Below are 119,193 nucleotides of genomic sequence, written 5' to 3'. Positions count from 1 at the left end.
CTATACGTATATCTATTCCAGCCTAGGGCAATAATATTATTCTAAGGAAGAAAATTAGTTTAAAATCTTTAAGACATGTATTCCGTTTATACTGAAAAAATAAATAATACCATAAATATTTATACCTGCTCTCACAAAAAACCTTAATGATTTTTTTTTAAAATAGGTTAGAAAATGTCAAGTTGAAACCCGCCGGCTGTAAGAACTGCAGTCTGTAATCGGTAACCAAAAATATTGCATGAGACACTTTAAATCTGACTCTCTAACCTACGTCTAAAGCTACCCCAGTCGATTCCTTACTGAAGAAAAAGGAACAATAACTGGTGGAAGAACATACAATATTTAAATAGTCTGAGTTAAGGTTGGGACCATTACATCACCCCAGTAGCTCAAAATTAACAATCTAAGGGGAAATATGTATCTAAACTTTACCAGGCTTTGGGGAATACTCTACCAAGTCTTTAATTAAGACACAGTTACAGGAGGAAATGTAGTCCTCAGCTGTTCTCCCTCCCCCCCCCCCCCCCCAATGCACACGTTTTGCAACTCGGCAAGTTTCTGCTTGTGGTCCTTTGCATTCTTCTGCCATGAGATCAGACCGGGCAGAGACCGCAAAAAAGGGGAGTGGGGTTGGCCCTCCTTTTCAGAGTCAGTAGAGGGGTCTTCTCTCACCCAACCACACACAGACACACCCAATTCACAGATCTCTGGAGATTCACATGGATCTTGGGAGATGGGTGGAATTCAGGAGCATCGAGTTAGCTGCTTCTTGCTTGGACATTAGCTCTCTGTAGAGGCCAGGGTCATCCGTTCAGACACCTCCTGACTGCAGAATATTTCTCAGCTTTATCCACTTACTCCAATTTTGAAAGCCAGGCTCCATTGGGCTATCACCAGTTCCCACATTGCCTGTTCCCCCACTAACCTCTCTGTCCCTTCCCCACTTACAGTCTTAGAAAATATCCCGATAGGGCTTTGGAAGGCGACAGTGCTACTGAGCATTTTGTATCCCAGTCTCCAGTCCGCCCCATCTGTAGAACCCATTCTCTGCAGACTGGAAAATTCACCCCTGCACATGGCGGACTGTTATGTAATCCCTTAAACCCTGTTTTGCGAAACTGAGTGCTATTCCAGCGGTGCACAGGCCTGTAGCAAGGTGATGTTAATGCTTGTTTAACAATACTCACATGGCTAGTCCCATTGAAGTAAATGTGACTAATCTTGGCATTTACTTAATAAATATAGTACTTGAAGAGCAAAAGCCTCAGGAACTAAATTCAACTCTGATCAAAGCAGGCACAGGTCCACCGACTTCTGTTAATTCCCTCTTCTATTGTTGGTTGTTGCTAACTGGAAAATAGTTGCACTGGGCTTCATTAGTTATTGGTTTTGAGACCTGTAGTAAGTCGTCACTCCAGGAAGTTTCACTGGGTAAAGTTAAAGGGCTGGAGAGTCAGTAAAAAAGAAATACAAAAGCTTCCAGGAAAGACTTTTATGGTCAATGTTGGCACTTGTGAGTGAAATTCACCCCTCTCCAGAGACCCAGCACCAGGCTATTTTGAGTTTGAAGTGGGATTTAAGTGGCTTATAGACCTTAGTCCTGAAAAGCCCCAGGCACATGAATAATTTTAGGGATGTGAGTAGACCTGTTTAGTTCAATGGGACAACACCCAGTGTGCAATGTTAAGGATAAGTGTAAATCTTTGCTTGATCAGAGACTTGGAAGTCCTTCTTTGAAGAGCAGATATCCCAAACTGGGTGTTAGACACCATATTGTGCAGTACATTAAAAAAACATCCAAAACAAAACAGTGGGATCCTTCAACTGGACAAGGTTTCAGAAGCACAAGAAATGAAAATGTATGATATATTATAAAAATTAATCTCTATGTATTTGGGATTTTTAATGGCACTAAAATTGCCTTGAAAAAAATTCTTGTCCTGTTGATGTCAATTGCGGTATTTTTCAGTGGCTTCAGTAGATCAAGGTGTCACACCTTATATGTAAACATCATAAACTATGACAATGACTACTTCCACCAATAGCAATAATTGTATTCATTATCTTTACTTAGAAGACATGGCTGCTAGAATGAGGCATTCTGCTCCCTCCATGGTCAGCATGAGAAATATCTGGGCCCACATCCAAACAGTGAAATAATGTTCCCCAGAGACTGGAAGCCTATCCATTTTAGGGACAATGACTAGGGTTTGACAGATACCCATGAAGGGCAATTGACTGAGGAAAAAGTACATGGGGGTGCGAGGTCTGGAGTCCACTTGGATTAGAAACATGAGGAGAGAGTTTCCGGACAAGTCAGTAATGAAACAACGCTCGACTCATGTGGAATGCCATTCCGGCACTTTTTGGGAGTTGGAACGGCATTCCATGTGCCCCTCCTTCACCACAGGCAGATACTAATAGTGCAGACTGGCTATAAGAAGCAGAACTGTAAGGCATATAAATTCCACGGTGTTCCCTTCATCAGAGCCAGATTTCAAATGAATGAGAAATTCAAATGTACTATACGTATATCTATTAAGTAGTCAGTATGTATTTAATATCTTTTAAGGCCCTATATGTAATCAGTTGCTACTACAATTCATGATAATTATAATGATTAATTTATTCTAAGTAGCATTTCTAATTTTAATGATTTAATTAAAATATTGAATGTTCAAAACCATAGCGGGCTTTTCTCCAAGGTTATGTGTGTGCTCCATCATCATCATGGTGAGAATAATAACTTGAAAATATCTTTTGATAAAAAAATTGTATACTTGCATCTCTGCTAGTCTGGTATGAGAAATTTTCTGTGTAAGAATGGTGCTCTTCAAAAGAACAAAGCAACGGCCAAAGCTGTGAAGGTTTGAACACATAGCCTAGAAACATAAGAAGACAGTAACTGCTTACCTCCCTATATCCCATCTTGTCGTGTGAGTAATCTAGAAAGGAGAGAAAGTTCACCTCTTTTGGAAAAATGCCACCATTTGTTTTAAAGAAAACTGTTGTTGTATTGTCCCACATTGTGTTATAGTCTTAGAATGCATTTGCCTCCCCATAATTCTGGTATATGGTCATTCATAACCAACAAACATTTATGAATCATAGAATCATTGAATAGCAGGGTTGGAAGGGACCTCAGGAGGTCATCTAGTCCAACCCCCTGCTCAAAGCAGGACCAATCCCCAACTAAAGCATCCGAGCCAGGGCTTTGTCAAGCCTGACCTTAAAAATTGAAAATGAACTGAAAATAGTTGCAACAAGTACATAAATAAGCAATCCACATCAATCTCTTCTTTGTCACCTTTATAGTTCCTGTTGGAGAAATGTCAAAATACTGTCTTATAAGAGGCATATGTAATGAGCACTCCAATTAACATGGCATTCTTCCAGCCTAGGGCAATAATATTATTCTAAGGAAGAAAATTAGTTTAAAATCTTTAAGACATGTATTCCGTTTATACTGAAAAAATAAATAATACCATAAATATTTATACCTGCTCTCACAAAAAACCTTAATGATTTTTTTTTAAAATAGGTTAGAAAATGTCAAGTTGAAACCCGCCGGCTGTAAGAACTGCAGTCTGTAATCGGTAACCAAAAATATTGCATGAGACACTTTAAATCTGACTCTCTAACCTACGTCTAAAGCTACCCCAGTCGATTCCTTACTGAAGAAAAAGGAACAATAACTGGTGGAAGAACATACAATATTTAAATAGTCTGAGTTAAGGTTGGGACCATTACATCACCCCAGTAGCTCAAAATTAACAATCTAAGGGGAAATATGTATCTAAACTTTACCAGGCTTTGGGGAATACTCTACCAAGTCTTTAATTAAGACACAGTTACAGGAGGAAATGTAGTCCTCAGCTGTTCTCCCTCCCCCCCCCCCCCCCCCAATGCACACGTTTTGCAACTCGGCAAGTTTCTGCTTGTGGTCCTTTGCATTCTTCTGCCATGAGATCAGACCGGGCAGAGACCGCAAAAAAGGGGAGTGGGGTTGGCCCTCCTTTTCAGAGTCAGTAGAGGGGTCTTCTCTCACCCAACCACACACAGACACACCCAATTCACAGATCTCTGGAGATTCACATGGATCTTGGGAGATGGGTGGAATTCAGGAGCATCGAGTTAGCTGCTTCTTGCTTGGACATTAGCTCTCTGTAGAGGCCAGGGTCATCCGTTCAGACACCTCCTGACTGCAGAATATTTCTCAGCTTTATCCACTTACTCCAATTTTGAAAGCCAGGCTCCATTGGGCTATCACCAGTTCCCACATTGCCTGTTCCCCCACTAACCTCTCTGTCCCTTCCCCACTTACAGTCTTAGAAAATATCCCGATAGGGCTTTGGAAGGCGACAGTGCTACTGAGCATTTTGTATCCCAGTCTCCAGTCCGCCCCATCTGTAGAACCCATTCTCTGCAGACTGGAAAATTCACCCCTGCACATGGCGGACTGTTATGTAATCCCTTAAACCCTGTTTTGCGAAACTGAGTGCTATTCCAGCGGTGCACAGGCCTGTAGCAAGGTGATGTTAATGCTTGTTTAACAATACTCACATGGCTAGTCCCATTGAAGTAAATGTGACTAATCTTGGCATTTACTTAATAAATATAGTACTTGAAGAGCAAAAGCCTCAGGAACTAAATTCAACTCTGATCAAAGCAGGCACAGGTCCACCGACTTCTGTTAATTCCCTCTTCTATTGTTGGTTGTTGCTAACTGGAAAATAGTTGCACTGGGCTTCATTAGTTATTGGTTTTGAGACCTGTAGTAAGTCGTCACTCCAGGAAGTTTCACTGGGTAAAGTTAAAGGGCTGGAGAGTCAGTAAAAAAGAAATACAAAAGCTTCCAGGAAAGACTTTTATGGTCAATGTTGGCACTTGTGAGTGAAATTCACCCCTCTCCAGAGACCCAGCACCAGGCTATTTTGAGTTTGAAGTGGGATTTAAGTGGCTTATAGACCTTAGTCCTGAAAAGCCCCAGGCACATGAATAATTTTAGGGATGTGAGTAGACCTGTTTAGTTCAATGGGACAACACCCAGTGTGCAATGTTAAGGATAAGTGTAAATCTTTGCTTGATCAGAGACTTGGAAGTCCTTCTTTGAAGAGCAGATATCCCAAACTGGGTGTTAGACACCATATTGTGCAGTACATTAAAAAAACATCCAAAACAAAACAGTGGGATCCTTCAACTGGACAAGGTTTCAGAAGCACAAGAAATGAAAATGTATGATATATTATAAAAATTAATCTCTATGTATTTGGGATTTTTAATGGCACTAAAATTGCCTTGAAAAAAATTCTTGTCCTGTTGATGTCAATTGCGGTATTTTTCAGTGGCTTCAGTAGATCAAGGTGTCACACCTTATATGTAAACATCATAAACTATGACAATGACTACTTCCACCAATAGCAATAATTGTATTCATTATCTTTACTTAGAAGACATGGCTGCTAGAATGAGGCATTCTGCTCCCTCCATGGTCAGCATGAGAAATATCTGGGCCCACATCCAACTATACGTATATCTATTCCCAGAGACTGGAAGCCTATCCATTTTAGGGACAATGACTAGGGTTTGACAGATACCCATGAAGGGCAATTGACTGAGGAAAAAGTACATGGGGGTGCGAGGTCTGGAGTCCACTTGGATTAGAAACATGAGGAGAGAGTTTCCGGACAAGTCAGTAATGAAACAACGCTCGACTCATGTGGAATGCCATTCCGGCACTTTTTGGGAGTTGGAACGGCATTCCATGTGCCCCTCCTTCACCACAGGCAGATACTAATAGTGCAGACTGGCTATAAGAAGCAGAACTGTAAGGCATATAAATTCCACGGTGTTCCCTTCATCAGAGCCAGATTTCAATGAATGAGAAATTCAAATGTAACATATGCTATCATAAAAAGTAGTCAGTATGTATTTAATATCTTTTAAGGCCCTATATGTAATCAGTTGCTACTACAATTCATGATAATTATAATGATTAATTTATTCTAAGTAGCATTTCTAATTTTAATGATTTAATTAAAATATTGAATGTTCAAAACCATAGCGGGCTTTTCTCCAAGGTTATGTGTGTGCTCCATCATCATCATGGTGAGAATAATAACTTGAAAATATCTTTTGATAAAAAAATTGTATACTTGCATCTCTGCTAGTCTGGTATGAGAAATTTTCTGTGTAAGAATGGTGCTCTTCAAAAGAACAAAGCAACGGCCAAAGCTGTGAAGGTTTGAACACATAGCCTAGAAACATAAGAAGACAGTAACTGCTTACCTCCCTATATCCCATCTTGTCGTGTGAGTAATCTAGAAAGGAGAGAAAGTTCACCTCTTTTGGAAAAATGCCACCATTTGTTTTAAGAAAACTGTTGTTGTATTGTCCCACATTGTGTTATAGTCTTAGAATGCATTTGCCTCCCCATAATTCTGGTATATGGTCATTCATAACCAACAAACATTTATGAATCATAGAATCATTGAATAGCAGGGTTGGAAGGGACCTCAGGAGGTCATCTAGTCCAACCCCCTGCTCAAAGCAGGACCAATCCCCAACTAAAGCATCCGAGCCAGGGCTTTGTCAAGCCTGACCTTAAAATTGAAAATGAACTGAAAATAGTTGCAACAAGTACATAAATAAGCAATCCACATCAATCTCTTCTTTGTCACCTTTATAGTTCCTGTTGGAGAAATGTCAAAATACTGTCTTATAAGAGGCATATGTAATGAGCACTCCAATTAACATGGCATTCTTCCAGCCTAGGGCAATAATATTATTCTAAGGAAGAAAATTAGTTTAAAATCTTTAAGACATATATTCCGTTTATACTGAAAAAATAAATAATACCATAAATATTTATACCTGCTCTCACAAAAAACCTTAATGATTTTTTTTTAAAATAGGTTAGAAAATGTCAAGTTGAAACCCGCCGGCTGTAAGAACTGCAGTCTGTAATCGGTAACCAAAAATATTGCATGAGACACTTTAAATCTGACTCTCTAACCTACGTCTAAAGCTACCCCAGTCGATTCCTTACTGAAGAAAAAGGAACAATAACTGGTGGAAGAACATACAATATTTAAATAGTCTGAGTTAAGGTTGGGACCATTACATCACCCCAGTAGCTCAAAATTAACAATCTAAGGGGAAATATGTATCTAAACTTTACCAGGCTTTGGGGAATACTCTACCAAGTCTTTAATTAAGACACAGTTACAGGAGGAAATGTAGTCCTCAGCTGTTCTCCCTCCCCCCCCCCCCCCCCAATGCACACGTTTTGCAACTCGGCAAGTTTCTGCTTGTGGTCCTTTGCATTCTTCTGCCATGAGATCAGACCGGGCAGAGACCGCAAAAAAGGGGAGTGGGGTTGGCCCTCCTTTTCAGAGTCAGTAGAGGGGTCTTCTCTCACCCAACCACACACAGACACACCCAATTCACAGATCTCTGGAGATTCACATGGATCTTGGGAGATGGGTGGAATTCAGGAGCATCGAGTTAGCTGCTTCTTGCTTGGACATTAGCTCTCTGTAGAGGCCAGGGTCATCCGTTCAGACACCTCCTGACTGCAGAATATTTCTCAGCTTTATCCACTTACTCCAATTTTGAAAGCCAGGCTCCATTGGGCTATCACCAGTTCCCACATTGCCTGTTCCCCCACTAACCTCTCTGTCCCTTCCCCACTTACAGTCTTAGAAAATATCCCGATAGGGCTTTGGAAGGCGACAGTGCTACTGAGCATTTTGTATCCCAGTCTCCAGTCCGCCCCATCTGTAGAACCCATTCTCTGCAGACTGGAAAATTCACCCCTGCACATGGCGGACTGTTATGTAATCCCTTAAACCCTGTTTTGCAAAACTGAGTGCTATTCCAGCGGTGCACAGGCCTGTAGCAAGGTGATGTTAATGCTTGTTTAACAATACTCACATGGCTAGTCCCATTGAAGTAAATGTGACTAATCTTGGCATTTACTTAATAAATATAGTACTTGAAGAGCAAAAGCCTCAGGAACTAAATTCAACTCTGATCAAAGCAGGCACAGGTCCACCGACTTCTGTTAATTCCCTCTTCTATTGTTGGTTGTTGCTAACTGGAAAATAGTTGCACTGGGCTTCATTAGTTATTGGTTTTGAGACCTGTAGTAAGTCGTCACTCCAGGAAGTTTCACTGGGTAAAGTTAAAGGGCTGGAGAGTCAGTAAAAAAGAAATACAAAAGCTTCCAGGAAAGACTTTTATGGTCAATGTTGGCACTTGTGAGTGAAATTCACCCCTCTCCAGAGACCCAGCACCAGGCTATTTTGAGTTTGAAGTGGGATTTAAGTGGCTTATAGACCTTAGTCCTGAAAAGCCCCAGGCACATGAATAATTTTAGGGATGTGAGTAGACCTGTTTAGTTCAATGGGACAACACCCAGTGTGCAATGTTAAGGATAAGTGTAAATCTTTGCTTGATCAGAGACTTGGAAGTCCTTCTTTGAAGAGCAGATATCCCAAACTGGGTGTTAGACACCATATTGTGCAGTACATTAAAAAAACATCCAAAACAAAACAGTGGGATCCTTCAACTGGACAAGGTTTCAGAAGCACAAGAAATGAAAATGTATGATATATTATAAAAATTAATCTCTATGTATTTGGGATTTTTAATGGCACTAAAATTGCCTTGAAAAAAATTCTTGTCCTGTTGATGTCAATTGCGGTATTTTTCAGTGGCTTCAGTAGATCAAGGTGTCACACCTTATATGTAAACATCATAAACTATGACAATGACTACTTCCACCAATAGCAATAATTGTATTCATTATCTTTACTTAGAAGACATGGCTGCTAGAATGAGGCATTCTGCTCCCTCCATGGTCAGCATGAGAAATATCTGGGCCCACATCCAAACAGTGAAATAATGTTCCCCAGAGACTGGAAGCCTATCCATTTTAGGGACAATGACTAGGGTTTGACAGATACCCATGAAGGGCAATTGACTGAGGAAAAAGTACATGGGGGTGCGAGGTCTGGAGTCCACTTGGATTAGAAACATGAGGAGAGAGTTTCCGGACAAGTCAGTAATGAAACAACGCTCGACTCATGTGGAATGCCATTCCGGCACTTTTTGGGAGTTGGAACGGCATTCCATGTGCCCCTCCTTCACCACAGGCAGATACTAATAGTGCAGACTGGCTATAAGAAGCAGAACTGTAAGGCATATAAATTCCACGGTGTTCCCTTCATCAGAGCCAGATTTCAAATGAATGAGAAATTCAAATGTAACATATGCTATCATAAAAAGTAGTCAGTATGTATTTAATATCTTTTAAGGCCCTATATGTAATCAGTTGCTACTACAATTCATGATAATTATAATGATTAATTTATTCTAAGTAGCATTTCTAATTTTAATGATTTAATTAAAATATTGAATGTTCAAAACCATAGCGGGCTTTTCTCCAAGGTTATGTGTGTGCTCCATCATCATCATGGTGAGAATAATAACTTGAAAATATCTTTTGATAAAAAAATTGTATACTTGCATCTCTGCTAGTCTGGTATGAGAAATTTTCTGTGTAAGAATGGTGCTCTTCAAAAGAACAAAGCAACGGCCAAAGCTGTGAAGGTTTGAACACATAGCCTAGAAACATAAGAAGACAGTAACTGCTTACCTCCCTATATCCCATCTTGTCGTGTGAGTAATCTAGAAAGGAGAGAAAGTTCACCTCTTTTGGAAAAATGCCACCATTTGTTTTAAAGAAAACTGTTGTTGTATTGTCCCACATTGTGTTATAGTCTTAGAATGCATTTGCCTCCCCATAATTCTGGTATATGGTCATTCATAACCAACAAACATTTATGAATCATAGAATCATTGAATAGCAGGGTTGGAAGGGACCTCAGGAGGTCATCTAGTCCAACCCCCTGCTCAAAGCAGGACCAATCCCCAACTAAAGCATCCGAGCCAGGGCTTTGTCAAGCCTGACCTTAAAAATTGAAAATGAACTGAAAATAGTTGCAACAAGTACATAAATAAGCAATCCACATCAATCTCTTCTTTGTCACCTTTATAGTTCCTGTTGGAGAAATGTCAAAATACTGTCTTATAAGAGGCATATGTAATGAGCACTCCAATTAACATGGCATTCTTCCAGCCTAGGGCAATAATATTATTCTAAGGAAGAAAATTAGTTTAAAATCTTTAAGACATGTATTCCGTTTATACTGAAAAAATAAATAATACCATAAATATTTATACCTGCTCTCACAAAAAACCTTAATGATTTTTTTTTAAAATAGGTTAGAAAATGTCAAGTTGAAACCCGCCGGCTGTAAGAACTGCAGTCTGTAATCGGTAACCAAAAATATTGCATGAGACACTTTAAATCTGACTCTCTAACCTACGTCTAAAGCTACCCCAGTCGATTCCTTACTGAAGAAAAAGGAACAATAACTGGTGGAAGAACATACAATATTTAAATAGTCTGAGTTAAGGTTGGGACCATTACATCACCCCAGTAGCTCAAAATTAACAATCTAAGGGGAAATATGTATCTAAACTTTACCAGGCTTTGGGGAATACTCTACCAAGTCTTTAATTAAGACACAGTTACAGGAGGAAATGTAGTCCTCAGCTGTTCTCCCTCCCCCCCCCCCCCCCAATGCACACGTTTTGCAACTCGGCAAGTTTCTGCTTGTGGTCCTTTGCATTCTTCTGCCATGAGATCAGACCGGGCAGAGACCGCAAAAAAGGGGAGTGGGGTTGGCCCTCCTTTTCAGAGTCAGTAGAGGGGTCTTCTCTCACCCAACCACACACAGACACACCCAATTCACAGATCTCTGGAGATTCACATGGATCTTGGGAGATGGGTGGAATTCAGGAGCATCGAGTTAGCTGCTTCTTGCTTGGACATTAGCTCTCTGTAGAGGCCAGGGTCATCCGTTCAGACACCTCCTGACTGCAGAATATTTCTCAGCTTTATCCACTTACTCCAATTTTGAAAGCCAGGCTCCATTGGGCTATCACCAGTTCCCACATTGCCTGTTCCCCCACTAACCTCTCTGTCCCTTCCCCACTTACAGTCTTAGAAAATATCCCGATAGGGCTTTGGAAGGCGACAGTGCTACTGAGCATTTTGTATCCCAGTCTCCAGTCCGCCCCATCTGTAGAACCCATTCTCTGCAGACTGGAAAATTCACCCCTGCACATGGCGGACTGTTATGTAATCCCTTAAACCCTGTTTTGCAAAACTGAGTGCTATTCCAGCGGTGCACAGGCCTGTAGCAAGGTGATGTTAATGCTTGTTTAACAATACTCACATGGCTAGTCCCATTGAAGTAAATGTGACTAATCTTGGGATTTACTTAATAAATATAGTACTTGAAGAGCAAAAGCCTCAGGAACTAAATTCAACTCTGATCAAAGCAGGCACAGGTCCACCGACTTCTGTTAATTCCCTCTTCTATTGTTGGTTGTTGCTAACTGGAAAATAGTTGCACTGGGCTTCATTAGTTATTGGTTTTGAGACCTGTAGTAAGTCGTCACTCCAGGAAGTTTCACTGGGTAAAGTTAAAGGGCTGGAGAGTCAGTAAAAAAGAAATACAAAAGCTTCCAGGAAAGACTTTTATGGTCAATGTTGGCACTTGTGAGTGAAATTCACCCCTCTCCAGAGACCCAGCACCAGGCTATTTTGAGTTTGAAGTGGGATTTAAGTGGCTTATAGACCTTAGTCCTGAAAAGCCCCAGGCACATGAATAATTTTAGGGATGTGAGTAGACCTGTTTAGTTCAATGGGACAACACCCAGTGTGCAATGTTAAGGATAAGTGTAAATCTTTGCTTGATCAGAGACTTGGAAGTCCTTCTTTGAAGAGCAGATATCCCAAACTGGGTGTTAGACACCATATTGTGCAGTACATTAAAAAAACATCCAAAACAAAACAGTGGGATCCTTCAACTGGACAAGGTTTCAGAAGCACAAGAAATGAAAATGTATGATATATTATAAAAATTAATCTCTATGTATTTGGGATTTTTAATGGCACTAAAATTGCCTTGAAAAAAATTCTTGTCCTGTTGATGTCAATTGCGGTATTTTTCAGTGGCTTCAGTAGATCAAGGTGTCACACCTTATATGTAAACATCATAAACTATGACAATGACTACTTCCACCAATAGCAATAATTGTATTCATTATCTTTACTTAGAAGACATGGCTGCTAGAATGAGGCATTCTGCTCCCTCCATGGTCAGCATGAGAAATATCTGGGCCCACATCCAAACAGTGAAATAATGTTCCCCAGAGACTGGAAGCCTATCCATTTTAGGGACAATGACTAGGGTTTGACAGATACCCATGAAGGGCAATTGACTGAGGAAAAAGTACATGGGGGTGCGAGGTCTGGAGTCCACTTGGATTAGAAACATGAGGAGAGAGTTTCCGGACAAGTCAGTAATGAAACAACGCTCGACTCATGTGGAATGCCATTCCGGCACTTTTTGGGAGTTGGAACGGCATTCCATGTGCCCCTCCTTCACCACAGGCAGATACTAATAGTGCAGACTGGCTATAAGAAGCAGAACTGTAAGGCATATAAATTCCACGGTGTTCCCTTCATCAGAGCCAGATTTCAAATGAATGAGAAATTCAAATGTAACATATGCTATCATAAAAAGTAGTCAGTATGTATTTAATATCTTTTAAGGCCCTATATGTAATCAGTTGCTACTACAATTCATGATAATTATAATGATTAATTTATTCTAAGTAGCATTTCTAATTTTAATGATTTAATTAAAATATTGAATGTTCAAAACCATAGCGGGCTTTTCTCCAAGGTTATGTGTGTGCTCCATCATCATCATGGTGAGAATAATAACTTGAAAATATCTTTTGATAAAAAAATTGTATACTTGCATCTCTGCTAGTCTGGTATGAGAAATTTTCTGTGTAAGAATGGTGCTCTTCAAAAGAACAAAGCAACGGCCAAAGCTGTGAAGGTTTGAACACATAGCCTAGAAACATAAGAAGACAGTAACTGCTTACCTCCCTATATCCCATCTTGTCGTGTGAGTAATCTAGAAAGGAGAGAAAGTTCACCTCTTTTGGAAAAATGCCACCATTTGTTTTAAAGAAAACTGTTGTTGTATTGTCCCACATTGTGTTATAGTCTTAGAATGCATTTGCCTCCCCATAATTCTGGTATATGGTCATTCATAACCAACAAACATTTATGAATCATAGAATCATTGAATAGCAGGGTTGGAAGGGACCTCAGGAGGTCATCTAGTCCAACCCCCTGCTCAAAGCAGGACCAATCCCCAACTAAAGCATCCGAGCCAGGGCTTTGTCAAGCCTGACCTTAAAAATTGAAAATGAACTGAAAATAGTTGCAACAAGTACATAAATAAGCAATCCACATCAATCTCTTCTTTGTCACCTTTATAGTTCCTGTTGGAGAAATGTCAAAATACTGTCTTATAAGAGGCATATGTAATGAGCACTCCAATTAACATGGCATTCTTCCAGCCTAGGGCAATAATATTATTCTAAGGAAGAAAATTAGTTTAAAATCTTTAAGACATGTATTCCGTTTATACTGAAAAAATAAATAATACCATAAATATTTATACCTGCTCTCACAAAAAACCTTAATGATTTTTTTTTAAAATAGGTTAGAAAATGTCAAGTTGAAACCCGCCGGCTGTAAGAACTGCAGTCTGTAATCGGTAACCAAAAATATTGCATGAGACACTTTAAATCTGACTCTCTAACCTACGTCTAAAGCTACCCCAGTCGATTCCTTACTGAAGAAAAAGGAACAATAACTGGTGGAAGAACATACAATATTTAAATAGTCTGAGTTAAGGTTGGGACCATTACATCACCCCAGTAGCTCAAAATTAACAATCTAAGGGGAAATATGTATCTAAACTTTACCAGGCTTTGGGGAATACTCTACCAAGTCTTTAATTAAGACACAGTTACAGGAGGAAATGTAGTCCTCAGCTGTTCTCCCTCCCCCCCCCCCCCCCCCAATGCACACGTTTTGCAACTCGGCAAGTTTCTGCTTGTGGTCCTTTGCATTCTTCTGCCATGAGATCAGACCGGGCAGAGACCGCAAAAAAGGGGAGTGGGGTTGGCCCTCCTTTTCAGAGTCAGTAGAGGGGTCTTCTCTCACCCAACCACACACAGACACACCCAATTCACAGATCTCTGGAGATTCACATGGATCTTGGGAGATGGGTGGAATTCAGGAGCATCGAGTTAGCTGCTTCTTGCTTGGACATTAGCTCTCTGTAGAGGCCAGGGTCATCCGTTCAGACACCTCCTGACTGCAGAATATTTCTCAGCTTTATCCACTTACTCCAATTTTGAAAGCCAGGCTCCATTGGGCTATCACCAGTTCCCACATTGCCTGTTCCCCCACTAACCTCTCTGTCCCTTCCCCACTTACAGTCTTAGAAAATATCCCGATAGGGCTTTGGAAGGCGACAGTGCTACTGAGCATTTTGTATCCCAGTCTCCAGTCCGCCCCATCTGTAGAACCCATTCTCTGCAGACTGGAAAATTCACCCCTGCACATGGCGGACTGTTATGTAATCCCTTAAACCCTGTTTTGCAAAACTGAGTGCTATTCCAGCGGTGCACAGGCCTGTAGCAAGGTGATGTTAATGCTTGTTTAACAATACTCACATGGCTAGTCCCATTGAAGTAAATGTGACTAATCTTGGGATTTACTTAATAAATATAGTACTTGAAGAGCAAAAGCCTCAGGAACTAAATTCAACTCTGATCAAAGCAGGCACAGGTCCACCGACTTCTGTTAATTCCCTCTTCTATTGTTGGTTGTTGCTAACTGGAAAATAGTTGCACTGGGCTTCATTAGTTATTGGTTTTGAGACCTGTAGTAAGTCGTCACTCCAGGAAGTTTCACTGGGTAAAGTTAAAGGGCTGGAGAGTCAGTAAAAAAGAAATACAAAAGCTTCCAGGAAAGACTTTTATGGTCAATGTTGGCACTTGTGAGTGAAATTCACCCCTCTCCAGAGACCCAGCACCAGGCTATTTTGAGTTTGAAGTGGGATTTAAGTGGCTTATAGACCTTAGTCCTGAAAAGCCCCAGGCACATGAATAATTTTAGGGATGTGAGTAGACCTGTTTAGTTCAATGGGACAACACCCAGTGTGCAATGTTAAGGATAAGTGTAAATCTTTGCTTGATCAGAGACTTGGAAGTCCTTCTTTGAAGAGCAGATATCCCAAACTGGGTGTTAGACACCATATTGTGCAGTACATTAAAAAAACATCCAAAACAAAACAGTGGGATCCTTCAACTGGACAAGGTTTCAGAAGCACAAGAAATGAAAATGTATGATATATTATAAAAATTAATCTCTATGTATTTGGGATTTTTAATGGCACTAAAATTGCCTTGAAAAAAATTCTTGTCCTGTTGATGTCAATTGCGGTATTTTTCAGTGGCTTCAGTAGATCAAGGTGTCACACCTTATATGTAAACATCATAAACTATGACAATGACTACTTCCACCAATAGCAATAATTGTATTCATTATCTTTACTTAGAAGACATGGCTGCTAGAATGAGGCATTCTGCTCCCTCCATGGTCAGCATGAGAAATATCTGGGCCCACATCCAAACAGTGAAATAATGTTCCCCAGAGACTGGAAGCCTATCCATTTTAGGGACAATGACTAGGGTTTGACAGATACCCATGAAGGGCAATTGACTGAGGAAAAAGTACATGGGGGTGCGAGGTCTGGAGTCCACTTGGATTAGAAACATGAGGAGAGAGTTTCCGGACAAGTCAGTAATGAAACAACGCTCGACTCATGTGGAATGCCATTCCGGCACTTTTTGGGAGTTGGAACGGCATTCCATGTGCCCCTCCTTCACCACAGGCAGATACTAATAGTGCAGACTGGCTATAAGAAGCAGAACTGTAAGGCATATAAATTCCACGGTGTTCCCTTCATCAGAGCCAGATTTCAAATGAATGAGAAATTCAAATGTAACATATGCTATCATAAAAAGTAGTCAGTATGTATTTAATATCTTTTAAGGCCCTATATGTAATCAGTTGCTACTACAATTCATGATAATTATAATGATTAATTTATTCTAAGTAGCATTTCTAATTTTAATGATTTAATTAAAATATTGAATGTTCAAAACCATAGCGGGCTTTTCTCCAAGGTTATGTGTGTGCTCCATCATCATCATGGTGAGAATAATAACTTGAAAATATCTTTTGATAAAAAAATTGTATACTTGCATCTCTGCTAGTCTGGTATGAGAAATTTTCTGTGTAAGAATGGTGCTCTTCAAAAGAACAAAGCAACGGCCAAAGCTGTGAAGGTTTGAACACATAGCCTAGAAACATAAGAAGACAGTAACTGCTTACCTCCCTATATCCCATCTTGTCGTGTGAGTAATCTAGAAAGGAGAGAAAGTTCACCTCTTTTGGAAAAATGCCACCATTTGTTTTAAAGAAAACTGTTGTTGTATTGTCCCACATTGTGTTATAGTCTTAGAATGCATTTGCCTCCCCATAATTCTGGTATATGGTCATTCATAACCAACAAACATTTATGAATCATAGAATCATTGAATAGCAGGGTTGGAAGGGACCTCAGGAGGTCATCTAGTCCAACCCCCTGCTCAAAGCAGGACCAATCCCCAACTAAAGCATCCGAGCCAGGGCTTTGTCAAGCCTGACCTTAAAAATTGAAAATGAACTGAAAATAGTTGCAACAAGTACATAAATAAGCAATCCACATCAATCTCTTCTTTGTCACCTTTATAGTTCCTGTTGGAGAAATGTCAAAATACTGTCTTATAAGAGGCATATGTAATGAGCACTCCAATTAACATGGCATTCTTCCAGCCTAGGGCAATAATATTATTCTAAGGAAGAAAATTAGTTTAAAATCTTTAAGACATGTATTCCGTTTATACTGAAAAAATAAATAATACCATAAATATTTATACCTGCTCTCACAAAAAACCTTAATGATTTTTTTTTAAAATAGGTTAGAAAATGTCAAGTTGAAACCCGCCGGCTGTAAGAACTGCAGTCTGTAATCGGTAACCAAAAATATTGCATGAGACACTTTAAATCTGACTCTCTAACCTACGTCTAAAGCTACCCCAGTCGATTCCTTACTGAAGAAAAAGGAACAATAACTGGTGGAAGAACATACAATATTTAAATAGTCTGAGTTAAGGTTGGGACCATTACATCACCCCAGTAGCTCAAAATTAACAATCTAAGGGGAAATATGTATCTAAACTTTACCAGGCTTTGGGGAATACTCTACCAAGTCTTTAATTAAGACACAGTTACAGGAGGAAATGTAGTCCTCAGCTGTTCTCCCCCCCCCCCCCCCCCCCCCCAATGCACACGTTTTGCAACTCGGCAAGTTTCTGCTTGTGGTCCTTTGCATTCTTCTGCCATGAGATCAGACCGGGCAGAGACCGCAAAAAAGGGGAGTGGGGTTGGCCCTCCTTTTCAGAGTCAGTAGAGGGGTCTTCTCTCACCCAACCACACACAGACACACCCAATTCACAGATCTCTGGAGATTCACATGGATCTTGGGAGATGGGTGGAATTCAGGAGCATCGAGTTAGCTGCTTCTTGCTTGGACATTAGCTCTCTGTAGAGGCCAGGGTCATCCGTTCAGACACCTCCTGACTGCAGAATATTTCTCAGCTTTATCCACTTACTCCAATTTTGAAAGCCAGGCTCCATTGGGCTATCACCAGTTCCCACATTGCCTGTTCCCCCACTAACCTCTCTGTCCCTTCCCCACTTACAGTCTTAGAAAATATCCCGATAGGGCTTTGGAAGGCGACAGTGCTACTGAGCATTTTGTATCCCAGTCTCCAGTCCGCCCCATCTGTAGAACCCATTCTCTGCAGACTGGAAAATTCACCCCTGCACATGGCGGACTGTTATGTAATCCCTTAAACCCTGTTTTGCAAAACTGAGTGCTATTCCAGCGGTGCACAGGCCTGTAGCAAGGTGATGTTAATGCTTGTTTAACAATACTCACATGGCTAGTCCCATTGAAGTAAATGTGACTAATCTTGGGATTTACTTAATAAATATAGTACTTGAAGAGCAAAAGCCTCAGGAACTAAATTCAACTCTGATCAAAGCAGGCACAGGTCCACCGACTTCTGTTAATTCCCTCTTCTATTGTTGGTTGTTGCTAACTGGAAAATAGTTGCACTGGGCTTCATTAGTTATTGGTTTTGAGACCTGTAGTAAGTCGTCACTCCAGGAAGTTTCACTGGGTAAAGTTAAAGGGCTGGAGAGTCAGTAAAAAAGAAATACAAAAGCTTCCAGGAAAGACTTTTATGGTCAATGTTGGCACTTGTGAGTGAAATTCACCCCTCTCCAGAGACCCAGCACCAGGCTATTTTGAGTTTGAAGTGGGATTTAAGTGGCTTATAGACCTTAGTCCTGAAAAGCCCCAGGCACATGAATAATTTTAGGGATGTGAGTAGACCTGTTTAGTTCAATGGGACAACACCCAGTGTGCAATGTTAAGGATAAGTGTAAATCTTTGCTTGATCAGAGACTTGGAAGTCCTTCTTTGAAGAGCAGATATCCCAAACTGGGTGTTAGACACCATATTGTGCAGTACATTAAAAAAACATCCAAAACAAAACAGTGGGATCCTTCAACTGGACAAGGTTTCAGAAGCACAAGAAATGAAAATGTATGATATATTATAAAAATTAATCTCTATGTATTTGGGATTTTTAATGGCACTAAAATTGCCTTGAAAAAAATTCTTGTCCTGTTGATGTCAATTGCGGTATTTTTCAGTGGCTTCAGTAGATCAAGGTGTCACACCTTATATGTAAACATCATAAACTATGACAATGACTACTTCCACCAATAGCAATAATTGTATTCATTATCTTTACTTAGAAGACATGGCTGCTAGAATGAGGCATTCTGCTCCCTCCATGGTCAGCATGAGAAATATCTGGGCCCACATCCAAACAGTGAAATAATGTTCCCCAGAGACTGGAAGCCTATCCATTTTAGGGACAATGACTAGGGTTTGACAGATACCCATGAAGGGCAATTGACTGAGGAAAAAGTACATGGGGGTGCGAGGTCTGGAGTCCACTTGGATTAGAAACATGAGGAGAGAGTTTCCGGACAAGTCAGTAATGAAACAACGCTCGACTCATGTGGAATGCCATTCCGGCACTTTTTGGGAGTTGGAACGGCATTCCATGTGCCCCTCCTTCACCACAGGCAGATACTAATAGTGCAGACTGGCTATAAGAAGCAGAACTGTAAGGCATATAAATTCCACGGTGTTCCCTTCATCAGAGCCAGATTTCAAATGAATGAGAAATTCAAATGTAACATATGCTATCATAAAAAGTAGTCAGTATGTATTTAATATCTTTTAAGGCCCTATATGTAATCAGTTGCTACTACAATTCATGATAATTATAATGATTAATTTATTCTAAGTAGCATTTCTAATTTTAATGATTTAATTAAAATATTGAATGTTCAAAACCATAGCGGGCTTTTCTCCAAGGTTATGTGTGTGCTCCATCATCATCATGGTGAGAATAATAACTTGAAAATATCTTTTGATAAAAAAATTGTATACTTGCATCTCTGCTAGTCTGGTATGAGAAATTTTCTGTGTAAGAATGGTGCTCTTCAAAAGAACAAAGCAACGGCCAAAGCTGTGAAGGTTTGAACACATAGCCTAGAAACATAAGAAGACAGTAACTGCTTACCTCCCTATATCCCATCTTGTCGTGTGAGTAATCTAGAAAGGAGAGAAAGTTCACCTCTTTTGGAAAAATGCCACCATTTGTTTTAAAGAAAACTGTTGTTGTATTGTCCCACATTGTGTTATAGTCTTAGAATGCATTTGCCTCCCCATAATTCTGGTATATGGTCATTCATAACCAACAAACATTTATGAATCATAGAATCATTGAATAGCAGGGTTGGAAGGGACCTCAGGAGGTCATCTAGTCCAACCCCCTGCTCAAAGCAGGACCAATCCCCAACTAAAGCATCCGAGCCAGGGCTTTGTCAAGCCTGACCTTAAAAATTGAAAATGAACTGAAAATAGTTGCAACAAGTACATAAATAAGCAATCCACATCAATCTCTTCTTTGTCACCTTTATAGTTCCTGTTGGAGAAATGTCAAAATACTGTCTTATAAGAGGCATATGTAATGAGCACTCCAATTAACATGGCATTCTTCCAGCCTAGGGCAATAATATTATTCTAAGGAAGAAAATTAGTTTAAAATCTTTAAGACATGTATTCCGTTTATACTGAAAAAATAAATAATACCATAAATATTTATACCTGCTCTCACAAAAAACCTTAATGATTTTTTTTTAAAATAGGTTAGAAAATGTCAAGTTGAAACCCGCCGGCTGTAAGAACTGCAGTCTGTAATCGGTAACCAAAAATATTGCATGAGACACTTTAAATCTGACTCTCTAACCTACGTCTAAAGCTACCCCAGTCGATTCCTTACTGAAGAAAAAGGAACAATAACTGGTGGAAGAACATACAATATTTAAATAGTCTGAGTTAAGGTTGGGACCATTACATCACCCCAGTAGCTCAAAATTAACAATCTAAGGGGAAATATGTATCTAAACTTTACCAGGCTTTGGGGAATACTCTACCAAGTCTTTAATTAAGACACAGTTACAGGAGGAAATGTAGTCCTCAGCTGTTCTCCCTCCCCCCCCCCCCCCAATGCACACGTTTTGCAACTCGGCAAGTTTCTGCTTGTGGTCCTTTGCATTCTTCTGCCATGAGATCAGACCGGGCAGAGACCGCAAAAAAGGGGAGTGGGGTTGGCCCTCCTTTTCAGAGTCAGTAGAGGGGTCTTCTCTCACCCAACCACACACAGACACACCCAATTCACAGATCTCTGGAGATTCACATGGATCTTGGGAGATGGGTGGAATTCAGGAGCATCGAGTTAGCTGCTTCTTGCTTGGACATTAGCTCTCTGTAGAGGCCAGGGTCATCCGTTCAGACACCTCCTGACTGCAGAATATTTCTCAGCTTTATCCACTTACTCCAATTTTGAAAGCCAGGCTCCATTGGGCTATCACCAGTTCCCACATTGCCTGTTCCCCCACTAACCTCTCTGTCCCTTCCCCACTTACAGTCTTAGAAAATATCCCGATAGGGCTTTGGAAGGCGACAGTGCTACTGAGCATTTTGTATCCCAGTCTCCAGTCCGCCCCATCTGTAGAACCCATTCTCTGCAGACTGGAAAATTCACCCCTGCACATGGCGGACTGTTATGTAATCCCTTAAACCCTGTTTTGCAAAACTGAGTGCTATTCCAGCGGTGCACAGGCCTGTAGCAAGGTGATGTTAATGCTTGTTTAACAATACTCACATGGCTAGTCCCATTGAAGTAAATGTGACTAATCTTGGGATTTACTTAATAAATATAGTACTTGAAGAGCAAAAGCCTCAGGAACTAAATTCAACTCTGATCAAAGCAGGCACAGGTCCACCGACTTCTGTTAATTCCCTCTTCTATTGTTGGTTGTTGCTAACTGGAAAATAGTTGCACTGGGCTTCATTAGTTATTGGTTTTGAGACCTGTAGTAAGTCGTCACTCCAGGAAGTTTCACTGGGTAAAGTTAAAGGGCTGGAGAGTCAGTAAAAAAGAAATACAAAAGCTTCCAGGAAAGACTTTTATGGTCAATGTTGGCACTTGTGAGTGAAATTCACCCCTCTCCAGAGACCCAGCACCAGGCTATTTTGAGTTTGAAGTGGGATTTAAGTGGCTTATAGACCATACTTTTGATGTCCCTCTACACAGGAAAAAATCTGTCTAAGGTTCAGATAAGTCCCCAATTATCTGAGCAGCTCACCATGTTTAATATATTGATCCTCATAGCAGCCCTCTGAGGAAGGGAAGTACTATTATTTTCATTTTACATCTGGGGAACTGAAGTACAGAAAACCGAAGTGACTTGCATATGGTCACTCAGGAAGGCTAAAGTAGAGATCTGAACTCAGACATCCTACCGTATATGATGGTGCCCTAAATACTGGACCATATTTCCTCTTGAAAGCCTTTACTAATGTGCAGTTGAGATACTCCAAAACTACCTTGTGTTAGTCAATACATATATGTTAGGCATAGTGTACACCATGCTAATAGGTATTATGTGCATGGTATTAACATTTATATATATAAAGTGTTGGGAAGTTATGTTAACTAAATGTATTATGCTCTTCCTACAATTCTGTTCATCAAGCTAAGTAATCCCAACAACACTTTGCAAAGCTGAAGTCAACTTTGATATTAAAAAACAGGAAACTTGTCCAAGCAAAGATGTAGGAATCCTTTGTACCAAGAACTGTGAGAGAGTAGTTTTATGGCTCATCAGCACTTGGAATTTAGTAATCAAAATAAGATATGGGTAAATATAGGTAGGTACCTTCCAGTACCTTGAAATCCTAGTATCCAAAACAGAGATAAGGAAGATACAGAACAATAAGTTAGGAACTGGGCCAAACTGGAGGGCTAGATTTTGGTGACTCATAGAAAGTTTTGTGACTTGTAAAATTACACTATACAGACTGCTAGCTGAAATGCCTCTCTTTGAAGCAAGCCTTCTGTGTAAGGGGAACACCCTGGAAGAATTTGCTTCCTGGAAGCAGGGTGTGTACGTCTCCTTTCGTACTGCTTTGTCTTTAAACATTAAATTTGGCTAAATTTAGTTATTTGGTCTCTGGAAAGAAACATGAGTGTAGTCAAACAACTGGCTACCCCTTTTAGTCAATAATGGGCTTAATTCATCACCCACTATAGTCTCCATAAGTCTCTCCACCGGATAAGGTTCTAAACCAACAGGACTGATCCTTTCAATAACCACTATTACAGGGCTTAAGTATGACTTAAGTGTGGCATAAGGCTTTGTTCTGTCCCTCTGCTTGGGGTGAATTTCACCTTGTGTGCATATTTCCATAGCTGTTATCTAAGTGACTGCTTTATTAGTAAGATGCCAAAGTAACTGGGTTTCCAATACATGTTTCTTTCTTTTAATTTTAATGTCCCTGCAAGGTAAAATGTATTGACATAACGGATACGTGATGGCAACTTTAGGCAAACACTTACTAATGTGAGTAACTTTAGACATAAATTTGTCCTGCTGAATTTATACACATGCTCAGAAGTGTTCGGATCATTGGGGCCATAACTTTATCTTGATACTTCTTTTGTATTTGGGTTGCAATATGATAGGGGTTCCAGCACATGTTGTGTTTTCCCCTCACTCATCTAATCCAAGATGAAGCTGTGGCCTGGCTCAAGCAAACCCCCATTTTTCAATGGAAAAAAAAGTGGGTTGACAAACTCTAGTTATAATATGATGCCCCGACTGCTTGATGCAAAATGTCAATGAAAAGCTCTGTTGGAGTTCCAAGTTAATACTTAGGGCCATGCTGCAGCCACGTTTCGGCAGTCCAGCTGTACAAAATGGCTATAAACTCAGTGGATCTGGCCACAGGATCATCCCCTGCATAGGAAACCCTCTCATAGTTCTGAGACACTCTAGCACAATCTTCAGCACCTTTTCTCCCCCGACTGGCATGGGCAGCATGGCTGGGCAAAAAGGGGATGATCTCTACACCGCAGAGGTCTTTGAATACCCTTGTGTGTCATTGCCAGCTGGGATAAGGCATAGCAGGTGTGATCCTCCTCTAGTTTACTCCATAACTGGCCTGGCAGAGAGAGGTCCCCCAGATCAGGGAGACAAAAAGCTACTTGTCCCACTCCCCTTCCAAGCTAAACTCAGGGCTTGTCTACACCGATGCAGCTGTGTGGCTGCAGAGCTTAAGTGAAGATGCTACCTACGCTGATGAATGGGGTTTTCCCATCGGAGTTAGTAATCCACCTCTAGGTCAATGGGAGAATTCTTAATTTACCGAGAGGTGTCTACACTGGGGGTTAGGTTAGTTTAACTGCATCACTCAGGGATGTGGATTTTTCACACCCTGGAGCAAAGTAGTTATACTGACCCAATTTCCTAGTGCTGACCAGACCTCAGACTCAGCCCAAGGGCAGAGATCAAGGGGGCACCCAGATAGCTGGTAATGAATTTCAGCTGGCTTAATTAGTTCAAGTGTATTCCAGTTCTTTAATGTCATGAATGGTGTCAAGGTTCCTTCCCCACTCTGAACTCTAGGGTAGAGATGTGGGGACCTGCGTGAAAGACCCCCTAAGCTTATTTTTACCAGTTTAGGTTAAAAACTTCTCCAAGGTACAAACTTTGCCTTGTCCTTGAAACGTATGCTGCCACCACCAAACGTGTTAAACAAAGAACAGGGAAAGAGCCCACTTGGAGATGTCTTCCCCCAAAATATCCCCCCAAGCCCTACACTCCCTTTCCTGGGGAAGGCTTGATAAAAATCCTCACCATTTGGTACAGGTGAACACAGACGCAAACCCGTGGACCTTAAGAACAATGAAAAATCAATCAGGTTCTTAAAAGGAGAATTTTAATTAAAGAAAAGGTAAGAGAATCACCTCTGTAAAATCAGGATGGTAAATACCGTAGAGGGTAATCAGATTCAAAACATAGAGAATCCCTCCAGGCAAAACCTTAAGTTACAAAAAGACACAAAAACAGGAATATACATTCCATTCAGCACAGAGTATTTTACCAGCCATTAAACAAAAGGAAATCTAACACATTTCTAGCTAGATTACTTACTGACTTTACAGAAGTTCTGAGTCTGCATTCCTGATCTGTTCCCAGCAAAAGCATCACCCAGACAGACAGACCCTTTGTCCCCCCCTCCAGCTTTGAAAGTATCTTGTCTCCTCATTGGTCATTTTGGTCAGGTGCCAGCCAGGTTATCTTAGCTTCTTAACCCTTTACAGGTGAAAGGGTTTCGCCTCTGGCCTGGAGGGATTTTATAGCACTGTATACAGCAAGATGGTTACCCTTCCCTTTATTTTTATGACAAATGGTATCTGATCAATGTCATGCAAGTTGTCAGTTGAATGAGGGAAAAATGTAGACCTCAGTATGCAAGGAAAAGGGGAGAACATCCTAAGAAGAATAATAGGCTATACCTATTTCAGAGGTGAGTCGGAAACAGGAGCATAGAAAGCAATTAATACAGGACTCAGAGAATGGAGAGCAGGACTTTTGAAAGAAAGTTAAATTAAATTATTTGGTAAGTAGAGAGAGAGAGAGAGAGAGGAAGAAGATTCTATTCCTGGCTCTCTCACATCACATCCCAGTAACTCAGCATCCCCATCTGTAACATGTGGTTAATAATACTTACCAACTTTGAGATATATGAATGAAAACCACATCATCAGAGCTAGGTATTAACATTTAGTAATTAATTTAATTAGATTTATAAAATGGGGCTGTCCCACATTCTTTGAGCATATCGCTATTGAACTTTCTTGATTTTTCTCTATATTTACCATATATATAGAACCTGGACTGATATTAAATGCCCTAAAACTCTGTTAATGCAAAATAAAGGTTGCTCAATGATACCTAGTAGCCTTCCGGAATATGTTAAAACAAAAGCAGATTAAGCTACAGTGAACTAACGCTACTTTATTTCTGAATAAGAGTGTCCACACAGCTGTTTAATGCATATTAATGGGCTTTAACATCATACCTGCAGTAACTTGGTTTTAACTTCCCTGAGTGTCCTGGTGTGGATAGGCCGAAGATAATGTTAACAGACTGGGGAAGCAGCCAGAAGAGTCTGATGTCACAGAGCAACTGAGCATAGCAGTCTGCTGTTGGTTTAGACAGTTTCTGCACCGCCCCATCTGGGCTTCACCTAAAGTAACAATCTAGGGCCGGATTGTTTCATTGTATCATTGTGCTCCCTCCCCTCACCCCCATCTGTCTGTATCAAGCTTGTCTTATAATTAGATTGTAAGCTCTGCGGGGTAGTGTAATGGTCCTCATTCAGAGTCTGGTTGGGGAGCGTGGCCTACTGGTCATAGTCACAACCCCAGACTGCCAAGGGGGTTTTGGGGAGGGGAGCCTGAGCTAGTCAACTCTGACCTAGGGCCATTTAGGATACCAGCAGCCTGGCAACCAAGGCTGCTTAAGGCTGTCCTCTTCCTCTCGTTCCCTCTCTCCCAGGGTCAACTTAGTTCAACACCTTCCCCTGGTGGGGAAACCCAAACCACAATAAGTAAAGGGGGTTACCAAAGTGCAAGGTCCACAGGATACTTCCCTCTCTGGTTGTCTCTGGGGCGGGTCCTCCCTATCCTCGGGGGGGGGGGGGGCGTGCTTTGGGCAGCTGTGTCAGAGTCTTAGGCTTCCCTCTGCTCTGTGCTGCTGGAGATGTGGGCTACAGGTCTGCTCACCTCCAGTCCTGCCACCCAAATGAGCTAATTCCTTGCCTTGTAATGCCTCCAGCAGATGGAACATTTGCTGCAGGTATGGCAGGGCAGGGCTGGCTGAGCCCCAAATAATCCTTTTAGCTCCTTGTTGCCCAGTGTGGAGTTTGTACACCCCATCACAGGCAGGCACTCTTTTTTTTGTTCTGCGTTTTTCGAGTGACTCTCACAGCCGGACACCTAGGTGCTACCATCAGCACAACCACAACAATAAGGACACTCGATGATTAGCAGCGCAATCCCCATGTGTTTGTACCTTCACCAAACATTCATAATGTTGTGACTTTGTCCTTACCCATAACTATTTTACATTTGGGGACAATGTATACCTTCAGATCAGCGGCACTGCTATGGGTACCCGCATGGCCTCATAGTATGCCAATATTTTAATGGCTGATTTAGAACAATGCTTCCTCAGCTCTCGTCCCCTAAAGCCCCTACTCTACTTGCGCTATATTGATGACATCTTCATCATCTGGACCCATGGAAAAGAAGCCCTTGAGGAATTCCACCATGATTTCAACAATTTCCATCCCACCATCAACCTCAGCCTGGTCCAGTCCACACAAGAGATCCACTTCCTGGACACTACAGTGCTAATAAACAATGGTCACATAAACACCACCCTATACCGGAAACCTACTGACCGCTATTCCTACCTACATGCCTCCAGCTTTCACCCTGACCACACCACACGATCCATCGTCTACAGCCAAGCTCTGCGATACAACCGCATTTGCTCCAACCCCTCAGACAGAGACAAACACCTACAAGATCTCAATCAAGCTTTCTTACAACTACAATACCCACCTGCGGAAGTAAAGAAACAGATTGATAGAGCCAGAAGAGTTCCCAGAAGTTACCTACTACAGAACAGGCCTAACAAAGAAAATAACAGAACGCCACTAGCCGTCACCTTCAGCCCCCAACTAAAACCCCTCCAACGCATTATTAAGGATCTACAACCTATCCTAAAGGATGACCCAACACTCTCACAAATCTTGGGAGACAGGCCAGTCCTTGCCTACAGACAGCCCCTCAACCTGAAGCAAATACTCACCAACAACCACATACCACACAACAGAACCACTAACCCAGGAACTTATCCTTGCAACAAAGCCCGTTGCCAACTGTGTCCACATATCTATTCAGGGGACACCATCACAGGGCCTAATAACATCAGCCACACCATCAGAGGCTCGTTCACCTGCACATCCACCAATGTGATATATGCCATCATGTGCCAGCAATGCCCCTCTGCCATTTACATTGGTCAAACTGGACAGTCTCTACGTAAAAGAATAAATGGACACAAATCAGATGTCAAGAATTATAACATTCATAAACCAGTCGGAGAACACTTCAATCTCTCTGGTCACGCAATCACAGACATGAAGGTCGCTATCTTAAAACAAAAAAACTTCAAATCCAGACTCCAGCGAGAAACTGCTGAATTGGAATTCATTTGCAAATTGGATACTATTAATTTAGGCTTAAATAGAGACTGGGAGTGGCTAAGTCATTATGCAAGGTAGCCTATTTCCCCTTGTTTTTTCCTACCCCCCCCCCCAGACGTTCTGGTTTAACTTGGATTTAAACTTGGAGAGTGGTCAGTTTGGATGAGCTATTGCCAGCAGGAGAGTGAGTTTGTGTGTGTCCCTGGGGAAAAAAAAAAAGGAGGGGGGGTGAGAAAGCCTGGATTTGTGCTGGACATGGCCCACCTTGATTACCATGCACATTGTAGGGAGAGTGGTCACTTTGGATGAGCTATTACCAGCAGGAGAGTGAGTTTGTGTGTGTATGGGGGTGGGGGGGTGAGAAAACCTGAATTTGTGCTGGAAATGGCCCACCTTGATTATCATGCACATTGTGAGGAGAGTGGTCGCTTTGGATGAGCTATTACCAGCAGGAGAGTGAGTTTGTGTGTGTATGGGGGTGGGGGGGTGAGAAAACCTGGATTTGTGCTGGAAATGGCCCACCTTGATTATCATGCACATTGTAGGGAGAGTGGTCACTTTGGATGAGCTATTACCAGCAGGATAGTGAGTTTGTGTGTGTGTTTTTTGGAGGGGGGTGAGGGGGTGAGAGAACCTGGATTTGTGCAGGAAATGGCCCAACTTGATTATCATGCACATTGTGTAGAGAGTTGTCACTTTGAATGGGCTATTACCAGCAGGAGAGTGAATTTGTGTGTGGGGGGGTGGAGGGTGAGAAAACCTGGATTTATGCTGGAAATGGCCCAACCTGATGATCACTTTAGATAAGCTATTACCAGCAGGACAGTGGGGTGGGAGGAGGTATTGTTTCATATTCTCTGTGTGTATATAAAGTCTGCTGCAGTTTCCACGGTATGCATCCGATGAAGTGAGCTGTAGCTCACGAAAGCTCATGCTCAAATAAATTGGTTAGTCTCTAAGGTGCCACAAGTACTCCTTTTCTTTTTGTGAAATCCTTTACAGTTAATTTTCCCTCAGCTCTTTCTGTTGCCACTTAGGTGATGCACTGATATCAGCATGGATGTTTCTGGCTGCTCTCACAGCAGCTTTCATAGCCGTTTCGATCCAGGTGTGAGGGTGAGCAGTGTATTCTCCTGCAAAATAGACCCTCCCTTCATTCTGAAACAAAGCTTTGGAGTAGTCGACAAACTGGTACGGGGTGAATGAAACATATGCTCCCATTGAATATTTGTCCAGGCCCCATTTCTTGATCACATGTTTATCACAGACGTTCTGGATATAATTCTTGGGCATTTGGTGGATTTCTGCCAGGTCCTCCAGCACCACATCAACACACTTTTCATCACTGAGGGGAACGAAGAATTCAGCATCATCATCCCAAGTGTAGGAAGCCAGGATCACCCCCACCCCACTGGAGAAATTGTGGTTGGGGTAGTAGATGAATCTGGAGGGGCGATCAGTGATTGACCTCCCATTATAGATTCCATCCTTTTCCCAAAACTTTTCCCTGCAGACCAAAAAAATCTTCACGTCCTTTGAGTAGTGGAGGGAGCGCAGGGCATGGGTCTTGTTGGAGGAAAGAGGTGGAGAAAATTTAATGAGCCGTGAGGCTTTTGCGGTGGTTGTGACAAGGACATAGTCGGCCGTCACTGAGGAGGGGAGCGATGAGCGTGGCCTGCGATAAAACACTCTCACTTTTTCATTGTTGTGTAGTATCTTCACCACTGTGGACTGAAATAGAATATCCCAATGCATAGTCTTGTAGAAAGCCTCTGGAAGCTGATCGAATCCCCCCGTGATCTCATCAAAACTGAAAGAAAGGCAGCGGGGCGGGGGGCGGGGAGGGGGGAGATGATGGTAGAAGAATTACAGCTTCTGTTAACAGTTCTCTGAATGAATATCACAAAAATAATAAGCGGATCTGTAAGGAGCTGCTTAGCTGAAGATATAATTTACCCCTTCCGTCCCCTCCTCCCCCAGTGACTACTTCAATTCCGGCTTCTTTTATTACAGGCAACTGCCAGGTCTGCGGTAGTTAAGGTTAAGACAAGCTTTCTGTTTAAAGCTTCACTCTTCGACGTGATCTAAATTCTGCATGATTACTGAGATTGCCTTAGAATTAGGTGTGCCTCCTGGGGACGGGGTAGGGTTAGTAATCCCAATTCTGGATCATTTGACCAAAGGGTTCCCTCGATACAACAGAGTGATGCTCTGATATCACTAATACAGGTACCCTCAGTCAGAAGTTAATTAGTGAATTCCATAGGAACGCTCCCCATTAGACATTTTCAGTAATGTCCATCTCATCCCTTGTGAAAGTGTTCCCTGCCTTGTATGGCTAGAGAAACATAGTAATGAACACCTGCCCTCTGTGACAGTTCAGACCATCAGTGCCTACTTGAAAGAAGGCAACTGGCCGCACAGATAGATGGATGAGATACATCTATCTTCTTATCAACCTCATTATATCAGAAGATGGATGGATCGATAGACAGATCCTACCATAGATACATGTTCTTCTCCATATAAAGCAAGTAATTAAAGATACTCTTCTTCTTACCCTTCTTTGAATGCAATATCATCCATGACCGAGTACAGAAAAGACATGTGGAAACTACCATCTATATTCAGCAAGTCACCAATCATGTCAATGGCTCCTCTACTTAACTTTCCTTCTTTAATCAAATATTCCTGGTTGGGGAAGAGAGGAAGGGCAGAAAGTGCATGCATATCATATCCACATTGAACCATGACAGCTGACGAGATGAACATAGGACTTAATCAGTACCCGTAAGGGTTAGCCAAAGGTCACACCCATAGAGATACAGAGACCCCTTGGCAAACAGTCTCCTGTTCTTTGCAAACATCTCTCAGCTCAGACCTGACAAACTGACTACACCAAACACACCTTACAAGCTATTTATCTATGAATAGTAACATGTAAGGTATCTCCAGAAAGCTCACAACTTGTCAAGATTCATAATCGTGGCGAGATGTATGTATGGGTAATATTTAAGGAATAAAGTATTTATACTGAAAGTATGCTTGATGGACTTGGGGTAAAAATTAGTCACCGGGGTACTGTGTCTAGGTGACAACTCATTCAAACCAGAGGGACTTGTTCCCCTCCCTCAGTCAGCCAGTAGGTAATGCAAGGTTCTTTTCACTACCCTGGCCACATCCCAGAACAAATTATCAAAAAAAAAAAAACCCATTATAACAGGCAGGAGATGGCCCTGGCTATGAATCAAGGCAAAAGACTGTTTCAGTATAAACAGAGTGTCAGGGAAGGCATTCTGGATTCATTCACTGAGAAAACCCCTCAAGGCAGTGGTCCCCAAACTGTGGGGCATGCCCCCCCTAGCGGGGCATGGAGGAACGTGCGGGGGGCTTGATGGGGCCCAGGCCAGCCCCCATTGGGGGCAGGGAAGGAGCACCATCCAGCCCCACTCTGCCCCCATCTCTGCTCCAGCCCAACCCCAACCCCAGCTGAGGCCCTGGCTTTGGCTTCCGGCCCCCGACCATGGCCCGGCCCTGGCCTCAGCCAGGGACCATAGCCAGGCTTCCGGCTCTCGGCTCCAGCTCAGTTCCCAGCCACGGTTCCAGGTCTGGCAGTGGCTCTGCTCCTGGCCCCAACCCCAGTCACAGCTCTGGCCCCGATCCCCGGCTCCCAGCCTTCGGCCCCCGAAGGGGTGCAGACAGATTACATTATGGGTAAGGGGGAGCATGACATAAAAAGTTTGGGGACCCCTGCCTTAAGGAGCAGGGGCATTGCATGAACATTTTGATGCTGATTCTGGTGAACCCAGCCAACTTTGCAACAGACTGAGCTTTGCAGGGGAAGCCTACTTTAGTGTATTGGAAAAGTAACTATTGAGAAGGGTACACCCAGCTTTGTGTTTTATGCTTTTATATTCTAGCCATTTGCTTCTAATCACTTTCTCTCAATTCTAGTTAAATACTTATTCTTTCTCAAACAAACCTTCTTTCATTCTTTTATAAGTGCTCACCAGGGCTATGTGGTTTACAGGAGTGGTGGTTTAAAGTAAAACTGGTAAACTGAGGTACACTGCGGGGGAGCTGGGATTTCTGTGAGTAGCCCGCGGCTGGGACTGGATATCACAGGGGAATGAGTCTCGGGGATTGGGGTTCACATACTGTTAACCACCCGCAAGGCAAAGCTACGACTGGCCCGGCCCAGAGGAGAAAGCTTGTGTGACTGAAAGGCTGGTGGTGTCAGGGAGCTGCCACTCAGCTACCACAACAAAGACTTCCTCCAGCTGGAGGCAGGGAGAAACAAAGTGACTTAGGCCTTGTCTTCACTACCACGCTAAATCGGTGCTGCTGCCATTGATGCAGCGGTGTCGATTTAGCGGGCCTGGTGACGATGCGATAAGTCGACGGGAGAGCGCTCTTCTGTCGACTTCAGTACCCCACCTCAACGAGAGGCGGAAGCTATGTTGATGGGAGAGTGTCTCCTGTCAACATAGCACGGCACAGACCCAACAGAAGTCAATGTCATTTACGTGAACTTGAGTTACGGAACTTAACTAGCGTAACTTAGATCAACTTCCAGTGTTAGTGTAGACAAGGCCTTAGAGGCCCAGGTGACTGGAATACCATCCCAAACATCAACTACCCTCCTGTGTGAGTTGTCAGCTTCCTCATAACCAATCACTGGAGTAAGGCGGATGATCCCATTCAGGACACAATCCCCCATCCCTTTTGATTCACTGGGTGAAATCCTGACCCCAGTGAAATCAATGGGAGCTTTGTCATTGATTTCAGTGGGGGCAGGATTTCATTCAGAGTGTCCATAGCAAGATTTTATTGCCTTTGATTAAACAGCCATGGTCCAGGTCACACTTCCTACAGCAGTGGTTCTCAACCAGGGGTACACGTATCCCTAGGGGAACACAGAGATCTCCAAGGGGGTACATCAACTCATGTAGATATTTGTCTAGTTTTACAACAAGCTACATAAAAAGCACTAGCTAAGTCAGTGCAAACTAAAATTTCAGGCAGACAATGACTTCTTTATACTGCTCTATATACTACACACTGCCATGTAAGTATAATATTTATATTCCAATTGATTCGTTTTATAATTATATGGTAAAATTGAGAAAGTCAGCAATTTTCCAGTAATAATGTGCTGTGATACTTTTGTATTTTTAGGTCTGATTTTGTAAGCAAGTGGTTTTTAAGTGAGCTGAAACTTGGGGTATGCATGAAAATCAGGTGAAAGGGGTACAGTCATCTGGAAAGGTTGAGAGCCACTTTCGTATGGATTAAAAATAATGATGGGCAGGTACACAGAGGAAGGGTGCCTCATTGAAATAACCATGGATGAGGACACACAGCTGGATGCCACTCAGAGACCCAGAGTGAGAAGAAGAGATACCACGTTGGTTACATAGGTATGGAGGAGGGTCCTGTCTTCACTACACAAACACAGGACCGATGGGAGCACAGAGACCGTTTGCTTTCTACTGACCAATGTAGGCAAAGAAGATATGGGTCCGTGGCCCTGCCCTCCCCGTTCCGCAATGCAGAACCCGGAGGACCACAGGGGAAAGTATGCAAGGCCCCATGAGGCAAGAGTGTTTCCTCCGCATAGCCAGGAGGTGTAGGAGGATTCAGATATAATACCTCCTACCATGGACTGTGTGAACATGGCACAATCTATCCCACAAGGTGTTGCATTAGCTGGTGTGAGGAAAGCTTTAGGAAATCAGGCACAGGATACTGGAATGCCATATTCAATTACCTTGATGGAAAAGGAGTCATATTTCTCTTTCAAAGCTCTGCAGTCTGTTGTCACCTGGGGAGCAACAAGGCAAACAGTTGCTAGTCTCACAATCACAGCTCTACCTTTGCAGATTGGTTATTTTCCCTGTTTGCGATCACGTACTTATAGGTGGTATCCTAGTGCATATGCCCATGGAGCAGGACATGAAATGACTGCTCAGGTGGAAGAGCTGTTAACAAGATCTTTTTAATGGGGACGTAGGCACGGACCTCTCCTCTAGCTGGTGGGTGCTCGACACCCCCCCCAGGCCTCACCCCCACTCCGCCCCTTCCCCCAAGCCCCCACCACTGCCCCGCCTCTTCCCACCCCTGCCCCACCTCTTTCTGCCCCCTCCCCTGAGTGTGCCCCATCGCCACTCCTCCCCCTCCCTCCAGGAGCCTCCTGCATGCCTCAGAACAATTGTTCAAGGCAGGTGAGAGGCGATGGGAGGGAGTGGGAGGAGTTGATCAGTGGTGCCGCCGGTGGACAGGAGGCACTGGGGGAGGGGGGATCTGGCTGCTGGCACTGTGCTAAGCACCCGCTAATTTTTTAACTTGGGTGTTCCAGCCCTGGGGCACCCACTGAGTCAGTGCCTATGAATGGGGATAAGGAGCGGTAATTTTTGTTTTCCTTTCCTGCAGTTTTCCAGCTGTCTCAACTGCTTTCGCTCAGACTTTTTGAACAATAAAATTAATAGTTTAAGGCAATGTCTACAGTAGCACTTTTGTTGGTCAACCTTTTATCCATCCGTGGTCTGAAAAAACACCCCTCCTGACCGATAAAAGTTTCACCAACAAAAGCACTGGTGTGGACAGCGCTATGTCGGCGGGAGAGCTCATTGGGGGTGGTTTAATTATGCCGGTAGGAGAGCTCTCTCCTGCCGGCGTAGAGCAGCTACACAGGAGACCTTACAGTGGCACAGCTGCGATGTGCCGCTGTAAGATCTATCCGGTAGACAGAGCCTAAAGGTAAAAAGAGAACCAGATTTTCAAATGTATTTCATTGTTTAAAGAGGCAGATAGGCATCTACTGGCATTTTCAAAAGCACCTATGTGTCTTTAATCCTATTGAAATCACACTGATCTTTTGGAAATATCGCAAGAGGCTAGATTCACAAATGGATATAGACATTGCAGTGCTACGTGTCTCAACACCTAACTTTTAGGTGTCTAGAAAATCACTGGGATTCACACACATTCTCAGGCTCCCTACACAATGAAGGGTGGAAGAAAGGTTAGGCACCTAAGAATGGGATCCACAAAAGGCTCAAGCAGGCTGAGCTAGCTAAACTGGCCAACGAGAGATGCCAAAGAGAGGGGTGTGTCCTAATCCCTACCCCTCCCAGGGCGTTCAAGGCCTATCTCTGCTTGGGGATCTCAACTTGAAGCCTCTCCTAGAGTCAGGAGCCGAAGGTGTGTCTTGAAATAGCACCAGCCTCATAGCTTTTCCCAGGGATTTGGGTACTCACCAAGCATGTGGGAAACCTCTTGTGCAAGTCTTCCCTCTATCTGATCAGCAGTGGGGATTTGAATAGGGGTCTGTTCCTCTCAGTTGAGATACTGCACCCTCTCTGGTGACGCATTCACCCATGTGTATACTGCTAGGACTTCTGGGGCCATTTTCCGTGGTTCTCTGTACCGTAGTAAGCTGAGCCACTCTATGATTCTTTCCCAGAACTAGTTTATATTTCTGGGCACCCGGGGGTGGGGATTGTGGGAAGGCATTGGAGGACTATCAGAACTCAAGGGTTTTAGCTTGCACCTTCACTGCACACACTGAGTTGCCTACTAGCTCAAGTGAACACAGACCCTTAGCTCTAACTCATACCCTCAGCCATAGGTACTGACTCTGTGGGTGCTCCAGGGCTGGAGCATACCTTATCCAGGGCTGGAGCATCCATGGAAAAAAAATAGCGGGTGCTTAGCACCCACCGGCAGTCAGCTGCCACCCCCTACACCCCAGCACCTCCGGCCCGCTAGTGGGTCCAGCCGATCAACTCCTCCCCATCCCTCCCCGTGCCTCTGGCCTGCTGTGGTCAGCTGCTCCATGGTGTGCAGGAGGCACTGGGGGAGAGGGTGCACTTGGGAGAGGGGCCGGAACTGGGTGGGAAGAGGTGGGGCGGAGGCAGAGTGGGGACAGGAAGAGGTGGGGTGGGGGTGGGGCCTTGGTGGAAAGGGGTGCAGTGGAGGTGAGGCCTGTGGTGGAGCAGGGGTGGGGCAGTGGTGGGAGCATGGGGGAAGGGGGGAAGGGGTGCAGTGGGGGCAGGGTGTGGGGTTGATCTGGGTTTGAGCACCCCCAGGGAAAGGAGAAAGCCAGCACCTGTTCCCTGAAGCAATGCCAGCTAGCCTGGGTTGAAAGGACCACTTAAGTTGAGCAAGATGGTTTTGTGTGTGGATGAGATGGGGTTTAGGACCAAAATCTAACTTTGAAGTGAAGACCTACAGTACAAAAGTCCATTCCACAACACACATACCGTATCCAGTGTCTGGTCATAAAGTTCACTGGCAGATTTCCCTTTCTCTGTGGGAAGCAGAGGGTATTGCAAGATATCAGGGTTTCGGTCAACATCTCCAGATCTTGCCCTGATGTTGTTAGCCAAATACCAGGCATTGTCATTAGTATTATAGAATGGGTTCAGTTTAAGTTTGAATTTGGTAATAAATTCACGCACAACCCTAAAGAAAAGAAAAGGAGTAAAAAGAGAAAAATTCCAAAATGAGAAAGAATTTTATATGTTCATATATGAAAATATGGTCATAACATAACATATATGGTCCCGAGCATGAATGGCCCAGTCCTACCTAGGTAAATGACATTATTTGTGTGTCATATGACCCCAAATCTATATTTTGCTAAATTCACATTCAACCCTGTTTTGCAGTAGATGAAAAATGTGGATAACTAGTTCAATAATGATGATAAATATGTTCATAATAAAAATTGTAGTTAAATATGTCATGAAACATTTTGCTAAAACTGAAACAAAACAATGCACTAAACAATTTACTTTTGAAAAAATGCCACTTGGCATTTTGGCTGGTGGAGTAGATTGTCATAATTCAACCCACTCTGCACTTCTGCCCACCCAGTCCCATCCCATCTATGCAGGAAGAGTTACAGCTCCATAGAGATTTCAGTCCGTGCACACAGACTGACTATTTGATGCAATGCAATTAGTCCACACAAAGGGAGATTTTAACCTACCCAAATTTGAGCCTTCAAAGATTTTTTTTCTTGGAATTATCATAAAAGTCTTTAAAATGGGGCTTCCACTGTTCTGAACAAGGCTGGCGGGTGAGGAGGGCAACTGTGTATTACCTATGGTCTCTTGGCAAACGCATGGCTCCCAGCTCCGCATACCAATCTTTTTCTCGATAGGTCAAGATACGTCCTCCCACGCGGTTACTGGCTTCCAGAATCAGGACCTAGGGGCAAAACACAGGTCATGATTTTCAGTCCTTTGCTGGTACCTAGTGGCTGTAGGTAGGGCTTGATTTATCCCACATCCTTTCGTTTGTAAACGGCCATCAAAGAAAGAACATTAATGTTTTATCAAAGTAATTTCAGATTATATGTAAGCATACAGGCCTTGATTCAGAAAAGCAGGTACACATATGCTCAACTTGAATTTCAACTTCATAGGACTTAAGCATAGGCTTAAAGTTAAGCATGTGCTCAACCATGCTTCCAGAATCAGGCTGTATTCCTGCATTGGGTACTCAAGGAACACATTCCAGTATGGAAGTTTTCACAGTAATAGTGATTTTTCCATTCATTATTAATGCCAGATTTTCAGTGAGGGAGGTTTTAAACCAACAACATCAACTAAGCACTTCAAATATAAATACACAAGCTATCTCTGTTGACTTTTCCAGACTCAGGGGCTGTAGTTCTTGGGTGGTTTTGAGAAGGGGGAGTAGAGGATGTTTAGGCAATCTATAGGGATAATGTATTTGGGTCCTTCCCATGGCCCAAGACAGTAGCTTTTTCTATGGAAAAACAAAACAAAGCAAACAAACAAACAAACAAGAGTGAAAGTTAAAGTTGTTATGAGATAGTTAATATCAGGTTTCACAGGTAGAGAATTTTTTCAGAAATATGCGAACTGTTAGGGCATTTGAATCTTTTGGAACATTTACTTAACTAATCACCATTTCCATAAAAGGTACGGATTAGGGTTTTTTTAGCTGCAGTGTTATTTTTCATACAGCTATGCTATTATTTCGCTAATAACCTTAACTTCAAGACAATGAACATGTTGTCTGGAAATCAAAATAATAGATTTTTCTCTCTCTTTCCTTCACAAGTCACCCAGTTTACTTCAGTTCACATCGTTTTGTTCTTCAGCATTGTTTACGCTATCAAAAAGGAATGATAAGACTATTTCAGAGGAGCACTGCCTCCCTGGCCTGTCTCTGGCTCCTCTTGGTCATTATAATTACCTTGCAACCAGCATCTTTCAGCAGTTTGGCAGCAGTGAGTCCACTGATTCCTGCCCCGACAATCACCACCTTCTTTGAACAACACGCTTTTTCCAACCCATTTTTGGCAATATCCACCAGTTCTTCATAGTCAGAGTCAATAAAGCATTTTTCCCACTCCTTCAGTTTGTGAGGGATACCGTCTGAGCTCAGGACTGCTACAAGGAGGAAGAGCTGAAGAAATACTAGAAACAGAGATGCAAAGAAAACACCCATGTTGAAGCAAACTCACTCTCTGAGACCATGCAGCTTAGTAACATCACTGACATGCTACTCCTCATCTCTAGGAAGAGGCTAACAACCTCAAATGCAGAGCTCTGTTATATTAACAAACCAGGAATGTTATTACAATCCAATACAATCAGCATATAAACCCAGAGAAGGGAAGTCAGTTCTCAAATCCTCTCACAGTTCATGCATTCTTATAAACTGGAAAATATAAGAAAGGCCATACTGGGTCAGACCAATAGTCCCTCTAGCCCAGTATCCTGTTTTCTGTTAGTGGCTGGTACCACACATGGCCCACCACCCAGTCTACCACTGAGGGTCCTGGGCCCCACAGATTCACTTAGATCTGTGCATACCACAGGGATGTGATGATTTTGGGGGCCAGCCATGATCTGTGCGAATGGATGCAGGAGAAATTCATCCATGGTGGACAATGTGACTGAACAAGGTCTTCAAGACTTAACTTCATGAGGTGAATTGAGGAACCTAACCAGAGTCTCTGCCTTATGCCATTAAAAAAATTCCCTCAGTTCTGCTTTTGCTTTCCACAATTCAAGATAAGTTTTTTGTTTTTTCAAAATGGAAAGCTGTGATTCCCCCTCTCGATGACCATGAAGGAGCTCTGTGTCCTGTGGAGTGCAGTTACAGAAGGATCACACAAAGAAATACGTGGTGCATGAGGTCACCAGTCCCCTAACCCGTTACAGCTTTAAAATCAAATCAACACTCGGAACTCTGTCTGGAAGTTCACAGGCTGTCAGCGCAGTTTTCAAAGCAAGATTATTATGATGTTCTCAATGGAAAGCTCCTTCCTAGTGAACACTCACATTTTCCACTCTTATCAGTTTTTGACTGGTCTAAACTGAAGGTGACAAAGGCATGGAGGTCCCACATTTCACAGCATTGGTGACTCTGCTGCTTTTTCCTCACCTTTTTGAGCTTCCTTTATCTCCCTTTCCTGCTTGATGACTCTGTTCACTGCTTCAATGCAAATAAAGCAGAACACACAATCCTCTGTTTGAGACAGAGCTGTTTGCCAACCTCAGTCTGGGACATGAGTTAAAAACACCATACAGTGGAATCTTATAACTGCATGAAAATGTTGCCACACGTAAGTTATCAGGACAATATTAATCATCAAATTATGAGTTTTCAATTGATACCTTAAAAGACATACTTGGTACAAAGATTATTACCATAATAATATGGAGGGTGTGGATACAGGGCTACATCCTGCCACAAATCCTGTTACTCCTTCTCATAACACAAGAACTATGGGTCACCAAGTGAAATTAATGGACAGCAGGTTTAAAAGAAACAAAAGGAAGTATTTCTTCATACAACGCACAGTCAACCTGTCGAACTCTTTGCCAGAGGATGTTGTGAAGGCTAAGACTATAACGGGGTTCAAAAAAGAACTAGATAAATTCATGGAGGTTAGGTCCATTAATGGCTATTAGCCAGGATGGGCAGGGATGGTGTCCTTAGGCTCTGTTTGCCAGAAGCTGGTAATGAGCGACAGGGAACAGATCATTAGATGATTACTTGTTATGTTCATTCCTTCTGGGGCACCTGGCATTGGCCACTGTCGGAAAAAAAGATACTGGGCTAGATGGAACATTGGTCTGACCCCGTATGGCTGTTCTTATGTTTTTATATTCTAAATAACTATCCCATGAAACCAAAAATGGTACAGGATCACCACAGCCATAAACACCCATGTAATGTGTTTTTAATTACAGTGTTGAAACTGTTAGCAAAAAGCAAAACCAGGAAGGACTGGGTTAAAGCAATCGATACTCTTGACAATTATTATGTTCTTCTTACTCTGCAATTATCCATATCTTCCGATGTGATAGGCTGAAACACGGGCTGGAGGATTGCCACCACGCCTGTTTATTTGCAGTGACACTGAAGGGGATAGTGCATCTTGACCTTTAGCAGTATAATCATGTTATTCCCACAGCGCATAATGTTTCTTTTGTTAAAATGTGTGTATGTGGAGGGGGGGCATGGACTCCTGGGCCTCCTGTTTCTGGCACCAGTGCACCACGCTCAGTTGTGGCCGTATGAGACATTGAGGCAACTACGCTTCAGTTTTCCTCCTGTCTCCTTTGACCTATTTTGTCTGTAGGAGTGGCCTGACCTTCTGTCCAGATGTGCATGCTACCATGCACATCTGTCCTCAGTCTCCTCTGCTTCACTCCACCCTAAAGTCTATACCTGGCTCAATTCTCCCCACCTTCCCAGGGTTTTGCAGGAAGGCTGTCATCCCTCAATGGCTCCTGACAGCCACTCAAGCATCAGGCTCACCTTAGAGGCTTCCTGTTTGCTTCTTAGTCCCTTAAACCTTCTATCAGTCGCAGAGAGAGGGAACTCACTACATCCTCCCTCCTAGGTCTCCTTCCCCAGCTGACCTCAGTCATGGAACCGCAGGGATTTCCTGGTGGGAGAGGTGTAAGGACGCTCATGCGAGTTGGAAATGGTCACAAGACATGCATTTTTCTTTACTTGTTTCAGATGTTACAAATCAGCTTCAGCTGCTGAAAAGCAGAATGTATCCAATCCTCCGTTTTTAATTAAAATGTATTTTTAAAAGACAATTAAACATTTCCCATCAACTTTTTTGTTTAGAACTAAGGTAAATTTTCCTAAAAAAAATATTCTTCAAATGACATATTTTGACCAGCATTAAAATTAACTTAGTTTTCCAGAAACATGCTTTGACTCAGCTATCTTCAAAGAATGGACAGACCATGTCCTATTCATGGAGCCCTTCCAACCATAAAAGGACATGATAGCAATCATAGAATCTAAGAAGTGTAGGACTGGAAGGGACCTCGAGAGGTCATCTAGTCCCGTCCCCCACACTCAAGGCAGGACTAAGTATTATCGAGACCACCCCTGACAGGTGTTGGTCTAACCTGCTCTTAAAAGTCTTCACTGATGGAGATTCCACAACCTCCCTAGGCAATTTATTCCAGTGCTTAACCACCCTGACAGTTAGGAACATTTTCCTAATGTCCAACCTAAACCTCCCTTGCTGCAATTTAGCCCATTGCTTCTTGCCAGTTAAGAAGAACAATTTTTCTCCCTCCTCCTTGTAACAGCCTTTTATGTACTTGAAAACTGTTCTGTCATGTCCCCTCTCAGTCTCCTCTTCTCCAGACTAAACAAACCCATTTTTTTCCAATCTTCCTTCAGAGGTCATGTTTTCTAGAGTTTTAAATGCAGATTAATTCAGGACTGTGAAATACACCGTACAATTTAACTGTAAGAGTTGCAGGTGAAAACAGTCAGCCAAGGTATAATAAATAATAAATAAAATAAAAATAAAATAATAACCGTAATAATAATAATATTTGCATTTCTCTTCCATCCACATTTCCAAATGGACATTGGACAAGAAATAAACAGGGCGTCTAACATATACTGTGAGGAAAAACAGCTTGCAATTGGGAGCACCCTTGCCATGTTAACTCAAGGGAACAATTCCTTAGAACCCCCACAAGAACGTCAACAGCATCATCAGTACTTTGATTTTTGAGTAAATGTATTTAAAATCTCAAAGGCTTTTCTGTTGTATAAAAATAAATACGTTCAGCACTGACTTACAACACTGTTGTCCCTTCCCTTGGTGAACATATAATTTGCTCTCTTAATGTTTTAACTGAATCTAATCACTGAGCCACAGCCATGGAAAGTGCAGATCAGCTATACCTGCGTCCCACAGTGTCACTGAGGCCAAGTGCAACCGAAAATACCACACTGGTGTTTGTTTCCTCCTAAATTCACACTTAAAGAGGAGTTGAGGATTCTGGGAGAAGCTCAACTGAAAGTGAGGAAGCAAAAGACAAAAAGAGAAAGACGATAAGAGAGAAAGATGTGAAACACGAAAGCCCATTGATACAGTAAGATGTGCCCAAAAGAATAATGTATCCCATCGCTCTGAAAAAGCTCAAAGAGAAGTTTCACTCACAGAACCTGTCCATTTCAGATGGTGGGTGGAGTCATCCACTTGCCCTCTTATTTTATACCCACCTTTTATATAGGCAGACTGATGAATATCCCAGCAGGAACTGCTGACTCTGTGTCTGGTGAAACTGGGAGATGGCTGTCACATGGTCGTATAGGACCTCCTCCTGTGACAAGCTCATAGCCTGCAGGTTACTCTGAGTTGAGTCAGCTCCATTCAGGCACATAGGACTTGGGAACAAAGGAATTGTGGTAGTAGACTGTGTCCCATCTATCTTCCTCCACACTCTGCTGAATCTGGCAGCCTCCTATTCTTTCCTGGAAACCACTCCACATTTACTTCCATATCCTCATGAGCCGATATCCTCTCTCCTGCTGAAGCTGTTCCCGTGTGTGGAAAAAAAGTCATTGGCACAGAGGGACTGGATGCTGGGTCTCCCACGTCAACGCTTTAACCACTAGGCAACGGAGTCATTCTCTGGCTTGTTTTCTTTCTCTGGACCAATGTGTTCTTTCACTAGTTAGCCACAATGGGTGCTTTGTTTCAGAGGCGCAAGTTAAAATCTGTATTTCCTGGGTTTCAAAACATTTGAAATTTTATTTAATCTGTAGTTCTATGTTCTTGTAAGGTAATATGAGTTCAGTCACAAATGGTCAATTTTGAATAATGTCTCACATTTCCACATTTTGAATCACATGATCATTTCAATTTGGATTTTGGATTTTCAGTTTTTTAATTTTCATTATTTTCTTGCTCTACCGCTTTTTTAAAAAAAAAACTTTTCCAAAAGAGAGAAAAGGCAAATAAGAAAGTAGGTTAAAAATATTGTCTGTATTACATGCCTTTCTTTTTTTCCCCAAATGACAAAGTGTGAAGCCATTTTTAAAGCTTTGTCAAGATGAAAACTTAAAAAAATTATTTTACATTTTAAAATTCTTTTTTTCACACTTTTTGAGCTGGTAATAAAAATGTGTGTGTCCCCCCCGCCATTTTCTCACACTTTAATAAAACCTTTCTTTCCTAACATTTGTGGTTTTCCCTACTTTCTCTCACTTTAGAGTCTTTCCCACAGTTTTTCCTTTGGAAAAGAGACCAGAAGGGGAAAAAAGGCAAAGAACAGGTGGGGAAATACCAAAAATTCAGTGTAAGAAAGTGCAAGCACTGACATGCCATTTCTAAAAGCAGGTCGGGGAGGGAGAAATCCTGACAGTTTCAGTTCAAATCCTTGAAATCTCAGCATTGGTGAAAAAGTCTATTTGAAATTAAATAATTTTCTACTTCATCATTCTATTTTGAAAATTTTCCCTGAAAAAGAAACGTTCAGAGAAACATATTTTTTCAACGAAAAATTTAAATGTTCAACAAAAGTATTTTTTCAATAGAAGAAGTTTGTTTGACACTTCTGACCAGCTCTAGTTATAATTTGCTTCCCCAACGCAGTTCAGATTCTAAGCTAATATTTTTGGCCATACTGGGGCCATTATTAGACTAGTCCAGATACACAAAAGGGTTCTAACTGTATGGAATGTGCTTTCAGAGGCAGCGTGGGAACTCCTTAATTAGCCAGGAAGGGATGAGTCAAAGCTATTACTCATTCTGCTTATTCTGCAATTATAGATCTTCTTGCACAACTTTATAACTGATATGCCAAGAATGACATGGGATGAATGGGCTGGAGAGAGGAATTGACACCCAGCTATCTTTTGCAATTGCACTGCAAAACAGGAAACATTCTCTGTCAGTCAGTGTAAAGGGCTTTCACGCGCTGCAGGTGTGCCTCCTTGTGGCTGGGCCTGGGAATTAGTTCTCGCCCCATCTGGCACCCCCTTTCATTGGTTGCTCATGATGTGGCCCTATGCTTTCTGTGTGCCTTGGGGTGCTCCCTCTTTGTGACTCAGCCCTCTGGTCAGGTCGCTGTGAAGTTTCCCCCTACCAAGGTAACAAAGTCCCACCGTACTAGCTTTGCAGACACTGTCTCAGAGAGTTTTCCATTCCAACTCTCCAGGTCCTGTGCCACTTTCCAGCAGGTGGTAGCGGAGCCCAGGCCCGCCCACTACTCTGGATTCCAGCTCAGGGACCCTAAAATGAACAATCCAGATCTGCTCAATCTCACATACTGTTGCTATTTCCCTGGAGTCCTTCCTACCCTACCTCTCTATTGCCTGGCCAATCTCTGGTTTAACCTGGGAGATTCCTCTGTTCCCCATGGCTACGTCCCCCTCTAGGCCAGGCATGCCAGAACAGTGGGAGTCAGGGGGCCATGGCCCCATCACTTTTAAATGCGGGAGGGATATGCCCTTCCACTTCTTACTGGCCATAAGGGTGAGCAATGGGAGGAGTGGGTGGAGAGGAGTGCGCAGGGCCACGTCTTGGGGAGAAGAGGTGGTATGAGGGTGGGGCCTCAGAGGAATAGGCAGGGCCAGAGCAGTGGCTCAGGAAGAAGGGGCGGCATGGGGTGTGGGTCCTCGGGGGAAGGGGCGGCATATGGGGTGGGGCCATGGTTCCAGCACCAGTGGCCCCCCACTTCTAGGGAGCTTCAGCCACTTCTGGTGAGAGTAGCCAGAGATGAGGAGCATAAACATGGCAGCACCACAGAGGAGTGTCGCCGCAGTGATGGGTAAGGCGCAGTTGGAGAAGGCCTTGAACCTCTCTTCAGCCGGGCATATTCTCAAGACAGCCACTGTGATGAAAGCATAAGAGACCAAGATCAAGAAGAACAGGGCCAGGAGTAGTCTACCGCCTCACTGACCCATGTGCGTCCACACTGGCCCCACTTCAAAATGGCCAGCACCTCACAAAAGCTGGGGTTAATCTTATCCTGGCTGCGATAGGGCAAAGTTATGGTGAAGCTGGTGTGCATTGTGGCAAAGGAAATGTCGCAGGCCCAGGAGACCATTGTCATCCTGACACAGATCAGCCGGCTCATGATAAGGGTGTAGCACAGTAGGTGGCAGTTGGCTACGTACTGGTCATTGGCTACCATGGCATGGAGGACGCACTCAGTTATCCCCAGGAAGAGGAAAATGTACATCTGGGTGATGCAGCCAACATAGGAGATGCTCTTCTTCCTGGAGAGGAGAAGGAGCAGCACCTGGGGCATGGTGGTGTCGGTTTAACTGATGTCCAGAAAGCAGAGGTTAGGCAGTCCCAGCAAGGGCAATGAAGAGGCTGTTCTGAAAGGTGGCCTCCAGAATGATGGCCTGAAAGTCTGCAAGGAGCAGCAGCTGCATTCTCTGTCAGCTGGGAAATCCCAGCAGGATGAAATCTTGACACTGAGCTTCTGCATCTGGAGCTATCATCCAGGCAGGGTCTACGTGGCCATGCAGGAGGGCATGGGAAGCATTACTCAGCTGCAGGGACAATCTGGACCTATTGGTCTTGTTAAGGCTGAATTTCTCTTGTGTGAGACTGCCAGGAGATCAGATCAATAAGCACATTCCTGGCCTCTCTGGCCAAACCCCTCTCTTTAGGGCTTCCCAGAGTAGATAGTGAGGTCATTTCCAAGAACCTATTGATAAAGTCCATCTATCTATTTGCCCAAGGGCCTTTTGCAAGGGTGTCTACTGGTATAAGCATAAATGCGAGTCAACTTTAGAAATTTGTCAGGGGACCAGTTAGATTTTAAAGCCCAAATGTAACACATAAGATTTGCCTATTTTGGTAATTATTATAGTTGATATGTGTATGAAATTTAATAAGGCCAACCCCCTGTGTTTAGTCCAGAGACTGTTACCCTACTAATTTTAATGATAAGATCTTTTCAGGTAAACGTCTACCGTGGACAATTCTTCTCAGATCAGGACATTTTTTTATTCTTAACCAATCAAGCAGTTTTATTAATTCACCAAGAAGCATCTGTATGTACAATCAACAGTTTAAAGAAGGTTTCTGGATGGTTTGGATACCAGATGTTCCAGGACTTGTATAGAACACAACACACAGTCTTGCAAACAATTGTCATCGACTGATGTTGGGGGCAAGCACAGCACAATGAAATTGACAAGATTTTGCACTGCATAGAATCATAGAATATCAGAGTTGGAAGGGACCTCAGGAGGTTATCTAGTCCAATCCCCTGCTCAAAGCAGGACCAATCCCCAACTAAAGCATCCCAGCCAGGGCTTAGTCAAGCCTGACCTTAAAAACTTCTAAGGAAGGAAATTCCACCACTTCCCTAGGTAACGCATTCCAGTGCTTCACCACCCTCCACCCTCCTAGTGAAAAAGTTTTTCCTAATATCCAACCTAAACCTCCCCCACTGCAACTTGAGACCATTACTCCTCGTTCTGTCATCTGCTACCACTGAGAACAGTCTAGATCCATCCTCTTTACTTTTATCATCAGTTATCAGTTCTTTAGGACTTCTAATACAATTGACACAACACATCAAAAAACTCTCAAGCGAATAAAAGTTGCACTTTGTCTCATTGATTCTGTGAATGTGCTCCTGGCTTAATTCCTGCTGCTTAGTTTGAGAGGGACTAGTTTCAAGTAGCAAAAGCAATCGCTTAAAAGTAGAGCTGTGTGGGAATGGAATTTCCATTCAGTGACAAATCTCGGGATATTTCACAGAAGGAAGAAGGTCTACCTGGCTGCACAAACAGGGAGCCTGTCAACTCAAGATGCCATGCAGGCTGCCTGTGACCCATGCGTTCCCACGGAGACTCAGCTCCCAGGCAGCCACCCATGCAAGCTGCCTCACATCCAGGAGCTCTGGGGATCCTGTAAGCTTGCCTAGCAGCAAGCTGGCAGGAGGGTGGGCAGGCTGGCAGCCTGTCTACCTGGTGTCAAAGAACATTTTATTGGAAATAACATTCCCACAGAACATTTCAATTCCATCAAACCGGCATTATTCAATGGAACTCTGTGCTGTCAGAAAATTTTCAGCCTACTCTTCTTAAATTTATTCTTTGAGATTTCCTTTAGGCCAACCAACATGGAGCTTTAAAGGAGAAACTGTGATGGGTTGGATCACAGAAACCCCCTGGGAGGTGCCACTTGATGTGCCAAGACTACTTCTGATCCTGCTTTCCTGCCCAGTCAGCTTAGGACTTCAGTGCCCTGCCTGGTTTGAGCCAGACCCGCTAGCCTGCTGCAAACCCAGACCCAGGTCTGAACCACGTCCCCTAACAGCTATAGGCTTAACTGAAAGCAACTTACAGAAGTGTTCCTGTCCTTGACACTCAGATGCCCAACTCCCAATGGGGTCCAAACCCTGAATAAATCCGTTTTACCCTGTATAAAGCTTATACAGGGTAAACTCATAAATTGTTCGCCCTCTATAACACTGATAGAGAGACATGTTTGCCCCCCCCCAGCCATATAAGGGGGTGGAACAGAAGTATTAATACATACTCTGGGTTAATTAATAAGTAAAAAGTTATTTTATTAAGTACAGAAAGTAGGATTTAAGTCATTCCAAGTAGTAACAGACAGAACAAAGTGAATTACCAAGAAAAACAAAATAAAACACGCAAGTCTAAGTCTAGTACATAATAAAAACTGAATACAGATTTAATCTCATCCTTAGAGGTGTTTCAATAAGTTTCTTTCACAGACTGGACACCTTCCTAGTCTGGGCACAATCCTTTCCTCTGGTTCCAGCTCAGGTGATAGCTAAGGAATTCCTCATGATGGCTCCCCCTTTGTTCTGTTCCACCCCCTTATATGGCTTTGGCACAAGACGGGAATCCTTTGTCTCTCTGGGTCCTCCCCCCCCACCCCCAAATGGAAAAGCACCAGGTTTAAGATGGATTTCAGTACCAGGTGACATGGTCACATTTCCCGTGAGACCCCAAGCCTTCATTCCTCCCAGCCTGACTCACAGGAAGGTCTGCCTGCAAACAGCCATCCGCAGTCAATTGTCCTAGTTGATGGGAGCCATCAAGATTCCAAACCACCATCAATGGCCCACACTTTGCATAATTACAATAGGCCCTCAGAGTTATATTTCATATTTCTAGTTTCAGATACAAGAGTGATATATTTATACAAATAGGATTAATACACTCAGTAGATTATAAGCTTTATAATGATACCTTACAAGAGACCTTTTGCATGAAAAATATTGTAGTTACATTATATTCACACTCATCAGCATACTTTCATAAAATCATATAGAGTGCATCACAACCAGCATATAGCATTACTTAGTAATATCCTAAAATTCAGTTCTTTAAGGTGTAGCTAGAGAGCACAGACTAATGCCGCTAACTTACAGCTACTTCTATTAAATAAAACAAAGAGAAATACAGCCTCTGAAATGGAGGTTCACCATTGCCTCTTAGTTCTGGTAACCTTTGGAGGAGGGGAGAGGCTGCCCCCATTGGCTGCTCCAAAGTGTCAGATTTCACTTTTTGGCTCCATCAACTTTTCAATGGAAACAGTGACTCTGAGGTTCCGTTCAGTGACCTTGTGTATAATAACCATTCTCCGACAACCCCAGGAAAAGGGTCTCTTCTTAGTTTCCATTGCACATTTGTCGACAGTCTCTCGTATTCCAGTTCCTGCAGTTTCTCTTCTGCTTCCATCGATATCCAGTAGAAGGCATTGATGTACAATATATTTATTTCAGGTTTCAGAGTAGCAGCTGTGTTAGTCTGAATCCGCAGAAAGAACAGGAGTACTTGTGGCGCCTTAGAGACCAAAAATTTGATTTGAGCATAAGCTTTTGTGGGCTACAGAAAAGCTTAGCCCAAAAAGCTTATGCTCAAATCAATTTGTTAGTCTCTAAGGTGCCACAAGTACTCCTGTTCTTTTTAATGTATTTATTGTTCTTTTCAGGTCAGAAGGGCTTTTTTTTTAAGTTTGATTCATTTCAGAGACTATATTTGCATATTAACCCACACTAGTCATTACAATTTCCCATTTAATCACTTCGTCTTAATATTCAAAACTATATACACTAAGTGCTTATTCCTTCCACCAAATCTTTTTTCTGGTCTGCAATTCCATTATATAAATATAATTATTTCAGAGTGCAACAACCATTCAAAAAGAAAAAAAGTTACAGTTCCTCTAAATTTGATAGGCATGTCATACTTTCTTTGATTATTCTGAGACATTTCATTTCACATTCTCTTGGGATTAACAGAATAAGAGACATCCTATCGGTGGAACAAGATACGTTATCCACACATAGAGAGATAGTATATCAGATTCATAAGGCAGACAAGAGTACAATTTTATTTCTTTGTTTACTTTTGGTTTGATTTTGAATTTGTGGTGAAAGAAAGGTAGTTCAAATTCTGGGGAGTATCAGAACATTTGATCTATTCATCCTTCAGTTTCTTTGGGTTATTTCTAGTCTATTCAATCCGACATCTTCCAAGCACTTATCGGGGATTTAGTAAACTCAGAGGAGGCAATGAGCCAATCTGATCAGGAAATAAGGTTTTTACCCTTATTTGTCAATCGTCCAGGAGGGTGCTTCAGTAACTGCAGAAGAGAAAAAGGATTCCCCTAAATTTCTGAGAGAGTCTTGCCTCAGTAACTAGCAGTAGTTTGATGATCTTATTTAAACATTCCAGGTTTTATTCCTCAGGCGGGGATGAGCGGGGGAGGACATAGGCACTATTTTGGGTAAACAGAGATGGGTGCGAGTTTCTTGCTGTGTCACTGAGAAGAGAACAGATTCAGATCACAGTTGCCAACTTTCACGCAGTAAATAAGCACCCTGACTTTCACAATAAGCCAAAATCAAGCTAATTCCATATCAAAACAAGGCCAAAACAAGCCAGTCCCTAAGAACCCCAACACTCTATGTAACTAGATCCCCCCAGTGTGCAATCTGAGACTGTGGTGGGCCTGCTGTGCACCCCTGACTCTCTTTCCCCCTTGCCCCTGCTTGCCCCTTGCCCCTGTTTGCCAGGAGCCGATCAAAAAAAAGAAGCAACAAGCAACAAGCTACAAGCCAAACAAGCAACAAGCTACATGCCAAAAGCTAGTCAACAAGCAACCCAGAAGCCAATTAAACCAAAAACAAGCCCAATTTCTGCATTTTTTCCATGGGTTTGCCATGTCTGATTCAGATTTTAACCTTGCACATTAGAAATGACTCTCGTAATTAACAATATACTCAAGGGATAGTTGATATCTATACACATCACACCTGATTCCATCCATGTTGACCATGGAATGACCATAATCAGAGTCAAAGATGAGGTCATTGGTTTCCTGCTACACATTGCATTTCACTGGTGGACAGACTGCAATGGAGGCAAAACCCTGAACAGGGTGGGATGCAGAGTGACTTATCCCATCCCAGGAGATGCCTCCTGTGAAATTTGCTTTGGGGAGCTCTGAGGAAGTGCAGAAGCATTGCTGCCAGATTGGAGATCAAGACATGTACTGCTGACTGCAGCCTTCCAGTTCTGCCTCTCCTCCCATTTTGGGAATGCTTGTGTGGCTGATGGGATCTGCAAGGGCTGGACTTGTTGGCTCTGGAACCAGGAGACAGAATAGTAATTGTATGCCTGCCATCTAGGCATGAGGCTAGATTGGGAAGCAGATTATTTGCCTCATTAGGGAAGCAAGAACCACCTTCAGACTCTGACGTGGGCTACATAGACCTTGAGGGTAGGGCAGCTAGGCGTTACTGGAGCTACTCATTCATTTCTTCCCTTCTTAGGAGTAGGTGAGTGGATTGGGCACAGCTGTGGCTTTACCCTCTGGTGGCTGAGCAGAGTGGCTGAGTATGAGGGCATGCAGAGTTGTAGCTAGGTTGGTCCCAGCATACCAGACAGATGAGGTGGCTGAGGTAATATCTTTTATGGGACCCATAGGCACCGACTCCATGAGTGCTCCTGGGCTAGAGTAACCACAGAAAAAAATTAGTGGGTGCTTAGCATCCACCGGTAGCCAGCTCTCCCCTTCCCCTGCAGCGCCTCCCGTCTGCCGGATGCCCTGCCGATCAGCTCCTCGCCCTCCCCCCCAGCACCTCCCACCCACCGGGATCAGCTGTTCTGCCGTGTGCAGGAGGCCCTGGGGGGAATGGGGAAGAGCAGGGACTGGGCGCACTCAGAGTAGGGGGCGGAACTGGGCGGGAAGAGGAGGGTAGGGGTGGGAAGAGGCGGGACAGGAGTGGGGACTTGGGAGAAGGGGTGGGGTGGGGGCAGGGCCTGGCATGGAGCATGGGATGTTGAGCACCCCCAGGGCCCAGAGGAAGCCAGACCCTGTGATTGGACCAACTTCTGTGGGTGAGAGAGAGCTGAAGAAGAGCTCTGTGTAAGCTTGAAATCTTGCCTCTCTCACCAGCAGAAGTTGGTCCAATAAAAGATAATTACCTCACCCCCTTCTCTCTCTGAGTGTAAGGGTAACAGTCTATTGCCAATGCATACAGTTTATGCATCCCCCCCATCAGGGCTAAACCTAAAGTAACAATCTTGTAATGCCCGCTGATAAGCGGTGCAATTTCTAAATTCCCCAGTCAGTAGCTGATGCATTTGTACCTTCCCCAAGCACCCTTATTATTATTATTATAATATCATCAATTATGTTTTATTTTTCTTCAGCTCTTGCTGCTACTGCCTGGGTGATGCATTGATAGCGCCATGGATGTTCCTGGCCGCTCTCACTGCAGATTTCATAGCGGTTTCGATCCAGCCGTGAGGCTGGGCTGTGAGTTCTCCTGCAAAATGGACCCTCCCTTCATTCTGAAACAGAGCCTTGGAGTAGTCAACAAACTGGTACGGAGTGAATGAAACAAAGGATCCCATGGAATATCTGTCCAGGCCCCATTTCTTGATCATGTGCTTATCGCAGACACTCTGGATATAATTCTTGGGCACTTGGTGGATTTCTGCCAGGTCCCCCAGAACCACATCAACACACTTTTCATCACTGAGGGGACTGAAGAATTCAGCATCATCGCCCCAGGTGTAGGAAGCCAGGATCACGCCCAGGCCACTGGGGAAATTGTGGCTGGGATAGTAGACGAATCTGGAGGGGCGATCCGTGACTGACCTCCCACCCTGGATTCCCTCCTTCTCCCAAAACCTTTCAGTACAGACCAAAACAATCTTAGTGGCTTCTGAATAGTGAATGGAGCGCAGGGCATGGGCCTTGTTAGTCGAAAGAGGTGGTGAAAATTTAATAAGCCGTGTGGCTTTTGCCGTGGCAGTGACAAGAACATAGTCGGATGTCACAGCCAAGGGGACCAATGCATCTGGCCCCTGGTAAAACACTCTCACTTGGTCATCCTCGTTTAGTATCTTCACTACTGTGGAGTGAAATAGAACGCCCCTGTGAATATACTGGTAGAAAGTATCAGGAAGCTGATCAAATCCCCCAGTGATCTCATCATAACTGAAAGAAAGGGGGAGAAAAGAGGATGGTAAGGCAACAACATCATTGGACAACAGTTATCTGAGAGAATTTCACAAGAACGACAAGGAGAGCTGTAAGGAGCTGCATAGTTGAAGATAGAACCTAGCCCCCACTGAGTGCCAACTCCAACTTCTTTTATTATAGTAGAGTGGCAGGCCTGCTGCTGTTAAGGTTAAGATCAACTATCTGTTTAAAGCTTGACTCTGCTAAATGCTCTAAAATCTGCGTGATTACTCAGATTCCCTTGGAATTAGTTCTGCCTCATGGGAGCGCTGGGGAGCATTAATGATACTACTTTAGCATCATTTGACCTAGGCGGTTCTGAGATACAGCAGAGTGATGCCCCAGTATGCCCATAACACATACACTCTGGACTTAATTACTGAATTCCATCGGATCTGACCCAGTTAGAAGCTATGGACACTGTGAAAGTGACCCTGGTTTTTAATGGCTAGTGAACTATAGTAATGAACACTTATCCTTTATAACAAGTCAGACCACCAGTGCCTTCTTCAAAGAAGGCAACCGGCTGCATTGATAAGATGAGGTTGATGGACAGTTAAATGTATTGAAAGATGGATGGATTGCCAGACAGATCCTACCAGAGCTACATGTCCCTTCCACATACAAAGCAACTGAATAAAGATTCCTTTTTCCTTACCGCTTCTCAGAGAATGTAATATGGTCCATGAAAGAGTGAAGAAATGACACCTGGAATTCACTATCTTCATTCAGCAAGTCACCGATCATGTTGATGGCTCCTCTACTTAAATTTCCTTCTTTAATCAAAAACTCCTGGGTGGGGAAGAGTGGAGAGGGTGGAAGGTGCATGCATATTATATCCCCATAGAGAAGAGATATTTCATTTCAGTTGAACATAGGAATTTTTCAATATCCATAAGGGATGGGCAGAAGTCAAACCCATCCACTATCCTACTCGATGATTTGTCTGCTTCCTCATAAACAATCACTGAAGTAAGGCTGATGCTCACTTTCAAGACACAATCCCTCACCCAGTTTTGATGCACGTGGTGCAGTCCTGACCCCCCCAATAAAGTCAATGGGAGCTTTGCCATTGATTTCAATGGGGCCAGGATTTTATTCCTAGTGTCCATACCAAGATTTCACTGTCTTTGATTAAAGATACATGATCCAGTCCACACCTCCTGCGGGGTAAAAAGTAATTGTGGGTGGGTATACGGAGACAGGTTCTCTCACTGAAATAATTTTGGATGGGGATACATAGGTGGATGTCACATAAAGTGCTGGGGTGGGAAGAAGAGATGTCAAATCAGTCACACCAGAGTGGAGGAGGGCGCTACACAAACACTAGGCAGGTGGGAGCACAGAGACTGGTGTTTTGGATAGGGAGAGACAGAGAAGATCCATGGCCTTGCCCTCCCCCTGCCACTAAGGGGAATCCAGAGGACCACCGAGGAAAGAAGGCTGTGCTCCGTGAAGACTCATGAGGCAAATGTGTTGCCTCCACCCAACCAGTAGCTTTCGGAGGATTCGGATGCATTGTCTCCTACCATGGACTTTGTGCACATGGCAAGAACTATCCCACAAGGAGTTACATTGGCAAAGTGAGGAAAGTATGTCTACACTACCCGCCGGATCGGTGAGTAGTGATCCATCTATCGGCGGTCAATTTATCGCATCTAGTATAGATGCGACAAAGTCGATCCCCGATCGCTCTGCCGTCGACTCTGGTACTGTGAGAGGCGGAAGCAGAGTTGACGGGGGAGTGGCGGCAGTCAACCCCGCACCATGAGGACGTGAGGTGAGTCGATCTAAGATACGTCGACTTCAGCTAGGCTATTCTCGTAGCTGAAGTTGCATATCTTAGTTCGATCCCTCTCCCCCCCCCCCCTCCCACCCCCACTGTAGACCAGGGCTTAGAAAATCAGGCACCTTTAGATTTAAAGATACTGGAATGCTAACTTCAATTACCTTGGTGGAAAAGGAGTCATATTTCTCTTTCAGAACACTGCAGTCTGTGGTCACCTAGGTAGCAATGAAGAAAACAGTTGTTTGTTTCATGATCACAGTTCCACCTTTAAAGGGTGTTATTTTCCCTGTTTGTGATCATGTACTTATATATGGTATCCTATTACATATGCACAAGGGGGCAGGACATGAAATGACTGCTCAGGTGAAAAAGCTGTTAAGAATATCTTTTAAATGGAGATACAAGGGACAGCTTTTGTTTTCCACTCCTGCAGTTCTCCAAATGACTGAACTGCTTTCACTCAAGCTTTCTAAACAATACAAACAAATAGACTAAAGGTAAAATGTTTAAATGTGGCAAAGTGAATCTGGGATCTAGCTCCCACCTTAGAAGTGACTTAGGTACTTTAGGGGGCGCATTTTCAAAGGTATTTAGGCACCTAAACATGCAGATAGCACTGGGATTTTCAAAAGCACCAAAGTGCCTAAATCCCATTGAAATCCATGGGAGTATGGCACCTAAGTCTTTGGAAATACCACTAGCGGCTAGATTCACAAAAGAACTTATGCTCAGCAACGCAATGCCTAACTTCTAGATGCCTAGAAAATCAGTGGGATTCACAAAGGTTGAATTTGGCATTCAGGGTTATGTCTATACCGGAAAAAAAACAACAACCCCAAAACCCACACCTCCAAGTCTCAGAGCCCAGTCATGACTTGGGAATGCAGGGCTGAGGCCGCAGGGATAAAAATAGCAGTGTAGATGTTCCCTCTGGAGTCCTGGCTCTGAAACCCAGTGAGGGGAGAGAGTTTTGGAGCATGTGCTCCAGCCCAAGCAAGAATGTGTACACCAATATTATTAGGCTTGCAGCCCAAGGCCCCTGCTCCTGGGCTTTGACACTTGGCACCATGGGTTTTTCTTTGCAGTGCAGACTTACCCTCAGGCTCCCTGCACAGTGAGTGGAGGTAGACAGGCCTTTAAGAATTAGATCCACAAAAGCCAGCACACAGACTAAATTAGTCAATGGGAGATGCCAAGGAGAGGGGTGTATACTGTGGAGGAAAAAATCTAGTAGGCCTAAACTTATAGGCCTAAAACTTTGGTCAAGCTAACTGTGTATATAGAGCATAAGAAGAGGATGAGGAAAATTCCATTGTGGGGCAGTTACAACAGCACATCTTAAGAAATGTAACCATAACAGCTAGAAATTAGGAAAGACCGTTTACCGCAAAAGAACAGATTTGTCAATAACAGGAAAAGCTTGTTTTGCTATATTCCAAATAAGGAAAGCTGCAGTTAAAACTTGCACTATATGCCAAATATGGGAAAATGCCGTTAAAGGAAATTTGCTTAACAAATTGTGGTTTTCAGCTATATAAGCTCCTGTATTTTCTGTATACGACAGGAACAGCTACTTAGAGCTGTTACCCCCTGCGCTTGTAATCAATAAAGGAGCCTCAGGCTTGTTCTGATCCAAACACAACCCGTGGTTAATTTTCCACCACAATCCTAAATCCCATCCCTCTCAGGAAGTTCGGCACCTGCGTCTGCTTGGGATTCTAAGCTGCGAGCCTTCTCCTGGAATCGGTCACCTCAGGTGTCTGTTGCAAGCAGTAGCAGCAGCAGCCGCTTTCTAGCTTTTGGTGGCAGTAATTAGAGTGAGTCGGGGAGGGTGGGCGAGAGCTGCCCCCCGCCCATGTCCCTTCCCCTGGGGCCCCCTGCCCAGTGCAGGTGGAGGGTCCATGCCGCGGCTCCCCACAGCTGCCCAGCCACTCAGCTCTTACCATGGACAGGCTGAGGCTTCAAGGCCCCATCCTTCGGCCAGGGGCGGGGCCTTGAGCAGAAGGAGCAGGGCACGGCGGGGCCACAGAGGGGGCAGGGCCCTTGGCCCCCCATTTTTGGGAAGGCTCCACCACTGCTGGTATGAGTACGCTAATGTGGGAGACCACCAGTTCAAGTCCCCTCTCTACCTGCTGAGGGGGAGGGATTTGAACAGGAGTCTCCCCACCTCTTCCATAAATGCCCTAACTGCTGGGCTAGTCCCAATCTCTCTTGCTGAAGCTGTTCCATTTTGGATGAACAAATAGTCATTGGAGCAGAGGAACTGGATCCAGGGTGTCCCAGGTGAGTGTTTTAACCACTGGATTACACAGTCATGCTCACTTGCTCCCTACTTTGTCTCTTTTTTAAAAAAATCCAGCCCCAGATGCCTCTGCATCCATGAGCATAGGTGCTGAGTTTTATTTTTCTCCAGGGATGCTCAACCCTGGCTCTGTCCTGAGGTCCCTTCCCCGCTCCGCCCCCTCCCCAAAGGCCCTGCCTTTGCTCCACCTCCTCCTGTCTCCACTGCGACTCCAACCCTGAGACTTCCGCCCACCCGCTGCTTGCTGCTCTCCCCGAAATGCCTCTGCCAGCGCCAAACAGCTGATGGGTGGCACCCACAAAGAGCTGTGGCTGATCATAGAATCATAGAATCTCAGGGTTGGAAGGAACCTCAGGAGGTCATCTAGTCCCACCCCCTGCTCAAAGCAGGACCCATCCCCAATTTTTGCCCAATATCCCTAAATGGCCCTCTCAAGGATTGAACTCACAACCCTGGGTTTAGGAGGCCAATGCTCAAACCACTGAGCTACCCCCCCCCCACATGGGTGCTGAGCACCCACTATTTTTTTTTCTGTGGGTGCTTGAGCCCCTGAGCACCCCCGAGTCAGTGCCTATGTCTGTGAGCACCGAAACACCTTTGAAAATCTGGCCTTTAAGAGCCTAAATCTCATGAGTTCAGCTGTAACACTGCACTTCTGTGTGTGTGTGTGTGTGTGTGTGTGTGTGTGTGTGTGTGTGTGTGTGTAATAGACAAAAAAGTCCAGCAAAACTCCAAAGTGAGAAGCTACGGCTTATTCAAATTACTGTATCTTGAACACTGCTTAACCTCAAGTTTTCAACAACAACAAATGTCTCCTAGGGGCCAGCGCTATATGGGAGTAAATTTGGGCTTAATTTGGAAATATACATACCAAGTTAATATAGATTTACTATCCTAGCTAATATGTGTCGGAGAATCATGTCGCTCTGAGGTTTGCTTTCCTAAACATTTACTAAGGATACATACCGAGCACCCTTTGAAACCAGTGGAACTTGAGGGTGCTCAGCACCTCCCAGATGTGCTCAGCACCTTGCAGAATCAGCTTCCCAGGATATGTCCTCACTGGAGAGCTAACTCGGTTGACCAGTCTCTGGGTTAGCCTACCACGGGTGTGAGCAGCCACACTGCAAAGCCAAACCCAAAGTACTGTGTCCTTAATGGCATTGCATGCTCCCACGGATTTCTCTAGGACTTCTGGAGCCGGGTTCCATGGTTCTGTGTGATGCAGTAAACTGAGCTGCTTTATGAGATTTTCCCTTGTTTGTCCTTCTTGGCACATGGGGGGGGGGGGGGGGGAGGGGGCAGAGGGGATTGTGGGATGGCACTGGAGGAATATCATCACTTGAGTGGTTTTTAGCTTGTATTTTCACTGCCAAGTGGGCAGGATAATAGCTCAAGTGAAAGCAGAGCCCAGGCTATAACACATACTACCAGTCATGCCAGCTAGCCTGGGTTGAAAGGACCACTAAACTTGAATGAGAAAGCTGTGTGTGTGTGGATATGAAGGGGGCTTAGGACCAACAAGTATAAGTCCAGGCTAACTCTTTAATGAAGAGAAACCCACGGTGCATGAGTCCTTTCCACAACACACATACCTTATCCAGTGTTTGACGATAAAGCTCACTAGCTGATTTTCCTCTCTCTGTAGGGTGCAAGGGGTATTGCAAGATATCAGGGTTTCTTTCTACCTCTCCAGCTCTTGCCCTAATGTTGTTAACTAAATACCAAGCGTTGTCATCAGTATTATAGAATGGGTTCAGTTTAAGTTTAAATTTGGTAACAAATTCACGCACAATCCTAAAGAGAAAGGAAAGGGGTGGGGGGAAACAGAGAAAAATGTCAAAACTGAAAAAAATTAAATTCACAAAACAATTCACTTTTGGAAAAAAGGCAAACAACCCAAAACTGTTTGCCTGAGAAAGTTTCAGAGTGGCAGCCATGTTAGTCTGTATCCACAAAAAGAAAAGGAGTACTTGTGGCACCTTAGAGACTAATAAATTTATTTGAGCATAAGCTTTCGTGGGCTGCAGCCCACTTCATTGGATGCATGCAGTGGGAAATACAGTAGGATGATTTTATATATACAGAGATCATGAAACAATGGGTGTTACCATACATACTATAACGAGAGTGATCAGTTAAGGTGGTAATAGCTCACCTTAACTGATCACTCTCGTTATAGTGTATATGGTAACACCCATTGTTTCATGTTCTCTGTGTATATAAAATCGTCCTACTGTATTTTCCATGAATTAAGTGTATATATCTATATATATAAAATACTCTCCGAAAATAAGTTAATAATTTAATGCAAGTTGATAACAATTAAGATTATATATATAATTCTCACAGAAAATTTATATAAATATACTAAATATTTCCCATCATATTGTTTAAATATGACTAGTACTATAGTAAATGAAACAATGAAATCACACTATTGTGGCTCTTTTGGGTAATGTTGAACGCTAGTTTGGCTTCTGAACCACTGACATCTGAGTATCACTGTCATAAAGGGTCCACATCTCTTGGATCTCTCTGGGGTGGGACCTCTGTAACCAGTCCATAGGCGGTATCTGACAGCTGTGTACTCCAAGAGCACACCAGGAAGCAAATTGTGACTCTAATTTCTGGTTACCCCTTTGCCTAAGGGGGAATTAATCTCTGGTTTACCCTTTGCTTCAGAGGGAATTTATCTGGGCCAATCCTAGGCACTGCCCCACGAGGCTGGTTTGGTTGCACTGGCTGGCAGAGTAGAGAGCCATAGCTCCAATCCTCTCCCTGCTTCTCCCCACCCATTTGCAGCCCACCTGTTCTGGAAGAGTAACAGCGCTCAAAGATGTCTCTCTCCCCTGCACACAAACTGACAATGTGAAGCAATGCAGGTGGTCCACACAAGGCAGGAAGGGGGCACCTTAAGCTCATCAAATACAAGCCCTTCATTATTTTTTTCTAGGAATTATCATAAAAATCTTAAAACTGAGGCTTTTCCTTTTATGAACAGTATTGGTGGCTGAGAAGGGGTAAATGTATTACCTGTGGTGTCTGGGCAAACGCATGGGTCCGAGGTCCACATACCAGCCTTTGTCCTTATCATGATAGGTCATGATGCGTCCTCCCACACGATCACTGGCTTCCAGAATCAGAACCTAAAAACAAAACACAGGCCATGGTTTTCTATCACTTCTATCACTTGCTGGTTTCTAATGGCTAGATTCACAAAGGGACTTAGGTGCATAAATCCCAAATGTAGATGCCACTGGCATTCACAACCCTCCCCCCCACCTCCCCCTTCCCGGCTCATCTGCCACAGAATCTTGCAAGCATCTAAACTCACTCAGTGCCTACATTTTCACTGTAAAAGTTCCCTAAGTACCTAAGATTCTACTCTGGGGATGAGTAGGAATGCAAAACTTAAAGGGGGAGATGTGATGGAATGCTGCCTCCCTCTAGGTGTCTGAACACCTGTGCCACAGAGCCATCTGTGAACTGAGGGAAGACAGGTGTACTTCTACACAGCTCATCAGCAGGGCCCAACCCAATCACCGAGCTCAGAGAGAGGGACACCAACATCAGACTGTCCCATTGCCCAGTAGTCAGGGCATGCTTCTGAGAGGTGGCAGCAGGGCCGGCGTTACAGATCGGTGATGCAGCCTACCTCTCAGGGTGCCGTGGTCAGGGGGGCACCATGGTCAAGAGGCACACAGCGGGGTGGCCCTGGGTTATGAAGCCACAGAAAGGAGCTTGGGGCAATGCAGCAGGAGGCAGCAGGACCTGGGGGCAATAGAGGGGGATGGGGAGGCAACAGGAGCCAGGGGCGATGAATGGGGAGCCCAGGGAGGCAGCTGAAGCCATGGGTACCAAAATACAGGTTAGCCCAAGTTGCCCTTTTCCCGAAAGCCAACCCTGTGTGGCAGATCCCTGTTCAAATCTCCTCTCCCAACCAGGCACAGGGGAGAATTGAATCAGAGTTTCCCACCTCCCAGATGAGTATCCTAATCACTGGGCTGGAAGTGGTGAGGGAAGTCTTCCTCTTCCTCCCATCTCTGGCTCTTTTGTGTGAACTCATCTGTGGAGCCTGAGCTCTGAGCATGCTTACCGGATCGGATCCCTGGGGGAGGAATGGTGACCTTCCCCCAGTTCATGTATCCCACTGGGACAAGGGGGCCCGGTGCCTAGAGGTAGCTGCAGTGTGCATGCTCATAGACAAAAACATAGGAGCCCCAAAACTTAGGCATTAAGTGAGTTTAGGCATCTAGAAGATTCAGGGACAACTGAGCAGGAGTTTTGCAAATCTCACTGGGGCCTGATTCTGGGATTTAGGCACCTAAAGTTGAAGTTAGGCTCCCAAATCCTTTTGTGAATTCAGCCCCTTAACTTTAACTCAATGAACTTTTTTCAGAGTAGCAGCCGTGTTAGTCTGTATTCGCAAAAAGAAAAGGAGGACTTGTGGCACCTCAGAGACTAACCAATTTATTTGAGCATAAGCTTTCGTGAGCTACAGCTCACTTCATCGGATGCATTCAGTGAGCTGTAGCTCACGAAAGCTTATGGTCAAATAAATTGGTTAGTCTCTAAGGTGCCGCAAGTCCTCCTTTTCTTTTTTCAATGAACTTTGAGTCTGGAAAAGAGAGTAATATACTGCTTGCGTGCACAGAGCACCCAACTCAATGAAATTCACCTTGTTCTGTTCTTCAGCATTGTTTTCTCTATCAAAACAATCAGACCATTTCAGAGAAGCACTGATTGCCTAGCCTGTCTCTGGCTCCTCTCAGTCATTATAATTACCTTGCAACCAGCATCTTGCAGCAGTTTGGCAGCAGTGAGTCCACTTATTCCTGCCCCTACGATCACCACCTTCTTTGAATGACACCCTTTTTCCAAGCCACTTTTGGCAATATCCACCAGTTCTTCATAGTCGGGGTCAGTAAAGCATTTTTCCCACTCCTTCAGTTTTCTAGAGATACTCTCCAAGCTTGGTGCTACCGCAAGGAGTAAGAACTGAAGAAGTACTAGAGACAGATATACAAAGAAAACAGATGATGCAAATGAAGAAGGAAACTCATTCACGGAGCTCAGTAATGTCACTGATGCGATACCCCAGGTCCAGGAAGAGGTTAATAACCTCAGATTCTGGAGTTTAGCTATATTAGCAGAGAGGGAATGTACTACTACAGAAGAAGTCAGTTGTGTGATAACATTATCTATCTTTTTACAATATTTTTCCCCAATCCAGAAATAAAATGAGCCAGAACTAAACAAGCGATATGTTCCTTGAAAATATTTCAAAAGAAGTATACAATTTTCTTTTAAAGTCTCATGGAAATGTTGTGGGTTTTTGGTTTTTTTTTTTTTTTTTTTGACAAAAAAATTTTTTTCAAGCTGTTTCCAAAGTGTTTCAGTTTCTGAAGGAAAAACCAATCAACAATATTGAATTTTTCCTTACGAATGATTTGTTCAATATACATTTTTGTTAATAATCAATTCAATTTTGTGCCCATTTTTTTCAAACTGTACATTTTGAACAGCTTTAACATTAACTTAGCTTTCCAGAAATGCACCCCTCAATGGTGACTCAAAGGAGCTCTTATTAAGAACACTTAGCAAGAGCTTTGCAGGATCAGGACCTTGGTTTTGGTATTTAAAACCTACAGGGCTTTCCTATTCCTTATTATAGGACTGATTTACAACATTGTTGTCCGTTGATATGTTGAAAATACATTTCAACTGAGTCCAAGAACCATGTTCAAGCCTTGGTCAGAGGAGGACTATTATACCCATGATAAAATTGGTCTTTCTGTGTAACTTTGAAGCACAGTGCAACCAAAAATACACCATTGGTGCTGTTTTCCCCAACTGTACATTGCAACACTTAACAAGTAGTAAAGGTTTCTGGGAGAAAATCAACGGAAAGAGACAGAGAGAGAGAGAGAAAAAACAGAAATACAATAGTGAGAAAGAGAGAGGAAAAAGTTATGAAATAAGAAACTAGTTAAATATTAAGCAATTGCAAAGTAAGATGTGCCCAAAAAGGCAAAATACCCCATTCCTCCACAAAAGTTTCAAAAGAAGAAATTTCACTCACAGAACCTGTCCATGTTCCAACTGGCAGCTCAAGTCATCAAGTCAGCCATGTCCTTTTGTACACCAAACTAGGCTGGTTGATAAATATCCTAGGGCAACCGGCTAGCTCTGTGTCAAGTGAAACTGGGAGAACTGGCTGTCACAAGGAATCACAGGACCACATCCTAGGAGCTGATCAGCACTGCCTCTGGCTTACTCTGGGTAAGTCAGTGTTTTCCAGACATGTGGGACTCAGAAACAAAGAAGGGGTGGGTGACGGGAGGCTCTGCCCTTTCAATCTTATGCCAGGCATGCTTAGAACTCAAATCGAGCTGGGGAAGGCTATGAAAGTTAAAGATTGTTCAAAAATTGTATTTGTTAAATACACTGAGTGCAACAGTTAGGGAAGGGGCCTGAAAGGCATTGGTTCTCCTGACAAATTAGTACATTCTTAATACTTTGCAATTGTCTATATTTTCTTACATATTTTTGCATGTGATATGCCAAGACTGGCACAGGGATGGGTGGGATGTAGGTAGGAGTTGTTGGCCACTAGTTTAGTTTCACTGCAGAACTCAAAATATGCCCTGTAGATTCATCGTCTTGATGGATTGCTGTATTGATTAATTTCTTGGACCACAGTGGTCAATAAGGGTTAGGACTACTGAGCATCTACAGCATCATGAAAATTATTACCGGCATAATCAGAATGAGACATTCAAGGAGCACATGAGAAACAATTGCAATTTATCACAAGTCTCTTTATTAACAAAACCACTACACAGATAATTCCACAAATACTGAAATACAACAGCAGATAGAGAGATAGAGCTAGGTGTTTAGCCCTATGACTGGTGTGATCGGGTGCCTGGATGGACCACACTGAAAATGCCTCACTCAGGGCAGACTGGAAGAAACAAGGAAGACAACCTCCCAAAACTGGTGCTTTATGCTATAGTTAGATTTACCAAACCAAAAGTTCTCCTGTAACACCACACTGGTTAACAAGAAGCAAAACACAGTCCCCTTTAAGCATTCCAGCCTTTGGTTCCCATCCAGACAAATTGGTCTAATACGGACAGAGGTTCCTGAAAACCCATTTCACCATATCTGAGGTTCTACCAATCCCAGAGGATCAGAGACTTACTCCCAGGTCTATATAGTGTGACAAAGTTCCTCCTCTGCCTTGGTGGGTCCTGCACTTATTGGCAGATTTGCTCACCTCAGAGGTTCATGGCAGCCCTCAGTTTGGCCACTTTTGCTAGTGGCTCAAACCTGCCACTCACTAAGCTAATCTCGTCACTGGCCAGCATGGGGAAAAGGAAGGAGAACAATCCCAGCAGTCTCTGCTGATGCACCTATTGGGTCGGGGGACAGGCCAGGGACCTTCCCCTCTGGTGGGACCTACAGTCCAGACCAATTCCTTTTATATCCAATGGGGGGAGGGAGAAGGGGGGAACCCGGGCCCACGCTCTACTCCAGGTTCCAGCCCAGGGCCCTGTGGATCACCGCTGTCTACTGTGTTTCTTGTAACAGCTGTGTGACAGCTACAACTCTTTGGGCTACTTCCCCATGGCCTCCTCTCAACACCTTCTTTATCCTCATCACAGGACCTTCCTACTGATGCCAGATAGCATTTGTACTCTTCAGACCTCCAGCAGCATGCCCTCTCACTCTCAGGTCCTTGCACATCCCTCACTGACTGAAGTGAGGTCCTTTTTAAACCAGGTGCCCTGATTAGCCTATCTGTCTTAATTGATTCTAGCAGCTTCTTAATTGGCTCAGGTGTCCTAATTAGCTTCCTTCCTTAATTGGCTCCAGAAAGTTCCTGATTGTTCTGGAACTGCCCCTGTTACCTTACCCAGGGAAAAGGGACCTGATTAATCTGGGGCTAATATATCTGCCTTCTATCACTGTCCTGTAGCCATCTGGCCCGACCCTGTCACTATATATATCACACTGTTACTGTCAGCCAATCCTTAGTAAACTAGCTAAAGATTTATTAATAAAAGAAAAGAAGAGATTTACTGAATGGTTAAAGAATCATTTACATACAAGTGACAGTCAGCGTTCATAGATCAGGATCATAGCAGTGATGGAATAGACTGCCGGCTTGCAAAAGTCTCTCTGGTGACAGAAGATTGGAAGATCCTCAGTTCACAGTTCAAAATACTCCTTTTAGTTGTAAATCCACTGTCCAGAGAATTGGACCAGGAATTAGGCATGGAGATGTCTCTGGTGTCTTTTATATCCTCTGCCACATGTATGGAAAGTTACTGTCCCAAACGTAGCCCGTAGCCTGCCACCAGCAGCAGCACAGAAGTAAGGGTGGCATGGTATGGTATTGCCACCCTTCCTTCTCCTTCGCTGCTGGTGGCAGTGCTGCCTTCAGAGATGGGCATCTGGCCAGCAGCCGTCATTTTCCAGCCATCCAGCTCTGAAGCCAGTGCAGAAGTAAGGGCAGCAATACTGCAATCCTCTTACATTAGTATTGCATCCCCCCACACTACCCTCTTCTGGTTTGGACCCCCATGGTTATAACACTGTGAAATTTAAGATTTAAATATCTGAAACTGTGAAATTTACCAAAATGGATCATAAATTTGGTAGGGCCTTAATCATACACCATTAATAGCTACAGGCTCCATAGCTCAGGAGTTAAAACACTGGTCTTGTAAACCAGGGGTTGTCAGTTCAAGTCTTGCTGGGGCCTGGCATTGTCCTTAAGTCACAGGGTGGCAGGTTGGTGCTTACTTGCTCCAAAGATCCCTGTAGATGAAGGTTCAAGACCTGCAGTCCCTGACAATTCTGTGGCTGCAGATACAAAGGAACACTTTTGAAAGGAGGGATATCTCAGTGGTTTGAGCATTGGCCTGCTAAACCTAGGGTTGTGAGTTCAATCCTTGATGGGGCCATTTAGGGATCTGGGGCAAAAATTGGGGATTGGCGCTGCTTTGATCTGGGGATTGAACTAGATGACCTCCTGAGGTCCCTTCCAATCCTGATATTCTATGATCACAACCAGCATCAGTCACGTGTCATCAGCCCTTACATTCTCACTGTGTTCTCCCTCTCCTCCATAATCACTGTTAGTGATGGTAATATAGCATTTGGGCCTGTATATTTGTCTGAGATAGAATTTTGGATTTTGTTGGCTGATTTGATAGTCTTATATTCTTATTAACATGTGTGAACAAAGAACAAAGATGCTGTGTGTTGCTTCTGCCCAGCCAGATGGGTTTGTCAGAAAAGATAAGGAAGAGAGCTAAAGTGTTGCTGGGTATGGTGAGAGTTTAATATATAAGTGTACAATTGAAGACTGCCTTGACTCCTATCTCAAGGCAAGGTCAAGCAACCAGTTGGGGGGGGGGGGAGGAATTGGGATTGGGGGGAGACATAAGAAACACTAAGAAGCCAGAGAAAAGGTGACCCTGGCCAGTACATAACCTTACTCCCTATCCCTCCCGTGGGGTATAAAAGAGGTGGTACCAAAGCCTCAGGACTCACAACTCTCCAAAACAGAACATGACCATAAATGGTAAGTGTGGGACCAGGGGCATGCACTACAGGTATAATTATGCCTGCTAGGAAAGGGGAGGGGGACAGGGAAAAGCTCTGTGGCATACAGAGCTATGGATCTGCTTACTTGATTAAACCAAATAAACATCACATTGCCTGCACTTCAGATTCTGGATTTCTGTCTGCGTGACAAGAACCAAGTGAGGGGGCAAGGGAAAGCCATAACAATCACACCATGTGAGTCTCGTTCTCCCCTCCAAGTAAATCCATACAGGTAGAGTCTCACTCTGCCAATTAATCTCTGCTTGTCATTCAGATCCATGGAAATGAAACCACAGGGAATCTTTCCAGTTCTGCAGTGAAAACTTCATACCATTAAGCTTAGGAATCCTAGACGATGGAGGAGTAACAGAAGAAGTCAGTGGAGTGGTGGCATTTTTCTGCTGACCCTAGTGAAGACTTTTAAAGAGAAAATTTCCTGGTGCAGAAATAAAATGAAGTAAAGCTAGTCAGAAAATGGTATTGTCCTTGAAAATTTTCAAAAGAAGTATGTGTGTGTACGAGGGCTGTCAACTGATTAAGAAAAATAATCGCAATTAATCATGAGGTTAAAAAAATCACAAGTAATGACAGTTTTAATCGCACTGTTAAACAATAATAGAATACCATTTATTTAAATATTTTAGATGTTTTCTATATTGTCAAATATATTCATAGAATCATAGAATATCAGGGTTGGAAGGGACCTCAGGAGGTCATCTAGTCCAGCCCCCTGCTCAAAGCAGGACCAATCCCCAACTAAATCATCCCAGCCAGGGCTTTGTCAAGCCTGACCTTAAAAACTTCTAAGGAAGGAGATTCCATCACCTCCCTAGGTAACGCATTCCAGTGCTTCATCACCCTCCTAGTGAAAAAGTTTTTCCTAATATCCAACCTAAATCTCCCCCACTGCAACTTGAGACCATTACTCCTCGTTCTGTCATCTGCTACTACTGAGAACAGTCTAGAGCCATCCTTTTTTGAACCCCCATTCAAGTAGTTGAAAGCAGCTATCAAATCCCCCCTCATTCTTCTCTTCCGCAGACTAAACAATCCCAGTTCCCTCAGCCTCTCCTCATAAGTCATGTGTTCCAGCCCCCTAATAATTTTTGTTGACCTCCACTGGACGTTTTCCAATTTTTCCACATCCTTCTTGTAGTGTGGGGCCCAAAACTGCGCACAATACTCCAGATGAGGCCTCACCAATGTCGAATAGAGGTGTCATAAATATAAAGGGAAGGGTAAACCCCTTTAAAATTCTTCCTGGCCAGAGGAAAAACCCTTTCACCTGTAAAGGGTTAAGAAGCTAGGATAACCTCGCTGGCACCTGACCAAAATGACCAATGATGAGACAAAATACTTTCAAAGCTGGAGGGGGGGAGAAATAAAGGCTCTGTCTGTCTGTGTGATGCTTTTGCTGGGAACAGAACAGGAATGGAGTCTTATAACTTAGTAAGTAATCTAGCTAGATACGCGTTAGATTCTGTTTTGTTTAAATGGCTGATAAAATAGCTGTGCTGAATGGAATGTACATTCCTGTTTTTGTGTCTTTTTGTAATTTAAGGTTTTGCCCAGAAGGATTCTCTATGTTTTGAATCTAATTACCCTGTAAGTCATTTACCATCCTGATTTTACAGAGGTGATTCTTTTACTTTTTCTTCTATTAAAATTCTTCTTTTAAGAACCTGATTGCTTTTTCATTGTTCTTAAGATCCAAGGGTTTGGGTCTGTGTTCACCTATGCAAATTGGTGAGGATTTTTATCAAACCTTCCCCAGGAAATGGGGTGTAGGGTTTGGGAGGATTTAGGGGGGAAAGACGTTTCCAAGCGGGCTCTTTCCCGGTTATATATCTGTTAGACACTTGGTGGTGGCAGCAATAAAGTCCAAGGAAAAAAGGAAAATAGTTTGTACCTTGGGGAAGTTTTAACCTAAGATGGTAAAAATAAGCTTAGGAGGTTTTCATGCAAGTCCCCACATCTGTACCCTAGAGTTCAGAGTGGGGAAGGAACCTTGACAAGAGGGGAATGATCACGTCCCTCGATCCGCTGGTAATGCTCCTACTTATACAGCCCAAAATGCCGTTAACCTTCTTGGCAACAAGGGCACACTATTGACTCATATCCAGCTTCTAATCCACTGTAACCCCTAGGTCCTTTTCTACAGAACTGCTGCCTAGCCATTCGGTCCCTAGTCTGTAGCGGTACATGGGATTCTTCCATCCTAAGTGCAGGACTCTGCACTTGTCCTTGTTGAACCTCATCAGATTTCTTTTGGCCCAATCCTCTAATTTGTCTAGGTCCCTCTGTATCCTATCCCTACCCTCCAGCATATCTACCACTCCTCCCAGTTTAGTGTCATATGCAAACTTGCTGAGGGTGTAATCCACTCCATCCTCCAGATCATTAATTAAGATATTGAACAAAACTGGCCCAAGGACCGACCCTTGGGGCACTCCACTTGATACCGGCTGCCAACTAGACATGGAGCCATTGATCACTACCCATTGAGCCCGACAATCTAGCCAACTTTCTATCCACCTTATAGTCCATTCATCTAGCCCATACTTCTTTAACTTGCTGGTAAGAATTGATTTCAGTTACAACACAGAACGCAAAGTGTACAGTGCTCACTTTACATTATTATTTTCTATTACAAATATTTGCACTGTAAAAAAGGTAAACAAAAGAAATAGATTTTTCAGTTCACCTCGTACAAGTACTCTAGTGCAATCTCTATTGTGACAGTGCAACTTACAAATGTAGAATTATTTTTTTTACATAACAACACTCAAAAATAAAACAATGTAAAACTCTAAAGCTCACAAGTCCACTCAGTTCTACTTCTTGTTCAGCCACTGGCTAAGACAAGCAAGTTTTTTTACATTTAGGATTTAAGATCACTTTAGATAAGCTATTACCAACAGGAGAGTGGGTTTGTGGGGGGCGGCGGGGGGGAGAAAACCTGGATTTGTGCTGGAAATGGCCCAACTTGATTATTGTACACATTGTAAGGAGAGTCGTCACTTTAGATAAGCTATTACCAGCAGGAGAGTGGGGTGGGGGGAGAGAAAACCTTTTGTAGTGGTAAACACCCATTTTTTCATGTTTTTGTGTGTATAAAAAGATCTTCTGTACTTTCCACAGTATGCAGCCGATGAAGTGAGCTGTAGCTCATGAAAGCTTATGCTCAAATAAATTAGTTAGTCTCTAAGGTGCCACAAGTACTCCTTTTCTTTTTGCGAATACAGACTAACACGGCTGTTCCTCTGAAACCTGATAGAGAAGGTGTAATAAAAAGTTAAAGAATATTATTTTGCCCATTTTCCTCTACTTTCTAAATATTCCCCCCCCCCCCGAATTTGTTTTTTTCTGTACTCACTTTTGTACCTTTCGCATAGATCTTTTAATTAGAAAGCAGAGAAGAAAGGGTGGGGGAGGCAGAGAAAGGGAGGGGAAGTGCCAAAAATCCAGTACAGCAAAGATGATATCAGATACATTTCATTTCACGTTCTTTTGGTGTTTAGAACAGAATAAGAGACAGCCTGTTGGAGGAACAAGGGAAATTAGCCACATGTAGAGTTGTCATATCAGACTCACAAGGAAGACGAGAGTAGAGTTTTGTTTATTTTGCTTTGTTTTTTAATTCATGGTAAAAAACAGGGGGTTATATTCTGGGGTATTGGGACATTTGATCTATTCATCTTCTTCCTGTTTCTTGGGGTTAAACAGCAAGTTTCTTTTACAGTTGCCATTCATATATCTTTGATTCAGAGGACCCAGTGGGCCAATATTTAGGAAAACAGAATTTTACGCTTAATTGTCAATCTTCAGGGAGGGTGTTTCAACTAACTACAGGGCAGAAAAAGGAATCTCATCCATATGTAAATTTCTGAGACTCTTTTGTCCCAGTAACTAACAGTAGTTTGACAATATTAATTAAATATCCCAGCTTTTAATCTTTGGGTATGGAGTAGGGAATGATTCAGTCCAATTTCATTTTTTCTGGGATTCCTTAGGCAATATGTTTCATGCCCTGGGGTGTGAAGTGGTGTTCACCTGTTGTTTAATTTTCTAGCTAGAGTTAGAAGAGGCTAAGCATGATTTCGGGTAAAAAAGGATGGTGCAAATGTTTGCTTTGGCACTGAGAGGAAACAGATTCAGATTTCAACCTCACAAACCACAAGGGCATGTAGTTATTAACAATATATTCAAGAGATAGTCAACATCTATATGCATCACACAGTCTTCCATACAGGTAGATCATGGAAAGACCAGGACCATCATCAGGAGTGAATATGAGCTAAATGGCTTCCTACTACACACCACTTTTCACCGTTGGACAGATTGGGTCAGTTAGGCAGAGACCTGAATGGGGTGGGATGCAGAGCTGCTTATCCCATCCCAGGAGGGACCCCAAGAAACATTTTTTCTGCAAGGATCTCCAAGGGAGTGCGGAGACTGGTTTGGAGACCAGGACATATGCTGTTCTGTGCAGCTATTCCTTTGGGGAGTGCTGAGGTGGCTGATGGGATCAGCAAGGGCTGGACTTGTGGCTGGCTCCAGAAGTGCAGATTATGTAGTCTTTGGTTCAGTGTAGTCTTTGGTTCAGATTATATGACTGGTTAAGTCAGGAGGAGTAAGAACCCCCTTCCCACTCCTACATGGGACACCTGGACCTAGGACTAAGTGAAACTACTTGCTCACTTATCATCTTCCTAGGGCATGTGGGTGCAAGGGGACTGGGCAGGGACTGGGCACAACCTTGGCTTCACCCTCTGGGAGCTAAGCAGAGTGACTGAGGCAGCTCAGCAATGTGAGTAACAGTCTAATGCTGGTGCAGGCAATTTATGCACCACCCCTTCAGGGTTGAACCACAAGTGACAAGTGAGTAGTGCATGGTGATTAGTGGCGCAATTTCTAATTCCCCAAGTGCTAGTTGGTTCATTTGTCCCTTCCCCAAACCCCTCACTATTACAGTTCTTGAATCGATTAAAGTTCATTTTCCTTCAGCTCATGTTGCTGCTGCTTCGGTGAGGCGTTAATAACAGCATGGATGTTCCTTGCTGCTCTCACAGCAGATTTCATAGCGGTGTCGATCCAGGCGTGAGGCTGGGCTGTGAGTTCTCCTGAAAAATGGATCCTCCCTTCATTCTGAAACAGAGCCTTGGCGTAGTCGACATATTGGTATTGAGTGAAGGAAACATATGAGCCCATGGAATATCTGTCCAGGCCCCATTTCTTGATCACATACTTATTGCAGACACTCCGGATATAATCTTTGGGCACCTGGTGGATTTCTGCCAGGTCCCCCAGCACCACATCAACACACTTTTCATCACTGAGGGGAATAAAGAATTCAGTATCATCGCCCCAGGTGTAGGAAGCCAGGATCACGCCCAGGCCACTGGGGAAATTGTGGTTGGGGTAGTAGACGAATCTGGAGGGGCGATCCGTGATTGACCTCCCGCCATGGATTCCATCCTTCTCCCAAAACTTTTTAGTACAGGCCAAAGCAATCTTAACATCCTTTGTGTAGTGCATGGAGCGCAGGGCATGGGTCTTGAGAGGAGAAAGAGGTGGAGAAAATTTAATGAGCCGTGCAGCTTTTGCCGTGGCTGTGACAAGGACATAGTCAGCCGTCACAGATAAGGGGACCGATGTGTTTGCCCTACGGTAGAACACTCTCACTTGGTCACCCTTGGTTAGTATCTTCACTGCTGCAGAGTGAAACTGAATACCCCCACGAATATGCTGGTAGAAAGCATCAGAAAGCTGATCGAATCCTCCCGTGATCTCATCAAAACTGAAAGAAAGAGGGAAAAGAGATTATGGTAAAACAATGACAGCCTCTGACAAGTTATCTGAATGAATTTCACAAGAAGAATAATTATGAGAAGAGCTGTAAGGAGCTGCATAGCTGAAGATACAAGCTACCCTCCACTGATTTGCCAACTCCAGCTTCTAGCAGAGTGCCAGATCTGCTGCAGTGAAGGTGAAGACCAGTTCTATGATTAAAAATTCACTCTTCCAAATGCTCTAGAAACCTCATGGTTACTCACATTGCCTTGGAATTAGGTATGTCTCACGGAATTGTGGGTAGAATTAGTGAGCCTAATTTGGGATCATTTGACAAAAGGGTTTGTGAGATACAACAGATCTCTGCTCCGATATTCCCATAGCACATACACTCTCGAGTTAATTATTGAATTCCATAGGAACCCACCCAGCTAGAAGCCATGCACTCTTTCAATAATGTCCTGCTCAGCCTGTGTGAAGGGACATTTGCATTTCATGGCTAGTGAATTATACACATACCCTCTGTGACTACTGAGATCAACAGTGCCTTTGTGAAAGAAGGCGACCAGCTGCACTGATAGAAGGGATGATAGATGGATGAGATAGAAAGAGGTTGCAGAGGTATTTAAAAATGGATGGTTAGATAGACAGATCCTACCATAGGCACATGTTCTTTCAAATATAAAGCAAGTAAATAGATTCATTTCTTCTCACCTGGTGTCGGAGAAGGTAACATGAGCCATGACTGAGTGAAGAAATGACATGTAAAATCTACCATCTTCATTCAGCAAGTCACCGATCATGTCGATGGCTCCTCTACTTAAATTTCCTTCTTTAATCAAATACTCCTGGGTGGGGAAGAGTGGAGAGGGTGGAAGGTGCATGCATATTATATCCTCATTTAGAAATGACAGCCGAAGAGATATTTCATTGCAGTTGAACATAGGAATCATTCAATATCCATAAGGGATGGGCAGAAGTCAAACCCATCCACTATCCTACTCGGTGATTTGTCTGCTTCCTCATAAGCAATCACTGAATTAAGGCTGATGCTCACTTTCAAGACACAATCCCTCACCCAGTTTTGATTCACTGGGTGCAATCCTGCCCCCCCCCCCCGCCAATATAGTCAATGGGAGCTTTGCCATTGATTTCAATGAGGCCAGGATTTCACTCCGAGTGTCCATACCAAGATTTCATTGTCTTTGATTAAAGATTCATGATCCAGTCCACACCTCTGAACCCATGCACTACCGTCTGGTGTGATTTGTCTGTTTCCTCATAACCAATCACTGAAGTAAGGCTGCTGCTCATTTTCAAGACACAATCCCTCACTCCTTTCCATTCACATGATGAAATCCTGGTTTCTGTGAAGTCAACGGGAGCTTTGCCATTGACTTCAATGAGCACAGGATTTCATCCATAGTGTCCATACCACAGTTTAATTGCCTTGGATTAGAGAACCATGGTCCAGACAACACCTTTTACCTTAGAGGGTAAAAGTAACAGTGTGAGGGAAACAGAGGAAGGTTGTCTCATTCAAATAAATGTGGATGAGGATACAAAACTGGATGTCAGCTGGGATGGGAAAAAGAGATGCTAAATCTATTACACAGGAGTGGAGGAGAATCCTGTTTTCACAAACTCAGGCACTGGGTGTATGGGAGCACCGAGACAGCTTGCTTTCTATGTGTTGGTGTTTTGGCAGAGATAATGTGGATCCATGTTCCTGCCCTCCCCCTGCCAGAAAGCAGAGCCAGGAAGATCCCCGGGGGAAGTATGTGGTGCCCTCTGAAGAACCACCTCTGCCCAGCCAGGATCTTTAGGAGAAGTAGGCATTATCTTCTACCATGACTGTGTGCATGTGGCAAGATCTATCCCACAAGGAGTTCTATTGGCTAATGTAACAAAAGGTTTAGGAAACTAGAAACATTTAGATTTAAAGATACTGGAATGCCAACTTCAATTACCTTGGTGGAAAAGGAGTCATATTTCTCTTTCAGAGCACTGCAGTCTGTTGTCACCTGGGGAACAACCAAGAAAACAGTCATTTGTTTCATGATCATGGCTCTGCCTTTAAAGGTTCCCCTCCCCCCTCCCCCACATGATTATGTACTTAAAGACTAGGGCTCTACCAAATTCACGGACATGAAAAACGTGTCACAGACAGTAAAATCAGAGGGAGGGGCAGGGCTCTTACCAGGGGCCCGGGTCCAGCTGCTAGTCTCCTCTGGGCTGGGGAGGAACGTGACTTACCCTTCCCCTGTGCAGCCACTCTGGTGGAGAGATTAGACCCACCTCTGGATATCTACCCCAGGATCTCCCTCCCAGCCCTGCTGGGACTAGCAGCTAGGAGCCCTCAAGCTGGCGCACTCCCAGCAGCACGGGGGAGATCAGACCCACTTCCACCTCCAGAAACCTTCTGCAGCTGCAAAAAGCTCTGTGGGGTGCTGGTGTGAAAGCAGCACAGAAGTGAGGGTGGCAATCCCACAACTGCTCTACAACAGCTTTGCAACACACTCCACCTGCCGCCCCCCACCGCCTCCTTTTGGATCAGGACCCCCAGGGTTACTACTCCATGAAATTTCAGGTGTAAACATCTGAAAACTTGAAATTGACTAATTTTCAAATCTTATGGCCATGAAATTGACCAGAATGGACCATGAATTTGGTAGGGCCCTATTAAAGCCAGTATCCTAGTGCATATGAACAAGGAGGTGGGACATGAAATGACTGCTCAGGTGAAAGAGCTGTTAACAAGATCTTTTTAATATGGGTAAGGTAGCTTTTTGTTTTCCACTTCTACAGTTCTCTACCTAACTGAACTGCTTTCACTCAGACTTTCTAAAATATAAAAATAAAAAGACCAAAGGGAAACTGTTCAGTAGCGCCTAAATGAATTTGGGACCTTAACTCTCATTCTCATAAGTGACTTAGCTACTGGGGGGAGGGCAGATTTTCAAAGGTGATTTAGGAGACTAAGTCTTATTTTGAAAAGGTGCAATTGACAAAGCAAAAAGTGCCTAACTCCCTTTGTAATCGATTGTAGTTAGGAACCTAAATATCTTTGTGAATCCCACACTTAATCATCTCAATCCCATTGACTGTCTCTGGGAATCCTAAGTGCCTAAATCCTTTTTGAATATGAGATGTAGGCTCCTTAGTCAGTTATCTTTAAACATCTGGGCCAGATTCCCACAGGGACTTAAGGCATTGCATGCACAGTACCTAACAAGTAGATGCCTAGAAATGTACTGGGATTCACAAAGTCTGAATTAGATGCTCAGGTTCCTACCTGATGAGTGGCAGGAGATAACACTGAAGAATGGGAACCACAAAAGCTAGCATGAAAAGTCACCTAAATGAGCCAATGTGAGATGCCAAGGAGAGGGGTGTGTCCTAAGCCCCACTCCTATCAGCAGGGCTTAATTTTTAATGAAATGTTCAAGCAATTTTTTTTTACATTCATAACTGAGGCAGCAAGCCCTGAGATGCCGGGGTTATGAACTACCTAAACTAGAGGTGCCAGGGCTCAGTCCTGGCAAGCCCTGGCACAAATTGAGCACTGTCTCTCAGGCAGTTCAGCACCTAAAACCCATGCTCTGCCAGCTAGCCTGAGTTGAAAGAACTCTTCAACTTGAGCAAGATAGTTTTGTGTGTCTGGATGAGACAGGTTGAGGGCTAAAATCTGATGAACAGCCCATGCTAACTTTGAAATGAAGACCTACCTACAGTACATGAGTCCATTCCACAACACACATACCTTATCCAGTGTCTGCTCATAAAGCTGAGTGGCAGATTTTCCCTTCTCTGCAGGGTGCACGGGGTACCGCAAAATATCAGGGTTTTTTTCTGCATCTTTATATCTCACCCTGACATTGTTAACCAAATACCAGGCATTCGCATCAGTATTATAGAATGCATTCAGTTTAAGTTTAAATTGTTTAATAAATTCACGCACAATCCTAGAGATAAAGGACAGAGGAGAAAAAAAGAAAATGTCAAAAATGTGAAAGAATGTTATGTGCTCATATATGATCCTCTAACAAAAATCAGCTGGCTCCTACTTATGTAACTGAAATTATTTGTGGGTGTATGACCCTAAAGATATATTTCACCTGAAGACAATCATGCAACTAGTGCTGTTAACTTTTGTCAATTGTGAAAATTTTTGAAATATTGATGTTATTTCAGTTGTGCAGGGCTCACATCAGATTCACTTTCACAACTCTTTAATTAAAAAAATGGGGGGGGGAATGTACTGCAAACCCAAGTTTTCAGTAAATGAGCAACATTGATAAGTATTTAAATAATGATTTATGTTTCCAATAAAAAATGTAGGTAAATGTGTCATGAAAAGCATTGGTAAAAACAGCAGATGCCATTTTTCAATGAAAAATACTTTTTGCTTGAGAAATTTTGACCATCACTTCCCATCACGTCCACTCCTGGAACAGTCCCATTGACTTCAATGATTACACATGATGATCAAGTATTACATCTACTAATTGTAAAATCAAACTCTTTCTCACTCATTACAAGACACATGACAGCAAAAGCGGACCGTTCCTAAAATTCTTCAGAGCAAAAAAATATCAGATATATAGATGTATTTGTAATAACACTACCAGGGGCTGTATCTGCAGGGATTGAACCTGGGACCTAAGGATTTAAAACAAAACCCTGCTGTGGTTGAGCTACAGGGTAAGACAGTAGCAGACTCATAAGCAGAGCTGTTTGTGAAAACTCACATTCTATTCCGAGGGAAATACTGGTATTTTCATGTTTGTTTTTATCCCAGAGTGTGATGAAAGGTTCTGAACATAAATGTTAAAACATCTAGACTTTCCCAAATCAAAATGTTTCATTTTGGTTGGCTTACTTGCAATGAAATGTTTGTCTGTGACTGCCACAGCCAAAGGAATCTTTGGTTCCCCTTTTGCTTCAGGGGGAATTAATTTGGAGCAGTCCTGGGCCCTGGGATCTCTATGGTGGTTTAGCTGCACTAGCTGGTGCAGTAGCGAGCCATTACTCTCAGTAGAGACCCATTCTCTGCTTCTGCCCATCCACTCCCAGCCCCTTTGTGCAAAAAAGAGTAACAGCTCCAATTTTTCTCCTTCCTGTAGATAGGCTGATGATTCAACGCAGTGTTTGTAGTCCACACAAGAGAGTACAGGGGCATTTTAACTATTCAAATCTGCACCTCCAAAGATTTTTTCCCCTAGAAATTATCATAAAAATCTTTAAAATGGTATTTCCATATTCTGAACAAGGTTTGTGGCTGAGCAGGGCGAACCGTATATTACCTGTGATGTTTTGGCAAACGCATGGGTCCCAGATCTATGTACCAATCTCGTTCTCGATAGGTCTCGATGCGTCCTCCCAAGCGGCCACTGGCTTCCAGAATCAGAACCTAGGAACATGGAACACAGGGTTATCATTTTCAATCCCTTGCCAGTAAATTTCTCTCTTGTATGGTAAAGGTTGATTTGGTCATCACGGAAATAAAATTAATATTTTAGAAAATAAATTTTGGACAGTATGTAAGCACTCAGGCTTTGATTCAGGAAAGCAAGTAAGCATATGCTAAACTTGAATTTGAACTCCCTAGATTTAAGCATGTGCTCAAAGTAAGCATGTGCTTAAAGTAAGTATGTGTGCAAGCAGCTTTTCTAAATAGATGTATTCCTGAACTGAGATCTCAACTAAGCACTTAAAGTATAAGTGCACAACTGATCTCTGTTGATTTTTCCAGCCTTGGGGGGCTGTAGTTCTTGAGTGCTCTCTAGAGGGAGAGTTGTGAATGTGTAGGCAGTGGATAGGATAGTGGATTTCAGTCTTTCCCAAGACCTACAGGAGGGCCAAGAGAGTAGCTCCTTGGAAAAACAAAACAAACAAAAAAGACAAGGTTGCAAATTAAGGTTGTTATGGGATGGCTAATATCCACTTTCACATACAGAAAATTTTGTTAAAAACATGTGGACTATAAAGGGGTTATAGTGAAGTATTTGAGTCTTTTGGAACATTTCCTTAACTAATCACCATCTTCATAAAATATAGTGATTGCAGGGCTTATTTGTTATAACATTATTATTTTTGCTTTTGGTAATGTTATTATTCCTCTAACAACCTTAAGTTTAAGTCAATTAACTTTTTGTCTGGAAATGAAAAACATATATATTCTGCCATCTTTCTTCTTTCCTTGTTCACCCAGCTTACTTAAGTTCACCTCCTTTGGTTCTTCTGCATTGTTAATGCTATGAAAAAGAAACAATAAGACTATTTCAAGGGAGCACTGACTCCCTGGCCTTTCTCTGGCTCCTCTCAGTTGATAGAATTACCTTGCAACCAGCATCTCTCAACAATTTGGCAGCTGTGAGTCCACTGATTCCTGCCCCAACAATCACCACCTTCTTTGAATTACACTTTTTTTCCAATCCGTTTTTGACAATATCCACCAGTTCGTCATAGTCAGGGTCATCGAAGCATTGTTCCCACTTCTTCGGTTTGCCAGGCAGGCTCTCCAAGCTTGGGAATGCCACAAGGAGGAAGAGCTGAAGAAATACTAGAGACAGATATACAAAAAAACAGATGACACAAAAGGTGAAGGCAACTCTTTCTCTGAGAACAGGGAGCTCAGTAATGTCACTGACATGATGCGCCTCAGTTTTAGGAAGAGGCTAACACCCTCAAATGTGGAGCTCAGTTATATTAACAAACTTGGAGAGTTATTATGATAAAATGCAGTGAGCGTATAAGGCAAAGGAAGGGAAGTTAATACTCAAATCCTCTAACAGTTGGTGCACTCTTCTAAACTAAAATATCACATGGCCCATTCAAAACATTTTCTACATTGAGGGTCCTGGCCCCCCATACATTTAAATCTGTGCATCCCACAGAGGACTGATGATATGGGGGCTGGCTGTCCTGTGAGGGAATGGTGCAGGACAAATTCATATGCTGCGATTGATAATAAGGTCTTCAAGATTTGGCCTCATGGGCTGAACTGAGGAACCAAACCAGAGTCTTCTTCACAGCATTTAAAAACTCAGTTCTGCTTTCCCTTTCCATGATGCAGAACAACTTTTTCTTCTGGTTTTCCAACATATAAATCCCAGATTCCCCCTCTCACAGAGCACAAAGGAGTTCCCACTCCTGCTGAGCACAGCTGTTTAAGCATCAGACAGTGAACAATGTGGTTCATCACATATCCAATTCCCAATCCACTTAGAGCTTTAAAAGATCAAATCAATAATCTAAATTCTATTGTATAGTTCAGAGCAACCTTTACAGCACCCACACCACATTTCCTTCCCATGCTAGTGTAGGCAGCATTGTTGAACAAAAAAGGGGTGAACTTTATACCCCAGAGTTCTCTGACAGTACCTATGGGCCACTGGCCACTGAAATAAATGTCTCTTGCAAGGCATAATATATCTTGACTTTTGTCAGGCTTTTGACACAATCCCACATGACATTCTCATTAAAAAACACCTAGGGAAATATGGTCTAGGTGAAATGGATATAAGGTCAGTGCAGAACGGGTTGAAAAACTGTACTTAAAGTGTAGTTATCAATAGTTTGCTGTCAAACTGAGAGGATGTATCAAGTGGAGTCCTGTAGAGGTCTTTGTTTGGTACTGTATTATATAATATTTTCATCAATGATTTGGACGATGGAGTAGAGATTATGCTTATGGAATTGACAGGTGACACCAAACTGGAAGGGGTTGAAAACACTTTGGAGGATGGGTTTGGAAAATTGAAAATGATCTTGGTAAATTGGAGAACTAGTCTGAATCAACAGAAAGAATTCAATAAAGACAAGTGCAAAGTACGATGCTTAGGAAGGAAAAATCAAATGTACACATACAAAATTGGGGGGAACTGGCTAGGTAGCAATAATGCAGAACAGGATCTGAGGGGTTATAGTGGATCACAAACTGAATATGAGTCAACCATGTGAAAAGGCAAATGTCATTCTGTTTTAACAGGCATGTTGGATGTATGACATGGGAGCCAATTGTTCTGCTGTGCTTGGCACTGGTGAGGCCTCCGCTGGAGTATTGTGACCAGTTTGAGGCATCACACTTAAGAAAGATTTGGACAAATGGGAGAGAGTCCAGGGCAGAGCAACAAGAATGATAAGAGGGTAAGAAAACATGAGCTATGGGGAAAGGTTGAAAGAACAGGGCATGTTTGTTCTAGAGGAGAGAAGGCTGAGTTTTGTCATGCAATTGCCAGTGTAGACATAACCAGAGAAAACCTACTAAAAACAATAAAAGAACTTAGACATGCATGCCAGAAAGCTTACCAAAGACCACCCTAACTCCAGCAAGGGCAGGTGAACAGCCCTACAAACCCCACCAAGGCAGGTTTCTGTGATCACAAGTTCATAACAGCTGTTCCTCAGGACAAGCACCCTCATTAAAAGTTTAGTCCTGCCTTTATACATCTAGGGTCTTTGATCTGGGAATAGATAATTTGTAGGCAATGCTTTTCTCCTCAGGGTTTAGCTTCAAAGGGCTGCAAACTTGAACAACTGGAAGTGCTATATTTGCATACCCTTTCCCCTGTGGATTTCCTGGGAAACTCCCTTAACATTAAACATTCACATTGTTTCAAATAGTCCTTTGAAGATCATAACACTTATCAAGGTTTCATTCACCATGTCTCCTCCCTAGAAATGTCCCCTACAATCCCACAACAATATATAAACATTTGCATTTTAAGACAATGAACTCCTAAAATATTGATGCTTAATTACATAAGGTTTGTCCAGGAGATTGCAGGAGATTGCTATATTAGTCACACCTAGGCTCTTCTTACTCTGCAATTATCAGCATCCTTTTCCTTATCTTTTGTATGTGATAGGACTGACATGGAGATGATTGGACTGGAGAGAAAAGTTCTGATGCCAGCGATATATTCGCTATTACACTGCAGAACTAGAGATGTCCGCCAGAGCTAAACACCAACCAGAGATTATTTGGCAGAGGTTATATCCATCAACAGGCAAGCAGGAGTGCTTGCCTTCAGAGCTCAGCTGGGAACATAAAAACAATGTGGATGGAATTCATCCTGGTGGAGAATAAAGTCCTACACACCACATGAGTTCTGTGTTCACTTGCTCCTGAAAGGAACAGCCATCTTGGGGATGGTATGGAGCCCTCTAACACCATAAGGTATTCCTGGAGGAAGGGACATAAGGATGCATGGGTTGGAATGATCACCATAATTTCATTTTTGCTTTATTGATGGATATGAAATTAGTTTGTAGGCAAGTGAAGTAAGTGGAAGAGGAAAGGAAAACAAATATAGTGGCTATGTTGGACCGCTAAGCATCTAGCAGCAATCTTTGATCTAAGCAAACACCTGCAATTTCTTTTATTATTTTTTTCCAGTCATGTCCAACTCAATTCCATTGTGGGCAGTGATATACAGCTGAACAATTCCTATGTTTGTTTCCCCCAACCTACCAAAGCTATTTCTCTCTTATCTGAAATGAACCTCAAGCAGCTAATCCTCATAAATGCCCTGATCTCCTGCAAGCATTGGATCATCAGGTTCACCGCATTGTCAAGGGTCAAATGAGAGGGTGATTAACATCAACACATTATCATCAGCCAGTCCTTACAAGTGCTGTATGTTCTCCCTCTCCTCTATAACCGTACACCATGAGTCTCTCATTGTCACAGGCTAATCATCCCCTCCATCTAAGTCTATACAAGTAGTCTCACTCAATGTGTGGATCTGGCATCGACCCTTCCCAAGTTACATGCCACCAAGTCAGGTATCTTGCACTATGGAGGAGTAACAGAAGAAGTCAGTTGACTGATAGAACCTTCCTGCTGACACAATGTGAAGGCTTTGCAAATAAAAATTCCCCAATGCAGAAATAAAGTGAATTAGGGCTAGACAGACAATTGTATTTTCCTTGTTTTTTATTATTTGTTTGTAATAGACTGGTTTCATTTTTTTCTCAGAAATACTCATGGAAATGTTCTGTTTTACTGACCAAAAAGCAAGCCAAAAACCCTGGAAAATAATCATTTTTCAGTTTTTCCAAAATATTTTCATTTTTGAAAACAAACAGAAAAACCCCCACAACAATTCACTATTCACTTTATTAAAAATGACTTTCTAAACAAATTTTAAAAATCCATGAACATTTTTTATTTGAAAAGCAAATCAATTTTCCGCTGAGTAATTCTTCATATGATACATTTTCATCAGCTGTAAAATTAATTTACATTTCCACATTTGCATTCACAACTCATTCCCCTTCCTTGGTCAAAATCAAATCTAAGGGCTTGTCTACACTTACCAGGTGATCGACAAGTGGCAATTGATGCATCGACCACAGATCACTCTCCCGTCGACTCCTGTACTCCACCAGATTGAGACGAGTAGGGGGAGTCGACGGGAGAGTGTCTCCTGTCAACATCACATAGTGTGAACCCTATGGTAAGTAGGTCTAAGGTACATCGATTTGAATTACGCTATTCACATAAATTGCGTAGCTTAGATCAAATTTCCCCTGAAGTGTAGACAAGGCCTAGAATAACTTCCCCCACCTCAGATAATTCCTCCACCTTCTGAAACAAAAAATGGTTCCCAGTTTGGACAGAGCAGAGTTATTACTCCAGTGTACCACAATAAGTAGTAATGATTTTCATTGTATTAAAAATGCAAAAACCACAAATGATTTTCCTGTGTAATTGAGGCCAAGTGTGACCAAAAATATGCCATTAGTGCTGTTGTCTGCCACACTTAAAGAGAAGTAAAGGATAATGGGAGAAAAATGACTAAAAGAGAGAGAGAGAAAGAAAAAGACAAAATGAGAGACACCATAACAAGAGAAGGAGAAAGGTGTGAAACAGGAAAGTTAATTGAATATCATCGGTAGAGTAAGATGTTCCCAAAACGACCTATCCCCATCCCTCTGCAAAAGTTTTAAGAGAAGTTTCACTCACAGAACTTGTCCATGTCTCAAGTGGAAGCTCAAGTCATCAGGGAAACCCTCTCGCTTTATACATACAACTAGCCTGGCTGATAAATAGCCTCTAGGGAACTGCTAGCTCCATGTATAATAAAGCTTGGAGATCAAAGGGCTTCCTCCTATGATGTATTCAGCACAGCTTGTGGGTTGAGTCAGCACGTTCCAGGTACATGGGACTAGGATCAAAGAACGTGTGGGTGTTGAGAGGCTCTGCCCTTTCCTCAAGCCCCTCTGAATCTGATAGCCCTCCATTCTTACCTGGAAAGCACCTGCTTTTCCCTTCATCTCTTTCTTCCCCCCTTGATCCTCTGTGCTCTACTGAACCCAATAGTGGTTGTGATACTTTATACCCTTTTTCATAGTCACATACTTTAATCACCGTGCAAATTATGGCTTTGACTAGACACATAAAAAAGGCAAAAACTCCCCAGTCTTTATTTAGGGTCCAGTCCTGCAAGTTGCTCAGGGCACTCAGAACCTCACTGGATCAGACCTTATGGTTCTGTGTAGCACCCAGTTCTCTGAATTTCAAACGGCTCGGGTGTTTCCATATTCCAATTTTACCATACACCCAGATCATGGAATTGGAGAAAATCCATGTAAATAACTAGGATTAGTACAAGGAATATACAGTGCACTTGGTATCAGAGACAGTTATACATGACACAAGGAGCAAAGCCAATTGTCTGTGACACATAGTTGTTATATCCTACAGAGAAAGGAAGATGTTTGGATGGCATTTCTATTCAAGCAGAGCTAAAGACATTTTGGTGCCTTGTTTCAAAAGCACAACTTTAAATCTTTATTTCCTCAGTGTCATAGACTCATAGATGTTAATGCCAGAAGGGCCTGTCGTGATCATCTAGTTTGACCTCCTGCACATCACAGGACACAGAACCTCGCCCACCCACTTCTGTAATAGACCCCTAACCTCTGGCTGAGTTACTGAAGTCCTCAAATTTTGATTTTAAGACTTGAAATTACAGAGAATCCACCACTGATTCTAATTCAAACCAGCAAGTGAGCCATGCCTCATGTTGAACAGTAAGGCAAACCCCCGCCCCAAAAACAACAACCCAGGATCTCTGCCACTCTGACCTGGAGCAAAATTTCTTCCTGACCCCAAGTATGGTGTTCAGTTAGACCCTAAGTATGTGGGCTAAGCTGGGAAAGAATTCTTTATACTAACAAAGAGCCCTCCCTCTTCAGCATCCCATCTTCAGCTATTGGAGATATTCACTAATAGCAGTCGCAGATGGGCCATATGCCACTGTAGGACACCTTATCATACCATCCCCTCGATAAACATATCAAGTTCAGTCTTGAAACAAGTCATTTTCCCCTCCCTCCCCCCCCCCGCACCCAACTACTTCCCTTGGAAGGCTGTTCCTGAACTTCATTCATATGATTATCTAATTTCAGGCCTTAACTTGCTGATAGGCAGTTTATATCCATTTGTTCTTGTGCCGACATTGGCCCTTAACTTAAAGAACTCCTATCCATCCCTGGTGTTTGTCCCTCTGATGTATTTATAGAGAGCAATCATATCTCCCCTCAACTTTCATTTTGTTAAGTTAAACAAGCCAAGCTTCTTAAGTCTTCTCTCATAAGGCAGGTTCTCCATTCCTCTGATCATCCTAGTAGCCTATCTCTGCACCTGTTCTAATGTGAATTCATCTTTCTTAAACATGGGAGACCAGAATGGCCCACAGTATTCCAGATGAGGTCTCACCAGCATGTTGTACAACGGAAATAACACTCTCCTGTTTCTACTGGAAATACCTTGCTGATGCATCCTAGGACTGCATTAGCCTTTTTACACAACCGCATCACATGGGTAGCTCATAGTCATTTTATGATCAACCAGCAGACCCAGGTCTTTCTCCTCCTCTGTCACTTCCAACTGGTAAGTCTCCAGTTTACAGAAAAAATTCTTATTGTTGGTCCCAAAGTGCATGACCTTACACTTTGAACTACTACATTTCATCCCATTTCTATTACTCAAGTTTTCAAGGTAATCCAGATCTTCTTGTACAATATTCCTGTCTTCATCCACAATGGCAATACCTCCCAACTTGGTGTAATTTGCAAATTTTATTAACACATTCCCACTTTTTATGCCAACGTCATTGAGGTAAGGTTAAATAAGATTGGTTCCAAGACCGATCCTTGAGGAACTCCATTTGTAACCTTGCTTCAGCCTGACAGTTCACCTTTCAGTATGCCCCGTTGTAGTCTTCCCTTTATCCAGACCGTTACTCACCTTTCAATTCTTGTATTAATCCCCAGCTTCTTCAAATTAATGAAAATTTCCCCAAGTGTAACTGTATCAAATGCTTTATTGAAATCAAGTTACATTATATCTACTGCATTTCCTTTGTCTAGAAAATAACTATCTTCTCAAAGGAAGAATTCAGGTTTGGTCTAGCATGATCTGCCTTTTGTAAAACCATGTAAAACCATGTTGTATTTTATCCCTATTGCCATTTATCTTTTAAGCCTTTAATTACTCTCTCTTTCAAAATTTGTTCTAGGATGGTTGTTCCCAAACATTTTCCCTGCATGACCCCATTTTCAGATATATTGCTTCATAGAATCATAGAATCATAGAATATCAGGGTTGGAAGGGACCTCAGGAGGTCATCTAGTCCAACTCCCTGCTCAAAGCAGGACCAATCCCCAACTAAAGCATCCCAGCCAGGGCTTTGTCAAGCCTGACCTTAAAAACTTCTAAGGAAGGAGATTCCATCACCTCCCTAAGTAACACATTCCAGTGCTTCATCACCCTCCTAGTGAAATTTTTTTCCTAATATCCAACCTAAACCTCCCCCACTGCAACTTGAGACCATTATTCCTCGTTCTGTCATCCACTACCACTGAGAACAGTCTAGATCAATCCTCTTTGGAACCCCCTTTCAGGTAGTTGAAAGCAGCTATCAAATCCTCCTCATTCTTCTCTTCTGCAGACTAAACAATCCCAGTTCCCTCAGCCTCTCCTCATAAGTCATGTGTTCCAGCCCCCTAATCATTTTTGTTGCCCTCCGCTGGACGTTTTCCAATTTTTCCACGTCCTCCTTGTAGTGTGAGACCCAAAACTGGACACAGTACTCCAGATGATGCCTCACCAATGTCAAATAGAGGGTAATGATCACGTCCCTCGATCTGCTGGCAATTCTCCTACTTATACATCCCAAAATGCCATTGGATCTTCTTGGCAACAAGTGCACACTGCTGACTCATATCCAGCTTCTCGTCCACTGTAACCCCTAGGTCCTTTTCTGCAGAACTGCTGTTGAGCCATTCGGTCCCTAGTCTGTAGCGGTGCATGGGATTCTTCTGTCCTAAGTTCAGGACTCTGCATTTGTCCTTGTTGAACCTCATCAAATTTCTTTTGGCCCAATCCTCTAATTTGTCTAGGTTCCTCTGCATCCTATCCCTTCCCTCCAGCATATCTACCTCTCCTCCCAGTTTAGTGTCATCTGCAAACTTGCTGAGGGTGCAATCCATGCCATCCTCCAGATCATTAATGAAGATATTGAACAAAACCAGCCCCAGGACCAACCCTTGGGGCACTCCACTTGATACCTGCTGCCAACTAGACATGGAGCCATTGATCACTACCCGTTGAGCCCGACAATCTAGCCAGCTTTCTATCCACCTTATAGTCCATTCATCCAGCCCATACTTCTTTAACTTGCTGGCAAGAATACTGTGGGAAACCGTGTCAAAAGCTTTGCTAAAGTCAAGGAATAACATGTCCACTGCTTTCCCCTCATCCACAGAGCCAGTTGTCTCATCACAGAAGGCAATTAGATTAGTCAGGCATGACCTGCCCTTGGTGAATCCATGCTGACTGTTCCTGATCACTTTCCTCTCCTCTAAGTGCTTCAGAATTGATTCCTTAAAGACCTGCTCCATGATTTTTCCAGGGACTGAGGTGAGGCTGACTGGCCTGTAGTTCCCCAGATCCTCCTTCTTCCCTTTTTTAAAGATGGGCACTACATTAGCCTTTTTCCAGTTGTCCGGGACCTCCTTCGATCACCATGAGTTTTCAAAGATAATGGCCAATGGCTCTGCAATCACATCCGCCAATTCCTTTAGCATTTTTGGATGCAGTGCATCCGGCCCCATGGACTTGTGCACGTCCAGCTTTTCTAAATAGTCCTGAACCACTTCTTTCTCCACAGAGGGCTGGTCACCTCCTCCCCATGCTGTGCTGCCCAGTGCAGTGGTCTGACCTTGTTCGTGAAGACAGAGGCAAAAAAAGCATTGAGTACATTAGCTTTTTCCACATTCTCTGTCACTAGGTTGCCTCCCTCATTCAGTAAGGGGCCCACATTTTCCTTGACTTTCTTCTTGTTGCTAACATATCTGAAGAAACCCTTCTTGTTACTCTTAACATCTCTTGCTAGCTACAACTTCAAGTGTGATTTGGCCTTCCTGATTTCACTCTTGCATGCCTGAGCAATATTTTTGTACTCTTCCCTGGTCATTTCTCCAATCTTCCACTTCTTGTAAACTTCTTTTTTGTGTTTAGGATCAGCAAGGATTTCACTGTTAAGCGAAGCTGGTCACCTGCCATATTTACTATTCTTTCTACACATTGGGATGGTTTGTCCCTGTGACCAGAATAAGGATTCTTTAAAATACAGCCAGCTCTCCTGGACTCCTTTCCCCTCATGTTATTCTCCCAGGGGATCCTGCCCATCAGTTCCCTGAGGGAGTCAAAGTCTGCTTTTCTGAAGTCTAGGGTCTGTATTCTGCTGCTCTCCTTTCTTCCTTGTGTCAGGATCCTGAATTCGACCATCTCATGGTCACTGCCTCCCAGGTTCCCATCCACTTTTGCTTCCCCTACTAATTCTTCCCCGTTTGTGAGCAGCAGGTCAAGAAGAGCTGTGCCCCTAGTTGGTTTCTCCAGCACTTGCACCAGGAAATTGTCCCCTACACTTTCCAAAAACTTCCTGGATTGTCTGTGCACCACTGTATTGCTCTCCCAGCAGATATCAGGGTGATTGAAGTCTCCCATGAGAACCAGGGCCTGCGATCTAGTAACTTCCGTTAGTTGCCGGATACAAACTGGATACAATTAACTTAGGCTTGAATAAAGACTGGGAGTGGATGTGTCATTACACAAAGTAAAACTATTTCCCCTTGTTTATTTCCCCTCCTACTGTTCTTGTAAAGTGCTGAAAAAGGCCCACCTTGATTATCACTACAAAAGGTTCCCCCCTGTCCCCCCAACCCTGCTCTCCTGCCGGTAATAGTTCACCTTTCCTGGTCACTCTTGTTACAGTCTGTATGGTAACACCATTGTTTCATGTTCTCTGTGTATATAAAATCTCCCCACTATATTTTCCACTGTATGCATTCGATGAAGTGAGCTGTAGCTCATGAAAGCTTATGCTCTAATAAATTGGTTAGTCTCTAAGGTGCCACAAGTACTCCTTTTCTTTTTACAGATACAGACTAACATAGCTGCTACTCTGAAACCAGAAATTATCTGGGGCCCCTAGTTTGATCCAAACAGGCTGTTTGAGTCTGGGTTCCACCTCATATGTGGTCATTTCTATTTCCATATTCTTGTTCTCAGGTGTCACTCCGGCACTGCCCCCAAGCTTCTCATTACCCTTATTAAAAACTTAGGCAAAGCATTTAGGTGTGGGCCATACCTAAATTATCTTTAATCTCCACCATGTCTTCAATGTTTAGCAGTCCCACTTCTTCCTTCCTGCTTTCTTTTTACTTAGCTAGCTAAATAACCTTTCTTATTTGTTTTAATTTCCTTTGCAAGGTCCACCTCTGCTTGGCTTTTGGCAGTTCTCACTTTATCCATCCAATTTCTGATCTCCACCAGGTAGCTTTCCTTGTTGATCCATTGCTTCTTCCATTCCTTGTAGGCTTTCTGCTTTCTCTTAATCACCTGTTTGAGATGCTTGGCCATCCATTTCAAAATATTTGAAATTTTATTTCATTTTTAGCTCTAATGGTCTTGAAAGGTAATATGCACTCAACAATGAATGGTGAATTTTGCCTTATGTCTCACATTTTGAATTAAAGCATCATTTTGGCTTGGATTTTGGAAACTGAGAAAAAAAAGGTTTCCTCTTTCGTTTTCACTATTTTCCTGATCTCTCCCTTTTATACCCTTTCAAAAGGGAGGAAAGATAAAATGTATGAGAAAGTAGGGTGACAATTACTCCTTGTATTATGCCTTTACTGTATTCCAAGTTAAAAACTGTGAAAACATTTCTTCAAGATTTGTTTGTGAAAAAAATTATTTGACATATTTTGGTTTTTCACCCTTTTCCAGTTGGTAATAAATATGTAAAAAATGTTATTCCCCCTATTTTCCATTACTTTCTAAAACTCCTCCTCCAACCCCAACAAATTTGGGTTTTTCTCTACTTTCTTTCACTTTTGTACCTTTCCTACAATTTTTCCATTGGAAAGGAGAGAGAAAAGAAAAAAAAGGCAGAGAAAAGTTGGGAAAGTACCAATAGTGCAATAAAACAAAGAGAGGATACTGACATAATTCAATTTCCAAAACCAGAAATAAACCCTGACATTTGAAGTCAAATCCTTGAAATATAAAAAATATTGAAAATCTCCATTTCACATTAAACTTTTTCATCATTCCATTTTGTAAATTTTCCATGAGACAATGGAAATTGTTTAGTAAAAAACAAAGAGATTTTCCCATTAAACATTGCATAGTCAACATAAGCACTGTTTTCAGTGGGAAAAGAGTTTGGTTGACACATTTTGACCAGCTCTAAGTATAGTTTCCTTCCCCGACTCAGTCTGAGCTAATATTTTTGGCCAGGCTGGAGCTATATTCTGACATTCTAGCTCTACAAGGTGGCTGTTCATGTATGTATGTATGTAATGTAATGAATTTTAGTGGTAGTGTGGGAACTCCTAGCATTACCAGGAAGGGCTGGGTTAAAAACATTGACATTCTTGATAATTACTCTGCAATTATTTTCATCTACTTGCAAATGTTTGTAAGTGATATGCTAAGAGAGACACAAGGATGATTTGGCTGAAGAGAGGAATTGCCACCACAGCTATTTTTGCAATTACACTGCGAATCTGAAAACGTTCCCTGTAGATTAACTTCCATGGATCTGAACACCGAGCATGGATTCATTGCAGAAATTATGTCCAGCAACACACAGGCAGGAATACTTAACTTCATCTCCCAGCTGGGAACAGGAAAATGATTTAGGGTGAACTTAACAGAAGTTTATGGATGGATTTTAATACCTCCATGAGAATAGCTGGAGTCCAAGGGCACGGACATGTCAGAACCATAGAAGACCATCACCATGGTGATGTGTGAGGTGCATCTGGAGAAGGCCTAGGAGCTCCCCTCAGCTGGACAGATCCACAAGATGGTCATTAGGATGAATGCTTAAGAGACCAAGATCAAGGAGAACTGAGTCAGGAGCAGTATCAACCCCTCAGTGAAATTTACCACCTCACTAACCCATGTGTCCATGCAGGCCAGCATCAAAATGGCCAGCTCCTCAAAGAAGAAGTAGTTGATCTTGTTCAGGCTGCAATAGACTAGACCCATGGTGTGAAACTGATGTACCTTGTGGCAAAGAAGAAGCCTCATGTCCATGAGCCAGTTGCCATCCTGGCTTAGATCAGCCTGCTCTTAATAAGGGTGCAGCACAGAGAGTGGCAATTAGCTGAGTACCAGCTGTAGGCCATCATGGCATGGAGGGCAGACTCGGTTATCCCCAGGAAGAGGAAGATGTACATCTGGCTGATGCAGCCAGCATAGGAGATACTCTTCCTCCTGGAGAGGAAGTAGAGCAGTATCTGGAGCATAGTGGTAATGGTGTAGCTGATGTTCAGGAATGACTGGTTAGCCAGGAAGAAGTATGTGGAGATGGGAGTCACATACTGAGGCGAGTCCCAAGGAAGTTCATAGATACTAAGGTCAGAAGGGACCATTATGATCATCTAGTCTGACCTCCTGCACAATGCAGGCCACAGAATCTCACCCACCCACTCCTGAAAAACGTCACCTATGTCTGAGCTATTGAAGTTCTCAAATCGTGGTTTAAAGACTTCAAGAGCAGAGAATCCTCCAGCAAGTGATCTGTGCCCCATGCTACAGAGGAAGGCGAAAAACCTCCAGGGCCTCTTCCAATCTGCCCTGGAGCAAAATTCCTTCCCGACCCCAAATATGGCGATCAGCTAAACCCTGAGCATATGGGCAAGATTCTCCAGCCACATACTACAGAAAATTCTTTCCTGAAGTTCTCCAGGTTGATGGCCTGGAAGTCCACAAACAGCAGCAGCTCCATCTTCCTATAGATGGAGAGAATCCCAGAAGGCTAAAATCTGACATGGAGCTTCTGCACTTGGAGCTGGCCTCCGGGCAGGGTCTATATGGCCATGCAGAAGGACATGGAAAGCCATACTTAGCCTTCAATGGGCCATATTGTCCCTGCAGCTAAGTTTCGCTTGTCTGGGAACTCCAGGACAGGGGATGAATGTCTCTGGCTGAACTCCTTTTTTTTGTACTCCCCAGAATAGGTGGGGTGGGCATTTGCAAGAACCTAGTGACGAGGTCCATGGGTGGTGGGTGATGCTTCTCTTTGGGGAGGCTAGCCCCCCTGACTCATCTCTTCTGGCTGAGGCCCTGCCCCATCTCACTACTCTTAGCCCCCCCCTTTCCCCTAGCGCTTGGAGCAGGGGGCATGAGAGCTTGGCTTCAGCTGGGGTCAAGCTCTCAGCCTCAGCTAGGACCATGGCAGAGCTCTCTGCCCTGGCTGGGGCTCCCCCATTTTGCCCACGGCCCCGTCCATGGCCCTACCTCATTCTGCCCCTTCCCCTGCAGCCCCGCCATGGTTCTGCCCCCACTCTGCCTCTCCCACTCAAGGCCCCTCCCCTGCATGCTCCTTCCCCACTACCCCTTTGCTGTGGCCCCCAGAGCAAAAAAGCTCTGTGCCCCCGCCGTGGCTCTGAAGCCATGGCAGGGAGTGAGATCTCCTCCAGCCCCAGGGCTATGGTGGGGGAGATTTTTCAGGAGGCTCCAAATTCGCCATTGCCCCTCCCTGCCCTCTGGTGGCATGGGGTTTGGAAAAGCTTAGCCTCCCCTGGCCCCCATTATGTGCTGCCCGTGACAAGGTCCCTCTATCTATTTGCCAAGGGGCCTTTTGCAAGAGTCTCTACTGGTGTAAGCATAAATAGGGGTCAACTTTTATAAATTTGCCAGGTACCAGTTCGATTTTAAAGCCCAACATTAACAAATAACATTTGCCTATTTTTGGTAAATATTATAGTTCATATGAGTATGAAATTTAATAAAGCCACCCCAACTCCAGGGATGGTTACCTTACTAATTGTAATGATAGGATCACCTCAGGTCAACTTTAACCTTGGACAGTTTTTCTCAAATCAGGACATTTTGCTATTCTTAAGCAAGCAAACAGTTTTATTAATTCACCATCAAGTCTATGTGTATACAGTCAACAGTTTAAAGAAGGCTTGTAGATTAAGTTTGGATGCTAGCAGTTCCAGGCACGTAATGAATACAACATACAGTTGCGAAAGCAATTGACATAGGCTAATGCTGGGGCCAAGCACAGAACAATCAAATTGTCTACAGTTCTTTCTCACAACAGTTACTTTATAATGATCAGTTATCAATTCTTTAGGACTTCGAATACAGTTAATGTATATAATATAACTCCTAAGGGAATTAAAGTTGCACTTTATCTCCTGCTTTTGATGAATGTGCTTAATTGCTGCTAATTAGTTTGAGAGGGACTAGTTTAAAACATCAGAAGAAATCATATAAAAGTAGACCTACATGGGAATGGAATTTTCCATTTCATAATAAATCTTGTAAGAGTTCAGAAAAGATAGGTGGTCTTCCTGGCTGCCCAGGGGGCTCCCACGCAGCCAGCCATACAGGCTGCTTCAGAACCAGGAGTCCCTGAGACCCTGACAGCTCACCTACCATTTAGCTGCCTGGTGAGCTAGCTTTTAACCTATGTGTCTGCTGTCATAGAAAATGGTAATGGAATTAATACATTCCTGCAGAACATTGGCGCTGATTCTGTGGGTGCTCTGGGGCTCAGCACCCAACGTCAGCCCTGCCGATCAGCTCCTCCCCCTCCCCCTAGTGCCTCCTGCCCACAGACAACCCAACCAATCAGCTCCTCCCCCACCCTCCCACCACCTCCCTTCTGCTGTGATCAGGTGTTCAGCAGCGTGCAGAAGGCACTGGGGGGAGGTGGAGGAGCAAGGGCATGGCACGCTCAGGGGAGGGGGTAGAATGGGGTGGGAAGAGGTGGGGCAAGGGTGGAGTCTGGAGAGTGGCGGTCAAGCACCCCCAGGCAAATGAGGAAGCCAGCGCTTATGCTACAGAACATCTTGGTTCCTTTGAACCAGCATTTTCTGATAGAACTCTGTGCTGACCTACCCTACCTAAAAGTTATTCTTTGAGATTTCCATTCAGCCCACCAGTTTGGACATGTAAAGAATAAACCAGCATCTAGCATTATTCAATCAAAATCCTAAAATTCAGTTCTTCTCGGGGTAGTTCGCGAGCACAGACTCAGTGCAGCTAACTTTACAGGTACTTATATTTAATAAAGCAAAGAGAAATACAGTCTCTTGCCACTTCCTCTTAGTCCTGGTAACTGTGAGACGAGGAGAGAGGTTGTTCACACTGGCTTGTCTGAATTATCCAGTCACATTTTTGGGGATGAGCAGCTCTTTGGTGTATTCAGGAACTCAGATGTTCCACTGAATGGTCTCATGTTTCATACCCTTTTCTGCAGTCTTTGGAGAATGGTTATCGTCTTATTTTTATATTAAACTTACCATTGTTCTCTCACATTCCTGCTCCTCCAGTTTCTCTGCTACTTCCTTCCATAGCCAGAAGAAAGCATTCATGGCACTTATTGGATTTTTTTCTTGTCAGATAATTTTTTTAGGTTTTATTCATTTCAGAGATTGTATTTCTCTATTAGCCCCCATTATTAATTAGAATTTCCCCTTTTAAGTAATTCCTCTTAATAGTCGAAAGCTATACATATTAAGTATTTACAGCTTTCACTGTTTGCTTTTTTTCTTCTTCCATACAATTCATAGACAAGTTTTTTACATTCTTTGATTATATTTGATACATTTCATTTCACCTTCTCTTGGGGTTTACAACAAAATAAGAGACATACTATTGGAGGAATAAAACAGATTAGGCACATGTAGGGAGATGGTATATCAGATTCATAAGGCAGACATGAGTACAAGTTTTTTGGGTTTAATTTGTGGTGAAAGGCAGGTGGTTCATATTCTGGGGGTATCAAGACCTTCATCCTTCGGTTTCTTGGGGATGAACAGCAAGGGTTTTTGTTTTTTGTTTTTTTTTCTCTAGTTAGTTCAGTCATGCAGTTTCCACTCAGATATCTGGGACTTGATTCAATCAGTGGATGCAACGGGCCACTCTGTTTAGGAAATAAGGGTTTTACCCTTATTTTTCAATCTTCCAGGAGGATGCTTCAGCTAGCAATTTCAAATTTGGGGGATTCCTTAGACAATGCGATTCATACCTTGGGATGTGGATTGATATTCTCCTATAGTTTTAATTTTCTAGCTAGAGTTAGAAGTGGCGAGGCATGATTTTGGGGTAAACAGAGGTGTGTGCAAAATTTCCTGTGGCATTGAGAGGAAAATGGATTTGGATTTTACCCTTGCAAACTACAATGGCATGTAGTTATTAACAATCTATCCAAGGAATAGTCAACATCTATATACATCACACCAGCTTCCATCCAAGTAGACCATGGAATGACCACAACTGTAATCAAGGCTCAGGATGAGCTAAATGGCTTCCTGCTATGCACCGCATATCACCGATGGACAGATTGTGTCTTTGAGGCACAGACCTGAAGACCTGTGTCTTTGAGGCAGACCTATCTATCCCATCTCAGGAGGAGCCTTACAAGACAATTTTTTTCTCAGAGATCTTCAACGCCCTCCACCCATTTGGAGATGAAGACTGTTCTGTGCAGCCATTCACTTCTGCACCTTGGGGAGTGCCAGAGTGGTTGATAGGATCTGCAAGGGTGCTGGAATTGCGGCTGGCTCCAGAAGCGGGAGGCAGAACAACCACAGTTTCCATGCAACCTAGACAGGAGGTTAGAATGTGATTCAGATTATGTGCCTGATCAGGGAAATCGGGGGGAGTAGAAACCCCCTTTACACTCCTACATGGGCTACCCAGACCTTGGAGTAGGACACCTAGGAGTAACTGAGGCTACTTGCTCACAAACTGCCTTCCTGGAGCATGGGGGAGTTAGGGGACTGGGCACAACCTGGGTTTCACCCTCTGGTGGCCGAGCACAGTGACTGAGGCAGTACAGCAGTGTGAGTGTAGCAGTCTATTCCTGGTGCAGGAATCTTATGCACCCCCACTTCAGGGCTGCACATAAAGTCACAATCCAGTGATGCCTGGTGATTTGCGGTGCAATTTCTAATTCCTCAGTCAGTACTGATGCGTCCCCAATCACCCTTATTATAATTATTATTACTATTAATTACAATTCATTGTCTTTCAGCTTCTTCTGCTGTCGCCCAGGCAATGCATTGATAGCACCATGGATGTTCCTGGCTGCTCTCACAGCAGATTTCATAGAAGTTTCGATCCAGGCGTGAGGCTGGGCTGTGTGTTCTCCTGAAAAATGGACCCTCCCTTCATTCTGAAACAAAGCCTTGGAGTAGTCGACAAACTGGTACGGGGTGAATGAAACATATCCTCCCACTGAATATTTGTCCAGGCCCCATTTCTTGATCACGTGTTTATTGCAAACCTTCCGGATATAATTCTTGGGCACCTGGTGGATTTCTGCCAGGTCCTCCATCACCACATCAACACACTTTTCGTCATCGAGGGGAACGAAGAATTCAGCATCATCCACCCAGGTGTAGGAAGCCAGGATCGCCCCCGCCCCACTGGGGAAATTGTGGCCGGGGTAGTAGATGACTCTGGAGGGGCGATCAGTGATTGACCTCCCGTTATAGATTCCATCCTTCTCCCAAAATTTTTCAGAACAGATCAAAAAAATCTTAGTGGCTCTTGCGTAGTGAATAGCGCGCAGGGCATGGGTCTTTTCAGCAGAAAGAGGTGGAGAAAATTTAATGAGCCGTGTGGCTTTTGCTGTGGCCGTGACAAGGACATAGTCGGCCGTCACAGATAAGGGGAATGAGGTGTGTGGCCTGCGGTAAAACACTTTCACTTGGTGATCATCTTGTAGTATCTTCACTACCGGGGAGTTAAATATAACGCCCCCGTGAATATCCTGGTAGAAAGCCTGCGGAAGCTGATCGAATCCCCCCGTGATCTCATCGAAACTGAAAGAAAGGTGGGGAAAAGATGATAGTCAAACAGTTACACCCTCTGACCACAGTTATCTGAGAGAATGTCACAGGAGTAATAAGCAGAGCTTGCATAATGGGAGAGAGAATCAAGCCCCCAGTGACTGTACAAGTGTTTTATTAAAGCGGAATGGTAGGTCTGCAGTAATTAAGCTTAAGGCCAACTCTCAGTTTAAAGCTTGACTCTTCTAAACACTCTAAAATCCTCATGGTTCTCAGACTGCCTTGGAATTAGGTGTGCCTCATGGGGGTGCTGGGTGGAATTAGTGAACCACGATTTGGGATCATTTGACCAAGGGCTTCCTGAAATACGACACAGCTACGGTCCAATATGCCTATAAACCATACTCGCACTATGGAGTTAATTATTGAATTCCATCAGAACTCACACAGTTAGTAGCTGCGGACACTTTCAGTAACGCCCAGCTCATCTCCTGTGAAAGTGTCCCCAGCCTTTCATGGCTATAGCTCTATAGTAATGAACACCTACCCTCTATGACAATTCAGACCATTAGTGCCTACTTCAGAGAAGGCAGCCAGCTGTACTGCTAGACAGGATGACAAATGGGTGAGATAGTAGGAGGTTGACAGACAAATGGATGTATTGAATAATGGATGGATACCTAGACAGGTCCTACCATAGACATATTGTGCTTCCTCTTACAAAGCAAGTAAATAAAGATACTTTTCTACTCACCTCTTCTCAGAGAAGGTGGAAAAGACCATAACAGAGTAAAGAAATGACAAGTGGAATAGACCATCTTCATTCATCACGTCACCAATCATATCAATGGCTCCTCTACTTAAATTTCCTTCTTTAATCAAATACTCCTGGGTGGGAAAGAGCAGAGACGGTGGAAGGCACATGCATATTATATCCCCATTGAGAAATGACAGTCAAAGGGATATTTCATTTCAAATGAACACAGGAATTATTCAACATCCATGAGGCAGGGGAGGTGTCAGACCCATTCACTACCCTCCAGTGTGATTTGTCTTCTTCCTCATTACCAATCATTGGAAGTAAGGCTGATGCTCACATTCAAGACCCGATCCCTCATCCCTTTTGAGTCACTGGGCTAAAGCCTGACCCGAGTGAAGTCAATCAGAGCTTTGCCATTGATTTCAATGGGGCCAGGATTTCACCCAAAGTGTCCCTACCAAGATATGATTGTATTTGATTAAAGAACCATGGTCCAGACCAAATCTCCTGTGGGGTGAAAATAATGATGGGCAGGGCCACAGAGGAAGGTTATCTCATTGAAATAACTGTGGACGAAGATTCAAGCCATAGCTACACTTGCAGATGTAGAGCACTTTGAGTTAAATCAGCCTTCAGAGAGCGCAGTAGGGAAAGCGCTGCAGTCTGTCCACACTGACAGCTTCAAGCTCACTGGTATGGCCACATTTGTGGCACTTGCAGCGGCATTGGGAGCGGTGCATTGTGGGCAGCTATCCCTGCATGCAAGTGGCTCCAACGTGCTTTTCAAATGGGGGGTGGGAGGGGAGAGTGTGACAGGGAGTGTGTTGTGTGTATGTGGGGGGAGAGAGAGTGGGTTTGGGGCAGTCGGAGAGCATGTCAGCAGGCTGTCTTGTAAGTTCAGACAGCAGTAGACCCCCCTCCCCCCACACCTCTCTCTCTCACACACAGCATTTCACAGTAATGGTTGCTTTGTCTTGGAGCAGATAAGCAGCCGGCTGCCAGAAATGGAGCTTTCAAAGGGCATTTCCGCATTCCTACAGCTGATTCCAAACAATGACAAGAGTGGCCACTTGACTTAAGGGGATTATGGGATGTTTCCCGAGGCTGATCAGAGCGCAGTAAAGCAACACCTCGTTCACACTGGTGCTGCGGTACTCCAGCGAGGGTGCAGCAAATATCTTGGAGTACCAGCAGCGCTGTAGCCACGGAGTCAGAGTGCTCTACATGCCTTGCCAGTGTGGACGGGTAGTGAGCTAGTGTGCCCAGGGCTCCTTTATTGTGCTGTAACTTGCAAGGATAGCCAAGTCCTCATAGCTGGACATCACACAGTGAGTTGGGGTGGGAAGAAGAGATGCCAAGTTGGTTGCACAGGACTGGAATAGGGTCGTGTCTTCATGACACACACACTGGGAGTATGGGAGCACCGAGACCGCTCACTTTCTATGGGTTGGAGTTTTGGTTAGGGAGAAGCAGAGATAACATGGGTCCACATCCCTGCCCTCCTCCTGCCAGAAAGCAGAGCCAGGAAGACCCAAGGGGGAAATAGGAGGTGTCCCAGGAAGGCCCATGAAGTGAGCGTGTCAACTCTGCCGGGCCAGGATCTTTAGGAGGGTTCTGATGTATTATCTCCTACCATGGACTGTGTGCACCTGGCAAGATCTATCCCACAAGGAGTTACATTGGCTAACGTGATTAAAGATTTAGAAAATTGGCACCTTTAGATTTAAAGATACTGGAATGCCAGCTTCAATTACCTTGGTGGAAAAGGAGTCATATTTCTCTTTCAGAGCACTGCAGTCTGTGGTCACCTGGGGAGCAAACAAGAAAACAGTCATTTGTTTCATGCTGATGGCTTTACCTTTAAAGTTTATTATTTTCCCTGTATGTGACAATGTACTTATAGGCCGTATCCTAGGGCCTATACGTATATCTATTAGGACATGACATGACTGTCCAGGTGAAAGAGCTGTTAACAAAATCTTTTTAATAGTGCTCTTGTTTTCGGCTCCTACAGTTCCCCAGCTGACTGAACTGCTTTCACTGAGACAGTCTAAACAACAAAAATATATAGACTAAATGTAAAATTTTCAAAAGTGACTATAGGACCTGTCAAGGTTCCTTCCCCACTCTGAACGCTAGGGTACAGATGTGGGGACCTGCATGAAAAACCTCCTACGCTTATATTTACCAGCTTAGGTCAAAACTTCCCCAAGATACAAAATATTCCACCCTTTGTCCTTGGATTGGCCGCTACCACCACCAAACAAATACTGGTTAGTGGAGAAGAGCTGTTTGGAAACATCTTTCCCCCCAAAATACTTCCCAAAACCTTGCACCCCACTTCCTGGACAAGGTTTGGTAAAAAGCCTCACCAATTTGCCTAGGTGACTACAGACCCAGATCCTTGGATCTTAAGAACAATGAACAATCCTCCCAACACTTGCACCCCCCCTTTCCTGGGAAATGTTGGATAAAAAGCCTCACCAATTTGCATAGGTGACCACAGACCCAAACCCTTGGATCTGAGAACAATGAAAAAGCATTCAGTTTTCTTACAAGAAGACTTTTAATAGAAATTGAAGTAAATAGAAGTAAAGAAATCACCTCTGTAAAATCAGGATGGTAGATACCTTACAGGGTAATTAGATTCAAAACATAGAGAATCCCTCTAGGCAAAAACTTAAGTTACAAAAAAGATACACAGACAGAAATAGTTATTCTATTCAGCATAATTCTTTTCTCAGCCATTTAAAGAAATCATAATCTAACACATACCTAGCTAGATTACTTACCAGAAGTTCTAAGACTCCATTCCTGGTCTATCCCCGGCAGAAAACCAGCATATAGACAGACAGAGACCCTTTGTTTCTCTCCCTCCTCCCAGCTTTTGAAAGTATCTTGTCTCCTAATTGGTCATTTTGGTCAGGTGCCAGCGAGGTTACCTTTAGCTTCTTAACCCTTTACAGGTGAGAGGAGCTTTCCCCTGGCCAGGAGGGATTTCAAAGGGGTTTACCCTTCCCTTTATATTTATGACAGGGCCTAACTCTCCTTTCCAGAAGTGACTTAGGTACTTAAGGGCCAGATTTTCAAAGGTATTTAGACATCTAAAGATGCAGGTAGTCAGCTACATGGATTTCCAAAGCACCTAAGAGCCTAAATCTCATTGAATATTATGGGCTAGATTCACAATGGGACTTAGGTATTGCAATACTCAGCATCACAATGCCTAACTTTCTGCTGTCTGGAAAACTGCTGGGATCACAATGCCTGAGTCATGCGCTCAAGCTCTCTACACCGAATACCGCGGTCTAACCGCTGAAGAATGGAATCCACAAAAGCCAGCACGCGGAGCCACCTAAGCCAGCCAATGGGAGACACCAAGGAGAGTGAGGTGTCTTAAGCCTCCCACTCCCCATTTTAGGGAGTTCAGCACCTATCTCTGCTTGGGATTCTAAGCCGTGAGCTCTTCCCACCCACAGCATTTCTAGCAAGGAGCAGCAGCACTGCCCTCATAGCTTGTACCCCAGTGGTTAGTGGATTTCCACAATGTGGGAGACCACCGGCTCAAGTTCCCCCTCTAGCTGATAAGGAAGAGTCTCGCACCTCCCCCGTGAGCGTCTCATGGGGGCCTCCCTTAGTCTCTCCTGTTAAAGCTGTTCCAGTTTGTATAAATAATCAGTGGAGCAGGGGGATTGGATTCTGGGTCTCCCCCATGAATGTCCTACCCACTAGATCAGTGGCTCTTAACCTTTCCAGACTACTGCACCCACAGGTGCTGTGGGTGCTGCTGCACCCCCTGGCTTGAAGTGGTTTCCATTATATAGAGGGTTTACAGTTTGGTTCAATGGCTCTCAGCACCCCCACTATACAAATTCATAGAATCATAGAATCATAGAATATCAGGGTTGGAAGGGACCTCATGAGGTCCCAGCAAATTGTCCCAGCAACCCTGATGGTACCCCTTGCAGGAGGCTGATTTGTCTTGCATACCCCCAAGTTTCACCTCACTTGAAAACAACTTGCTTACAAAATCAGGCCTAAAAATGCAAAAGTGTCACAGTATGCTATTACTGAAAAATTGCTGACTTTCTTATTTTTACCCTATAATTATAAAATAAATCAACTGGAATATAAATATTACACTTACATTTCAGTGTGCAGTACATAGAGCTGTATAAACAAGTCATAGTCTGTATGAAATTTTAGTTTGTTCTGTCTTCACTAGTGCTTTTTATGTAGCCTGTTGTAAAACTAGGCAAATATCTAGATGAGTTGATGTACCCTCTGGAAGACCTCTGCTTACCCCCATGAGTACATGTACCTAGGGTGACCAGATAGCAAGTGTGAAAAATTGGGACAGGGGGTGGGGGTAACAGGCACCTGTATAAGACGAAGCCCCAAATATCAGGGCTGTTTCTATAAAATAGAGACATCTGGTCACCCTCCACATACCCCTGGTTGAGAACCACTGCACTAGACTACAGAGTCATTCTCACTGTATCACTCTGGTGGCATCTATGTCCCTTTGTGAATCTAGCCACAGGTGCCTCTCTGCATTCTTTAGACAGTAAATACCTTTGAAAATCTGTCATTTAAGAGTATTTCTACACTGCTATAAAACACCGGCAACTGGCCCGTCTCAGTTGACTTGGGCTCATGGAGTTCAGGCTGCAGGGCTATAAAATTGCAGTGTAGATTTTGGGCAGCCCAAGCCCAAATGTTTACACTGCAATTTTATATACCCATGAGCCCAAGTGAGCAGACACTGGTGTTTTATTGCAGTGTAGACACACCCTAAGTCTCATGCATTCAACTGTAATTTAGCAATTTTGTGTGTGTGTGTAAATCGACAAAGAAAACTAGGGAAACTCTCAGAAGCGAGAAGCTGCCACCTATTCAAATGAACAAATCTCTAACAGTAGTTAACTTCAAATTTTCAACAACCAAACAAATCGGCACCTAGTTAGCCTACCACGGGCATGAGCTGCCACATTGCGAAGACAAGAGGCTGTCCCCTTAATGGTGCTACATTCACCCATGTGTATTGCTAGGACTTCCAAAGGCACGTTCCATGGTTCTTTGTGGTGCAGTAGGCAAAGCCACTTTATATTTCATCCCTGGAACTTGTTTGTCCTCCTGAGCATCGCCACCCAGGGGGAACTGTGGGAAGGCACTGGAGGCCTATCAGCACTCATGGGTTTTATCCTCCATCTTCACTGCACAGAGGGGGGTTACTAGTGCAAGTGAAAGCAAAGTTCAGGGTCCAATGTGCAATGAGTCTGGGCTGAAAAGACCACTAAGTTTGAGGGCCAACACCCAAGTGAGAATCCAGGTTAACTCTTTAGTGAGAACATACCCACAGTTCACGAATCCTTTCCACAACACACATACCTTATCCAGTGTCTGATTATAAAGTTCTCTGGCAGATTTTCCTCTTTCTGTGGGAAGCACGGGGTATTGCAATATATCAGGGTTTCGGTCTACCTCTCCAGCTCTTGCCCTGATGTTGTTAACGAAATACCAGCCCTTGTCATTACTATTATAGAATGGGTTCAGTTTCAGTTTCAGTTTTTTAATAAATTCACGCACAAGCCTAAAGAAAAGGGAAAGAGGGGGGAAAAAAGAGAAAATTTCAAAAATGTGAAAGAAAGTTATATGATTGCGTATGATCCTCTAACATAAATGCCATGATCCTACCTATGTAACTGAAATAATTTGTGTATAATGACACCAGACCCACACTTTACCAAAAGTCAATCATGCAGCTAGTGTTGGTCGCTTTTTTTAATTGTGAAAACTTTTGAAATACGGAAGTTATTTCAATTTGGCATCATTCGCATCAGGCTCATTTTCATAAGGTTTTAAATATAAAATATCAAAAAATGTATTTACTGCAAACCCTGTTTTGCAGAAAATGAAACACGTTGGTAACCATTTCAGTAACGATTGTAAATAAGTTTACAATACAAATTTTAGTGAAATGAAAATTTTTGCTCAAAACTAAAAAAATGTTGAAAATTTGCAAAACAGTTTACATTTGGAAAAATGCCATTTTTTTCCAATGAAAACTACATTTTGCTTGAGAAATTTAGACCATCTCTCCCAGCATTGTCTGCTCCCTGAACAGTACCATCGACTTCCAGGATAACCGATGAACAAGCATTACTTCTACTAATTGTAAAATCAGACTTTTCCTTGATTATTACAAGAGACATGATAGCAAAAGCTGCCCATTCCTAACATTCGTAACAGGAAACAAACAAACAAACAGGCTGATGATACAGATGCACCTTTAACAATGCTCCTGGTTAGTATAGATGCACAGATTGAATTTAGGGTCCTGTGGATTTAAAACAAAACCCCACTAGTACTTGAGCTAAAGAACCAGATGGAGCTGTCTAAAGGTAGTAGTAGACTCATATAGAGAGCTGATTGGACAAATGGACATTTTATTCTGTGGGAAATGTCAAAATAACAGATTTTGACATTATTTCCATCCCAAACTGGGATGAAAAATGCCGAACCATGTCTCTTCGGAAATGTCAAAACATTTTTGTGTAAGTGGAGTTGTGACCTGGCTCATGGGGTTTCAGGGCCATTCACTCAGATTTGGCCTAACCAGACTCCCGTCATCATGACAGATGGGCCAAACCTGAGTGGCACTGGGATCCCAGAGGTTGCAGTGTCTGGAGCAGGGAGGTGAGCCCAGCCAGCCCCATGGGACAGGAGCTGCTACGTGACCTTTTGAAACATTCAAAGGTGGTCTGGAACTTCAAGGTGCATATACACCTCTTTCCTCTGATAATACACATGGGCGGATTCAGAACCAGATCTCCTCGTATCACAACCACAGCTCTATGATGCTCCTGAAATGAATCCCCAGGCCTCCTCAGCAGGGCCGTCCCTACCAATTATGGTGCCCAAAGAAGCCCGAGCACCTGTTTCCCCACCCTGCCCCCCGCCCCCACCCCAGCAGAGGGTCTGGGCTGCACTCAAGGCCAGTGGGGCCGCAGAGGCAGGAGCTGCGGGGGGCCACTTTGTGGGGCCTCACAAGCCGAGAGCAGCCCAGGGGATTAGCGGGGGGCCTGGCACTGGGAGCAGGAAGCGGAACAACCTGGGCCCAGCCTGCTCCCCTCCCCCTGCCTCAGTCATGTCACTTGGGGGAGGGGGTTTGGAGGAAGGGTCCATAAAATTTGAGGCAATTTGGTGCCCCAAAATTTGGTGCCCCAAATTTTGTGGTGCCCTACGCAGCTGCTTATTCTGCATCTACCTAAGGATGGGCCTGCTCCTCAGGTCGCAATCACCGCTTTTCCAACCTGCTCCAACATATTCCTCCACCATTACAATACAGCTCCACCTAACACAGTGAATGCAGCTGGCGTGTGTGTAGGTACTGCCCAGTAAGTACTGCCAGCTCTATCAGGGCTGAGTTAAGTTTCCGTGGGCATTTACTTTGAATATTTTCTGGTTTCCAGATGGTTTGAGTTTTGCGGAACTCAATGTTTTGGGAGGGCAAGAGCAATCACAGGGCAACGTCAATGCTGTGTTCACAAGTTTTTTGCTGTTTAATTATAAAACTTATCCTGAGTCCCATTTCTTTCAATAAGCAATATGGGCCCAGAAAATTGGACCTACGTGGTTACCAGCTGGTCGGTCTTGAGTCCCCGACAGTCTGAAACCCTGACTAGTGCCAACTAATAAATATTCAGAAAGCCCTTTGAAAAAATCCATAATACAAAAATAGCACATTTTACAAAGAAGGTATGAAAGGAATCATGGCTGGAAGGTGGCAATTCTGGGCTTTCCATGGGGCCAGAGCAGTGGCAGCTTGGTATTTTATATGATAAGGTCCAAACCTTCCAATATGTGGGGGGTTTTGTAAGCTCAACCTTAACTGTTGATTTCCTGGATTATAAACTGGTGTTGTTTTGCTGACTGAAGTGTTCTAGGTGGAGTTTTGCCCTTCATTTACTGATACATGCTCCCAGTCGTAACTTCACTTTACCTCTCCATTGTGGTGTAGTTGCATAGTCCAAGAACATACCTGGGACCTAATTATGACTCTAATATCCAGTTCCCCATTTGCTGCGGGGATGGGGTGGGGAATTAATCTGGGTCAGCCCTAAACCCTGTGTCTTTTAGGCTGGTTGAGCGACTTCTGACCACCTACTCTCAGCCCACCTATGCAGGAAAAGTGACAACTCCATGGAGATTTCTTTCCCCTCTGCACACGGACTGACAACTTGATGTCATGGAGTAAAGGAGCATTTTAACCTATTCAAATTTGAGCCTTTAATGAGTCCCGCCACCCTCAGGAATTATCATAAAAAGTTTTAAAAATAGGGCTTCCCCTATTCTGAACAAGATTGGTGGCTGAGGAGGGATAACAGAATACTACCTGTGATGTGCTGGCAACCGCATGGCTCCCAACTCCACATACCAATCTTGTTCTCTGTGGGTCACGATGCGTCCTCCCAAGCGGTGACTGGCTTCCAGAATGAGAACCTGGGAACAAAACACAAATTATGATTTTCAATCCCTTGCCAGTACCTGGTGACTGTATCAGTGGTTCTCAAACTGGGGGTCATACATACTGGCAGCGGGTATCATAGGCTGGGGAAGGCTGTGCCTCCCCAAACAGCTGGTGTGGTCCCACCCACCATCCACCTCCAGTCCCCCTCTTGCAGTTCCCAGTGCTCTGCCCCAGCCCACGCTGACTGGGACTGAGGTTCTCTGGCCTGCCACGGGGGCTTGGAGCAGCTGGTGCTGGGGCTGACCTGGCTGCCCGTTGCTCAGACTGCGCTGTCCAATGCTTTGGGGCTGAGGGTGCTGCTGCATCACCTGGCCGCCCCGGGGCTGCGGTGGGGGTGCTCTGGGCTCCTGCTGGGGAGCAGCACAAAAGGAGAGGGGCAGGGCCTTGGACAGAAGGGGAGGGGCTAGGGGTAGCCTCCCCCAATGGCCAGGTCACTAGCTGCCTCAGGGGGTCGCAAGATGGTTACATGGAGGTTGCAAGCTGTCAGCTCTGTGGGGCCGACAGCCCCAAGTCCCATTAAATTAAATTAACCCCCCATTTTTTATTTATAAGGGGGAGCTCACACTCAGAGTCTTGATGTGCGAAAGGGGTCACAAATACGAAAAGTTTGAAAACCTCTACTGTATATTTCTCTCTTGAACGATAACGATAGATTTATTTGTTTGTTTGTCATTTCTATTGCAAACGGTCACCACACAAGGAACACGCTTATTTTATAAAAGTAATTTTGGTCAATGTATGGACGCGCTCTGTCCTTGATTTGGGAACCCATGTAAATATGTCCTTAAGATGAATCTGAACTCCATGGGACTGAAAGATGTGCTTAAAGTTAAGAATGTACTCAAGCATTCTTCCTGAATAGAGATATATTCCTGAATTGGGAATCTCAAGAAACAGATTCTAATATGGAAGATGTTATCCTTTCCCATGTATTACAGAAAATCGGTTTTCAGTGAGAGAGTCTTTAATGCAACAACTAAGCCCTTCTAATATAAGTGCCCAAGCGATCTCTGTTGACTTTGCAGCTCTGGGGGCTGTATTTCTTGGGTGATACTGAGAGGGGGGAGTAGCGGATATATGGGCTATGGGTAGGGATAATGGATTCCAGTCTTTCTCAAGGCCCACAGGCAAGCCAAGAGAGTAGCACCTTCAATGGAAAAACAATATAAAACAAAACAAAGAAAAAGAGCAAAGGTCAAAGTTAAGGTTGTTGTGAGATAGTTAATATGAATTTTCACATGTATAGAATTTTGTTAGAAAGACATGAACCTTTGAGAATATTCCCTTAACTAATCACCACTTCCATTAAATGTAGCGATTGGGATTTTTTTAACTGCAACATTTTTGGTATTTAAGTTTTCTTATGGTAATATTATTAATACTGTGGCAGCCTTAACTTTAAGTTAATTAACTTTGTTTTCCTGGAAATGGCAATAATAATATACTGCACTATGCTTTCTTGCTTCCTTCCTTTCACAGTTAGTTTACTTAAGTTCACCTTGTTTTATTCTTCAGCATTGTCTATTCTATGAAAAAGAAGTAATAAGACCATTTCAAGGGAGCACTGACTCCCTGGCCTGTCTCTGGCTCCTCTCAGTTAATAGAATTACCCGTGAGCAGTGGGTGAAGCTTCCCCTTGGGGAGGCTGGCCCCCTGCCCCACCTTTTCTGGTTGAGGCCACTCCCCCAGTCACTGCTTTCAGCCCCCCCCCCCCCTTGCCCCTGTGGCCCTGGCCAGGGCAGGGGGCTGAAAGCTCAGCCTCTCCCACCAACAGCCGGGGGCAGCTGAGAGCTCAGCCCCAGCCAGGGTCAAGCTCTCAGCCCCAGCCAGGACTGCGCCTTCCCCTGCAGCCCCACCCCCACTCTGCATCTTCCCCCCAAGGGCCCACAGCCACTCGTTCCTTTCCCCCCCCCACCCCCACTGTGACCCTGAGACCAAAAAAACTTGTGCCGCAGCGGGGAGCAAGAGCCTCTCCAGCCCTGGGGTCGTGGTGGGGGAAATTTTTCCAGGGGCCCTAAATTGTTTGGGGGCCCCTGGGCATGGGCCCTGTGGACCCGTGTGGGAATCTACCACTGCCCATCCCGTCCCGTCCCCCCCCCCCGCCCAGTGATGCAAGGTTTGGGGAGTCTTAGCTTCCCACAGCCTCCATTACATGCCGCCCGTGGAATTACCTTACAACCAGCATCTTTCAACAGTTTGGCAGCTGTGAGTCCACTGATTCCTGCCCCAACAATCACCACCTTCTTTGAACGACACCCGTTTTCCAGTCCATTTCTGGCAATAGCCACCAGTTCTTCATAGTCTGGGTCAATGAAGCATTCTTCCCACTTCGTCTCTATGCCAGGGAGAATCTGTAAACTTGGGACTAACACCAGGAGGAAGGTCTGGAGGAGTACTAGAGAGAAAGAGATGGAAAGAAAACAGATGATACAAATGGTGAAGCAAACTCATTCTCTTAGACCACAGAGCTCAATAATGTCACTGATATGATCCATCTGAGCTCTAGGGAGAGGCTAAGAGTCTCAGCTGTGGAGCTCAGCTATATTAACAAACAAGGAATTTTATTATGATCAAATGCAGTGCGCATATAAACTGAAAGCAGCGAAGAGAATACTCAGATCCTCACAGTTGTCTTGTAAACTGTAAAATATCACATGGACTATTCAAACCACAATCTACCATTAAGGGTCCTGGCCCCACCCTCTCAGATACACTTAGATCTGTGTGTACCACAGGGATATAACAATCTGGGGGCTGGCCATTCTCCGAGGGAATGGTGCAGGAAAAAATCTTGTACTGTGGACAATTTTCAGAGTAACAGCCATGTTAGTCTGTATTTGCAAAAAGAAAAGGAGTACTTGTGGCACCTTAGAGACTAACAGTCTCTATGTAAAAGAATAAATGGATACAAATCAGATGTCAAGAATTATAACATTCATAAACCAGTCGGAGAACACTTCAATCTCTCTGGTCACGCGATTACAGACATGAATGTTGTGATATTACAACAGAAAAACTTCAAATCCAGACTCCAGCGAGAGACTGCTGAATTGGAATTCATTTGCAAATTGGATACAATTAACTTAGGCTTGAATAGAGACTGGGAGTGGCTAAGTCATTATGCAAGATAACCTATTTCCCCTTGTTTTTTCCTACCCCCCACCCCCAGACGTTCTTGTTAAACCCTGGATTTGTGCTGGAAATGGCCCACCTTGATTATCATACACATTGTAAGGAGAGTGATCACTTTAAATAAGCTATTACCAGCAGGAGAGTGGGGTGGGGGGAGGTATTTTTTCATGCTTTGTATGTATAAAAAGATCTTCTACACTTTCCACAGTATGCATCTGATGAAGTGAGCTGTAGCTCACGAAAGCTTATGCTCAAATAAATTGGTTAGTCTCTAAGGTGCCACAAGTACTCCTTTTCTTATTGTGGAAAATGTGACTCTAAATGAGGTCTTCAAGATTTGGACTCATGAGCTGAATTGAGGGACCTAACCAGAGTCTGCTTTATGTCATTCAAAAACTCAGTTATGTTGTTTCTTTCCATTAGTCAAGATAAATTTTTGTTTTTTCCATGATTCTCCCCTCATTGAATGTGAAGGTGCTGCCTCTTCTGTTGAGCACAACTCTGGAAGTGTCAGAAGGAGAACCACATGGTTCATCACATAATCAATTCGCAATCCATTTAGAGCTTTAAAAGATCAATTTAACCATCTAAATTCTATTGTATGGTTCAGAGCAACCTTAGCAGCACCCACACCACCCTTCCTTCCCATGCTAATGTAGGTAGCATTGCTTGGTAAAAAGGGGGGTAACTTTAAGAATGTGATGCTGTTATAAAAAGGCAAATGTCATTAACTGGAGTGTTATATGTGTGACAAGGGAGGCAACTCCTCTGTTCTACTTGGCTCTGTGGCCTCATCTGGAATACTATGTCCAGTCTGAGGTACTACAGTCCAAAGGAGAGCAATAACAATGATAAGAGATTTAGGAAACATGAGCTAAGAACATAAGAATGGTCAGACTGGGTCAGACCAAAGGTACATCTAGCCCAGTATCCTGTCTTCCGACAGTGGCCAATGCCAGGTGCCCCAGAGGGAATGAACAGAACAGGGCAATCACCAAGTGATCCATCCCTTGTCGCCCATTCCCAGATCCTGGCAAATAGAGGCTAGGGACATCATCCCTGTCCATCCTGGCTAATAGCCATTGATGGACCTATCCTCCATGAACTTATCTAGTTCTTTTTTGAACCCTGTTATAGTCTTGGCCTTCACAACATCCTCTGGCAAGGAATTCCACTGGTTGACTAGCTAAGAGGAAAGGTTGAAGGAATTGGGCATCTTTAGTCTGGAGAACAGAAGGCTGAAGGGGGACATGATAACCATCTTCAAATATGTAAAAGATTGTTATCAAGGGGATGATGGCCATTGTTCTCCACCTCCACCAAGGGAAGGACAAGAAGTAATTAGCTTAATTTGCAGCAACTGAGATTTAGCTTAGATATTTGGGGAAAATGTGTAACTGTAGGGATAGTTAAGCACTGGAACAGGTTATCTATGTGGAATCTCCATCATTGGAGGTTTTTAAGAACAAGTTAGACAAACACCTGTCAGGGATGGTCTAGGTTTATTTGTTCTTGCCTCAGCACAGGAGGATGGACTAGATAACCTCTTGAGATCCCCTTCAGCCCTACTGTTCTATGTTTTCTTTGACAAAGTAGAGCATCTCTGAGCCTCCTTTAATTTTCACCAGTGACCGGTCTGGCAGACAGAGAGCCCCCAGATCATGGAGGCAAAAAGCTACTTTTTCTCACACACCTGACCAAGCTACACTCAATCCAAGCTTTGATTCAGCCCCAAAACTAAGCCTCTAATGATATGGAGGCCTATGTTTCAAGTTTGAGGACATAGTTTGGGTCCCATTTCTAGTACAAAATGGACCTGTGTACAAACAGATCTGGGAACAAACGTATTCTAACTTTGTTCCCAACATGGTAGTAACTGTACTGTAAACAAAGCCTTGTAGGTTGGGGGGAGAAATCCAAATTCCAAGAACCTTTCTGGAGAAATGAAAAATAATTTTAAAAGTACAAAGTGTAATTTTTCCTGGTATGGAAGAATAAGACACTATTTTTCCCCTAAAATCCAGTATTGTCTGCCCTTTAAATTCCCAACTCTATCTGAGGCCAAAGCCATATATTTCAGAATCTCTGAAAGTAACCTGAGTGCAACACCCATCCCATCCTTTGAAATCAGAAATTGCTTTTGATCACCACAACCAGAAACATGTTTATGTAATGCATTTTCATAGGTGAAACCAGGAAGGTGTAAATTGAAGGCATTGATGCTCTCAATAATTACTATGTTCTTCTTCCTCTGTAATTATCTACATCTTTTGCATGTTCTGTAGATGATACGCTAAGATTTCCAAAGGGATGCGTGGGCTGGAGATAGGAGTGCCACACCCGCTGTTTTTGCAATTAAACTACAGAACAGGAAATACTCTCTGTAGGTTAATTTCCATGGAGCTACATGCCAAACAGAGATTAATTTGCAAAGGGTACATCTAGCAACAGGTTAGGAAGGATAATCACTTCCAAAGCTCATCTGGGGGCATGAGAACAATTTAGGGTGGAATTCATCCTGGGTCAGAAAAGGTCCTACGCAACACATGAGTTCCATGCTCCAGGGTCAGTTCCTGAAAACTACAGCTGTGTTGAGAAGGGTGTGGAACACTCTACACTGCACAGAGCTCCTGGAGGAATCATAGACGTGTAGGATTGGAAGGGACCGTGAGAGGTCTTTTAGTCCAGTCCCCTGCACTCAAGGCAGGACGGAGCCCTGGTCTACACTACAAGTTTAGGTCGAATTTAGCAGCATTAGATCGATTTAATCCTGTACCCATCCATACAATGAAGCCATTTACTTTGACTTAAAGGGCTCTTAAAATCGATTTCTGTACTCCTCCCCTAATGAGGGGATTAGCGCTGAAATTGACCTTTCCGGGTCAAATTTGGGGTAGTGTAGTCACAATTCTATGGTATTGGCCTCCGGGAGCTATCCCAGAGTGCTCCACTGTGAAGCACAGAGGCTATAACAGGAACCCACAGCCGTGCCACGTGAAACTTAAGGAGCTCAGGAAAGCCTACCAAGAAAACAGAGAGGCAAATGACTGCTCGGGGTCAGAGCCCCAGACATGCCGCTTCTATGATGAGCTGCATGCCGTTCTAGGGGTGCAGCCACCACTACCCCATCCCTGTGCTTTGACTCTGTCAATGGATTATCACACAACAGGGATGCTCATTTTGGGGAAGAGGAAGATGATGATGAGGAGGAGGAGGTTGAAGCAAGCAAGTGGAGAAACCATTTTCCCTGAGAACCAGGAACTGTTTCTCACCCTGGACCTGGAGCCAGTACCCCCCAAACCCACCCAAGGCGGGCTCCCAGACCCACCAGGTGGAGAAGGGACCTCTGGTTAGTGTACCTTTGTAAATATAATACATGTTAAAAGCAAGCGTGTTTAATGATTAATTTGCAGCCAGTACAGCTACTGGAAAAGTCTGTTAACATGTCTGGGAATGGAGTGGAAATCCTCCAGGGACATCTCCATAAAGCTCTCCTGGATGTACTCCCAAAGCCTTTGCAAAAGGTTTCTGGGGAGGGCAGCCTTATTCCGTCCTCCATGGTAGGACACTTTACCACGCCAGGCCAGTAGCACGTAGTCTGGAGTTATTGCATAACAAAGCATGGGAGTGTATGGTCCCGGTCTTTGCTGGCATTCAAGCAACATCCGTTCTTTATCTCTTTGTGTTATCCTCTGGAGAGAGATATCATTCATGGTCATCTGGTTGAAACAGGGTAATTTTATTAAGGGGACATTCAGAGGTGGCCGTTCCCGCTGGGCTGTTTGCTTGTGGCTGAACAGAAATCTTCCCCGCTGTTAGCCACGTGGTGGGGGGAGGGGTGAAGCGATCATCCCAGAGAATTTTTTTTTGGGGGGGGTAGTTAGTTGGGATTGTGCTGCACATTAACCCAAAAACCACAGCCCCTCCTTTTAAATTGCCAACCCATGTTAAATGGCCAACCCAACAGCTGTTTGGTATGGAAAATGAGGGTGCTGCTGTTTGAAACCATTCCCACATGTTATGAAGTTTAAAGAAGACAAAAGACTATGGCTTACCATGGCTGCCTGCAAGCCGAATTCTGTTGCCTGCCAGCCCTGCATGTGTGATCTCTCACACCAAACTGGCAGACCCTCAATACAAGAGGCAAAATGCGACCTTGTACTGAATGCACATGTGCTATGTAATGTTAATAGCAAGGTTCACCCTGAAAGAGTCGATCCATTGTTCTCTAAAATGTGTCTTTTTAACTACTACTCTCCCTCTTTTTTCCTCCTGCAGCTGCAAATGTTTCAACGCTTATGTTATCATCTCCTTCCCAGAGTCTAGTGAAGATTAGAAGGCAAAAAAAACGCACTTGCGATGAAATGCTCTCTAAACTCATGCAGTCCTCCCACACTGAAAGAGCCCAGCAGAATGCTTGGAGGCAGACAATGTTAGAGTCCAGGAAAGCACAGTATGAACACGAGGACAGGTGGCGGGATGAAGATAATAAGTGATGGGTTGAAGATGATAGGTGGTGTCAGCTTGCTGACAGAAGGCAGGAGTCAATGCTGAGGCTACTGAAAGATCAAACTGATACGCTCCGGCATATGGTTGAGGCAGCATGAGCACAGACCGCCGCTACAGCCCCTGTGTAACCAACCGCCCTCCTCCCCAAGTTCCATAGCCTCCTCACTCAGATACCCAAGAATGCTGGGGGGCGGGCCCTCCAGACACCCAACCACTCCACCCCAGAGGACTGCCCAAGCAACAGAAAGCTGGCATTCAATAAGTTTTAAAGTGCAGTGTGGCCTTGTCTTTCCCTCCTCCCCCACCCCTCCCAGGTTACCTTGGCAGTTATCCCCCTATTTGTGTGATGAATTAATAAAGAATGCATGAATTTGAAGCAACAATGACTTCATTGCCTCTGCAAGCGGTGATTGAAGGGAGGAGGGGAGGGTGGTTAGCTTACACGGAAGTAGAGTGAACCAAGGAGCAGAGGTTTTCATCAAGGAGAAACAAACAGAACTTTCACACCGTAGCCTGGCCAGTCATGAAACTGGTTGTCAAAGCTTCTCTGATGCGCACTGCGCCCTCCTGTGCTCTTCTAACTGCCCTGGTGTCTGGCTGCACGTAACCAGCAGCCAGGCAATTTGCCTCAATCTCCCACCCCACCACAAACGTCTCCCCCTTACTCTCACAGATATTGTGGAGCGCACAGCAAGCAGTAATAACAGTGGGAATATTGGTTTTGTTGAGGTCTAACCGAGTCAGTAAACTGCACCAGCGTGCTTTTAAACATCCAAATGCGCATTCTACCACCATTCTGCACTTGCTCAGCCTGTAGTTGAACAGCTCCTGACTACTGTCCAGGCTGCCTGTGTATGGCTTCATGAGCCATGACATTAAGGGGTAGGCTGGGTCCCCACGGCTAACTATAGGCATTTCAATATCCCCAACTGTTATTTGCTGGTCTGGGAAGAAAGTCCCTTGCTGCAGCTGTTGAAACAGACCAGAGTTCCTGAAGATGCGAGCGTCATGTACCTTTCCCGGTCATCCCACATTGATCCACGAGTGCTTGCAGCACCACTGAAAAGTACCCCTTTCGGTTTATGTACTCACTGCCTTGGTGCTCCGGTGCCAAGATAGAGATATGGGTTCCATCTACCGCCCCACCACAGTTAGGGAATCCCATTGCAGCAAAGCCATCCACTATGACCTGCACATTTCCCAGAGTCACTACCCTTGATAGCAGGAGCTCAGTGATCGTGTTGGCTACTTGCATCACAGCAGCCCCCACAGAAGATTTGCCCACTCCAAATTGATTCCTGACTGACCAGTAGCTCTCTGGCGTTGCAAGCTTCCACAGGGCTATCACCACTGGCTTGTGAACTTGAAGGCTGCTCTCATCTTGTTATTCTGGCTCTTCAGGGCAGGGGAAAGCAAGTCACAAAGTTCCATGAAAGTGCCCTTATGCATGCAAAAGTTTCACAGCCATTGGGAATTGTCCCAGACCTGCAACACTATGCCATCCCACCAGTCTGTGCTTGTTTCCCGGGCCCAGAATTGGCGTTCCACAGCATGAACTTGCCCCATTAGCACCATGATGTCCACATTGCTGGGGCCCGTACTGTGAGAGAAGTCTGTGTCCATGTCCTCATCACTCTCCTCACCGCGCTGCCGTTGCCTACTTGCCTGCTTTTGCAGGTTCTGGCTCTGGTTCTGCATATACTGCTGGATAATGCGCAGCATTACGGTCATAACTGCCATGGTGATCTGAGCGGGCTCCATGCTTGCCGTGGTATGGCGTGAGCAGGAGAGCAGAGTGGCAGCAGAAGCAGCGGGTGGATGACAATGCTGACAGCAATATGGTGCCCACACGGAAAAAGGCGCAAAACGATTGTCGGCTGTTGCTTTCATGGAGGGAGGGAGGGAGTGGGGGCCTGTCGACATGTACCCAGAACCACCCGCGACAATGTTTTGGGATAGCTACCCACAGTGCAATGCTCCGGAAGTCAACTCTAGCCTCAGTACTGTGGACGCACTCCACCGACTTAATGGTCTTAAGTGGGGACACACACAATCGTCTGTATAAAATCGATTTCTAAAAACTCGACTTCTATAAATTTGACCTAATTTTGTACTGTAGACATAACCTAAGTATTATCTAGACCATCCCTGACAGATGTTTGTCTAACCTGCTCTTAAAAATCTCCAGTGATGGAGATTTTGCAACCTCCCTAGGCCATTTATTCCAGTGCTTAACCACCTTGACAGTTAGGAAGTTTGTCCTAACATCCCACCTAAACGGCCCTTGCTGCAATTTAAGACCATTGCTATTTGTTCTATCCTCAGCGGTTAAAGAGAACAATTTTTCTCCCTTATAACAACTTTTAATGTACTTGGGACGTATGTTATACATTCATTTGGGCTTTACTGATGGATTTGAAATTAATTTGCAGGCAAGTGGGAATGCTCACCAAAGATGGAAAGAAATTTGTATCATGGTGATGGCTTCCCCCTGCGCACCCAGCAGTAGTCTTTGATCAATCAAAACCCCTAACATTTGTTTCAAATCATGCTCAGCTCCACCCAGTTGTGGGGGCTGATGTACGGCTCAGTAATTCTTAAAATTGCTTTCTCCAAACTACCAACATTATTTTGCTCATCTGAAGTGAACCTCAAGCAGCTAATCCTCATAAATGCCCTGATCTCCAGCAAGCATCGGATGTTCAGTTCTATGACATTGCGAGGGACAAATCAGAATTTTGACAAAGAACAAGATACCAGCACACTAAATACATTGCAGCTCTCGCAGTCTCCCTATGTTCTCCCTCTCCAGTCTTCTTCATAACCATACACCGTGAGTCTCTCATTAACCAGCCCCTCCCACTAAATCCATGCAGTGTGGGTTTGGCATCAGTCCCATCCAAATTCCATGCCACCAAGTCAAGTATTTTGGACTATGGAGGAGTAACAGAAAAAGTCATTTGACTGCTAGAATCTTCCATCTAACATAAGTGAAGGCTTTGCAAGATAAAAATTCTGCAGTGCAGAAATAAAATGAACTAATACTGGATACAAAATGGCATTTTTCTTTGATTTTTTTAAAATGCACAGATTTCATTTTTTCCAAAAATTCTCATTGAAACTTTCCATTGTATTGACTAAAAGGCAAGCAAAAACTAACAAAAACAAAAAAGAAGCCCCACAAATAATAATTTTTCTGCTATTTCCAAAATATTTCAGTTTTGGGGGAAAAATCAGTACTCAGATTTTCATTAAAAGTGATTTTTATAGAAATAAAAATATTCCATTAAAATCAATTTTTCCATGAATCATTTTTCATATGATACATTTCCAGCAGCTGTAAAATTAAATTAACTTAGATTTCCATCTTCAGATTCTTAACCAGTTCCTCTCTATTAGTCTGAATCAAATCTAAAACAGCTGCCCCACAAGTAACTTCCTCCATCTCCTGAAATCCTAATTTGTCCCCAACACATTCTCTGTACTGGAGCATTGGACAATAAAATTGATCTTAATGTGTAGCTGAAGCCAAGTACAAACAAAAATACACCATTGGTGTTGTTTTCCCCAAATTCCACGCTTGAAAAGGAGTAAAGGATTCTGGGAGAAAATCAACTTGAAAAGAAGGAGAAGAAAAAAAAAGATAAAGATGGTAACGAGAGAGAGAGAGAGAGATGTGAAATAATAAAGCTAATTGAATATCATCAGCTAACTGATAAAGTAAGATGGGCCCAAAAGGGCAAACTGTCCCATCCTTCTGTGCCCAGAATTGCAACCCATCCCATCCCGCTGCAAAAGTTCTAAGATGAGAAGTTTCACTCACAGAACCTGTCCATGTTTCAGCTGGCAGCTCAAGTTATCAATGAGCCCTGTCACTTTATACACTCCCGCTAGTCCCTGGCAGGAACTGTTGGCTGTGAGCCTAATGACACTGAGATTGCTGTCATATGGACTCATAGGGCCTCTTCCTATGAGTTGCTCAGCATGGGTGGGTTACTCTGGATTGCATTAGCACATTGACCTCAGGAAAAAAAGATACATTGTTATTGGAAGGTTCTGCCTCCACAATTTTTTGCTAATGCCCTCTGAATCTGGTAGCTTCCCCCACATTGGAAGAACTGGAATTACTGGTGCAGGAGATCAGAGTAGATATTACAGGGATCATAGGAACATAGTGTAATAGCAATCAGGACTGGAATACAGGCATTGAAGGGTGTGTGCTGTTTTGGAGAAATAGCAATAAATGCAAAGTTGATGGGATGACGTACATCCATGAAATGGTAAACTGTAAAGAAATACGAAGTGATAGTGTGGACAAAACAGAAACTGTTTGGATCAAAACCTTTTTGCTGAAGAACTGTAAAAGAGGTTCTGTTGGGATAGCATTATGGGTCTGCTATAGAAGCCCAGGCCTGAAGAAAAATACTGTGTAGCCCTCAAGCGTGTATCTTTCACCAACAGAAGTTGGTCCAATAAAAGATATTACCTCGCTCACCTTCAGTCTCTTGTCTCTCTTATAGAACTCATGGGTCAGATTCCAATCTCTTTAATATAATTAGAACAATAAACACTTCTGGGAATTGTGTCATAATGGGAAACTTTAACTTCCTGGATATAGACTGGAAAATTCATCCAACTAATAAAGATAAGGCTCAATTATTCCTGGTTGTGACAGAGGACAGCTCTCTTCATCAAATAGTCACTGAACCAACAAGACATGATGCAATTTTAGACGTCATTTTGGTAACTAGTGAGTACATCACAGAAGAGCTGGCCATTGGAAATAACCTTGGATAGAGTGCTCACAGGTTGATTCAGTTTAAATTAAATGGAAGGATAATCAAACCCAGGTCATCAACTATGGTTTTTTATTTTAAAAGGGCAGATTTTGGGAAATTGAAGGAATTAGTCAAGAAAGCCAGCTAGCCAGAAGAGCTCAAGGACTTAACTGTGGAGGAGGCTTGGAATTTCTTTAAATTAGCTACTGTGAAAAAAACAACTAAAATTTGCATCCCAAACAAGGGGAAAAAACTTGTAGGGAAAGGCCCCAGACCCATACGGATGAATAACCATCTCAAAAAAATTATTAGGAGTAAGTAGAGAGCCTCAAGGGACTGGAAAAAGGAATGACCAGCAAAGAAAGCTGCATCATGGATGTTATAAAATGTAGGTATAAAGTGAGAATTGCTAAAAGTCATGCTGAATTTGCTCTTGCCAAGGAAATTAAACTGAATAATAAGAAGTTATTTAGTTATGTAAATAAAAAAAGAATAAGGAAGGATGAAGGATGGGGTGCTATGCAGTATGGATGGGAAGGAGATTAAAGATAATCTAGGAAGGGCCCAAAAACTAAATGAATACTTTGTCTTGGTTTTCAATAATATGGAAAATGTGCATGAAGGCAGTATTGGTGGTGGACATAACCACATCTGAGATGCAAGAAAAACTCAAAGAGCTTAATGTGCTCAAATTGAGGGCAATGGATAATTTCCATGTTGGAATACTGAGAGAACTAGCACATGAGTCTGGTAGCAGGGATTTTTAATAAATCTATCTATTTGGGGGTCGTATCTTATGACTGGACAATAGCTAACACTGTGTCTATATTTAAGAAAAGGGGGAAAAAAGATCTAGACAATTTCAAACCTGTTAGTCTGAGCTCAGCAGTATGCAATTTGAAGGACCAACTGTGAAGGAAAGAA

At 43.5% G+C, this 119,193-nt stretch overlaps 4 protein-coding genes across 4 annotated transcripts; all 4 read right to left on the bottom strand.

Moving 5' to 3' along the window:
• Window positions 1-28,898: 28,898 nt before the first annotated feature.
• On the bottom strand, window positions 28,899-42,388 carry LOC125621793 (L-amino-acid oxidase-like). The gene is made up of 7 exons (XM_048819106.2): window positions 42,376-42,388; window positions 38,130-38,353; window positions 37,006-37,112; window positions 36,161-36,362; window positions 33,667-33,720; window positions 30,457-30,587; window positions 28,899-29,706 (listed from the first exon to the last, which is right to left on the bottom strand). The coding sequence occupies exons 1-7, from the start codon at window positions 42,386-42,388 to the stop codon at window positions 28,899-28,901; spliced, it is 1,539 nt and encodes a 512-aa protein (XP_048675063.2).
• A 9,505-nt stretch (window positions 42,389-51,893) lies between these two features.
• On the bottom strand, window positions 51,894-62,890 carry LOC125621479 (L-amino-acid oxidase-like). Its single transcript, XM_075119734.1, has 8 exons — window positions 62,878-62,890; window positions 61,581-61,804; window positions 59,829-59,941; window positions 58,405-58,589; window positions 57,940-57,977; window positions 54,652-54,705; window positions 53,360-53,493; window positions 51,894-52,677 (listed from the first exon to the last, which is right to left on the bottom strand). The coding sequence occupies exons 1-8, from the start codon at window positions 62,888-62,890 to the stop codon at window positions 51,894-51,896; spliced, it is 1,545 nt and encodes a 514-aa protein (XP_074975835.1).
• A 7,002-nt stretch (window positions 62,891-69,892) lies between these two features.
• LOC125621792 (L-amino-acid oxidase-like) lies at window positions 69,893-94,133 on the bottom strand. The gene is made up of 9 exons (XM_075119733.1): window positions 94,062-94,133; window positions 85,044-85,284; window positions 83,469-83,609; window positions 78,551-78,774; window positions 77,516-77,622; window positions 75,973-76,174; window positions 74,180-74,233; window positions 72,924-73,057; window positions 69,893-72,216 (listed from the first exon to the last, which is right to left on the bottom strand). Exons 1-9 carry the CDS (start codon window positions 94,131-94,133, stop codon window positions 71,403-71,405), a joined length of 1,989 nt encoding a protein of 662 aa, XP_074975834.1. The 3' UTR covers window positions 69,893-71,402.
• A 1,643-nt stretch (window positions 94,134-95,776) lies between these two features.
• Window positions 95,777-115,114, bottom strand: LOC125621481 (L-amino-acid oxidase-like). Its single transcript, XM_048818329.1, has 7 exons — window positions 115,093-115,114; window positions 108,022-108,245; window positions 105,716-105,822; window positions 102,709-102,910; window positions 99,072-99,125; window positions 97,312-97,445; window positions 95,777-96,590 (listed from the first exon to the last, which is right to left on the bottom strand). Exons 1-7 carry the CDS (start codon window positions 115,112-115,114, stop codon window positions 95,777-95,779), a joined length of 1,557 nt encoding a protein of 518 aa, XP_048674286.1.
• Between the last annotated feature and the right edge of the window lie 4,079 nt (window positions 115,115-119,193).

This window comes from Caretta caretta, chromosome 14, assembly GCF_965140235.1.
Source record: "Caretta caretta isolate rCarCar2 chromosome 14, rCarCar1.hap1, whole genome shotgun sequence".
NCBI classification, from domain to species: domain Eukaryota; kingdom Metazoa; phylum Chordata; order Testudines; family Cheloniidae; genus Caretta; species Caretta caretta.
This window is presented reverse-complemented; position numbering and strand designations above follow the sequence as displayed.

What these genes read in the sequence shown, in the direction of transcription:
- LOC125621479 (XM_075119734.1), bottom strand. An exon ending in ATCAGCTAGTGAGCTTTATC is followed by an intron (nt 57,978 to 58,404) that starts GTCAAACACTGG and finishes CAGAAGTCCTAG; the next exon opens with AGAAATCCGTGGGAGCATGC. An exon ending in ATGACTCCTTTTCCACCAAG is followed by an intron (nt 53,494 to 54,651) that starts GTAATTGAAGTT and finishes TTCCCCACCCAG; the next exon opens with GAGTTTTTGATTAAAGAAGG.
- LOC125621792 (XM_075119733.1), bottom strand. Translation starts at nt 94,133, where the DNA reads ATGAATGCTTTCTTCTGGCTATGGAAGGAAGTAGCAGAGAAACTGGAG. An exon ending in GAAAAGCAGGTGCTTTCCAG is followed by an intron (nt 78,775 to 83,468) that starts GTAAGAATGGAG and finishes ATCTGTCTCTAG; the next exon opens with TATTTCTTCAGCTCTTCCTC. An exon ending in ATGAGCAGACACTGGATAAG is followed by an intron (nt 74,234 to 75,972) that starts GTATGTGTGTTG and finishes GTTGTTCCCCAG; the next exon opens with GTGACAACAGACTGCAGTGC.
- LOC125621481 (XM_048818329.1), bottom strand. Translation starts at nt 115,114, where the DNA reads ATGGACACAGACTTCTCTCACA. An exon ending in ATAATCAGACACTGGATAAG is followed by an intron (nt 99,126 to 102,708) that starts GTATGTGTGTTG and finishes TTTGCTCCCCAG; the next exon opens with GTGACCACAGACTGCAGTGC. An exon ending in ATGACTCCTTTTCCACCAAG is followed by an intron (nt 97,446 to 99,071) that starts GTAATTGAAGCT and finishes TTTCCCACCCAG; the next exon opens with GAGTATTTGATTAAAGAAGG.
- LOC125621793 (XM_048819106.2), bottom strand. An exon ending in ATGACCAGACACTGGATACG is followed by an intron (nt 33,721 to 36,160) that starts GTATGTGTGTTG and finishes GTTGCTCCCCAG; the next exon opens with GTGACAACAGACTGCAGAGC. An exon ending in GATATTGCATTCAAAGAAGG is followed by an intron (nt 29,707 to 30,456) that starts GTAAGAAGAAGA and finishes CCTTTCTTTCAG; the next exon opens with TTTTGATGAGATCACGGGGG.